At 44.9% G+C, this 144,179-nt stretch overlaps 2 protein-coding genes and 1 long non-coding RNA gene across 8 annotated transcripts; 1 reads left to right on the top strand and 2 right to left on the bottom strand.

Annotated features, from left to right (window-relative positions):
• Positions 1-36,719: 36,719 nt before the first annotated feature.
• Positions 36,720-73,072, bottom strand: LOC308480028 (tripartite motif-containing protein 54-like). Of its 2 annotated transcripts, none has more exons than XM_081011241.1 (11): positions 72,649-73,072; positions 63,341-63,501; positions 58,336-58,501; positions 55,897-55,992; positions 52,227-52,460; positions 46,789-46,811; positions 46,537-46,661; positions 44,598-44,854; positions 42,022-42,270; positions 38,523-38,644; positions 36,720-36,835 (listed from the first exon to the last, which is right to left on the bottom strand). In XM_081011241.1, exons 1-10 carry the CDS (start codon positions 72,814-72,816, stop codon positions 38,540-38,542), a joined length of 1,584 nt encoding a protein of 527 aa, XP_080867367.1. In that variant the 5' UTR covers positions 72,817-73,072; the 3' UTR covers positions 36,720-36,835; positions 38,523-38,539. The 2 variants fall into 2 exon arrangements, with proteins under 2 accessions (XP_080867367.1, XP_080867368.1); XM_081011242.1 differs by having other exon boundaries at positions 42,022-42,264.
• Positions 73,073-74,861: 1,789 nt separating this feature from the next.
• DNAJC5 (DnaJ heat shock protein family (Hsp40) member C5) lies at positions 74,862-128,351 on the bottom strand. 4 transcript variants are annotated; one of them, XM_081011644.1, is made up of 6 exons: positions 128,304-128,351; positions 107,782-107,872; positions 93,189-93,306; positions 89,059-89,272; positions 87,333-87,504; positions 74,862-82,116 (listed from the first exon to the last, which is right to left on the bottom strand). In XM_081011644.1, exons 3-6 carry the CDS (start codon positions 93,293-93,295, stop codon positions 82,019-82,021), a joined length of 591 nt encoding a protein of 196 aa, XP_080867770.1. In that variant the 5' UTR covers positions 93,296-93,306; positions 107,782-107,872; positions 128,304-128,351; the 3' UTR covers positions 74,862-82,018. The 4 variants fall into 4 exon arrangements, with proteins under 4 accessions (XP_080867770.1, XP_080867772.1, XP_080867771.1 ...); XM_081011646.1 differs by lacking the exons at positions 107,782-107,872; positions 128,304-128,351 and adding an exon at positions 102,762-102,799; XM_081011645.1 differs by lacking the exons at positions 107,782-107,872; positions 128,304-128,351 and adding an exon at positions 102,620-102,754.
• Positions 102,916-119,111, top strand: LOC308480264. 2 transcript variants are annotated; one of them, XR_013987969.1, is made up of 5 exons: positions 102,974-103,123; positions 107,692-107,889; positions 109,095-111,004; positions 113,146-113,609; positions 114,100-119,111. It is a non-coding gene; the product is annotated as an uncharacterized lncRNA (long non-coding RNA). The 2 variants fall into 2 exon arrangements; XR_013987970.1 differs by lacking the exons at positions 109,095-111,004; positions 114,100-119,111 and having other exon boundaries at positions 102,916-103,123; positions 113,146-114,016.
• Positions 128,352-144,179: the final 15,828 nt, after the last annotated feature.

Below are 144,179 nucleotides of genomic sequence, written 5' to 3'. Positions count from 1 at the left end.
TTCTTAATGTACCTGGCAGGTTCTATATCTGTTTATTACAATTCCTTTATTTTATTTGTGCATTTCTGCACTACCCAAGGATGTTCACGATAAGATAGATATTGGTTTATTGAGGAGCTACCGGCAATGGAATGCACCCGGTGAAGTAAATCTCATTCATATACAGTGTGTGTATATATATATATATATATATATATATATATATAGTTTTTTAACATATCATTTTCAACAGTAATTGAACATACTTTTACATCTTATTTAATTTTTTTGACTTCCATCAATCCTGTCTGAAAATTTTCCAATCTAATCTCTTAGTATGCATTTCTTATCTTCCCTATTACATTTCAAACTCATAACCACTATCTCTAGCTTTTTCTACTTTGTAACGCTTCGTATATTTCCCCTTACAAAACTTCTTGTAGTCCTACCAGCGTAATTTGTTGATTACAGTTGCTCTTCAGATAATTCATATACTTCTTCCAATCTTCTGTAAATCTCTGGTCCCGCAGGTTTCAAATCCTTCCTGTCATTTTGTCCAGTTCTGCATAGTCCATTAATTTCGTCTGCCATTCTTCTTTCATGGGAATTTCTTCTTGTTTCCATTTCATTGGGGTAAATCTCACTCCAGAGATAACTGAGCACCTTTTCAGGATCATAAACCTGGAGTAGCTCAGTTGGTAGAACACGAGACCCTTAATTTCAAGGTCACAGGTTTGAACCCCACGTCGGGTGAAAGATTCCTGCATTGCAAGGGGGTTGGACTAGATGACCACCGTGGGCCCTTCTAACTTTACAGTTCTATGAGTCTATGATAATCAGGCTGTCAGTGCAGCAAAGAGATCCTCAACTGTATATTTTGGGAGACACCCAGCGCTAGCGAAGTTTTCCCAGGTGGTTTGGATGCTGGTCATGCCTAACTAAGAGTGCGGATCTCTGAATGTGTCCGCCTGTAACCCTCTGGCTAAGCACTTTGAGGACAAAGTTTATCAGCTCCGCATTGATTCAGATGCCACCGTTGTGGAAGCACCAGGCAAGGTTTCCAAAAGCATGTTGAACTCAGTGCTGTGGGATCGGTTTCAGTGACTGCAGCCCGTATGTCCCAATCTTCTGTTCATTGTTGTTGTTGTTTAGTCGTTTAGTCGTGTCCGACTCTTTGTGACCCCCTGGACCAGAGCACGCCAGGCACTCCTGTCTTCCACTGCCTCCCGCAGTTTGGTCAAACTCATGCTGGTAGCTTCGAGAACACTGTCCAACCATCTCATCATCCGTCATCCCCTTCTCCTTGTGCCCTCCATCTTTCCCAACATCAGGGTCTTTTCCAGGGAGTCTTCTCTTCTCATGAGGTGGCCAAAGTATTGGAGCCTCAGCTTCACAATCTGTCCTTCCAGTGAGCACTCAGGGTTGATTTCCTTCAGAATGGATCGGTTTGATCTTCTTGCAGTCCATGGGACTCTCAAGAGTCTCCTCCAGCACCAGAATTCAAAAGCATCAATTCTTCAGCGATCAGCCTTCTTTATGGTCAAGCTCTCACTTCCATACATCACTACTGGGAAAACCATAGCTTGAACTATTTGGACCTTTGTTGGCAAGGTGATGTCTCTTCTTTTTAAGATTCTGTCTAGGTTTGTCATTGCTTTTCTCCCAAGAAGCAGGCGTCTTTTAATTTCGTGACTGCTGGCACCATCCTTGTTTATCCCACCTTGTTAAAGCTATCCAGACTGAATGGGTCAAGGGTAGACACACCTTTAAAGAGATGGTCCCGCTTCTTAGAAAGCCAATTCTGGACTCCAAACAGCTGTGCTGGCTGCCCGTCTGCTATCAAGCCAGGCTCACAGTTCTTGTATTAACTTACAAAGCCCTGGACGACTTAAACCAGGGACCGCCTGAACTCTTATTTCCCAGCTTGAACAGCGAGATCTGTAGAGGCGTCGGTCCTTGTCTCCTGCATTGGTGAGGCTCATTTGACATGGAGTCCTGAATGTCAATTGCCCAGCCCTCTGGAATAGAGATTCAGCACCTATGGGTGCCGGCACCTTGGGGCCCCAGTTAGCCATGCACCCACAAAATTCCCCACAAAGGGGCTGCACACCCACAAATTTTGACGCCAGGGCCATGCACATTGCCTGGCACCCACAGCCCAGGGCACCCAGACACTTTCTATTTTAACCTTTGAACATTTGTTGAAAGCCTTTCTCTTTTTTTCCAATTACATTTTGTTAAGTTCCAACATTCTTAACATGTACAGTGGTACCTCGGGTTAAGTACTTAATTCGTTCTGGAGGTCTGTTCTTAACCTGAAACTGTTCTTAACCTGAAGCACCACTTTAGCTAATGGGGGCCTCCTGCTACTGCTGCACCACCGCTGCACGATTTCTGTTCTCGTCCTGAAGCAAAGTTCTTAACCCGAGGTACTATTTCTGGGTTAGCAGAGTCTGTAACCTGAAGCGTATGTAACCCGAGGTACCACTGTACAATCAAAACACAACTTTGTCTTTAATTTCATTTTTATCTACTTCCCACCCCATTTTCCATGGACTTCTTGTTTCTCCCTTTCTGCTGCCCCCTGTCTTCTATCTATTAAACCATAACCACAGTATTATAATCTAATCACTTCTGTTCCTCCTAACTCAGACCCCGCTCACAAATTTGCTGAAAACCTTTCTATGCTTCCAGGTTCCTGCGGACAACGAAGAAAACATATTCTGTAATGGATGATCTATGATTTCAAATTTTTACGTGGGGTTTTTTTTTTTGTCCGTGTGCAAACCGCTTTGATATTTTTAAAGAAATTGCAGCACAGAAGTATTTTACAAATGAATCAATAAAATGGTTTGACAGTTAGTTGTTCTGAGAATTGTAAGCTACCAGCGAAGAGCAGTGGATCATTTTATTAATAAATAGAATGATAAAATTGTAGAGTTGAAAGGGACCACGTGGGTCATCTAGTCCACCCCTCTGCAATGTAGGAATATTTTGCCCAACATGGGGCTCAAACTCTCAGCCTTGAGTCTGAGAGTCTGACACTCTATAGACTGAGCTAAGAACTCAGGTTTGGTTGATTTCAAGTGTCCTGTCCAGGCTATTCCAAAGCTGAAGCCTAGCTGTGAATTGCTAGAGGTGACATTGGCCTTCTCTAGGGCTGTTTACCATTACTGGGATTTTAAAGGCAGACTTGATGTCCGGGGGAAATTTCAGAAAAGCAGTGCTTTGTCGTGGAACTTAGGTAAGCCAATTTTAAAATCGTGGTTCTTTTGGCATTTGGGGGGGTTTCTTAACAAAAGCTCAATGACTTTCGGGGCATCCTGGTTTTTACTTTTTGAAATATGGCAACCCCATCTTCTCCAAATTAGGATCTGTCAGTAATGCTTGCCTTTCAAATATGTCTTTGTTTTCCTGCAGTGACCACACCTGAAGGACAAAGGGAGCCCTTTCCCAGGTGAGGGACGTGTCAAGGACTGTCTAACCTGAGAATGGTGAAACGTGAAGGTCAATCTCAGGTCTGTCAGCCCATGAGACGCTTCCTCCAGAGCTCTGGAGGCAGCTGGGACCAGCAAGCATCAGTCAGGTGGCCAGTCTTGTCTTCTGACACCAGGTGAGATCCCTTAAGCAGGTGTGAGCGAGACAGAGGGAGAACTTTCCCCCTTGACTTCAGTGGTGGTAGGAGCTGCCATGTCCTCGTGGCCTAGGTAAAGGTACCCCTGCCCTACGGGCCAGTCTTGACAGACTCTAGGGTGGTGCGCTCATCTCACTCTAGAGGCCGGGAGCCAGCGCTGTCCGCAGACACTTCCGGGTCACGTGGCCAGCGTGACGAAGCTGCTCTGGCGAACCGGCACCAGAGCAGGACACGGAAACGCCGTTTACCTTCCCGCTATAAAGCGGTACCTATTTATCTACTTGCACTTAAGGGTGCTTTCGAACTGCTAGGTGGGCAGGAGCTGGGACCGAAAGATGGGAGCTCACCCCGCCGCAGGGATTCGAACCGCCAACCATGCAATCAGCAAGTCCTAGGCACTGAGGTTTTACCCACAGCGCCACCCGCGTCCCTCCTCATGGCCTAGTGGTGTCCAAACTTTTTTTCAAAGAGGGCCAGATTTGATGAAGTGAAGGGCCGTGAGGGCTGACCAAAGTTGTTTTTAGGATTTTACCCCAAAGTTGTTGAGCTTTTTTTAGGATTGAGTTGTTGTTTAGGTATTTTTAGGATTTTACCAAAGAAAATAAACCGACCAGACCGACAGGCCAAATTAAGCTCCCAAGACAGACTCTTAAGACTTGAATTCTTTTTTTAAAAAAAAAGCTGTTCTGGCTAAAGGGCAGAAAATCAACGCTGTTAATCAATCAATCAATCTTTATTGCGGTCCAGAGACCCAACAAATCATTACAAAGCAATACACAATTCATACAGCCTACCTCCAGGGGTTAAACAAGCATTTTGTTCAAAATATAGGGATCACTGGTTCTTGCAACCACCGATAAAAACTGCCACTGCTGATGTTCTAGTGTTTGTCCGGTCTTCCAACAGGAACCTGACATAGTGAGCCTCTGATTTTCCCAGAAAAGGTACCAGCAAGGGTAATATCAGTTCAGCCCTGGCTTGCTCGTGTTTTGCACAGTGCAACAAAATATGTTTTATGGAATCGATGTCTTGAGCACACGAGCAAAGTCTGTCCTGGTAGGGAACTCCTCTCAACCTGCCATCCAACACTGCAGAAGGAAAGATGTTTAGTCTGGCTTTGGTGAAAATGCTTTGATCATTTGGTACTGTCAGATTTTTAATGTAAGATGTTAACTTAAAGACATGCCCATATTGTACTCCTACTGCCAGCGGACTGCGTGTGATCGAGATCGCAAGTCACTGTGTGCATTATCCCATAATCTTTGCTTTAACGTCTTTAGGGTCAATAAATGTATAAATGATTTAAACATGGTTCCATTGTAGAGATATGAGCCCCTAGCACAAATTCCTTTTTAGTTTTCTTCCCTCCAACTTTCAGGGCCAAAGTATAAAGGGTGCTTATTGCACAGTGTTATGGGAAAGTGTTGGCTTTTACCTGTGAACACCATGGGCATAGCCAGGATTTTTTTTGAGGGGGGGGCAGCCAAAGTTGTTGATCCACATTGCGAGGAGCAAATTTACATAGCGGGGGGAGGGAGAGGCATCTGCTGGGTGGGGAAGAACCTCAATTAATTGAGTACTTTTAAAAAAAATTTATTTATGCTTTTCAGGTGTATACATTTCACTAATTTTACAATCATTTTAACATTGCAAAACTTGGACTTCCTTCTCCCTCTTTCTGTGCTTCCTTAAATTTATTTTTAATATCTTTTGCATATCCAAATTAACTTAATGTGCTCATTTATCCATCTACTTTAAATATATACTCTTATAAAACTGCAGGCTATTACAATAGTCCTGCCAATGTTTTTATCCGTTTTAAATTTATCTGTAAATATTCAATAAAACATTTCCCAATTAATTGAGTACTTTCTTTTTTTAATTTTATTTATGCTTTTCAGGTTTATACATTTCACTGATTATACAACCATTTTAACATTGCAAAACTTGGACTTCCTTCTCCCTCTTTCTGTGCTTCCTTAAATTTATTTTTAATATCCTTTGAATATCCAAATTAACTTAATTTGCTCATTTATTCATCTACTTTAAGTATATACTGGAGGCTATTGCAATAATCCTGCCAATGTTTTTATCCGTTTAAAATTTATCCGTAAATATTCAATAAACCATTTCCCAATTACCGTATTTTTCGCTCTATAAGACGCACCAGACCACAAGACGCACCTAGTTTTTGGAGGAGGAAAACAAGAAAAAGAATATTCTGAATCTCAGAAGCCAGAACAGCAAGAGGGATCGCTGCGCAGCGAAAGCAGCAATCCCACTTGCTGTTCTGGCTTCTGGAATAGCTGCGCAGCCTGCATTCGCTCCATAAGACGCACACACATTTCCCCTTACTTTTTAGGAGGGAAAAAGTGAGTCTTATAGAGCAAAAAATACGGTAACTGAGCGCTTTCAATGATTTTCAATCATTTTTGTGGATCGGGAGGGGGGCAGCTGCCCCACCTGAGCATCACCTGTGAGCATGGAGAGGTCCTATGCAGGTTGGGACCCCAAGATGCAAATTTCAGGCGTTCCGAACCGGATTGGAACCACAGTGGGATGTGAAGTGCTAAACCCCCTTGCTTCCCCCAACCTGGGGGCCGTTCTGAATCAGAGGCCCTGTGCTGCTAATTTATGTGATGGGGGGGTGTCAAGGGGGCTCCCCAACTGAAGGAATGCACAGGGAAGAAAGTTAACTCTTTATTGTCAAAGCGGGCAGTTGTTTCTACAGCTCCATGTACATCAGTCTAGCATCTAGGCAGCTATTCCCAGGTCCACGTTCATAATAATAATAATAATAATAATAATAAATTTTATTTATACCCCACCCTCCCCGGCCAGGGCGACTAACACCAATAAAATAAAATCACAGTAAAAACATAATAGGGGGAAAAGAGGGGGGGGGGGAGCCAATTTAAAATACAGGTTAAAATGCAATTTAAAATGCAGCCTCATTTTAAAATAACTGATAAATCAAGACCATAAGGGGAGGGAAACATAAGGGTCAGACTGAGTCCAAACCAAAGGCCAGGCGGAACAGCTCTGTCTTGCAGGCCCTGCGGAAAGATGTCAAGTCCCACAGGGCCCTAGTCTCTCATGACAGAGTGTCCACCAGGTCGGGGCCGGTGCTGAAAAGGCCCTGGCCCTAGTTGAAACCAATCTAACATCCTTGAGGTTTGGGGACCTCCAAGGTGTTGTTATTTGTGGACCTTAAGGTCCTCCGCGGGGCATACCAGGAGAGGCGGTCCCGTAGGTACGTGGGTCCTAGGCTGCTGTTCAATGGAGCAGTTGCAGCAGCAATAGGGACCGCCGCCTCCTCCATCAGTTTATGTACCTTCCCCTAAGGGGCTGCACACATGCAGCCAGAGACTATGCCCATGTGGAACTTCCTTTGCTCATCCCTCATCAATCCCTTCCTAGTTCTTGTGGGATGTAATCCACTGGGAGCAGTCAATTACAACACTCCTTGTTTTCCTAGAGCGGACATGCAAGGGGGATGTTTGGTCCAGCCAGCTGAAACTTCCTGTTCCTCCTGGGCTGGAGCATCCTTCCTTTTGCATGTGATAGAAGGTGGGCGTGACCTAACCTGCCCAGGTAACAAAAGGTAGAGTCACGCAGCGCCCTTCCCTCTTTTTCACTTCCTTCTTCGTTTGACCAGCTTTTAGCATAAGCACTATGATTATCCCCCAATATGGGGTAGATCCACATAATAATAATAATTTATAATAATAATTTATTATTTATACCCTGCCCATCTGGCTGGGTTTCCCCAGCCACTCTGGACAGCTTCCAACAGAATATTCCAACAGAATGTTAAAATACATGCACATATTTGTAACGGTCTGCCTTCATGGATCCAACCGTGAACTGATATAAGTAAACGTCTTTTATTGACTTATGAATAAGATTGTGGCGTGTTTATTCTTTTAAGAGGGCTTCAAGGGAGCTTACCAGGCATGTACAATTCAATCTGAGACAGACTGAATTGTATAACAGTGAGAGGCTCACACGAGCCTGCAACCAGCTGTCTGCTGTGCATGTAAAAGGGGAATGTAAACTCTGCTAAGCAAAGGCACTTGCAAGTGCAAGTCAGGAAGGATATTAATAAACAATATATCCTCTCCTGCCACCCTGAACATTCCCACAGTTCTGGGAGACAGTGGGGCAGAAGAGAGTGGGGAAACACCTGGCCCTTGGCTGACCTCAGCTGCCTCTTCCTCCAGCTCTGAAGCTTCCCCTGCCTATGATTCTTGCCTCCTGACTGGTATAGGTAAAGGTAAAGGGACCCCTGACCATTAGGTCTAGTCGTGGCCGACTCTGGGGTTGCGGCGCTCATCTCGCTTTAGTGGCCGAGGGAGCCGGCATACAGCTTCCAGGTCATGTGGCCAGCATGACTAAGCCGCTTCTGGCGAACCAGAGCAGTGCACGGAAATGCCTTTTACCTTCCCACCGGAGTGGTACCTATTTATCTACTTGCATTTTGATGTGCTTTTGAACTGCTAGGTTGGCAGGAGCAGGGGCCAAGCAACTGGAGCTCACCCTGTCGCGGGGGTTCATACTGCCGACCTTCTGATCGGCAAGTCCTAGGCTCCTGACTTGTATGGGTCCCCTCAAATCACTGGCCCCCCCTCCCGAGTCAGACTCCAAGCCATTTCCCCACCCCCACCCCTGTGCACCCTTGGGGCGGGGAGAGCTTGTGATATAAAAAAGCACTTGTGGGCAATATGCTAGCACGCATGTATGCCTTTAAGCATAGGGCATTTGGTGGGGCAGGGTGGGGTTACAAAAAAGTGGATGTGTTTCACGAGGTTGGAAGAGCACGTTAATGCAACTTCAGTAAATCCTGATTTTTCTGGTGTGCACTTGAACCCCTCTTGCAAAATACTGACAGTCTGGAGGCGACCAATCTTGAATACGATAATATACTTTAATAATATTTAATGCATCCTTTCATTACTTAAGTGGAGCAATTACACTTTCACATTCTCCTCTTCAGATAAGTCCATTAAGTTGGCAGTCTAATTCTGCCCCTGTCGGGGGGGGGGTTGCGGCATGGGTGAAGACCCCAGAAAACAACAGGCTAGGCGGCAAACTCATGTCTGGACTGTACCAATTTGGATTTCTGGCATGGAAACGTACAATTCCAAACATGTCAGGAAGAAAGGTGGCCGGGAAAAGGCCCTGTCACGCCAATTGGGCATGGATTTGAGAAATCTTTTTGCAAAAAGGGATGAGTAAATCAAATATAAATGCCTCCAAAAGAGACTGTGCCAGATACTCTATGGGTTTCATAGAATCATATGGGACCCCAAGGATCATCTAGTCTGACCCCCTGCAATGCAGAAATCCCAACTCAAGCATCCATGACAGATGGCCATCCAACCTCTGCTGAAAAACCTCCGAGGTAGGAGAGTCCACCACCTCCCGAGGGAGACTGTTCCACTGTCCAACAGCTCATCATCATCCTCATTATTATTATTATTATTAATTTGTACCCCGCCCATCTGGCTAGGTTTCCCCAGCCACTCTGGGCAGCTTCCAACAAAGATTAAAAATACACCAAAATGTCACACATTAAAAACTTCCCTGAATAGGGCTGCCTTCAGATGTCTTCTAAATGTCAGGTAGTTGTTTATCTCTTTGACATCTGGTGGGAGGGCATTCCACAGGGCGGGTGCCACCACCGAAAAGGCCCTCTGCCTGGTTCCCTGTAACTTCACTTCTCACAGTGAGGGAACCGCCAGAAGGCCCTCAGAAATGGACCTCAGTGTCCAGGCAGAACGATGGGGTGGAGACGCTCCTTCAGGTATACTGGGCCGAGGCCGTTTAGGGCTTTTAATGTCAGAAAGTTCTTCCTGGAGTTTAGTTGGAATCTCCTTTCTTATAACTTGAAGTTCTATCCTCTGGAGCAGGAGAAAACAAGCTTGATCCGTCTTCCATGAGGCAGCCCTTGAGATATTTGAAGATGGCTATCCTCTCAGTCTCCTTTTTTCCCAGGCTTTACATGTCCTAAGGGACGCGGGTGGCGCTGTGGGTTAAACCACAGAGCCTAGGACTTGCCGATCAGAAGGTCGGCGGTTCGAATCCCAGCAACGGAGTGAGCTCTCATTGCTCAGTCCCTGCTCCTGCCAACCTAGCAGTTTGAATGCACAAAGTGCAAGTAGATAAATAGGTGGGAAGGTAAACACCGTTTCCATGCGCTGCTCTGGTTCGCCAGAAGCAGCTTAGTCATGCTGGCCACATGACCCGGACGCTGTACGCCGGCTCCCTCGGCCAATAAAGCGAGATGAGTGCCGCAACCCCAGAATCGGCCACGACTGGACCTAATGGTCAGGGGTCCCTTTACCTTTAACATGCCCAGCTCCTTCAACCATTCATCATGTGTTGGTTTCCAGACCCTTCCTCTGCACACATTTCCCCTTGTACCTTGTGATACAGGGAAGAAGGCTGGCCCAGCCGCTCCCTCTTTGGGAAAATATAAAATCCAGCTGTTTCACAGGTCTGACCTGCTGCCACGTTGCAAGGGGTGAGAAAGAATGGAAGAGACGAAATCTTGTTTCCATTCCTCTCCCCCTACCTGGGGCCTCCCCAAGCATAAAACTCCAGCTGCCCAAAGTAAACAGACACACTTCTCTTTTAAGAGACGTGCTAGACAAGTATGATTCAGCTTCACGGTCCCCGGATCAGCGTAGATCAGGTGGGTCCAGGCAGGGTACCTTGCAGCGTGACAGCTTTAATTGCCAGTCTCTGTGACCTCTGGGAGACCCGCCTACCCCATGTGCTTGCAGCAAAAGCCTAGGTGAGTCAACAAGGGGAGGCAACGATTTCCTTGAGTGATTCTGGAGGTTCATTTCTCAGTTTGGTGCCGTTCGAAAAGCTTCCTAAACGCTCCGCAATGTCTCCTCCATTCATTAAAATGTGACAAGTGACATGCTTAAGTACACACAAGTCTATAATTAATCCCTGGGCGATCCTCCTCTTGTTGTGTCGGGAGCAACAAATGCATCATTCACAAAAGATGGAAGGGGGGCGGGGAGGCGGACCGGCAGTGAAAGTTCCCAAGTGGAAGTTTTCCATTATTATCACCGTCACAAGCCGGTGCATCTCGGTGCTTGCCAGAAGTTCTGAGATGACTGCCAGGAGCGATCCATCCGTCTTTAATGACCTTTCGTTGCTTCAAAACGACCCATCTTGTTTTGGCAGACATTGCTACATGCATCTGCATGGTGATGTGTTTTTATCTGTCTGTTCGGTTTTATTGTTTTATGCAGTAGTACCTTGGGTTACAGACGCCTCAGGTTACATACGCTTCAGGTTACAGACTCCACTAACCCAGAAATAGTACCTCGGTTTAAGAACTTTGCTTCAGCATGAGAACAGAAATCATGTAGTGGCAGCAGGAGGCCCTATTAGCTAAAGTGGTACCTCAGGTTAAGAACAGTTTCAGGTTAAGAACGGACCTCCGGAACGAATTAAGTTCTTAACCCAAGGTACTACTGTATTTATATTCCACACATCTTACTGGGTTGCTTCAGCCACTCTGGGCAGCTTCCAACATGTATAAAAACAAAACAGTAAACTTTTTTTTAAGTTTCAGGTTAAGAATGGACCTCCAGAACAAATTAAGTTCTTAGCCCGAGGTACCACTGTACTTTGCTTCCCACCCTCCACAAGTTTACTGGGTGCCCTTTTTAGAACTTATAGGAACACAAAGATCAGGTCAGCAGCCTATGCAGCCCAGGATCGGGGCTAGCTGCAACAGTGGGGGTCCCCACACATAAAGTGTGTTCACATTACTTCCTTGGAGCACAGTGGACGTGTGTGTGTGTGTGTGTGTGTGTGTGTGTGTGTGTGTGTGTCCCCTCCTAAGGACCATCTGCTTCCAGAATTCCCTGATAACATTGAGGAACACTGGAGCCTGGGAACAAACTATTGGATACCAAACCAAGAAACACCGGGACTGGTTTGATGAGAATGACAGTGAGATTGAACGCATGATTGACAAGAAAAGGAAGGCCTTTCAGATCTGGCAAATAATAATAATAAATAATAATAAATTTTATTTATACCCCGCCCCCCCCAGCCAAGACTGGGTGGCTTGTTACGATATAGAAGCAATGCGGCCGCGAGCTGGTAGCTTGAAAGCAAAACATAATGGGAATGTTGGGACTGTTCCGTGGGAAACAGAGGGACAGTCAATTCACAGTGCAGAGGGCACCGGAATTAACTCAAAGTGTAATATGAGCTGTACAGGAAGTACAGGAGGAGTTTGTCTCTCGACTGCTGGAGCTTGAAGAGAGCAGTCATGATTTTTGTAACGCTGCAAAGACAGAAATAAAGGAATGTAAATACGTTTCTGTCTATCTCTTTCCCCTGCCTGGGGGGGCAGGAAAGAGGGGGGGTGTTCTTCTCACTCTGAGAAGGATCGCCTATCGTGACCTCTGCCTGGATCCTGCTGGGGAATGCAGACAGGGAGGTCAACAGGAGATCAAGCCGGGTGCCTGGAGAGTGGCCAGTTTCTCCTGATAAAGGCTTGATTCCCAACATGGCTAACACCAGATATAAAACAATTGATTAAGATACAACTTAAAAACAAGATTAAAATACAATATTAAAATGCAGCCTCATTTCAATAGGAATTCAAATCAAAAACTTTTTGGGGGTGAAAACGGCAAAGAGATAGAAACTGTGCCACTAAGAAAAAAACCTATGCCAACTCTAAGGCTGAGGTTCAAAGAAGAACCAGAGAACTAAAAACACCTGGTGGATAAAAATAGCTCAAGAGATCCAGGTTAGCCGACACTCATGGTGCACAGAGTTTCTTTAAAGCCAAAAAGACCATCTATGGGCCAATAAATCATGGCATATGCCCCCTACGCTCAGCAGACGGTACCACACTTCTAAAAGATAAATAAGCTATTGCACTGCGCTGGAAAGAACATTACCAACATCTCCTTAACCGCAACTCCCCTGTAGCTGCTGAGGTCCCCTCACAAATTCCACAAAAACAAGTTAGAGATGAGCTTGCAGTATCTCCAAATCTGGGAGAGTTGTGTACAGCTATTAACCAACTGAAAAACAACAAAGCCAGTGGACCTGATGCGATACCTGCCAAAATCTTCAAAGTGGGCAGAATTGAACTTACACAACAACTTCACAAGCTCATCGAAAAAATCTGGGAAAGAGAAGAGATCCCAGCAAACTTTATCTGGGAAATCTGGGAAAGAGAAGAGATCCCAGCCAAAATTATCAATCTCTTTTAAAAAGGTGACAGAACTGATTGTGGAAACCATTGAGGCATCTCTCCATTAGCTGCAGCCAGCAAAATTCTGGCAAGGATCTTAGCAAACCGTCTCTTAACAATATCTGAGGTGACCCTTCCTGAATCCCAAAATGGTTTTTGGCCTTCCAGGGGGACAGTGGACATGATTTTCACTGCTCGACAGCTTCAGGAAAAATGCAGAGAGCAAAACCAACCCCTGTATATGGCGTTTATCGACCTGACTCAGGCTTTCAACACTGTAAATTGTAATGCCCTGTGGACTGTCCTTCTGAAAATTGGCTGCCCAGATGAATTTGTGAACATCATTTGGCTCCTCCATGATAATATGACAGCAACAATCGCAGATAACAAAGGCTCTCAAGTGAACCATTCACAGTGGAATCAGGTGTTAAACAGGGTTGTGTTATTGCTCCAACTATATTCATTATTTTCATTGCCATGATCCTACAATTTGTCAGAGGGAAACTCCCCACTGGAGTAGAAATCATATATCGAACAGTTGGAAAACTCTTCTATCTGAGCCGGCTGAAAGCAAAGAGTAAGGTTACTGTAACTTCCATCAGTAGATGACAACGTAGTGTGTGCACGCTCAGAGGATGACCTCCAAACCATCCTAAATATCTTTGCAGAAGCTTAGGAAAAGCTTGACCTATCACTCAACATCCAAAAAACCAAAGTGCTGCACCAACAAGTATAAAATAACCCCTCTGCAGCACCACAAACCGAACTCAATGGTGTAACGTTGGAAAATGTTGATCACTTCTACCTAGGCAGTTATCTTTCCACAAGGGCCAACATTGATGCCGAAATCCAGCATCGCCTGAGCTCTGCAAGTGCGGCTTTCTCCCGATTGAAGTGCAGAGTGTTTGAGGACCGGGACATTCTCAGGGAAACCAAAATGCTTGCTTATTGTACTACCAACCTTACTATATGCTTGTGAAACATGGACTACTTATAAATGCCATCTCCAACTCCTTGAAAGATTCCATCAACGGTGTCTCCGAAAAAAATTACACATCACTTGGGAAGACAGGTGAACTAATATCAGTGTACTGGAAGAAGCAAAGATCACCAGTGTTGAAACAATGATTCTTCAACACCAACTTCGTTGGACTGGTCATGTTGTGTGGATGCCTGATGATCGTCTTCCAAAGCAACTACTCTATTCCAAACTTAAAAATGGAAAGTGTAATGCTGGTGGTCAACAAAAGAGGTTCAAAGACTGTCTCAAGGCAAATCTTTAAAAATGTAGTATAAACACTGACAACTGGGAAACACTGGCCTGCGAGCGCTCCAGTTGGAGAACAGCCTTTACCAAAGGTGTCATGGGCTTTGAAGACACTTTAACTCAGGACGCAAGGGAGAAACGTGCTAAGAGGAAGGCATGCTTGGCAAATCCACACCGTGATCAACTCCCACCCGGAAACCAATGTCCCTACTGTGGAAGGACTTGTGGATCCAGAATTGGCCACACTTACAGACTCATTGTTGAAACCGTGTTTATGGAAAACAATCTTACTCGGCTACGAGTGATCGCCAAAGAAGAAGAATGCACTTCACAGCCCTTTGCCCTCCAGGCTGTTCACATCAGCACAGCTTCATTAGTGTCAGATTAGTTGCTCTTTCTGTACACACCAGGGAGCACTGATGGGGCCCCAATATCTTTACCCCCATGCAAGGTCTTCACACCTTGACTAGAGCTGAATTATAGTAATGGCTTAAGGACTCCAGTCAGTGTGGAGCTGGTTTGAGAAAAAGCACCACGCAGACGACAGTATTTTACAACAAAGTGTAGGATGCATAGGCCTTTCTGACAATAACGTGTGAATGTGGATTAAAAGCCCAGCACTGGGCGTGCACAGTATTTTTGACAGCAGCCAAAGACATACTCACTTGCAGCCATTGATGCCTCTCTGCTCTATGAATTTCTCCAATCCTCTTTTAAAGCTATCTAGTTTGGCGACCAGCACAGCCTCCTGTGGAAGAGAGTTCCATAGGTTAACTGTGTGAAGAAGCACTTTCTTTCGTCTGCCCTGAATTGTATTGTTAGTTGCCTTGGACATCCTTAAACGGGAAGGCAGGATATACATTTACTAAAATAAAAGTAAGTACGCAAACCCTGGCAGTTTCTAGCAATGGCCGTGCTGCTCTGAAAGTGGAGGGAGAACGTTGCCATTGTGGCTAGTAGCCACTGATAGCCCCCTCCTCCATGAATTCATCTTTCAAAGCCATCAAGGTTAGTCGTCCTCACAGCCTCCTGTGGAAGTGAGTTCCACAGGTTAACTACATGCAGCGTGGAGAAGTACTTTCTTTTTATCTTTGCGTGGCGAGTTCCTGCCCCCCTCCCAGTGGAAATAATGACACATGACACAATTATTAAGGTTAGTGGGCTAAATAAGGTCACAACTTTATTGGTTACAGGTGATGAGCGGTATTGGCTTAGGCATTGGTCCTAACTGACTATATCCGACTTCAGCCCGTCCGCTTGAAGTCCAGGAAGGGTTAACCACCAGTAGGGGGAGTCCTGCTGATGCACATCAACTAGGAACTCCCCCGGGGTCACCGCTCGGGGGTGTGCCTTAGGCCCTCACCTCCTTAGGCTTCAGACAGGGCCACGCCCCCCGGAATCCATTAATGGACTACCCTTCAATATGCGGGGGAGGTGATGGCGCTTCCTCCCCTCTTCCATCTACAGAACTATACCAATGCCTAACCGCCAATACCAAGAAAGTTGTGACGATGTAGGCAAAAACCAAGTGGCTGGTGCCAATTTGCCAATGGAAAAATTCCTACCAGGCCCCTCAACGGGGACCAACCGAGGTCCATAGCAAGGTCAAGGAACGAAAACCCTATAGGGCGGGAGGGTGGGAAAAGCAGGAACAGCTGGCAGGCGGCAAAGAGGGAGATCCCTGGCCGCATCCTGCTTTAAATAAGGCAGGCCACGCCCCCAGAGCCAGCCAATTGGCTGGCCAGGAGGTGACGCGGCCGGGAATCCCCCCAATCACGTGGGGGCTGGGTTCCAGCCACTGCGCGTGTGATGGGGCCGTGAAGCCTGCAATTCCACCTCCTCCAAAGGGCGGAAGTGGCTTTCCTGAATCTTCCAGCATTCAGGTTCATTGGGTGTCTGTGAGTTCTAGTGTTATGGAAAAACAACAACGTTAAATCATAAAGCCATAGAATCATAAAGTTGGAAGGGACCCTGAGGGTCATCTAGTCCAACCCCCTGCAACGCAGGAATCACAGCTAAAGAACCCATGCCAGGTGGCCACCCAACCTTTGCTTAAAAACCTCCAAGGAAGGAGAGCCCACCGCTTTCCGTTCCACCGTCAAACACCGTCAAACTCCAGAAAGTCCTTCTTAAAGTTTAGCTGGAATTCTCATTTCTAAATAAAGGGCAGCGAGTTGATGATGCAGAGCAGTGAATGGGGCTCAGGGTTGCTGCTTTTGCTGGCAGAGCCATGTTCTTTCAACATGTCACTGTGCCCTGCAAAAATGCATTGTCCTCTGCAAACGAACTGCATTCCCCACCTGGGTCCCTGGCTCTGCGATGCGCTATGCTACGCACTCGAAACCTGGTCTTCTTCGCACAGAGACACCAGCCGGCATTCAGACCTGTAATGGGGAAGAGGCTCAGGCGAGGGATGACTCGCTGCTCAAGTTCTTTGTGACTCAGACTCTGAAGAGATTGGAGAAGATTCTCTGCAGTTTTTTCGACCCAGAGTTTCTGAGAAGCCCCAAGAGAATGGAAATGCCGGAAGGGGGTTTCCTAAAATAGACTTGGTGCGTTGTAGCTGCGCAAATCAAATCAAAACACCCACCTCCAGGTTACAGCTGGTTCTATCGAAGACATTTCCCACATAAAAGGCTTCTGAAATTCTTTTGAGACAGGAAGCTGCACTATTATCCACAAACCCAGGCATCCCCAACCCGGTGCCCCCTTCAGATGTTTGGGACTAAACTCCCAGGAGCCAAGGCTGCAGCTGGTCCGAATTGTACCCCAAAACATCTGGAGAGTAGCAGGTTAGGGGGGGTGTTATGTACTGAGTTGAATAGGATCCAAAAGGCAGCAGTCTGATTGGCCCTAGAACAATAGGGTCCAGAATGCAGCAGTCTGATTGATCCACAGGAGCCACCCAATCCAGCTCCCAGTGGAAGTGAATCCGCAACCTGATTGGCCTACAGGAGAATCCTGGAATTAGCCAATCACAGGGGGCCCATTGTGTAAATAATGCATATAAAGCAGACATTCTGGGGGAACTTCCATTCCTCCTCACCACTATGAGCTGATTAAAAAGCATGAAATCCACTCTTGACTCCGAGTAGATTTCAGGGTGGCTGGTGTAGCCACCTTTTGAGGAAACAAAACATGTTTTTGGGCTGCTTCTAGGCTGTTGCTCTTTTCCAGGTGAGATTCAGCTTCCTAGTGGCCAATTCAGGCTGTGCAATTAAAGTGGATTTGGGAAAAACTTCCACAACTTTTTGTGGCATTGGAAGGGATGTAAAAACGCTCTGGAAAGCGCTGGACTTGATGTCATGTAACTTCCCACAAACAAATCGGAATAGGAGCTCAGTGAAAAGTCGACATCCTATAATGTCCCACTAAGTTTTTTGGGCAGAGCAAACTAAGCATTGGGGGGGGGGGGCGGATTCCGAAAGTGAAGTTGTTTGTTTGTCCCAGTGGGCGAGGGGGTGGTGATGACCAAGCAAGAGCTGATAGGTAATAATCCACTTGGAAAAGATTTGTTTTAAATGCACCAGCAGGAGACCAACAGATGCATTTCCGTTTATCAAAGATATAAGCTTAATAATAGTACCCAAGGGAAATCAACAGCAGATTACGCTGAGATAAATCTTGGGGAGCGAAAAGTCTAATAAACAATAAAATGCTTATTACATGAAAGGATTAAAATATGTCAGGTTAAAATTAATGATTTAACCACTGCTGAATCCTACCCTGACCCACGTAAACACCTCCAAGGCTACAAATCCGGAGTGGAATTCTAGGGAACAGGCTCCTGCGGTCTTAGATGCATGTTACTAGGGTGGGGCTGTGGGTTAAACCACAGAGCCTAGGACTTGCCGATCAGAAGGTCGGTGGTTCGAATCCCCGCGACAGGGTGAGCTCCTGTTGCTCAGTCCCTGCTCCTTCCAACCTAGCAGTTCGAAAGCACGAAATACAAGTAGATAAATAGGTACCACTCCTGCGGGAAGGTAAACTGCATTTCCATGCGCTGCTCCGGTTCGCCAGAAGCAGCTTAGTCATTCTGGCCACACGACCCGGAAGCTGTACACCGGCTCCCTCGGCCAATAAAGCGAGATGAGCGCCACAACCCCAGAGTCGGCCATGACTGGACCTAATGGTCAGGGGTCCCTTTACCTTTACTAGGGCAGCTGACCTTGGACAGCTGCTTCCCACACCGCTTCTGGTGGTACTGGTAGCTTCAAGAACACTGTCCAACCATCTCATCCTCTGTCGTCCCCTTCAGGGTCTTTTCCAGGGAGTCTTCTCTTCTCATGAGGTGGCCAAAGTATTGGAGCCTCAGCTTCAGGATCTGTCCTTCCAGTGAGCACTCAGGGCTGATTTCCTTCAGAATGGAGAGGTTTGATCTTCTTGCAGTCCATGGGACTCTCAAGAGTCTCCTCCAGCACCATAATTCAAAAGCATCAATTCTTTGGCGATCAGCCTTCTTTATGGTCCAGCTCTTGCTTCCATACATCACTACTGGGAAAACCATAGCTTTAACTACGGTATATAGACCTTTGTCAGCAAGGTGATGTCTCTGCTTTTTAAGATGCTGTCTAGGTTTGTCATCGCTTTTCTCCCAAGAAGCAGGCGTCTTTTAATTTTGTGGCTGCTGTCACCATCTGCAGTGATCATGGAGCCCAAGAAAGTAAAATCTCTCACTGCCTCCATTTCTTCCCCTTCTATTTGCCAGGAGGTGATGGGACCAGTGGCCATGATCTTCATTTTTTTGATGTTGAGCTTCAGACCATATTTTGCGCTCTCCTCTTTCACCCTCATTAAAAGGTTCTTTAATTCCTCCTCACTTTCTGCCATCAAGGTTGTGTCATCTGCGTATCTGAGGTTGTTGATATTTCTTCCAGCAATCTTAATTCCAGTTTGGGATTCATCCAGCTCAGCCTTTCACAGGTACCTCTGCAAATTGATCTTTTATTCCCTGTTATTCACAGTTTCCTGATACTGCTTGAATACAAAGCCATTCATATATCCAAGTGGAAAACTCATCTGTGCTGCAAGCATGTCTCAATTTTCCTACATCCTTGGCCTCTCTAGTGACAAAGGGACTTGGAGGGCCGAGACATGCCCCCTTCCAGACAGCTGCTGCCTGTCCAGTCACGGTTGGCCATAGTTGGCTAGAATCAGGGATAGCTGTGTCAGGAGTTCAGCCTACAGTCGAGTAGGACCCTGGCAGAGAAACATGCCTGACTGGCATGTTCTCTCCCTCCTGGTCTTTCGTTCAGGAGCTTCAAAAGCTTTCTTCAGCCCTAACATCACAGTGACCGATGCCAACCGACATTGGCACACTTAGGGATCCACAGAGTTTGCGCATTTCGCATGACAGACCTCAGCAACTCAGCATGTTGGCTAATCTACTTTATTTACACATAAACACACACGGAGCACTGCAACATGGCTCCCTCTCTCTCTAGCATCAGACAGCAAAGAGAAAAAGAACAAAGGACAATAGTCCCACTTCACGGAACACAGTAACACAAACATCCTGTTTCCATCACTTCCCACTCTGCGGAGTCAAAACATACACCATCATGGGATAGACAAAAATCCCATGACTGCAATCATGGAGCAGGAATTCTAACAAGCTGAACATGGTGCCCTCCAGATGTCAGTAGAGTCCAGCTCCCAACAGCCCCAGCCAGCAGATCCAATGGTCAGAAATGACAGCAGTGGTCATCCAACAGTATCTGCAGCTTTAGGTACCACTGGGGTAGATCACCCAAAGGGCAGACTCAGAACGAGGCAGCATTGCATGCCCACATCTCTATAGACTTCAGTTCTGGAGCCCCAAAGTCAGTTCCTCTCGGGGTAAAATGCCTTCAGCTGAAGCTGTATTTAGATTTGGGGCAGGGTGGGTTGAAAAATTCAAGCTGCCATTTTGCAAAGCCCACAGCTTTGCACACTTTTGTAATAGGTGGTCCATGGATCCGGAATGTTTAGGCACTTCTTTCGGCTCTCTGTTTCTGATGGTGCATCCTTAACCTAAGACAAGCACACTGCAACATGGAGAGGCCCAGTTAATGAAGACTCCAGGAGGCAGCATGGGTATCTCTGGGTACCAGTCGCTGGCAAACAATGGCAAGGAGTGGCATGATCCTCATGTGCTGCTTATGTGTCAGGTGTCAGAGGATCCAACCCCAACCCACCCACCCGAAGTTCTTACCAATGTTGTTTATTCAATATTCACAGAGAGAGGCTTAGAAATGCAGCCTCTTGGAGTAATGGTGTTGCTCTGAGTAGCTCTCCACCCACCTTCTCTCCCACTTCCTCATTCATCAACAGTACCACCCACCTTACAGTTGCTGTTTAGGGCCATCAGTCTCCAAGCCCTTTGCTCTCCTACTTTCAGCACTTGCCAGGTTCTACGAGAGGGGGGTCTGGAATGCTTTCTAGTGATAGCATGTTAGCCAGCTGCTCTGCCTCTTCCTCCTCTTCCTCCTCTTCCTCCTCTCCCCCTATTTCCCAGCCTCCACCCTCATCTGCCTCTGAGCTGTGACCTCTGGCAAGCCAATAGTAATAATAATAATAATAATAATAATAATAATAATAATAATAATCGTATTTTTCGCTCTATAAGACGCACTTTTCCCCCTCCAAAAATTAAGGGGAAATGTGTGTGCGTCCTATGGAGCGAATGCAGGCTCCATGGCTTCAGCGATAGCAACGCAAAGCCTCTGAAGCACAGTGGGAGCGCTCCCGCCATGCTCCGGAGGCTTTGCATTGCTTTCGCTGAAGCCTGGAGAGCGAGAGGGGTTGGTACGCACCAATCCCTCTCACTCTCCTGGCTTCACTTCGCTGGAGAGGTGTTGCGCAGCTTTCCCTCTCTGTGCAGTGCCCCTTCAGTGAAGCGGGAGGAGAAATGGAAGGGGCTCCATTTCTCCTGCCGCTTTGCTGAAGGGGTGCTGCGCAGAGAGGAAGAGAATTCCCCCCCCCCCCTTGTTCTCCCCCTCTAAAACAAGGTGTGTCCTATGGTCGGGTGCGTCCTATAGAGCAAAAAATTATATTTATTTATTTATTTATTTATTTATTTATTTATTTGTACCCCGCCCATCTGGCTGGGTTTCCCCAGCCACTCTGGGCGGCTTCCAACAAAGATTAAAAATACATCAAAATGTCACACATTAAAAACTTCCCTGAAAAGGGCTGCCTTCAGATGTCTTCTAAATGTCAGGTAGTTGTTTATCTCTTTGACATGTGCTGGGAGGGCGTTCCACAGGGCGGGCGCCACTACCGAGAAGGCCCTCTGCCTGTTTCCCTGTAGCTTCTTTCAGTGAGGGAACCACCAGAAGGCCCTCGGCGCTGGACCTCAGCGTCCAGGCAGAACAATGGGGGTGGAAATGCTCCTTCAGGTATATACATATTTATTTATTTATACCCCGCCCACCTGGCTGGGTTTCCCCAGCCACTCTAGGCGGCTCCCAACAGAATATTAAAAACACGATAAAACATCAAACAGAAAACTTCCTTAAACAGGGCTGCCTTCAGATGTAAATCTATAAATCTGTTGTAAATCTATACTGTCTTCCTCTTCTCTGGAAGGGCCAGGCTGGGGAAGCAGTCTCCCCCATTCCTCCTCTGTCCAGGCCCTGACATTATGTGTTTCCCATAGACCTTTGGCCGGCCACTGGGAGGCTGGCAGTGGTCTGATCTTGCAGAGTTTTTCTTATGTTCTCCATGTTATATAAACAACTCGTCTCCTAATTCATTAGACACTACTTGAGATATCACAAGTGTTTTATTAATGAAAAGAGGGTTGGATTGCATGAGTCAACGGAACTCCTTCAAAGTATGAATTTTTCTACCTCGCTCCCCCCACCTCACCCCCAGCTCCCAATCAATGAACAAATGAACATCCCAGTCCAGCAATCAAATTTCCTTTGGCTTCAGTGAGGCTCTGTGAAGGTGCCAAGATCTTTACCACTTGTAGTCTTTTGCAGGATCAAAGGCCTCCTAATATATCCCTTGGCAATATATGCTTTCAGATTTAATATAATACGTCTGCAATTGCTGAAATTTCTCCCACGCACAATAGGGAGGAAATGGACTGAGACTGCTGTGAAAGGAAGGGAAAGGAGAGCAACGGTGCAAAAATGCAGGATGAATGCCATTTCCTCCCACCCTCCTTGCACAGAATTCGGTGAGCCTTCTGGGTTCACCAGGAATGGAAGCTACTGGTCCCAAACTGACAGTTTGGTACAGGCATCCTCAAACTCGGCCCTCCAGATGTTTGGGACTACAATTCCTATCATCCCTGACCACTGGTCCTGTTAGCTAGGGATGATGGGAGTTGTAGTCCCAAAACATCTGGAGGGCCAAGTTTGGAGATGCCTGGTTTAGTCGATCTGGCTTCCCCAAAGAGGGTCTCCATAGACTGCCCCTTTGCCCTTCCATCTGTTGCTGAATCTCTGTTTGCCCACAGTCCGTAAGATCTTCTAGAGCAGGGTCTAGGTGTCAGTGACTGCCCAGATGTTGTGAACTACAACTCCTATCATCCTTGAGCACTGCCTAGTCCTGCTGGGATGGGTGGGTGTTGTGGTCCAAAATTCCTGAAGCTGCCCAGGTTGGCAGAAGCTGCTGCAAAGTGTCCCATACATAGATGGTTCCTGTGGCGATCACACAGGATCCCCGGACATTTAACAGTCTACTGATCCCTGTGCCACCACTGTGCTCGCTTCCCTGCTGCCGCCAACCAGTTACTCTCTGGTAAAACACTGAGTCCAGTCGTTTGTTAAAAGTGAACCCCAAAAAACAAGTTTATTTTACAAACATTAACAAGATTATGGTTTCTCAGATAATATTTCTGTCAGTATCTTAACTTTAGTTTCTTTACCGGCCTATACCTTCCTAATACCTTCTGACTGATTATCTCAACTGTTTGACTGACTCCTCTTAACAAATTCTCTCCCTCTCTCACACCAGACTAGCCCAACCCACAGACTTATCATCTCTGTCTCTCCTAACGCCAGACTGTCTTCTCAACAACTCTAACTAGCTAAAAAACCTCTGTGCTTAAACCTTATACACAGTTAACTCTCCTCCCTGGGTTCCCATGGGTTAGTCATTTTACAATTAGTTAACCCTTTCCTTATGAACCCAGTATGATGTCACACACATAGGAGGGCAAACGCCACAGTGCCATTTAAGGACATATGGATAGAAGAAGAGTCTTCTGGATCAGGCCCATCTGGTCCAGCATCCTGTTCTCACAGTGGCCAACCAGAAGCCCGTGGGAAAGCTACAAGCAGAATTGGGCACAAGAGCTGCCTCTTCCCACTGCAGTTTCCAGCAGCTTATATTCAGAAGAGTTGCTGCCCCTAATCATTGAAGCAAAGCATATTTATCTGTCTGTCTTTGTTGCCTGCAATGCAAACAAATATGAGCTTGGAAATGAGTTGTGTGAATTAGTGAAATGGGCTCAGGAACATTTCCACTTGTCCCGTGATTCTAGGCACAGGTCTGAGAGGTTTTTCTTTCGTCCCTCTGCTTTCCCCAGGAAAACCCGATGCTTACTGTTGAATCAGAACAAGCATCAGTTGGGGTTTCTGCAGATAGACGTCTGTTCCACTTCAGCAGTAAACAGCAGGTTTTCCTGGGGAATGCAGGAACAAAAAAAAAATCTCTCAGAGCTGGGCCTAGATATCACAGTACAAGCGGAAGTGTGGTTGAGCCCATAGATGATGTCACGCTCTGTTTGCATATCCTGATAAACTTCCCATTTCTCCGCTGCCATTTGCAACATCAAATGCCCCACAATCAGCGGCGGAGCAAGCCGATCGGCGCCTGGGGCAGCGCACGTGTCCTGCGCCCGGGGAGGGGCCAGTCCCCTGCGGGGGTGCGGCCACCCACCCATGGGGCAGGGCGAGCGAGGGCAGGATGCTCCATGGGGCCTCCGAGGAGTCTGCCTGCCTCCTCCCACTCAGTCACCCTGCAACTGAGGGGGAGGCAGCGGGCAGACCGTTTGGGGCAGTGTGGAGACTGCGGGGGCCCAAGCCACCACGTCACTCCCAGGAGAGACTCGTGGCTCGGACGTGCTGCAGGCCCCGTGGTGAGTGCCGCCCGCCATGTTGTCACCCACCTCAGTGGTGACACCCGGGGCATCCCGCCCCCACCACACACCCCTTCCTCTGCCCCTGGCCACAATGCCGTAAACTTATAATACAGTGGTGCCTCACAAGACGAAATTAATCCGTTCCGCGAGTCTCTTCGTCTTGCAGTTTTTTCGTCTTGCGAAGCACGGCTATTAGCGGCTTAGCGGCTATTAGCGGATATTAGCGGATATTAGCGGCTTAGCGGCTATTAACGGCTTAGCGGCTTTAAGAAAAAGGAAACAAACTCGCAAGAACTCGCAAGACGTTTCGTCTTGCGAAGCAAGCCCATAGGGAAATTCGTCTTGCGGAACGACTCAAAAAAAGGGAAAACTCTTTCGTCTAGAGAGTTTTTCGTCTTGCGAGGCATTCGTCTTGCGGGGCACCACTGTATAGACGCTGTATCCCATCATGTAATGCAGCCTCCCCGTTCCAAATCCACAAGAAAAGTAATCAAAGGGGAGGGAGCCACAAACCTACTGCTGGGTTGTGCTTTCCCACACAATGGCAAGAGTTATCATTGCACATCATTAGAAATGATGAAGTTCATGAGACTCCATCTTACAAAAAGATGAAGGCTTTGATTACTAGCAATTGGCAGCTTCTGCTCTTTGTCTCTGAATGAGATGCTTCAATCTCCTTTGTCCCAGTGTCTGATCACATCAGAGACCAGAAAGGTAAAAGTGGTCACTCATTCAGTGTTAAGGAGGGCTTCAAAAGAGACTCTGGTTTCAGAAGAAAGCCAAAAGGTGACATTTCTAAGGAATTATTGTTGTTGTTGTTGTTGTTGTTGTTGTTGTTGTTGTTGTTAGTGGAGGGGTAGAAGAGGGAAGTGAGGAGCAGATGGGACTCATCATCCTGGGAAAGTAATAATAATAATAAAAAATTTCATTTATACCCCGCCCTCCCCAGCCAAGACCGGGCTCAGGGCGGCTAACACCAGGTATAAAAACAATGGATTAAAATACAACTTAAAAACAAGATTAAGTACAACATTAAAATGCAGCTTCATTTCAGTAGAAACTTAAATCAAAAACTTTTTGGGGGTGAAAACGTCAAATCTTCACCAAGGCCACACTATCCAGACTGGTCCTACGTGGGCCAGAAAAAAGCCAGGGAAGTCCCCAAATAGGAGTTCCATCACAGGAGGAGAAAGGAAAAAGGAAAGAGGAGGAAGGGATCAAGTTGATTCCAAGCCAAAGGCCAGATGGAACAACTCTGTATTACAGGCCCTGCGGAAAGAAATCAGATCCCACAGGGCCCTGGTCTCATGAGGCAGAGCGTTCCACCAGGCCAGAGCCAGTGTTGAGAAGGCCCTGGCTCTGGTTGAGGCTAATCTAACTTCCTTAGGGCCCGGGACCTCTAGGGTGTTGCTATTTATGGACCTTAAGGTCCTCCGTGGGATATACTCCTGGTAGCCCATCCAGGAGAAGGAAAACACTGATCCTAAACTTCCGCTGCCTTGAGGGATAGCTTTGGGAGAAGAAAGGGCTAAGGAGCAAACATGACACAAATCTAGGATGGAGTCCCTAAGATGGTTAGATAGCATCTTCCAGCCTCCTTCCAGCAACTCCTGCAGCCAAGCTGGTGCCAAACGTCTTGCTCTGCTTTTCTTTGGACCCCATCAGCCAGGCTGAGAGAGGGGGTCTTGTTGTCTAGGCAGCCCAGGACCTCCATGAACACTGCCCAGTCTTGCACCCCAGGGAGGTCTCTTCAGCGCGCTGTAGACTTACAATGTCCACTCACTCATTGATGGGGAGGGGACTTAAAGGCAAAAAACCAACCAACCAACCAACCAACCAACCAACCAACCAACCAGGATACCATTGTGTCTCTCAGTGGCTCACCTTAAAGATCCAGCATGGAAAAGATGGGAGGAAGTAGTTTGCATGCAGGCAAAGTTCCACGAATTATCTGTTCTTTTGAGAAATTTACATGCCTTGTGAATGGAATGTTAAACTCTCAGCCTCACAATAGATAACTCATTCCCGTCCTAAATGCTGAATGATGCCATAAAAAAGAGAAGAAACCCCATAGATGAGTGTGTGAAGTAAACTACAGCTCCAATTTACGTTAATACTTGGGGGGTCCACTTATTTGTGATTAGACAAAGAAAAGCATGCTTCCTCCGTACTCAACTAAGGGAAGAAAATTGCTTTCAAGAGTACTATCTGGGCTTCTTAAGTGGTGTCTTAAACTGCATGAGATCACGAAATGAATCACGCACAAAGCACCTAGAGAAATATTCCTTATTTTTAATGCATGAAATGGTAGCCTGGAAAAATAATCTAGTTATGAGAGGAAGCTATCAAAGTCCAACCCTTCACACAAAGGTCCCTATAAATTGCCAATTAGAATATTTTTAAAATGACAGTAGAGACAGTCCCATTATCTGAATGCCAGTTATCTGAAACATCTAAATTACCCAGGTTTGCTCCCTCCAGCCTAAGTTAATGTAACCTTGGATAAATAGTGCACATGTTAGTTGAACAGTGAGTTGTCCAACTGTCTTGTCTTTTTGGCCCCCCACGCTCGCCAAAAAACCCTTGCCTTCTCTCTACATTTGGCTGGAATGGAGGAAGCACTGTGTTAAGTGCTATGCACAGTAAAGCAATAAAATCAACGGTGGTGGAAAAAGGTGATCATTTTGCCCCCAAGCTCTGGGCTTCTTGACATTTCCTTGAAACTAGAGTCCCCACTGCCTGATGGGGAAGTCCAGAGTCTGGGAGTGAATTTGTGATTCCCGTCAGGAACACATTCAGGGTTTTACCAGAAGCAGGTAAGTTTGAGGGGTTTAGTAAGCTTCACCCCATATGCACAGGTGCAAAGTGAGACTGACTGTTTCCCTGACTTCTTCAGAAGTTGGAACACGTTCCTAACTCTTTTAGCTGGCATGGGAATATCAAAGTTTGGGTTTTCCATTCATGAGATGGCTGTGGAGCCAAAGGAGGTCAACTCCGAAAGATCAGTTTTCATCCAAGCCAGTGGTTCTCAAACTTTTTTTCTCTGCGCCACACTTTCAGAATAAAAATTTGCTCACACCACACCAGATTTCTTGTTGGTAAGAAATACATTGGAAAATGAAAAAACAACAACTCCTAATGGTGCTTGATTTATAATGTAGAACACAACTGCTTTATAATATGGCCATGGTGCATACAGAAAGTATAAAACGATGCAGCTACATAAGAACATAAATTATTTCCAAAATTTAATTATAAACAGCACTCCGTTTGAATGGAGATTCTGGATCACAACTGGGATTGTCCTCACTCGATGCTCTTGCTCTCATTTTCAAAAGGTATTTATCCATATTCTGCAAATAAATAAATAAAAATTGATACTATATAATTCTATACAAATGTTTAAATGTTTCTCTGATTGTCCTGGAATTATCCTACCACACTTACCGACCTCTCCTGCCACACCAATGTGGGACGCTACACCCGATGAGAAGCGGTTATCTAAGCAAATGAAGAGAATTAAAAACAGAAACAAAAAAGCAGCACAGTAAACGAAGGGAGAAAGTGTCTAAAAAACCAATCCTACCTATAGAAAGCCGGTGTAACTTATTCCGGCCTAATTTACCCTAGCATAAGTTTCTCCTATTCCAAACACTGTTCAGGAGGAGTTTGATTTATACGACCTTTTTGTCAGTCCTTTCCTCCTGCATTACTGGGTCACGTGAATGAGCTGAAAGGGGTTCAGAATAGCTCACTTGGGGGACTTACCCCAGTGTAAATTCTGCCAGCTTAAATTCTGCCATAAAGAAAGCTGATCACCAAAGAATTGATGCTTTGAATTATGGTGCTGGAGGAGTGTCTTGAGAGTCCCATGGCCTGCAAGAAGGTCAAACCTCTCCATTTTGAAGGAAATCAGCCCTGAGTGCTCACTGGAAGGACAGATCCTGAAGCTGAAGCTCCAAGACTTTGGCCACCTCATGAGAAGAGAAGACTCCGTGGAAAAGACCCTGATGTTGGGAAAGATGGAGGGCACAAGGAGAAGGGGACGACAGAGGACGAGATGGTGGGACAGTGTTCTTGAAGCTACCAGCATGAGTTTGACTAAACTGCGGGAAGCAGTGGAAGACAGGAGTGGCTGGCGTGCTCTGGTCCATGGAGTCACGAAGAGGCGGACACGACTAAACAACAACAAAATTGAGCCCCAGCTGAGCCAAGGTAAGGAACTTAGACCAGTGTATCCCCTTCTAAGCTGCAGCTCAGCTTAGGAAAGGTCACACTCTACCAAACCCATATCTTGGGTTTGGGTTATGTTGCGAGTGCCTAATAAAAACAAAGTTAGGTGAATTTAACATCTGTGGATTTCAGTGGGGGAAAGTGAGTGCATGCTTAAATGTGCCCTATTCCAATCAGTGGTACCCAATTATTAGCTTTGGTTAGATCAGTGCTCATGTACTCTGGCTGGATCAAACCAACATTCTTAAGAAGTACAAAAGAGTCTACTTAAGGAAAGAAGGCCTTGCAGAAGTAATTGCACCTATGCAGAAAACATAGTGCTTTTTAAAACGAGGGGGGCAGAACTGAATTTATGAGTATTTTCAATGCAATGCAGGGATGAGGCATCCTTTATTTTTTACTGGAAGCAGCAGATAAATGGAAGGGTGGAGGGAACCTTCATAGCTACAAAGCAGATCTTAATAAAGGCTGCGCAAGTGTACTGGCTGCTCAAAACATCTAAATGGAGTTCCCCCATTATGCTGCAGCAAGATAAAATGGACAATTGGTTTGGAAGCACAAGAGAACCATAGACATACTGGATAGCTTCTACATCAGCCTCAATTCATCATTTGTAAAATAGGGGTAATGATCCCCTATGACTTACAAGGATGTTGTGAGAATAAACGAGATGAGGAAATATTGTCAAATTTACCTCTCAGGTCTGGAAGGAGCTGAGCTTTGAATATGTAAAAAAAAAAAAAAATCCATAAAATACTCACGCTTCATTCCCCACACTGCTCCCTCCTAAACAAGGAATAGGACTTTGTAAATCCAATAAACCCAAGCTTTAAGACTCTGCAGGAGAGGAAACTAAGGATGTGGAACAGTGGAACGAGTCCCACTACCCCTATCTATATTGACTTGTGGTGGTTGCTATTGTTACTAACCAAGCCCAAACTGCTACAGTACACCACCCCAATCTCTGAGCAGTGAGAATATCCAGCGGTTCCAGGTGTTTACCCAGGTTTGGCTTCCTTGGAAGGAAGGTCCGTGGCAACTGTGGTGTCTTTGGGATATATGGTTTTATTTGCACCTACATACAACCTGAGCATAAGATGCCTCACAGGATTAGCACCCCCATGGATTGTGCTTCTTCATTCATCACAAGTTTGGATCCGGCCCAGAGCAAACATGTCTCTGTGTCCAGCTCCCAGCCAGCTTCCAGCTTCCAACTCACTCGCACTACTCTCCTATTGCTCTTTCCCCTAATATTTAGGGGAGGAGGGAGGGCAAGACCCACCTGTTCATTCTGTGGCACAGAGCATCTTCTTTGGTTATGCTAATCATGGTGCATAATTAGCTGGCCACAACCCTTGCCTAGGCCAGGGGTTGTCAACCTGGTCCCTACCGCCCACTAGTGGGCGTTTCAGGATTCTAGGTGGGCGGGAGGGGGTTCTATGGCACAAGCTGAATCCTCCTTCCATCGATGGTAAGAAAATTTTACCATCAAGAAAGATGCATTAGTGGGTGGTAGGTATAAAAAGGTTGACTACCCCTGGCCTAGACAAAGGGACTAGTTTATCAAATTTCTTCTCATAGCTTCTACCCCCACAGATATAGGAACCCAAAAAGATTGGACAAATTCATGGAGGCTATTGAAAGCAGAGACATCACCTTGCCAACAAAGGTCCATATAGTTAAAGCTATGGTTTTCCCAGTAGTGATGCATGGAAGTGAGAGCTGGACCATAAAGAAGGCTGATCGCCAAAGAATTGATGCTTTTGAATTATGGTGCTGGAGGAGACTCTTGAGAATCCCATGGACTGCAAGAAGATCAAACTGCTCCATTCTTAAGGAAATCAGCTCTGAGTGCTCACTGGAAGGACAGATCGTGAAGCTGAGGCTCCAATACTTTGGCCACCTCATGAGAAGAGAAGACTCCCTGGAAAAGACCCCGATGTTGGGAAAGATTGAGGGCACAAAGAGAAGGGGACGACAGAGGACGAGGTGGTTGGACAGTGTTCTTGAAGCTACCAGCATGAGTCTGACCAAACTGACCAAACTGCGGGAGGCAGTGGAAGACAGGAGTGCCTGGCGTGCTCTGGTCCATGGGGTCACGAAGAATTGGACACGACTAAACGACTAAACAAGAACAACAAATTGAGGGCTACTAGCTACAATGACTGAGCTCTGCTTCCATAGTTAGAGGCAGCAATGTGTTGGAATACGAGTTGCTGGAAACCACAGGAGGTGAGAGGACTCTTATGCTCATTTTCTGCCCCCTGGTTTCTCCCCAGGCATCTGGTTGGCCAGTGTGAGAACAGGCTGCGGAACTATATGAGCCATTGGCCTGACCCAGCTATTCATTCTTACCTTCCTTTGTTATTTGAACTAGGAAGGACTGTGACATCGTGCAGACTGAACCCCCAAAGCTGCAGCAGGACTTTCATTCACCCAGCACCCTCCTTCTCCCCATCCCCACTTCTCCAGCCCGGGTAACTGGAAAGCATAGAAGAAGGAACTGAGACCCTTCGCATCCCGTTCATTCAACTCTATGTTTGATAAGGAACTCGAAATTAGGAACCAACTTCAGCCCCGTTGCGTCCAGGCAGCGCCGGCGATTTCAGCACCTCGAACAGCGCCCGTGCCTGCCTTGCCGTATTTGCGCTAATTGAACCCCAGCAATTTTATATGTGTACATGTCTAATGCAATCTCTTTAGAAAAGGACTCCGCTCTCTCGTTCCTCTTCCCTTCCCGGGGCTGGAGAAGACTACGTCACAGTTCCCGGTGCTAGGGAGCCCCCACCCCATCCCTCTCTCTCTCTCTCTCCCGCTCCTGCTGGGGAAGGAGGGGGTGGAAGGAGCCGGGAGGGGTGGAAGGAGTCTCCCCACTATAAATAGGTCTGCTGGCTTCTTGCAGACAGGAGTCTGATAAAGATTGGGGGTGTCAGCAGCGCCAGGCAAGAGTTGTAGGGCAAAAGACCGAAACCTCTTGAAGGCTGCGCAAGGTGAGTTGCAAGGACCAAGCCCTCCTCTCAGACAGACCCTGCTAGCGCACCTGGGACGTGGCATCTGGAGCGAGGAGTTGGGCGTGATTACATGCCAAGGGGGGGTCCTAAGGTGCGGGGTTATAATTCTGAAGCAAAGAGGCAGGTGAGCAGGTTTTCAGGTGAGGGATGGGACAGGGGGTGAAGGAAAGAAGCTTCTTTGTAATTAATCCAAGGTACCGGGAAGCTACAGGTGCAGAAAGATTGTAAGTGCAACCTCTTCACCAGGGGAGACGGAGGTGAAAGATCAGCTATGAAGTGGCGTTTCTGTGTTTACCTCCACAGAACAGGGACAGGAGCAAAGAGCTCCCAGGACAGCAAACATGTGCTTATTTGTTAAATATTTATTAATGAAATATTAAATGCTTGGATATCACTTTCTACGTCTTGAGGAAGGAAGAGTATGCCCTCACCAGCACTTGAAAGGCTGCTGCTATTCTTGTTATTCTTTCCAATCTAATATTATTAATTATCATCATCATCATTCCACCCTCCACTGTAAGGTCCCAGGGCAGGTTAAGGCAATATAAATGACAAGTTTAAAACCAATTAAGCCTATTTAACTCATTCATTCCTCTGATCCACAGCAAGACCTCCTAATTTTTATGTAGATGGGTTTGAAGAGGGATTACACCATTCATGGAAGAGGAAAATGTATTGGCAGATAGTAGTTTTTATAGCTAAATAGACTGGAGCCTCCATGGTCTGTAGCAGTATAACTCTGGAAGGCAGACTCAGGGCAGGCAAATGACAGGGACTTCCCCCGAGGAATTTGGTTCACACCATTGGAAATCAGGTGCTAAACCCATAATATGATTCAGCAGGGATCTCCTTACAAGCAGAGAATGTAAGACAGGTTTTTGGGTGTGGGTGATCATTTATAGAGGAGCCAATAATGTTTGGTTCCCAGTAAATCAGGGTGAATTAACATAAGCTTCATGGCCAAGGTACGAATACAGGGTGTTAGGAAAATGCTATTATTCCAAGTCACATTGGTTTTTCATCTATTTCCTTTAATCCCAGGGGGTTCCATGCTTTTCCTTTGTAGTGTGCAGTTTGGCTCATTTACTTAAGCCAGCTGCATTGTGTTGCTCAAATCTTTCTTGTACCTGACCATCTGCAGCGCAGGGATGGCTCTTGGGCTGCGGGTAATAAAGCTTTGATGACCCCCCTTCATTCTTCCTTTTTTTAAAAAAAGTGTTCTGGTGCTTTTCCGGGCACAGTACAACTCTCTCAACATCAGTAGTGCTTTTAGATCCATTTAATGCCAGTATTACCTTTAAATCTGCTGTGGCACAGAATAAATGCAGCAATGGTTCTTTGTCCTGTGCAGACACACATTAACCAAATTCAACAGCGTGGCTTAGCCCAGCATAGGTACACAGGGTAGCATGATAAAAATGACACTTGTTGAATGTTTGCTATGCAGCTGTCCTAGGCATAGATTCTATATCCAGGGAAATAAGAGAAAGCAGCTAATTTGATGGTTTCCGTGAGGCAGCGGGTTGTAGTGCAATGCCTTGCCATTCCAGGTGTGTTCTGAGAGATGTTATGATAGCCATCTTCAGGTATCTGAAGGGCTGTCACCTGGAAGATGGAGCAAGCTTGTTCTCTCCTGCTCTGGAGGCAGGAGAATGGAATCAAACCAATGGATTCAAGTTAGGAGATTCCCACTAAACATCAGGAAGAACTTTCTGGTGGTAAGAGCTGTTCGACAGCCTTTGGAAGGTGATGAACTCTCCTTCCTGGGAGGTTTTTAAGCAGAGGTTGGGTGGCCATCTGCCAGAGAATTTTTAGCTGAGATTCCTTCACTGCAGCGGGTTGGACTAGATGACCCTTGGGTCCCTTCCAACTCAAAGTTTCTGTGAACACACAAAACGATTTACCCTTTAGGAAATGCATTAGTGCTAGGGATTTAAGACAGGACTCTGCACATGGAAAGTATGTTCTGTTATCAACAAGACGCACCACCTCCTCCGCCTCAGACAAATAGCAACAGGAAGATGCCTTCTACTGAATCAGATCTTTGGTTCTATCTAGCTCAGTATGCCAGCACTGACTGGCAGTGGCTCTCCAAGCTTTCAGAATGGAGACATTTCTAACTGCACCTGGGTAAGCTGAAATTTAGCCCCTGGCACCTGAAGTTAGAAGAATCAGATATAACAGGTGACAGGAGCGACCTGTTGCTAACCTGACACCCTGGAGAGCTTCTGCCAATCAGAGTCGGCAGGCTGAGTTTAGACTGGCCGGTTTTAAGGCTGCTTCCTGAGGCGTTCCTGAAACATTATCAGGTGGCAGAAATGAATTGAGTTGAATGAAAAGTGCCCTGAGCTAGTTGCAGGAGTCTTTAAACTGTGTTCGGGTGAAGGCTGGGCTTCCTTCCTGTGGAAATTCCTGCACAGCAGGGGGTTAGACCAGATGATTCTTTGATTCCCTCCCAACTCTGTAATTCTGTGATACTATGGTTCTCTGCAACATGGAGAAGCATCTCTGAAAGACAGCCTGTCCTCTGTTACCAAACCACCCTTGCAATTAATCAACTATTCACTTGATTTAAAAGACAGACGGCCCCTTCACTAGTGTGTGTGTGTGTGTGTGTGTGTGTGTGATGATGCTTTAAAGCACGTCCACCTAGCTCAATATTGCTTACTCAGGCTGGCAGCAACCCTCAAAGTTCTCAGACAGATCTGCTATCTTATTAATTGATTTCAATTTATGTACTGCTTGATTGTGCTGCTCTATAACGAAGCTACGGCCACTCACCCCCAGACCCCAAAAAAAGACCTAGGGAGGAAATAATTGTAGCACTATGACCCTCATTCCACCAGTGCAAGATTTTCAGCTGGCTGGGTGGAATGATTCTCCCCCTCTCCTCTCCTTACATGATGTTTTGGAGATTTCCCCCAACCTCCTGAACCAATTGTGGGGGGGGGGGGGCACGGATGAAGAGAGAGGGAGAAAAGTCTCATTATGCTAGTGGAAACCCTTGCATGTTCACAGTTCTCCAGTGTTTAAGCAGCTAGCTTGTTTTTCATTCTTGTTTTGATGCTGTTTACATTCTTAGCCCCTTTGAGACTCTTTGGAGTGTGGGGGAAGGAGGTGCTTTGAAGTAAATCCATTCCTGCCAAGCCCAGAGTTAACTCGGATCCTGCATTCTCTCCTAGATCACCGATCTTTCAGACAAGTCTAAACTGAATTCTCTCCTCTTAGGCAAAGATCATAAGACGACCTGGCTGGTAGCCAGATTCTGCACCCAGATTTGTAGGCACAGATCATCCTCTAGAATAAAATAGCTTACTAGGGAAATGCTGAAGTTGCCCTTTGGGGCGCCTCAGGGTCAATTTTTTATGGTAGCCTAAATCTCAGTTGTATGGGTGCATGTATATATCTTAATTTTAACTCATGAGCTATTGCTGCAATCTGCTCCAATTGTATATTTTATCTTTATGAACGCTGTTTTTGTTGTGTTATGTGAGCTGGTCTTTGACCGTAATAAATTATCTATCTATCTCTCCTAGACAAAGGACGTTTGATGATGGCACAGATGGTCTCGGCTGCCTTTTGCCTCCTCCTTCTGTTTCTCCCCCTGAAATCCTGCCTCCCTTCAGAGTGGCCCAGGCCAGCCATGTCCCATCTGCTCCCCGTAAGCAGCCTGAGCTGGGAGCAGTGGCTTAGCCGCTCAGAGTGGGAGGACAACCCCCCAAGACCCCCGGCTGGTTCAGAAGAGGGACTCTTCCAAGACCAAAGATCTCCCGGGTCCTGCAAACCACCAGAGGCCAGATCGGGGTCCCGGCATCAGCAGCAGAGAGCTGAGCGGTCTGCCGGCTCCAGCAAAAGACGCGATGGCCGCCCAAACTCCCTAGACTTGACCTTTCACCTCCTCCGGGAGTTTCTGGAGATGTCCCGCGAAGAGAGACTGGCTCAGAAAGCTCGGAGTAACAAAATATTGCTGCATAATATTGGCAAGTGAACAGGGATTGAATGGAGGGACTGGGCATAACTGCAAAGCTTAACATTTATTCTTTCAATTGTGCAGTTTGGTGTTCTTTTGGGGGGGGGGAATGATGTGATATCCCTTAATCTTGGGTCTGCTCTGTCAATTTCTCCTACACTTGTATGTGTTTGTGTGTGTTTTATTGGATCCTTCTGCCCAGCAACAAAAGAGGACAATGTGTTTTGCTACAACTCCCAGAAAGTTTCTAATTCACATTGTTAATATACTTTCTATAGTGCTGTCAATACACGCCAGCCCTCTTTGACAGAGGGGCATAAGTGAGGAAAGGGCAGTTTCCGGGCAAAAGGTGTTCCAAATTTGAGATGGCAGAAGGAGTGGGGGGTATGAGTTGAGCAAGGCTAACAGGCTTCAAACATGAGTGAAAATGCTCTCCTAGAACGTCGTGCAGAGTTTTCTAGCGTTGCATTCGCAGGTACAACACAAAATTTGAAGTGCTTGTTCCAGGAAACCTGCAGAGGCTCATACAGAATTTTTTAAGAACTGAAAAGCCACAGCGGTTCTGCAAGCAGATTTTGGGCAAGAGTCAGGGGGAAACTAGTCTCCTGCTCTTTCCTGATAAGGAAGGAGGTCATTTTTTAATTTCAGATACAGTGGGGGTGGGGTGGGGAAAATCTTTCCTGTGCTAGAACTCAGCTAGAAGCAGAGGTCCTTAAACTGTCCATCGTCAAGCCTGTAATTAAATCCTGCCAAAAATGTACAGCTTATTGAGTGTTCTTGGGGGTGGGGTGCTATAAGCATATCTTGTATCTTTTCTACAGCTTTGGGATCATGAGGATGTGATCACGGCAAAACGTGTGTGTGTGCGTGTGTCTGTTCAGAGTGCCGAACACACTGCGGTCTTCTCTAGCCGATACCCAGCAGTTCACACCTCCTGATCCAAATGTGCCCTGCCTGATTTAGTCATGTACAGATGTTGTTATCTCTCAGTCTCCTAAAGCAACCACCCAACCGGAGGGTGTACACTGAAGTGTCCGGAATAAACTTTATTTTTTAATAAGGCTGCTTCCTTCTAGGGGTGGGGTCAAAAACAGGCGGGGCCTTCGACCTCTGCAAATCACAGGTTCTAAACAAATTCAACCGGTGGGGACGCACTTTGCACCATCCTGAATTTAATACTCCTGTTTAGAAAGCACCAAAGTGGAAGAGAATTGGGAGAATGTGGTGGGGGGGGTGACAGTCAAAGGAGAGGAAATGGGAAAGCTGGGGACTGCCAAGGGGGTGCTCTCCTTTTGAGTACGTGGTCTGGCTCACTTGCTTGAGCTCTGCACTGGCGCGTCTCCCTCCTTGCTGATCATGGAGTGGGTTAGGCCAACCGGTGTGCTGAGCGACAGATTCTCTTGAAGAGTGCAGTTGGACCTGATGGTTAAGAAAACACCAGGAGAACATGATTCAGGATGCAAGGGAGCATCTTGTGATGATATATGGAAAACTTCAAGGTGGAGAGAGGGTCAGGCAGTGGGTTTTAAGCATCTGTGCTCTGGCTCAGACCCTAGTCTGGATTCTGGCCAGTCCAAAATGGATCCATCTGCAATAGCTTCATTCACTATCCAGAGCAGGGGTGGGGAACATTTTTCGAGGGCCACATTCCCTTATGGAGAACCTTCCAGGGGCTGCATGCGAGTGCAGGGAAGGGCCAGAGGTGAAAACAGGCATAGCAAGAGATATGCCTCTTACCTCATGCAGGAAGCTACATTCCGGCCATGCAAAAGCCAGATGTTTCTACATTCCCCTGCATCTCTCCACCTTCCACCCCAACAAACAAATGTCATTATCATAGGCAAAATCTCTCAAGGAGAAGCCAGAGTAATGGGATGAAGCATGGCCCAGGAAGAGCCTCAGGGGCCAAAGAAGCTCTGGAGGGCCACATTTGGTCCCCAAAGCTGAGGCTTCCAAAACCCTGCTCCAGATTCCTTCACTCCTTCCATTGACACAACCATCAATTCACAATCCTCCAGATATTACACACATTGGGCAGAGATGGCAGCATGGAGGTCTCAGAATGCCAGGCAGAAAGAGACCCCCTGATACTGCCCTGCATTCTCACTGCAACATTCAGAGACACTGAATCATGGACGTTGTGATCTTACGGTGGGAAGACTTCAAGCTTTGGGCACTGACGTTGCTTTCACTCAAACCCAGAGATGCACCAATCAAAACCAAGTTTTGATGGCAGAAACTGAAGGAGAATTTTGAACCCAAGAACGGTGTAGCAGTCAGGGTGCTGGACTAGGACCTGGGAAACCAGGGTTCAAATCCCCTCTCAGCCATGAGCCTTGCTGAGTGACCTTGGCCAGTCAGTGCCTCTCAGCCTAACCTACCTCACAGGGCTGTTGTTGGGATTGGAGGGGGGGGGGGAGAAACATGCACGCCACCTAGAGCTCATTGGAGGAAAAGGTGGAATATAAATGATGCAATAAATAATTTGTTCTTAGGGCCAGAAATGAACTGCTCTCAAAGTCCTTTTCCCCCACCACTGACTTAATCATTTCAGCAGGATTTGGGGGGGGGGGGAGAGAGGCATTTTATTGTTGCCACTGTTAAACAATTGGACACCAGAAACCCTTGTGGATCGAGTTCAAATCACTCAGACGTTCAGCCAGCAGATCCCAGTTGACCTTCCACCCACCCCTGACTTAAGGCCTCAGAAACAGCCATTCTTGTTCAGGTATGTCTCCCTTTCTCTGTTGCTCTAGTTACAGGTAGGTAGCCAGGTTGGTCTGCCATAGTCAAAACAAAATAAAAAAATTCCTTCCAGTAGCACCTTAGAGACCAACTAAGTTTGTTATTGGTATGAGCGTTCATGTGCATGCACATTTCTTCAGATACATGCACACGAAAGCTCATACCAATAACAAACTTAGTTGGTCTCTAAGGTGCTACTGGAAGGAATTTTTTTATTTTCTCTGTTGCGTTTGTGTTGCTGGAGGAGAGTCCAATCTGATGACCTCCCTTCCAAGCTCCCTTCCTGTATTTTAGCGACTGCATGGCAGAAAGCATGGAAACTGCCAGCGTGGAGTGAGATGTCCTCCGGTTCCGTCCTCACCTCTGCACGAACTCTCCTTAATCATGTAGCCAAAGGGTAGTGGGGTTGAAGAAGCTGCTGAGGAGAGGTTCAGTAATCTCCTCGCTTCTCCATCTCTCAGCGGTGGGACTGGATTCAGGAGCCTGGGAAAAAGAGGGGTATTCAGGGAGTTAAAAGCAGCTTCAAAGGACAAGGATGGAGGAAGAGAGTTTTGGAGTGTGCACTTCTAGGAACATAGAGGCAATCAATGCATGCAGAGTACATAGAAACCAAGAAGAAATTGTTATTATATATATATATATATATATATATATATATATATATATATACCCCACCCATCTGGCTGGGTTCCCCAAGCCACTCTGGGAGGCTCCCATCAGAATATTAAAAAGGCAATAAAACATCAGTCATTAAAAACTTCCCTAAACAGGGCTGCCTTCAGATGTCTTCTAAGAGTCAGATACAGTGGTGCCTCGCAAGACGAATGCCTCGCAAGACGAAAAACGCGCAAGACGAAAGAGTTTTCCGTTTTTTGAGTCGTTCCGCAAGACGAATTTCCCTATGGGCTTGCTTCGCAAGACGAAACGTCTTGCGAGTTCTTGCGAGTTTGTTTCCTTTTTCTTAAAGCCGCTAAGCCGTTAATAGCTGCTAAGCCGCTAAGCCGTTAATAGCCGCTAAGCCGCTAAGCCGCTAATAGCTGCTAAGCCGCTAATAGCCATGCTTCGCAAGACGAAAAAACCGCAAGACGAAGAGACTCGCGGAACGGATTAATTTCGTCTTGCGAGGCACCACTGTAGTTGCTTATTTCCTTGACATCTGATGGGAGGGCGTTCCACAGGGCGGGTGCCACTACTGAGAAGGCCCTCTGCCTGGTTCCTGTAACCTCACTTCTCACAGTGAGGAAACTGCCAGAAGGCCCTTGGCACTGGATCTCAGTGTCTGGGCTGAACGATGGGGGTGGAGACGCTCCTTCAGATATTCTGGGCCGAGGCAGTTTAGGGCTTTAAGGTCAGCACCAACACTTTGAATTGCACTTGGAAAGAAGAGCCTGGCTGCTGGATCAGGCCAAAAGCCCAATCTAGTCCAGCATCCATTTCACACAGCAGCCAACCAGATGCCTGTGGGAACCCACAAACAGGAGCTGAAGGCAACAGTATTCTTTCCACTCTTGGAATACATGTCATGCAGGTAACATGTTTCAAACAACACCCAGCACCATCCTCTGGGCCCATCAACCCAGGTGAAAACACTTCCAGAAACTGAGCTTCCCTCTTAGCCCCAGCTCCTACCTCAGTAAAAGCTCTCACAGATGAAACGTGTGGCTCATACTTGAGGTATTGTTAAGCGAGGAAGGACAGAACAAGAGAAGCTAAGAATAGACTCGCCAAGAGTCCGTTGCAAGGCCAGGCGGCCCAGGCAGCTCTTTGAAGCAAGCGAAGGGAGGGAAGAGTTTAATCATCGCTGTGAGAGGCATCTCAGTGGGGTCTGGAGGAGCAGAAGGGCCCCCGCCCCGCATGCAATTATGGGCACCGTTCTAGGACACCTGCTCCCTATTGCTAAAATAAAACAGCCAAATAAATGCCCCACTTCAACAATGCCTGCTGGAGGAAGAGAGAAGAGTTATTCTCAGAAGCGAGGCCACTTTGCACTCGCTTTGCAGCAGCCAAGCCGTGGCTTGATCATTTAACCCAGTGGTTTTCAAACAGTGTACTGTGGCACCTTGGGGTGCCTTGAATGGTGGTCAGGGGTGCTGCGGGCAACACTGGCCCCTGACTCTCTTTCCTTCCCTTCCCTCCCTCTTGTGTCTCTGACTCCCAAAGGCTTGTACAGCTGTTTGTTGCAGCAGCCCTGGCTACAAGCTCCCCAGGTGAATAGTGCATCTGGGGCTGGCCAGGGGGTGCTTCCCAGGTCCCTGTGGGGCAGTGTGAGGAGGCACCTCTCTGTGGGGCAGTGGGGGCAGCTCAGAGGCCAGGGGCAGCAGCTGCAGCTGTTCAGGGGACTCCCAAGGAAAGGGGGGAGGACAGGAGGCTGAGGGAAAACTCCACAAGGGAGGGTGTTTGAAAAAGGGTGAGGGGCTGCCAGCTCTGCAGGCAAGGGGTGACATAACTGGGTTCCTGAGCCCCATAGGGGCCACAGAAAGAATGCAGTTGGTCAAGGGAGCCATGGACTCAAAAAGGCTGATTTAACCCTTCCCACTGCCACAGCTTGGGGACACAGGTGGCGCTGTGGGTTAAACCACAGAGCCTAGGACTTGCAGATCAGACGGTCAGCAGTTTGAATCCCCACAATGGGGTGAGCTCCCATTGCTCTGTCCCTGCTCCTGCCAACCTAGCAGTTCGAAAGCACGTCAAAAGTGCAAGTAGATAAATAGGTACCTCTCTTGTGGGAAGGTAAATGGCATTTCCGTGCGCTGCTATGGTTCGCCAGAAGTGGCTTAGTCATGCTGGCCACATGACCCGGAAGCTGTACGCCGGCTCCCTCGGCCAATAAAGCGAGATGAGCGCCACAACCCCAGAGTCGGCCACTACTGGACCTAATGGTCAGGGGCCCCTTTACCTTTACTGCCACAGCTGCGCCTGCACTGTGCTTAACTATCTTGCAATGGAATGGAGCCTAAAGGTGGCACAAAATTTAGAAGGGGTGAGGTCAAAATCCACAGCGAGATTTTCCAAAGGCCTGATCATGGGATAGGCTGAAGATTAAACTCAGGAAACAGTTACTGTATGCATCTTTGTTTATTTCTTTTTTATACTCTGTAATGCAACAGCTGCCATGTTCCTAATAACTTTGTATTCCCATCGGAGAAAAGACTGAAGCATCTTGGTGCTTAAAGGTAAAGGGGACCCCTGACCATTAGGTCCAGTCGTGGCCGACTCTGGGGTTGTGGCGCTCATCTCACTTTATTGGCCGAGGGAGCCGGTGTACAGCTTCCGGGTCATGTGGCCAGCATGATTAAGCCGCTTCTGGTGAACCAGAGCAGAGCACAGAAACGCCGTTTACCTTCCCGCTGGAGCGGTACCTATTTATCTACTTGCACTTTGACGTGCTTTCAAACTGCTAGGTTGGCAGGAGCAGGGACTGAGCAATGGGAGCTCACCCCATCACAAGGATTCGAACCACCAACCTTCTGATCAGCAAGTCCTAGGCTCTGTGGTTTAACCCACAGAGCCACCCACGTCCCTTTTATCTTGGTGCTTATTTTACTTTAAAAGAAAGACAAAGGGTGGGGGAGATGAGGAGAGGCAGGTGGAAGAGACTTAGGACTGGTGCATATATAGAAAGAGGAAAGCTTCTCTCTCTCATTCTCGTATATCTGGGGACATCCAATGAGGATGAATGGTGGAAGGTCCACAGCTGAACAGGAACCAACAGTTCTAAGCCTGGCTACATATTAGACTCCTCCCACCAAAGCAGAGCCTTGCCAGTTGAGAATGCTTACGGCTTCCCCACAAAATGAGCAGAGAAAGTTGGGTAACATGACAACCAACACAAAGAAGTCTAGCTTTGTGTTGCCACTGACCTGGCTGGTGGCAGGTGCCATGCCGTTCAGAAGATGGGCATGACCAGCTTCGCATTCCCTACCATTGCCCAGGCCTCTGCTCTCCTCGGTCTCTGCTGAGCTGTCCGTGGCGCTGAAGGCTTCGCCAGAGGCTACCTCCACTTTGGGCTGCCCCATGTCTTGGCTGAGAACATTACCCTGTAAATCGCATTCTGGCAAGGTTGCTGGGGGACTGGAGCCGGTCACATGGAGCTCCGCATCCAGCTGACTCTGAAAGAAAGAAAAAATCAGGAGAAGATGAAAGGCTACAATGAAACCTAAGCTTCTGCCCAACTCTTGACTTCAAAAACTCTGCAACACCTTTAAAAACAATTACACAGCTCATTAAACTGGTTCGATTTTTACTCATTAGCCATCTTATTTTAAAAACTCAAAGGGAAGCAAAATGAATTATTGTGATAATTGCCTGTATATGCCATTATTTGCCTCTTTTATTTGGTCATGCTGTTCTGTTTCCTTTCAAATGAGTAAGACGGGCATGGGGAACCATTTTTGGCTTGAGGGTCACGTTGCTTTTTGGTCAATCTTCTAAGGGCAGCATGGCAGTGGTGGAAGGGGCCGGAGGCAAAGTGGGTGGAGCAAAAAAGTTTATTTTTGTTTATCTAGTTTCTATGTACACTCACACATCCATGTACCCCCATCTGGGCAAAAATACTCAGGATGTGAAGCAGAGTCCTTGAGGGGTGAGGCCTGGGAAGAGTCCTGAGGGCCAAACAGAGAGGACTATAGGGCCACATTGGACCCCCAGGCCTGAAATTTCCCACACCTGTCCTAAGGGACAGTACTGCAAAGACATAGAATGCAATAGATTGACACCATGGGAAGATGAGGGAAGGGTGGAGGGCAACTTAACTCAAGCTCCTTCTGTGTAAGGAGGTCTCCGGCATTTTCTCCAGATAGGAACAGAGGCCGTTTGCTGCAGGGCCACCACCTCAAAATGGAAATTGGACTTTGCTTTGGTTCGGAAGGTGGAGCACAGCTGAAGGTAACAGCCTGCCTTCCTATCCTCCTTAGCTCTTATGAACCCTGGTCCATCTAGTTTTGTCTAGTCCACAAAGAGTGGTCCTCCAGGATTGCAGAGAGGGTCTTTCTCGGTCCTACCTGGCGATGCCAGGAATTGAACCTGGACCTTCTACGTGCAAAGTAGATGCTCTGCCACTGAACGATGGTCTTTCCCTGTAAGGAAAGGACTCAGAAGCTTTTTGAAGCTTCTGAAAGACACAGTGTGCTCATTCGGTAAAAGAGCAGTCCTTGCTTCACTTTAGGGGCATAGGGAATTAGAGGAGGGTCTAGTGACATGAGCCTCTGCATGACTTAAGAACAGGGAAGGGGGACATATGTCCTTCCAAATGTTTGGTGGACCCCCATCAGTGCCAGTCAACATGGTCAGAGGTTGTGGGACCTATAACTTGACCACACCTGGGGTGCACTGGTTCATTATCCCTGCCTTGAGATATCAGAACAAAATGCCATGGAAAACTTGTGGGCTGTAATCCATTGGTAGAGTCAAATGCAACATTCCTTATTTCCTTAGAGTGGGCACAGGCAGAGGGACATCCAGTCAGGGTAACTTCCTGTTCCACTGGTCTGGTGCATCCTCCCCCTGCATGTGACCTGGGAGATGGATGTGGCTCTGGCTGACTCCAGAAAAGATCCGAGTCCTGCAGCCATTTTCTCAGTCTTGAAGTTGTCTTGTTCCAGTGTTGTCTTAATGTAAATTCTGCTGTCTGCTGGATCTCAGCCAGCAGCACACGAGTTCAGGTTCCATATGAGATGAACTCACACTTTGTTGTGCAGCCACTAAGTAAAGCCTGCCTTTCAGGGATCAAACTGTGAACTGAAATGTGAGTAAACTTTCTGTTACTTTGCTCAGAAAGACTCTTGTGTCTTTATTCTTTTAAGAGGGATCAAAATGGAAATGGACTGCAAGAAGATCCAACCTATCCATTCTGAAGGAAATCAGCCCTGAGTGCTCACTGGAAGGACAGACCACCTCATGAGAAGAGAAGACTCCCTGGAAAAGACCCTGATGTTGGGAAAGATGGAGGGCACAAGGAGAAGGGGTCGACAGAGGACGAGATGGTTGGACAGTGTTCTTGAAACTACCAACATGAGTTTGACCAAACTGCGGGAGGCAGTGGAAGACAGGAGTGCCTGGCGTGCTCTGGTCCATGGGGTCACGAAGAGTCGGACATGACTAAACAACTAAACAACAACAACAACAACAAGAGAGACAAACGAACCTGCAAACTAGCTTCCAGATATAGTGAGGGGAATTTGCTCTGTTACATCACTTCACTAGTGTGAGTGAAGGACGGATAATACTTATTCAATATATCCTTTCCTACTATCTTTAACATTCCCACAAAACTAGCTAGCCTTTCTATCAATCCTAACCTTTTATGAAAAAAGCAAAAATGCTGCAGGTCAAGCACACAGCCCAAGGAGACAGAGGAGTCTGAACCTCCCAAGTCCCCTTTCTTGCCTCCCGAGAGCAGCCCCACTTTGCACTTAAGGAACCTAGACCTGGCTCTCACCTGCTGGCCACCCCATAAATTGTCCTCTTTGCCAGCCAGGCCTTCTGTCCCAGCCTGCGGCGTAGCTTTCACCCCACTGCTCAGCGTCTCATTTGTCGTTGGGGCTCTTCCTTGAGCCTGCTCTTCCTTTCCAGGAGCAAAGAAGTCCTCAGGATCCTCTCGCCCCTCGCCAGCTGCTGCCCCGTACTCTGCCAAAGCATCTTCAGCCTCGGCAGAGGCGCCATCTTCTTCCGCCGTTGGCTCAGACTCTTCTTCAACTAGAAAGGGGATTTTTTAAAAAGGCAGCATGAAGGTTAAGGCACTGATGGCACAAGTGGTTGCAAAGAAGTACTCCTGTTGGGATTTTTACCTATCCGAGCTGCTCCAGCGAGTGGTACTATGATTTGTATACATCATGTGAGTGTCTGAGAGAGCGTGAGAAAGGAAGTCTGTATTATCTCTTCCTTCTGAGTACTATTGGAAGTTGATTTCACTTCTGTGTGTGTTGCAGTTCTGTACTGGTGTTCAGAGAGCACAGATGTACTGATGGAGTCTCTGTATACAGTCATACCTCGGGTTAGACGTGCTTCAGGTTGAGCGTTTTCAAGTTACGCTCCGCGGCAACCCAGAAGTAACGGAGCACGTTACTTCTGGGTTTCGCTACTCGCACATGCGCACTCAAAATGACATCACGCGCATGCGCGGAAGTGGCAAAATGCGGCCCGCGCATGCGCAGACGCGCTGTCGCATCTTATGTTTTACTCAGGATGCGAACGGGGCTCCAGAATGGATCCCGTTCGCATCCAGAGGTACCACTGTATAAGACTGTAAATAAAGTAGTTTTAGAACTACAATTGAGTTTTTCGTCTGCTATGATATACCAGAAGACTGGCGTGCTCTTTTCAGGAGAGAAGGGTTGCTTATTACCGGCCGCTCTGGACTGAAGAAGATTTGCAGCCAGAGGGAGCCACCGGGGAATGCTCTGGAGACTTGGGAAGTTTGCAGCCTTCCCAGGGCGTTTTTCCAACAGTCCCAATGCTCTACACCTCAAACACTCTTGGACTGCAACTGCCATCGTCACTGACTATTGGCCATGGTGGCAGGAGCTGTTGTTCAACATCCTCTGGAGGGCACGAAATTAGCCACTGCAATCTGAAGACTGCTTTTGACTTGCTGTGCAGACTTAGATATCTGGATCCACAGGCTCCATCAAAATCCCAGAGTGGACTTTGGACTCCAGAAGAGGAACTCTTGATCCATCCCTACTTCTGCTTTCATGCACTTGGGTTTTATTGCATATTGAGTATTCATATTCACTTTGGAACTTCCTGCCTATTGACATGGGGCTTCACTGTACAGTCAAACCTTGGTTCCCGAACGGCTTAATTGCCGAACAAATCAGCTCCTGAATGCCGCAAACCCGGAAGTAAGTGTTCCGGTTTGTCAACATTTTTCAGAAGCCGAACCTCCGACATGGCTTCTGCTTGAGTTCCTGCAGCCAATCGGAAGCCACGCCTTGGTTGTTGAATAGTTTCGGGAGTCAAACCAACTCCTGGAATGGATTAAGTTCAAGAACCAAGGTACCACTGTACTCTTTTCTGCACCTGCTAAAAACACTTTTGTTTACCCAGATATGTAGAATGTTTACGTGTGTTTTAATCTGTTTTTAGCTTATCAGTCTTAATTATTTTGGAATGTTTTAAACAGCTTTTTTAAAACCATGTTTACTGATAAGTTTATTGTTTTATTCTTTTTTTGTAAGCCTCTTTTATTATTATTATTTTGTTATAATGAAGTGGTGTGTAAATTTTATGAACTAGCTAAGTAAGAATAAATGCACGGGGTTGTTCTTAATGAAGAGTGAGCTAATAATAAAAAAATTGTGAAATCAATCATCAAATCCTGGTTCGAATCCTTCAATAACTTGAATGGGGGCACCTGGGGCTGCTTCCCTCCCCACCTTTGATAAAATCCAGCTGGTAGAGAAGTCTTTCTTCTGCATTGAAGTCGACTGTGTAGTGATCCATGTTGTCATAGCCTGACTCCAGCTTCTCAGGTTTGCAGCTCTGGGACATCTCAGAAATCCTGCAGGAGGGAAAGCAATCACAGGTCGCAGGTGGAGAGCTTCCATCTTTTCAAACCCGAAAACTCGAGAGGGGAGGAAGTAAGAAGGTAGATATGCAGAGGCAATAAGGCAAGGAAGGATACTTACTTCTGGATGAGAACTTTGGCGTTCTGATGTGGGAGGAGAAAGGACACAAGTGGAAAGAATCGGGATTTGTTAAGAGCAGATGACAAAGTAAGAGGAGAGCCATCCCTCATTTCTACGTCCGTGAGCCAACTCTGTGTGAGAAAACACTTGACTGCAATAGCTAACAAAGGTAAAGGTAAAGGGACCCCTGACCATTAGGTCCAGTCATGGCTGACTCTGGGGTTGCGGTGCTCATCTCGCTTTATTGGCCGAGGGAACCGGTGTACAGCTTCCGGGTCATGTGGCCAGCATGACTAAGCCACTTCTGGCGAACCAGAGCAGCGCACAGAAACGCCGTTTACCTTCCCACCGCAGTGGTACCTATTTATCTACTTACACTTTGACATGCTTTCGAACTGCTAGGTCAGCAGGAGCTGGGACCAAGCAACGGGAGCTCACCCTGTCACAGGGATTCAAACCGCCAACCTTTTAATCGGCAAGTCCTAGGCTCTGTGGTTTAACCCACAGCGCCACCCACGTCCCTCAATAGCTAATAATACATGGCAAAATCTCAGAAGGTGGCCAGTGAGGACATGAATGTATAGAGGTGCCTGGCTTGCTGAAGCAGACCTCTGGGTTCATCAAGAGCAGCACATCAGTGGTTCTCAGAATTTTCCCCCAGGGCCACACTTTCAGTATTTTGCTATTGCCGCACCGAAATTCTTATTGATAAGAAATACATGGGAAAACAAAAGGAAACAACTCCTTGGTTTATATAACACAGAACACAACTACTTTATAAAATGATCATAGGACCACATTATAAAGGTGAAAAGGATGCAACTGCATATGAACGCTCATCCTTCCCAAAATATAATTATAAACGAGCCTCCTACATATGTAACTTAAGTACGTGTACACACTCAATGAGGGGCGTGTGCTTGCTTTTGCCACATAATCTAGTTTATATTAGGCCTAATTTGAGACAAACAAACTTTCATCTCCTCATCAATACAAAGAAGCCTTTCTCTTTTCCGATCTTTCATATTTGAGAGAGTTAAAAATCCCCATTGACAGCAATATGTCGTGGACAACTGCAAGAGAATGCTCTTGAAAAGAGAGGCACGGATACTGTTTCTGGCTGTATATCCAAACAAAATTGTTTTGATACTATACTACACTACAAGCAATCGTCTTTTCGTGAGGGGATTACGTTCTGGACCCCACATACATTCTGGGGCCCACATAAAGCGTTCCGTTCTGTTCTGCCCTTTCCATTTGGGTGTCACTTCTGGGTTCAGTGTGCGTGCATGATTGCGCATTAATCAGCCGCGTCTTAATTGGCCGTTGCCTGTATACACCACACTGAAATGTTTCAATGTTTATTTCATTGTCCTTGAATCTCCCTGTTACACTCGTCATCCTCGCCTGTACCCCACCCTTTGAGAACCCCTGGTCTGCACTGACCACCACCAGCAATCTGGATTTTCAGCCACAGAACTTTTCCCAGAGACTCCAGGGACTGGACCAGGGCCAGATTTAGGTTTGATGAGGCCCTAAGATACTGAAGGGAATGGGGCCCTTTATATGTCCAGCTGTACATTGTCAACAACAAATTGTTGCTGTTGTCTGTGTTGAATATATGCTATATGGTAATTTATGGACCTGATAGGGCATCTATAGCCATTTGCACATGTTGCCGTGCAACCAGTCCATGCAGAATGTAGGCACCCTATATATAGAAATGAGCAAACCAGGGATATTATAGGGAGCAGGCTAGCAGGCAGGGCCCATTAATTATATCATAGGAGCCTACGCAACACACAAACACTGTCGCTGTATGTAGGTGTTATTTTATTTGTTTTTTATCTTATACAGTGCTACCTTGGTTTAAGAACAGCTTGGTATATGAACAACTTGGATTAAGAACGCTGCAAACCCGGAAGTAGGTGTTTTGGTTTGTGAACTTTGCCTTGGAAGCAGAACATGTTGAGTGTGTTCCATTTGTAAATTGAGTCCCCCACTGCTATGGGCAAGCATGCCTTGGTTTAAGAATGCTTTGGTTTAAGAACGGACTTCTGGAACGGATTGAGTTCGTAAACCAAGGTACCACTGTATTTTGGAAATGTACATCCAGGGTTTTTTTCCCTTTAATTTTTTGGTGGGCCCTAAAAACGCATCATTTTACTTCAACTCGCTTGTGGAAACAACTCAGAGGCCGTGAAAGAAGGAAGGTTAACAACAGGAAGATTTAAAGGAACTATTAGAAATGACTATCAAAAGCAGTAGAGATGTGAGATGATCAGAGCCCCCCCGAACTTGAAGCGTGGGAAGTCCCAACAAAAAAAATATAATTTGGCAGAATATTTGGATTATTTGATATGTATATGTATAATTTGGAATATTTAATGTGACTTGATTGGATTGTTAAAATGGAAAACTTAATAAAAATGATTTTTAAAAATATAAATAAAAATTGGGGCCCCCAAGAGAGTGGGGCCCTAAGCTATAGCTTGTTTAGTAAAGGTAAAGGTACCCCTGCCCGTACGGGCCAGTCTTGACAGACTCTAGGGTTGTGCGCTCATCTCACTCTAGAGGCCGGGAGCCAGCGCTGTCCGCAGACACTTCCGGGTCACGTGGCCAGTGTGACGAAGCTGCTCCGGCGAACCGGCACCAGAGCAGCACACGGAAACGCCATTTATCTTCCCGCTAGAAAGTGGTACCTATTTATCTACTTGCACTTAATTGTGCTTTCGAACTGCTAGGTGGGCAGGAGCTGGGACCGAACGACGGGAGCTCACCCCGCCGCGGGGATTCGAACCGCCGACCATGCGATCGGCAAGTCCTAGGCGCTGAGGTTTTACCCACAGCGCCACCCGCGTCCCTTGTTTAGCTTATATATAAATCTAATCTAATTGTTTAGCTTATATATACCGTATTTTTTGCTCTATAAGACTCACTTTTTCCCTCCTAAAAAGTAAGGGGAAATGTGTTTGCGTCTTATGGAGCGAATGCAGGCTGCACAGCTATCCCAGAAGCCAGAACAGCAAGAGGGATTGCTGCTTTCACTGCGCAGCGATCCGTCTTGCTGTTCTGGCTTCTGAGATTCAGAGGTTTTTTTTTCTTGTTTTCATTCTCCAAAAACTAGGCGCGTCTTATGGTCAGGTGCATCTTATAGAACGAAAAATACGGTAAATCTGGCGCTGGACTGGACTCCTGTAACTACCTGCAGAAAAGCTCAGTTACAGAGCCAGGGTCCCATCCTTACCTTTGTAGCTATAGGCTCATACTGTTGCCTCACCCCCAAGTCATACCATTGCTCCATGTAGCTCTGTATTGTCTACATCAGGCAGAGGGGAGACCTGTGAGGCTCTCCCCCCCGCCCTCACAACAAACCCTCTCCAGCCTAGGGAGACTTGCTTTTCCCTTTGCAAAGGAAAACTAGGCTATCTATATTAATTGCTGCTGCTTTAGAAGCTGGTTGTGATTCCAGATCTAAGAAATGTTCTCAGATTCTTCCCCACACCCACACGCAACATCTTGTGAGTCACCCTGAGCTCCCTTCGGGAGGAAGGAGGGCAGGCTATGAAATCGGTGAAAGAAATCAATCCAGTGAAATAGGTAATCTCTGAGCCATTGGCTGTGCTGGCTGGCGTTGAAAGGAGTTGGGAATTGAAGAGCATTTGGACAAAGGGTGTGTTCTACCACTGCTCTATGGCTTTTCCCCAAGGTCTGAGCAAGATTTTAACTCGTCACCTAGGAACGGCTTCATTCCCCTCCATAGCTGTTTGCGCCTTGCTGCAAGGAGGGAACCCCAACAAATCATGCAAAACTTGCAAATATGGGCTTAGTTTGTGTAATGTGTACAGGTCCCCCAATTCAGCTTCCTTGGGCTACTTAAATACAATGTTAGGTAAAGGTAAAGGGACCCCTGACCATTAGGTCCAGTCGTGGCCGACTCTGGGGTTGCGGCGCTCATCTCGCTTTATTGGCCGAGGGAGCCGGCGTACAGCTTCCAGGTCATGTGGCCAGCATGACTAAGCCGCTTCTGGCGAAGCAGAGCAGCGCACAGAAACGCCGTTTACCTTCCCACAGGAGTGGTACCTATTTATCTACTTGCACTTTGACGTGCTTTCGAACTGCTAGGTTGGCAGGAGCAGGGACCGAGCAACGGGAGCTCACCCTGTCGCGAGGATTCGAACTGCCGACCTTCTGATCGGCAAGTCCTAGGCTCTGTGGTTTAACCCACAGCACCACCCGCGTCCCAAATACAATGTCAGGGTTTCTTTAAATCAGGTTCATTGCACTTGCAGAAGGAAAACTGCTCCAGCAGCCAAATCTGGGGCAATACTGATGAGCTGTTCCCATTGCCTTGGGTTTCACAGGTCCATCTCAGAACTTATTAGAATCTTAATACTGGAATGGATCCAAAAGTCCAGATACACCCGGCAACATGGAAATGCCATCCACATTAACAAAACGTCTCCTAAATTTCCCCTGTCTCAGACACTGGAGAGATGCTGCCAAGGAGTGTAGACAATACTGAACTGAATGGACCAATGTTCTGGCTCAATATAAGGCAGTTTCCTATGTTGCTAGGACATGTTTGAAGGCTTGCCTACCAAAAGGGAGACTCTTCCTGCACAGAGAAAACCAGTTTTTCAGGGAGATGGTTGCCTTACATCATGGCAAACTAAGGCCCGGGGGCCGGATCCGGACCAATCACCTTCTAAATCCAGCCTGCGGACAGTCTGGGAATCAGCATGTTTTTACATGAGTAGAATGTGTCCTTTGGTTAAAAATGCATCTCTGGGTTATTTGTGGGGTCTGCCTGGTGTTTTTACACAAGTAGAATGTGTGCTATTATTTAAAATGCATTTCTGGGTTTTTTGTGGGGCATAGGAATTCGTTCATTTTTTTTTCTCCAAAATATAGTCCGGCCCCCCACAAGGTCTGAGGGACAGTGGACCGGCCCCCTGCTGAAAAAGTTTGCTGACCCTTGTCCTAGGACCTGTTTGATTGCTTGCCTACAGAGAGAGAGAGAGAGAGAGAGAGAGAGAGAGAGAGAGAAGGAGGGAGGGAGGGAGGGAGGGAGGGAGGGACTCTTCCTGCACATAGAAACCCAGTTTTTCAGGGAAATCGTTACCTCCTTACATGCTACATTTCTTTCAACAGGGAGCTGTTTTTGTGGGAGAGCATTCAAACACTTGTAGTCAGAAGTGAAACATCCCAGGAAGACCTGACCCACTCCAAGGACTCAGCTGTACAGCTGTAAATGAAACGTTTCAAGTGTTTTTTAAGTGCAATATACAATGTGACACTAGATGGCGACGGTGAGCCTTATGGAAAATTTAAGAACATTTTCAGAACATTTTTTATATGTGTGTCGATTGCACCCGAGTCTACTGCCTTGTTTGTTGGATGGAGTGTGGAAGCAGAGTGGTTTTCGGTTACTTAACCTGCACAAATACAGCCATCTGCGGCTCCTCCATGGACTGCAAGGCTGTGTCCACCAGTTTGGAAGAAGAGTCAATATGGTCGCCACATGTTTTGCAGATGGATTTCAGGTGCTGGATCTTTTCCTCCTGCTCGTAGGTGATCCTCTGCAACATGATCTTCCGCCTCTCTTCCAAAATGGCGCACATGCGGTCAAACTTCTCGCACAGGGCCTGCTTCTGGGCTTTGCAGTTGTGCTGCTCAAAAAGGGGGGGGGTAGAAAGCTTAAACTGAAATTGGTCGCTTGGTACTAAAACGGTCCGTGTCAGACTTAACAAAAGGTGGTTTGTCGTTCTGAGAACAAGTTCACGTCTTCTGCACTCCCTCCCACCTCTTCCTATGGGCTTGAGATCCAAACCTCCCGCTCTCAGTTTTGAACTAACCACAGTTTCTGAGGATGTTATGGAAACTCTAGAGCAAGTATGTTCAAAGTTTGGACACCCCTGCTCCAGAGGATGTCCAGACTCAAGGAATGTTAATTTGTTCTAACGCCAGTTTGTTGGAACATAAAGGTAAAGGGTAAAGGGACCCCTGACCATTAGGTCCAGTCATGGCCGACTCTGGGGTTGCGGCGCTCATCTCGCTTTATTGGCTGAGGGAGCCGGCGTACAGCTTCCGGGTCATGTGGCCAGCATGACTAAGCCGCTTCTGGCGAACCAGAGCAGCGCACGGAAACACCGTTTACCTTCCTGCCGGAGCGGTACCTATTTATCTACTTGCACTTTGACGTGCTTTCGAACTGCTAGGTTGGCAGGAGCTGGGACCGAGCAACGGGAGCTCACCCCGTCGCGGGGATTTGAACCACCGACCTTCTGATCAGCAAGTCCTAGGCTCTGTGGTTTAACCCACAGCGCCACCTACGTCCCTTTGTTGGAACATACGTATAGGGAAAACATGGCTAGTTCAAAACTGAAACTTGTTTAGTTTATGCCCCTCGAGGAGGAGGAGGAGGAGCAGGAAGAGAAGCCTCATTCTCCTAACTGCAAGCCACGGTCTGTTGTTATGTTTGAACCTGAGGGCACAAAAAGGAATATCGATCAAAATTATCTGCCTCACTCAGGAACCACTGGAAACCTTGACAGTACAAACAGAAGGGAACTGACTGTTTTACCTCTGATGACTAAAAACTGGGCTATATATATTCGTATCCAACTCATTCAATCCATATGCAATGGAACTTCACCCCTTTCTCCTCTCCCTATGCACACCCCATTCCCTCACCAAGTCTACTCCAATATATAGATATATAAAAACATAAAGGTAAAGGACAGTTAAGTCCATTCAAAGGTGACTTTGGGGTGCAGCGCTCATCTCGCTTTCAGGCCAAGGGAGCTAGCGTTTGTCCATAGACAGCTTTCCAGGTCGTGTGGCCAGCAGGACTAAACCGCTGCTGGTGCGTGCAGAGTCTGGAGAAAATGAAAGACAAAGTGCGAGATTGGTTACATTACGCTCAGATTAAAGAAGTTTTTAAAAATGATAAGAAACTAGGGTTCCAGGTGGAGAAATCGAAATTAGAAACAGAATTGTTAGAACCAAAGATTAAGGTACTTTCAAGGATGTATAACTTGCTGTTGAAATGGAATACACAAGACGAAACGGTTAAATCGGCTATGATAAGGTGGGCACAGGACATTGGGCATAATATCATGTTTGAGGACTGGGAGAGGTTGTGGAGTAATGGATTGAAATTTACTGCATGTAACGCCCTGAAAGAAAATGTAATGAAAATGATTTATAGATGGTATATGACCCCAGTCAAACTTGCTAAAATTTACCACCTGTCTGATAATAAGTGTTGGAAATGCAAAGAGTGTGAGGGAACGTTCTTCCACCTCTGGTGGACTTGCCCTAAAGTGAAGGCGTTCTGGGAAATGATTTATAATGAACTGAAAAAGGTATTTAAATATACCTTCACTAAGAAACCAGAGGCTTTCCTTTTGGGTATTGTCGGCCAAGGGGTGGCAAAGAAGGACCAGACATTTTTTATGTATGCAACAACAGCAGCAAGGATACTTCTCGCAAAACATTGGAAAACTCAAGATCTACCCACACTGGAAGAATGGCAGATACAACTGATAGACTACATGGAACTGGCTGAAATGACCGGCAGAATCCGTGACCTGGGAGAAGAGAGGATTGAGGAGGACTGGAAGAAATTTAAGAACTATTTACAAAAGTATTGCAATTTGAGTGAATGTTAAATAAGATGCTAGATCAAAATAACTGAGCACCACTAAATTTAGAAGTTTTTAAGAAAATAAGTAAGACTGTGAAATTTAGCTTCTTTTGAGAATTATAAGATTAGGAAATATAGAAGGGATATAAGAATTTAAATAAGATGATAAATTGCTGACAAAATGTTTTAACGATGAAAATGGGAGCGGGAGATGTGAGGAAGTCCAAAGAAAATGTGAAAATATGTTAAGATCAATGTTACATTGTTTATCATGTTTATTTTTATTGTAAAATTTAATAAATTGCTTTAAAAAAAAAAAAATAAATAAACCGCTGCTGGTGCGACAAGACACCGTGACGGAAATCAGAGCGCATGGAAACGCCGTTTACCTTCCCGCTGCAGCGGCACCTACTGGCGTGCTTTCAAACTGCCAGGTTGGCAGGACCTGGGACAGAGCAATGGGAGCTCACCCCATTGCGGGGATTCGAACCGCCGATCTTCTGATCAGCAAGCCCAAGAGGCTCAGTGGTTTAGAGCACAGCGCCACCCGTGTCCCACCTAGAGATATATACACGTGTATACAGTCATACACATACACAGGGGAAAAATCAAAATTGCTTATGAATTGGGTAAAGGCTGAGGTCAACCTATCTAATAAATGTTTATACTGTTAATTTGGCTCCACAGCTTCTCTAAGGCAAAAAAAAAACCTATAATGAGGGCAATATTTTTTACCTTTATCACATTTTAGCAAATTAACAATATTTATTCATCTCCTCTCCAAAACTGACTTTAAAAAAAAACCAAACTCCCTGCAGAAATAGGTGAGATACTTTTAAAACGATGACAGATTTCCTCCAGGAAAAAAGCTTGTTGTTCTTTGCTTTTTTTCATACATAAAAAATCCATTAGCACCAGCAATTGTTTTTGTTTTTTTTTAAAGTATATGAATCTCACCCACCTTCTCCCCCGAATCTATTCTGCTTAATTTCCCTGGTTTTTGACAGAAAGGCATTTACCTACAGTCAGTTGAGAAGGTGATATGAGGGAGGGGAAATTGCAAAGCTAACTCCCCCTCCCCACAGTATTTAATGACATAGATCTTAACGCAATGCAACCATCTCAGCAAAAGTTCTTAAATGGTGAGTCCTTATCTGAACACCCAGTTTGTGCACTTCCATCAGACAAATCCTCTGGCTTAGTTGTCAGGGAAACTTTTTACCAAAGTCTTAGAGCAAATTAACAAAACAAAACAAAATCGTTCATCTCCACTGAAATTGACTTTTTAAAAAATACCATACCACCCCTGATCTCAACAATCATTCTGATGTGGTGAGCACTGTGACATAGACACCAAAGGAAATGTCACTGGTCCTTTGAACACTGTGACCTGACACAGATAAGTGGAGAGATTGCGAAAATAAAAAAGAACGAAATGTTGAGGAGTCACGTCCTACCTCGACGTTCCTGCAGGAGCCTTGCAAATCCCCAACGTAGGCTTGGATCCTGTCGTTCGCAGCCACAAGGGCACCAATCCCACCAGTCAGCTCTGCCTGGAAGGGAGAGGACCGAAATTAGACTGATTTGCCAATGACACTGCTCAGCAGGGCCGTCTTGCCCATAGGCACTAGGGGTGCGGGGCACCCGGGCGCCGGGCTCTCAGGGCACCAGGGCGAGAGTCCGGGGCCTGAGAGTTGAGTCCGGGGAAGAGCACACCCATCAGTCGAAGCGCCATGGCAGGCTCTTCTGCTGCGGGCGGCTCTGCACCGTGAGTTCGGGGGCAACCGAGCCAGCAAGACACTGAGGTGGCCAGCCGGTTCTGCCCTCCTGCGTGCTTGGGACTGGGCAACCAGGGGGAGCACACCAGGCAGATCTTTGCACCCCAGCGCCGCATATGCTTAAGACAGCCCTGCTGCTCAGTCTGCTCCCCTAATGCTCCCGGAAGCAGGCAGTGTTTCAGACGGCCACATCCAACCCAAACGAGTCCATTTCAAAGTGAGATACAGAAGGGATCCTCCTTATGAGCACAGGATCACTCTCCATGCCTTGCACTTCAGGCCACCCAAAACACAAAATGCTGCAGAGCCAGCAACACGCAAAGGAGAAGGAAATGGCTTCAAGGAGACACTCTTCGTTCATGCAGACCCCAAAGGCATTTGGTTGTTGATTGGCCGCACCATCCAATAACCAAATTTCTCAGGGCGGTTTGCGATGTCACCTGTGCTGTAAGATCCAGCAGGTCCCACTTGGTGGGAGGTCTTTGTGCATCACAAGAGCCCTGCGCCTGGATCAGACCAATGGTCCACCCTGTCCAACATCCTGTTCTCAACTTGCCCAGCCAGATGCCGCATAGGCAAGCCCACAAGCAGGAACCAAGTGTAGCATCCCTCTCCCCACCTCCAATTCCAGAGAGTGGGTGTGATGGCCTGGGGCTTGGACTCGGAGTCAGAACCAGAGGAGACTCTGGAGTTGCGGCGCTCATCTTGCTTTACAGCCTGAGGGAGCAGGCGTTTGTCTGCAGACAGTTTTTCCGGGTCATGTGCCAGCATGACTAAGCCGCTTCTGGCACAACGGAGCACCGAAACCAGAGCAGCACATGGAAACGCCGTTTACCTTCCCGCCGGAGCGGTACCTATTTATCTACTTGCACTTTGACGTGCTTCTGAACTGCTAGGTTAGCAGGAGCAGGGACCGAGCAACAGGAGCTCACCCTGTCGTGGGGATTTGAACCACCGACCTTCTGATCAGCAAGCCCAAGAGGCTCACTGGTTTAGACCACAGCGCCACCCGCATCCCATACATACATACATACATACATACATACATAATCCATCAATTTGTTTTTCTCAAATAAAACATTGCTCCTTCTTAGTGTTCTGAAACTACGTAGGAAGAAGGGAAAGCACTTTACAATAGCCCTCTCCTCCTGAACGGAGGAGGAAATGGAGAGGAAGGAAGGAGCTCTGATGAGCTGGAAGAATGGGACAGTTTGGGGAGGTGTTGGGGGTCTGATAAAATGAGGCATGTGTGCCCCCCTCCCCAGGGTACAGGATGCCACACCTGTGCCCTAGTAGCAGGGCTGGATTTAGGTTTGATGAGGCTCTAAGCTACTGAAGGTAATGGGGCCCTTTATATGTCCAGCTGCCCTTCGTCAACAACAAATGGTCGCTGTTTTTGTGTGTTGAATATATGCTATATGGTAATTTACGAACCTAATAGGTATCTCACGCCATTTGCACATAACAAAATACGTATTCTATCAAAGTAATTGTTGAACTGAAATACAATTAAGAAGTATATTAATAGTGAAATGCAGTAAAGAAGAAGTACATTAATAGTGAAATAATTATTAAGCTCTAACTTAAAATGATTTTTATGCATAACAAACTATGGTAAATAATGCAAACAGGCTGGCATTTGTCAATAACAAAAGTTCCTTCGGAAACACAATTTACAAAGACTCGTAATCTAGTCTCTAGAAACTTGCTATAACATGAAATATGATGCAAACCACTAATAATGATAAATAGCAGAATGTAGGCACCCTATATATAGAAATGAGCAAACCAGTGATCTTTTAGGGAGCAGGCTAGCAGGCGGGGCCCATCACTTACACCATAGGAGCCTACGCAACACAAAACACTGTTGCTGTATGTAGGTTTTATTTTATTTGTTTTTTTATCTTATATTTTGGAAATGTACATCCAGCTTTTTTCCTTTTAATTGTTTTTGGGGCCCCCAAAAAAGTGGAGCCCTAAGCTATAGTTTGTTCAGCTTATACGTAAATCCAGCACTGCCTAGTGGTGTCTCCAGCTAAAGGACAGGTCCTTCTGCCAACGTCACGGAACAGAAATGGAAACAGTGGAGGCACCCTGGGAAATCTGAGAGAAGCCAACCTTTTGTTGCATGTAGATGTCAGAGAGAGGCGCCACTTCGCAATCCTTGTGCTCCCCGAAGACCTTGCAGAGGGAGCAGGTGGGGACCCCGCAGGTCACGCAATAGATGTTGATCCTTTCTTCTTCATGCTCTTCGCAAATCGGGTGCTCGGTTTTTAAAGGGGGTCTTGGGGGGAAACAAGAGAGGGAAATGAGCTTATAAGGTAAGGAGAGACAGAGACAAGAAACATAAGCCAAGGAAAATAGCCACCAGTCAGGAGAGACGATACAGAGTTGCACGCTAAACATTTAAAGTACACTCCCCAGCAAGGAATCCCAGGAACTGCAGTTTGCTAAGGGCGCTGGGATTTGTAGCTTTGTGAGGAGGAAACCACAGTTCTCGTGATTCTTTTTTTTGGGGGGGGGGGTGCTTTCAATTGAGGTTGAATCCTGACAAGACAGAAGTGCTGTTCTTGGGGGATGGGGGCAGGCGGGGGTGGAGGACTCCCTGGTCCTGAATGGGGTAACTGTGCCCCTGAAGGACCAGGTGCGCAGCCTGGGAGTCATTTTGGACTCACAGATGTCCATGGAGGTGCAGGTTAATTCTGTATCCAGGGCAGCTGTCTACCAGCTCCATCTGGTCCGCAGGGTGAGACCCTACCTGCCTGCGGACTGTCTCACCAGAGTCGTGCATGCTCTAGTTACCGGTATCTCCCACTTGGACTACTGCAATGCGCTCTACGTGGGGCTACCTTTGAAGGTGACCCGGAAACTGCAATTAATCCAGAATGCAGCAGCTAGACTGGTGACTGGGAGCGGCCGCCAAGACCATATAACACCGGTCTTGAAAGACCTACACTGGCTCCCAGTACGTTTCTGAGCACAATTCAAAGTGTTGGTGCTGACCTTTAAAGCCCTAAACAGCCTCGGTCCAGTATACCTGAAGAAGCGTCTCCACCCCCATCGTTCTGCCCAGACACTGAGGTCCAGCACCAAGGGCCTTCTGGTGGTTCCCTCGCTGCGAAAAGTGAGGTTACAGTGAACCAGGAAGAGGGCCTTCTTGGTGGTGGCGCCTGCCCTGTGGAACGCCCTCCCAGCAGATGTCCCTGTTTAGGGAAGTTTTTAATGTCTGATGCTGTATTGTTTTTAATATTCAGTTGGAAGTAGCCCAAAGTGGCTGGGGAAACCCAGCCAGATGGGCGGGGTATAATTTATTATTATTATTATTAATAATAATAATAATAATAATAATAATAATAATACAATTGTGGCTACAGTGGAAAACAGACCTGGACGCTTCGGCTAGTTAGCATTTATAAAGGCGAACCGTTTTTAGAGTCTCGGGAGCTCTAGTTATAATGGGGAAAGGGCTTAAGCCAAGGTAGTCAACACGGTGCCCACCTGATATTGGACTCCAACACCCATCCTCCTGGGCAAGACACCTGGGGATGATGGGAGCTGGAGTTCAAACTCACCTGGAAGTCACCCCACTGGCTATTCCTGGCTATCACCATTTTGCTTCCATCACAACCTGTTCTTTCCATTTCAGTTTGGGTGGGGCTCAATTTATGCCCCCTGTTAGAATTCCTGCTCCATGATTGGAGTCATGGGATTGTTGTCTATCTCATGACGGTGTATGTTTTGACTCCACAGAGTGGGAAGTGACGGAGACAGGATGTTTGTGTTACCGTATTCCGTGAAGTGGGACTATTGTCCTTTGTTCTTTTTCTCTTTGCTGCCTGATGCTAGAGAGAGAGGGAGCCATGTTGCAGTGCTCTGTGTGTGTTTATATGTAAATAAAGCAAGGCAAAGGGACTCCTGACCATTAGGTCCAGTCGCGGACGACTCTGGGGTTGCGGCGCTCATCTCACTTTACTGGCCGAGGGAGCCGGCGTACAGCTTCCGGGTCATGTGGCCAGCATGACTAAGCCGCTTCTGGTGAACCAGAGCAGCGCACGGAAACACCGTTCACCTTCCCGCCAGAGCGGTACCTATTTATCTACTTGCACTTTGATGTGCTAGGTTGGCAGGAGCAGGGACTGAGCAACGGGAGCTCACCCCGTTGCGGGGATTCGAACCGCCGACCTTCTGATCGGCAAGCCCTAGGCTCTGTGGTTTAACCCACAGCACCACCCACGTCCCAGTAAATAAAGTAGATTAGCCAAAATGCTGAGTTGCTGAGGTCTGTCATGCAAGTTGTACAAACTCTGTGGATCCCTAAGTGTGCCGGTGTCAGTTGGCATCAGTCGCTGTGATGTTCGGGCTGAAGAAAGCTTATGAAGTTCCCGAACGATCGACCAGGAGCGAGAGAACATGCCAGTCGGGCATGTGTCTCTGCCAGGGTCCTACTCGAGTGTAAATTGAACTCTTTCCATTTCAGTTTGGGTGGGGGGTGGGGCTCAATTTCTGCCCCCTTCAACACCCTCAGTCTCCTTTCTGGGTGGCTGGAGATTCGGAACCAGCAAAAATGAAAGGATCTCTTATTCAAATGGCAGGAAACTGACTGCTCTCAACTGCGGTGGCTTTAAAGGGGATTTAAAAGCCCTCTTTGTGGCTACTAGTCTCACCACAGCTATATGCTCTCTGTCCATGGTCAGAGGCAGCATGCCTCTGAATTACCAGTTGCTGGGCCAGCAGCAAAAGTGGCCCATTGCCCTCCTATCTTGCTTGTGGATTTCCCATTGGGCTGTCTGGTTGTCCACTGTGAGCAACAAACGATGCTCCATCTGATAGGCCTTTGGTCTCATCCTGCTACAAGGCTGCCCTTGGTCACCTGGGCATCCTTTTACTTCCCTCCTATAGCAAAATTCACCAGCTACGTGAAGGGAGGGGGAGAGGGGTCTGAAATGTTGATTAAAATCTCTTTTTCTGTGGCATACAGAGACCTCTAGTGGCCAGCTGAAACATTTCACGACCCTGATCTTTTTTTAAAAAAAACATTATGCAGGAGTTTAAAATGTATGCAGGATTTGAAGAATAGCAGCAAATGAGAATCATTTATAATTAACGTATATAATGGGTAAAATTTAAGTAATATAGCAGCTTTATAAGGAAATAACAGCATGGGAAGGTGGATGGGAAGTCAACGGATAATAAGTGCCGGGTGGTTGAAAGAGCTGGATGTGTTTAGTTTGGGTAAGAGAAGACTGAGGGGTGATATGAGAACCATCTTCAAATATCTCTTTTTTATTTTTTTATTTTCCCCATTTATGTATGTATTTATTTATTTATTTATTTATTTATTTATTTATTTATTTTTAATGTTGCAATACATATATGAAATCTTTAAATAATGATACATATATACATTATATTCGTAAATTCACATTTTCACATTTCATTATGTACCAACATTTATCCATTTCTTATTTCTTGCCCTGTGTCTTCCTTCTTATTATTTTGCAACTTTATTATTGAGATTGTAATTTTGTACCTTAATAATTAGACATTCAGTCTTATATATCTGCTTAGCTTAACTTTGTGAAATCAGTCTATTACATATCAATAAATTCTTGCTGGAGCATCTTTTGGTCATGTATTCCTCTACACTTTTCCATTCCTGTTTGAGATTTTGATTAGATTGCATTCTAACTGTTGCCGTCATTTTTGCCAATTCAATCATTTCAAAAAAATTATGTTGCCGCCTTCAAATATCTCAAAGGCTGTCTCTGCTGCTCAAACTGATGGGTTCTGTCAGGGAACTGCCATCGGAAGGAAGGGAGGTGGAAGGGCTCACACAGGTTGGGAGAGACTCAGCAGCTGAAGAGGGAACCAGTAGGGGGAGAAGAGCTGAGCTGAGGGAAAGTGAGCAGGAGGGATGGCTCCGAGACACTTCCAGCGAAAACAGTGGGGAGGTTTCAGGACCTCCTGTAGGGACACCCACTCCTCGCCGGAAACTGTCACGCAGAGAGTCCAGAAGACGTGTTTCCGTTAAGGAGCTTTTATGTTGGAAGCGATTCCGAAAGCAACCACTGTCGGAATCTGCAAGCGACTGACAGAGCCATGTTTAAGGGGCTCCGTTACAGACAGAGGTTTGCAAACTTGACCAAACTCTGAGGGACTTGGATTTTACGCACAAGCAGCTCTTCGTCCCATCACAGGTTCAAATTACAAAATAGGCGACTCCGATGAAACATTAGCAAGAACTTTCCAATGGTAAGAGGTGTTCGACAGTGGAACAAACTGACTCGGAAGGTTGTGAACTGTCCTTCCTTGGGGGGTTTTAAACAGAGGATGGATAGCCATCCATCATGAATGCTTTAGTTGAGATTCCTGCGTTGCAGGGGGTAGGACTAAAAGATCCTTTCCAAACCTTACAATTATATGAATCTATGAAATATCGGGGGGGGGGGGGAATGAAACATTTGCCCACTATATATAGTTAAATTTTCTGTTTTACAATTTAAAACACTCATTTTAAATCCTTAACATATCAATGATTTCCCTTCTTCTCTTTCCATGGTTCATTTTACATACCCTAAATTCCTGCATATTTTATAAAACCCATACCAATCAGCATCCCATTGTTACATCCATCAAAACTTGTTTATACTTGTTTAATTTATCTTCATTCTGCCAACGTTTTCAGCAGTACACAATTATTTCCCATACATTCAATAAACCTTTTCCAATCTTCTCTAAACGTATGTTCTTCTTGTTCTCTTATTCTATATGTTAAGTCTGCGAGTTGTGCATATTTTGTCAACTTAAGTTGCTATTCTTCTTTTGTTGGGACTTCACTCTTTTTCCATTTTTGGGCTAATGAAACATGGACCGCAGTTGCAGCATACATAAATAATCGTTTTTGACACCTGGGAATTTCAGTTTAAATTATCCCCAACAGAAAAGACTCTTGGTTTTTTTTGGTAAAGTACTTTTAAACACTTTTTTCAATTCATTATAGATCATTTCCCAATACTCTTTTATCCTTTTACAAGTCCACATTTGCCCACATTTTGGGGTATGCAAGACGCACCCACCCACACGCACCCACAAACATACACAATGACTGTTGGGTCTCACATACCTCTCTGGTCCCCGGGCTGATGCTTGCTTATAAATATCAATGATGTTTTCAACCAGAAGGTTCCTTTGCAGTCCGTAGATGCCATGTCTGTCGAGGACCACTTCATGGCGGCAAGACGGGCAGCGAAACCTCCCCGCAGAGCCCAAAGTCGTTCCTCGAGACTGAAACACACAGAAGAGATGTTTTGGAGGCAGGGACACCTCCCAAACCAGTGTGTGTGTGTGTGTGTGTGTGTGTGTGTGTGTGTGTGTGTGTATTATTGCAGGATGATGGGCGCTTACCTAGCGCACATCAGAGAATGTGGTGTCTTTATGATATTTGGTTTAAGGTAAAGAGACCCCTGACCATTAGGTCCAGTTGTGAATGACTCTGGGGTTGCGGCGCTCATCTCGCTTTATTGGCCGAGGGAGCCGGCATACAGCTTCCGGGTCATGTGGCCAGCATGACTAAGCCGCTTCTGGTGAACCAGAGCAGCGCACGGAAACGCTGTTTCCCTTCCCGCCGGAGCGGTACCTATTTATCTACTTGCACTTTGACGTGCTTTCGAACTGCTAGGTTGGCAGGAGCAGGGACCGAGCAACGGGAGCTCACCCCGTCGCGGAGATTCGAACCTCTGTTGTTTAACCCACAGCGCCACCCACGTCCCTCTTGCACAGGATATTATGCCCTAAATGGGGAGGTGCCTCCAAACCCTCTGCAATGGACAGTAGTGTTCTCGTACTGAGATGCCAGCGCCCCAGCCCTGCTGATACACAATGGAGAGATGGACCAGGAACCCAATGCACCACCTCTCTGTTCTACACAGGGATTGCCAGCTCAGAAGTGGCCCTTATCCTCCTTCTGACCCTGCAGCTGTTGTGGGACTGGGTGCAAACATAGCGGGGTACTAATCCAAACTGTGCACGTGCAAATTCATCATCATTATCATTATTCCATTAAGAGGAAAGCATGAGGAAAAACCCAGTGGGGAAGTGCTTAGAGGTAATGATATTGAAAAGAATGATTGCTGACCTATGGTTATCACATTGCCTGGAATCAATCCAGGGAACTTGGAAAGCAGCCGAGTTTAAACAATTCTGCTGTCAGCATAAAAAATGCTTTGCCTTTAAGGCTTCAACTAAATGGCTTGCTTATGAAGCACAGAATTGTAGGGTTGGAAAGGGATCGTAAGAATGATCTAGTCCAACCCTTACAACATGCTGCGCTGAGGGTACATTTCAGGGGGAGATGATGATGATGATGATTATTATTATTATACCCCGCCCATCTGGCTGGGTTTCCCCAGCCACTCTGGGCGGCTTCCAACACAATATTAAAATACAGTAATGCATCAAACATTAAAAGCTTCCCTAAACAGGCTGGCTTCAGATGTCTTCTAAAAGTCAGATAGTTGTTTATTTCCTTGACATCTGATGGGAGGGCATTCCACAGGGCGGGTGCCGCTACCAAGTGCCTGGTTCCCTGTAACTTGGCTTCTCGCAGGGAGGAAACCGCCAGAAGGCCCTCAGCACTGGACCTCAGTGTCCGGGCAGAACGATGGAGGTGGAGACGCTCCTTCAGGTATATTAGACCGAGGCCATTTAGGGCTTTAAAGGTCAGCACCAACACTATGAATTGTGCTCGGAAACGTACTGGGAGCCAATGTAGGTCTTGTAAGATCGGTGTTATGTGGTCTCAACGGCCGCTCCCAGTCACCAGTCTGGCTGCCGCATTCTGGATTAGTTGTTACCTTCAAAGGTAGCCCCACGTAGAGCGCATTGCAGTAATCCAAGCGGGAGATAACCAGAGCATGCACCACTCTGGTGAGACAGTCTGCTGGCAGATAGGGTCTCATCCTGCGTACCAGATGGAGCTGATAAACAGCTGCCCTGGACACAGAATTAACCTGCACCTCCATGGACAGCTGTGAGTCCAAAATGACTCCCAGGCTGCGCACCTGGTCCTTCAGGGGCACAGTTACACCATTCAGGACCAGATCAGGCTTTTCCAACACTTCAGAAAGCCCAAGAGGCTTGGTGGTTTAGACCACAGCACTACCCATGTTCCTGACAATGGAGCCTTTGGATCCATTGGGTGGAGAACAGAAAGTGTCTCTCTGTGTAGAAACTAGCCTACTGTACAAGGTAAAATGTATCTTGCTCTGCTCACTTTGGCTTTGACCCCGCTCAAAGCATCTGGCATGTGCCCACCCCCAAAAAACTTGCCTAAAAGGGAATGCAACCCCCAGGCTGAAGAAGGTCCCCCACCCCTGATCTAGGCCAGTGTTCTCTACTCTGGCTCGCAGTAACTATTTGGGGTATCCATTCGGTTCCTAAGGTGGGTGGTGGGCTTACAGGGGGCTGCCTCTAGAGGTATAAATGACCATCAGTCTTTGAAAATCTGGTATCGAGTCCATCCACTTTGTTGTATTAATTTGGCCAAATAGCTATAACGGGATTTTGAACGAATGTGCAATTCATCATTATTGCTTTTGAATGTTATTGTGCTGTTACCTCCCTTAGTTGGTTGTGCGAACCGCTATTCTGAATAACGCTTTTTATAGGGTAGGGCCACCGGCGCTGGGGACGAGTTTGTGGAAATAAGGGGGCAGTGGGTCTCCAAAATTTGGGAACCCACTGGGCTAGGGTCTCGGGCATCTTTTCCTCGCCATCTGATCCTTTTAACAAGAGATGTCCTAAGTTGGACCTGGGATGGTCCGCTTGCAAAGTGCCTACTCTGCAGAACTGAGCTGCGATCCCTCCCCAGAGAGCAATTAGCTATTAGCCGAAGCAATTAGCATTTCTCCTCTGCCTGCAGGTGTTTAACACTGTTGCTGTGTGCATTGTTGTTATTTGTTAGCTGGCTCCTTGAGTTCTTCTTACACTGCTTTAGGTGTGTGTCATGCTATTTGCTCTGTGATTTCTGTGGCACTGGTATGATTATAATAATTAATCATTTTAGGTGAGGTTTTCGTTGGCCTCCGCTGGAGGGGGAAAGCAGGTTAGAAATCTTAGCATCGGTCAACGAAAACAAACTCTTGAGCTTGAAGGCGTGGCTCTATCTACTGCGGCTTTCTCCAAGCCAGAAGCATCCTGATATCTTGGACTACAACTCCCATCAGCCCATGCTGGCTGGGGCAGATGGGAGATGTAGTCCTGCACATCTAGATGGCCCCAGGTTGGCAAAGACTAGTTTTTGTTGTTGTTGTTTAGTCATTTAGTTGTATCCAACTCTTTGTGACCCCATGGACCAGAGCACGCCAGGCACTCCTGTCTTCTACTGCCTCCCACAGTTTGGTCAAACTCATGCTGGTAGCTTCGAGAATCCCACCATCTCGTCCTCTGTCGCCCCCTTCTCCTTGTGCCCTCCATCTTTCCCCACATCAGGGTCTTTTCCAGGGAGTCTTCTCTTCTCATGAGGTGGCCAAAGTATTGGAGCCTCAGCTTCAGGATCTGTCCTTCCAATGAGCACTCAGGGCTGATTTCCTCTAGAATGGATAGGTTTGATCTTCTTGCAGTCCATGGGACTCTCAAGACTAGTTTACTGTGAAGCATTTGGGTGAGAAGATGCCAAATCCTGACATTTCCCCCAAGACATTTGTTTGCTTTGCAGTGCTTAGATTCCTTCCTCAGGCTACGTCCAGACAGATTTGGATAACTAGGGGATTGCGACTGTTCTAATTTCCAGCTCCTTCCGTTCTCCTGAGAGATGCCCGACACCTGCCTTCACACGATTAAATGTCTTGCGTTTTGCTCTTGGCTTCTGGCCTTTGGTTTCTTGTAAAAATATCACCAGTCCTTCTTGAGCAGCCCACGTAACTTGCCTGCTTCCTGGCAGCCTCTCTGGAGGTTTCTGCGATGACTTTCATTCTGAGCCGAAGTTGTGATGTATTTCAATAGCTGTGTTTTTGAAGACTCACTGGGACAATTTAGTCACCTTTTATGAAGCTCAACATGGCCTCAGTCAGAATAAAGGCAACGCTGAATAACATAATAATAATAATAATAATAATAATAATAATAATAATAATATAATAATAATAATAATAATAATAATAATAATAATAATAATAATAGTACCCCACCCATCTGGTTGGGTTTCCCCAGCCACTCTGGGGAGCTTCTAACAAAGATAAAAAAAATATTAAAATGTCACACATTAATAAGGGAGGCTTATAATTTAGATAAAAAGATTGGTTTCCAGGAGGAAAAATCAAAATTGGAAACAGAATTGTTAGACCCTAAAACCAAGAATTTATCAAGAATGTATAACTTGCTGTTGAAATGGAATACACAGGATGAAACGGTTAAGTCTGTTATGATTAAATGGGCACAAGATTTTGGACATAAAAATATATTATATTTTTTCACCTTTGGTGGACATGCCCAAGGATTAAGGCTTTCTGGGAAATGATATATAATGAACTGAAAAAGGTATTTAAGTATACCTTTCTGAAGAAACCAGAGGCCTTTCTTCTGGGCATGGTCGGCCAATTGGTGCGAAGGGAGGATAGAACTTTCTTTATGTATGCTACAACAGCAGCAAGAATACTCATCGGGAAGTACTGGAAGACACAAGAACTGCCCACCCGAGAAGAATGGCAGATGAAAGTGATGGACTATATGGAAGTGGCTGAGATGACTGGCAGAATTCGAGACCAGGGAGAAGGGTCGATGGAAGAAGACTGGAAAAAATTCAGAATATATCTTCAAAAGTATTCCAATATAAAAGAATGTTAGAAGGAGGTTGGAAAAAGAAATATTAGGGCGTTTTGGTAGATATGATATAATGGTCTAAGCAAAAATGAGTTGATGAATTGGATGAAATAGAGGAGGTTTAATTATAGCATTTCAATTTTAAAATACGTAAATGAAAATAAGATTAGAGGGATTTGCTGGAAATACGATCTGAACAAGAATACAAAATTGGGAGGTGTGAGGAGGTCACTGGAAATAAGTAAAGGGAAAAGGATATGTAAAGGTTTAATCTGTTTTTGTTCTATTATTAACTTAATACATTTTTATATTTTTTGTTAAGTTTTCTTTTTTATTCTATCTCATTGTTCTTTTTACTTGTTTATTTTTTGCGCTGTTACTCTGTATGGTTTTTCTTTGTTTCTGTGATTCTAAATTTGGAATAAATATTATTTTTTAAAAAAAATAAAATGTCACACATTAAAAATTTCCCTGAACAGGGCTGCCTTCAGATGTCTTCTAAATGTCAGGTAGTTGTTTATCTCTTTGACATCTGGTGGGAGGGCGTTCCACAGGGCGGGTGCCACCACCAAGAAGGCCCTCTGCCTGGTTCCCTGTAACTCGGCTTCTTGCAGCGAGGGAACCGCCAGAAGGCCCTCAGCACTGGACCTCAGTGTCGGATGGAGGTGGAGATGCTTCTTCAGGTATACTGGGCCGAGGCCGTTTAGGGCTTTAAAGGTCAACACCAACACTTTGAATTGTGCTCAGAAACATACTGGGAGCCAATGTAGTGGCTTATTATTGTTCCAGAATGATTAGAGATGAATTTAAGGATCGGTCCAAATACAAAAATGTAAATTTGGTCCCTTGTAAACTCCAGCTCATTTATCTTTCACTTTCTCAACCCTCCCCATTGCCTGAGAGGGACATCATGCCTGAATTACCTGAAAATTTTAAAACTGCAATTGACAACATATATATAGTTATGAGTTTTTTTGTGGGGGAAGTGGGCTGTATGCTGGGACCCTTCTAACCCCTGGATCCAGCAAGTGTTAAAATAGAAGCAAGGATTCAAATTCCTGGTGAGGTGATACTTAGTGAATGGGCCATTAAGGAAACAAAGGTAGTGGATCTGTGCCAGATGGGAAATGGGTAGGCACCCCTCCCTCAAATGGCTGGTAGTTAGACAGACACAGGCCAGAGTGGAGTGATGCCAGCTAGATGCTAGGAGTGGAAAACCAGCAGGCTGAGAAGCTAGAGAGATATCTCTGCCTGATTTCTGTTTGAAGAAGAAGAGTAGAAGAAGAGTTTGGATTTGATATGCCGCTTTATTATTACCCGAAGGAGTCTCAAAGCGGCTAACATTCTCCTTTCCCTTCCTCCCCCACAACAAACACTCTGTGAGGTGAGTGGGGCTGAGAGACTTCAGAAAAGTGTGATTTGCCCAAGGTCACCCAGCAGCTGCATGTGGAGGAGCAAGGAAGTGAACCCAGTTCCCCAGATTACAAGTCTACTGCTCTTAACCACTACACCACACTGGCTCTCTTGAATATAGTCGTACCTTGGTTCTCGAACGAAATCCGTTCCGGAAGTCCGTTCGACTTCCAAAAACGTTTGGAAACCAAGGCGCGGCTTCCGATTGGCTGCAGGAGCTTCCTGCACTCAATCGGAAGCCGCATCAGCCGCGTCGGGCATTTGGCTTCCAAAAAATGTTTGCAAACCGGAACACTCACTGCCGGGTTTGCAGCGTTCAGGAGCCAAAACATTCAAGTCACAAGGCGTTTGAGAACCAAGGTACGACTGCACAAGGCTGCATCTATGGGGGAAAGCAACACCCTTTTTGGGGTGTTAATGCTGTGAACCCCTCCATCACAGGCTCAGGCTGTATATAGGTGGAAATAAACCAAATAATAATAATAATAAACCTTTTGTTAAAGGGCAGTATATGAATAGAATAAATAAACAAATGTTTCGTGGGGCGAGGGGTTGGCACATGTTCATTGTGCCCTTCCAGATGGCAATAATGCAATAACTTTGGGGCAAGCATCACAGAACAAGTAGCAAAGCGGAATGATTTGTGGACAGTCCATTATAAGCGACATGTTGCCGAATGCACTCACAACCCTCCCATGCACTACACAAAAAATCCCCATCAGTAGGGAGGGGCCCACAGTGGAAGGCATAGGGTGGTAATCAATGCTAAGCACTCTCAGACCAACTGGAATGAATGAAGTACCGTATTTTTCTCTCTATAAGACGCACTTTTTCCCCTCCAAAAATTAAGGGGAAATGTGTGTGCGTCTTATGGGGCGAATGCAGGCTCCATGACTTCAGCGATAGCAACGCAAAGCCTCCGAAGCGCAGAGGGAGCGCTCCCGCCGCGCTCTGGAGGATTCGCGTTGCTTTCGCTGAAGCCTGGCGAGCGAGAGGGGTCGGTGCGCACCAACCCCTCTTGCTCTCCTGGCTTCGCTTCGCTGCAGAGGCGCTGTGCAGCTTTCCCTCTCTGCGCAGCGCCCCTTCAGTGAAGCGGGAGGAGAAATGGAAGGGGCTCCGTTTCTCCTGCCGCTTCGCTGAAGGGGCGCTGCACAGAGGGAGAGAATTTTTTTTTCTTGTTCTCTCCCTCTAAAACAAGGTGCGTCCTAGGGTCAGGTGCGTCCTATAGAGCGAAAAATACGGTAACTTAAATACACTCATTTCAGTGGCTCAGCTCTTGAGTACAATTTAGTTGGATGCAAGCCGCAGGTCCTTACACTTTGCAGCACTCTATAAAGTTCCAAGGGGGAAAGATTCCTTGGGAAATCCCCTTCTGATAAAAGAGCGGTTCTTATTTTTGATTTTGGGCCAGTTCAAACAATCAACGCGCTCTTTGCGACTACAGGGCCTGCGGCACTTGCACAGTGCTAGCACTGCATTACACCAGGGTGAAAACACACCTTAAGCAAATGTTTCTCGATTGGTCCCATGTGGTACGTATTTTATATCGGCAACTGAATTTTCTAGTGTTTTGCGCTGACATTTGGTTTTAAACAAATGACTGGATTCCAACAAGGAAATCACACACACTGGGTGGAGAATGGCAGCTGAAGTCGTCGTCATTTGTCTATCTCGAGAGACAATGGAGTGCACCTCTGGGGGTGAAGTCAAACTGCTGGAGAATCACAGCGCCTGCTGTGGCTGAATAGATTGGGAACTCGGTACCTGCTGCCTCCAGCATTGTTTTTGGGCCATTAGAAGCACCAAGGATACGTCGGGGGGGGCAAGCCTGGGCAGTGTGGCTGGAGGTCTTGCGTTGCCCAGATGACAAGACCACCCTCTCGGCCTCACTGATGGGGTCCAAAGGAAAGCAGAGCAAGACGTTTGGCACCAGCTTGGCTGAAGGAGGTGTACAAGGCGCCACCCAACAGTCTTAGGGACTCCACACCAAATTTGTGCAGGGTTTACTCTTTAGCCTTTTCTTCTCCCGAATATGTCCCACGAGGCAGCGGATACTGTGCTGAAGTACATTCAGTTTCATCAGCTGACCACCCGGTTCTAGAGCTATGGATAAGTATTTCTCCCTCTCTGCTTTTTGCAAGTTATTCCAGTCTATAAATAGCCATCCTTAGCCATCTTATAGCACAGGGGTGGGGAACCTCAGGGGTGGGGGCCAAATGCAGCCCTCCACGCCTCACTACCGTCTCCACCCCCATCGTTCTGCCCGGACACTGAGGTCCAGCTCCGAGGGCCTTCTGGCGGTTCCCTCATTGCGAGAAGCAAAGCTACAGGGAACCAGGCAGAGGGCCTTCTCGGTAGTGGCACCCGCCCTGTGGAACACCCTCCCACCAGATGTCAAGGCAATAAACAACTACCTAACAATTTAGAAGACACCTGGAGGCAGCCCTGTTCAGGGAAGTTTTTAATGTGTGACATTTTAATGTTTTTTAATCTTTGTTGGAAGCCACCCAGAGTAGCTGGGGAAACCCAGCCAGATGGGTGGGGTACAAATAAATTATTATTATTATTATTATTATTATTATTATTATTATTATTATTATTCCTGGGCCCCTGAGCTCTCCCTAGGCCACACCCCTTCTTCCACAGGCCACGCCCATTACTCCCAGGCCACACCCCTCAACCCTTTCACACCCTCGAGTGTTTTTGCCTGCTCTCAATGTGTCCTTGTCCTCCGATGTTACCTGTTACTTGTCTTGCTGTAGGATACAGAGGGATGTGCAGGTAAAAGTAACTAACAAAGGTAAAATTGGCATTATTTGTTCTGCCCACCTTTGCCCTCTGTGTCTGGCCTGTGCCCCCCCCCCCCGAGAAGGAAAAACAACCCTCAGTCTGCAAAAGCTTCCCCAGCCCTCTTGTAACCCCATAATTATTTTTTTAAAATCCAAACAGGGAGCCAGGAGTGCCCCCTCGCCACCATACAGGGGTCGCTTATAGCATGTGTCCGTCAGTCCACGCAGATTCACCAAGTGATCTTGCAAGACACAGGCCCTTCCCCAAAGCTCACGCCACCTGCAATGACGACGGGCATTTTGCTAGTGATTCCGTATCCCTGGTGCCACCTTCTCTCTTTGAACACTTATGCGCTTAGCCCTAAAATGAAAACCAAGCCAAGCTGCAAACCCAGGCATGTTCACGGCTCACCTGAAAGATGTCGTTGGCACATTTCCTGCACAGGTTGTGCTGGCAGGGCAGGATGACAACCGGCTTGGTAAACATCTCCAAACAGATGGGGCAAATCAGCTGCCTTTCCAGGCTATCCATGGTGGGGCAATCTCTAGGGCAGGAGTTGTAGTCCATGTGGGTCGACATGACAAGGGAAGAGGCAAGTGCCGATCTGGACGGGGCTCCCTGTGTGCCCTCGTGCCAGTCCTGGAGTGCGGCGGTGAGAAAGGGCAAGGGGAATAGCTCATGACTGCCAACGCCTCCATGTGGGAGGCAGCTGTTTGCTCTGATTTCCCCAAGGTCCGCAAAAGCTCAGCTCGAATGCTCCAGGAATGTGATGGTGGAGACTCTCATGCTCCTGCCGTCAGGGAACAGTTTGCCTTTTTATTCTGCCTCAGCATCCCTGCTCAGACACAGGCGTCGTGCATCGAAGATACTGTTACGTGCCACCCCAGTCTCCAAGCAGCGAGAGATTCCAGGGGTTTCAGCACTTGGTTTCCTTAGGAATGAAGGCCAGCAGAGACGGTGGCGTCTTTAGGATATGGAAAGCGTAATGCCGGTGGTCAACAAAAGAGGTTTAAAGTCTGTCTCAAGGCAAATCTTAAAAAATGTAGTATAAACACTGACAACTGGGAAACACTGGCCTGCGAGCGCTTCAGTTGGAGAACAGCCTTTACCAAAGGTGTCATGGGCTTTGGAGACACTCGAACTCAGGACGCAAGGGAGAAACGTGCTAAGAGGAAGGCACGCTTGGCAAATCCACAGCGTGATCAACTCCCGCCCGGAAACAAAAGTCCCCACTGTGGAAGGACGTGTGGATCCAGTATTGGCCTCCACAGTCACTTACGGACTCATTGTTAAAATCATGTTTATGGAAAACAATCTTACTCGGCTACGAGTGATCGCCAAAGAAGAAGAAGGATATATGGTTTCATTTAAACTTTTAATTGTAATCTGCTTGGGGGCAGGAACCTGCCTTGTGAGCATTTTCCTGTGTAAAGCACCATCTTCACAACACTATAAAGAACCAGAAATGAGAACATAGTGCTAAAACCTCCACCCCTTCCTTTGAAAATAGATAAGGAAGAACCTTATGGAGCAACTTTTGGTTGGGATGGGGGCAATACATGAGGCTCCCTTTGAAGACTGCATGGAAACAGCAGCGAGTGCGGAATGCAGCCAGTGGCTATTATCTCTGGTGGGATAGTGTCTAGCTAGTATTCTGCTCTGGTCAGACCTCACCTGGAGTACTGTATCCAGTTCTGGGCACCACAGTTCAAGAAGGACACTGACAAACTGGAACGTGTCCAGAGGAGGGCAACCAAAATGGTCAAAGGCCTGGAAACGATGCCTTATGAGGAACGGCTAAGGGAGCTGGGCATGTTTAGCCTGGAGAAGAGGAGGTTAAGGGGTGATATGATAGCCATGTTCAAATATAGAAAAGGATGTCACATAGAGGAGGGAGAAAGGTTGTTTTCTGCTGCTCCAGAGAAGCGGACACGGAGCAATGGATCCAAACTACAAGAAAGAAGATTCCACCTAAACATTAGGAAGAACTTCCTGACAGTAAGAGCTGTTCGACAGTGGAATTTGCTGCCAAGGAGTGTGGTGGAGTCTCCTTCTTTGGAGGTCTTTAAGCAGAGGCTTGACAACCATATGTCAGGAGTGTTCTGATGGTGTTTCCTGCTTGGCAGGGGGTTGGACTCGATGGCCCTTGTGGTCTCTTCCAACTCTATGATTCTATGATTCTAGTGTGTCAGACTAGGATCTGGGAGACGACCAGGGTTCGAAGCCCCACTCAGTCATGAAACTCACTGGGCGATCTTGGGCCAGTCTCTGCCTCTTGGCCTAACCTACCTCACAAGATTGTTGTAACCATATGAGCCCCTTAGAGGAAAAGGAAATGGGCTGGTCTTTTTGAAAACATCCACTTCTCCTCAGAATCCCTCAGAAATTTCTGTGTCCACTCTACACAAGATAGCTTTGCGTCCTAAGGCTGCCACAGGTGGGCGGGGTATAAATAATAAATTATGATTATCATCACAGTTGCTCAGGACAAGAACCCAAGCTACACAAGGAAGGTGGCTTCCATGCTTGATTTCTTCCTCCTTTAAGTCACAACATTTTGGTTAATGGCAGAAAAGGCCTTAAAATAAACATTAAAAAAAAACAGATCAAGAGAACACTTTGGGTGGTTTTTTTTGCCTTGAAAACATTTATTTTACAACCTTGGTTTCTGATAATTTAGCAGTCTTTATTTTTTCAATTTTATGTTCCTATTCAGACATACAATACATAAATTACATGCTAAAACATAAAATAAATTCCTTCTGCTTGAACTGTAGGTATGTACAGGAGCTCAGTATTTGCGAGTGTTAACAATCCACAAAGTTCGGACAGCCACAGCTACTTACATACAATTTAAAGGATGACCCTTTAAGTAACATAACAAAATATATATATATATTTTCTATGTATATGTATATATATATAATTGCTTTTCAAATGCATTTATACTTTTTGATTGTTCTTTACAACTAACATTTTTCTTAATTTAAAAAAAAAAATCTGGATTTCCCCTTTTCTCCAGCAAGTACAAGTGCAATATGAGACTCTTTTGATACATCTTCATCAGGTCACACAGACTTCAGGAGAGGCCACAACAAATCTTACTAAAAATCAACAGTTAAGTGAATGATGGAATCTACCAAACTTTGCTTTCTGGAGCCATGGTTCATTTCAATGGGGCTTGCAAACCTTCACTGAAAGGAACGGCATGAAAGGAGCAATGGCTGACTGGGCCACAGTTCATCCTAACTTTTTTTACTCATATGCAAGAAGAGGCTGCCTTGAATAGAGCGATAGCTACACAAAACAAAAAACACATACCATGTTCCCCAATAGAGGAGAAGGGGCAGCAGCAGGAGGAGATGATGATACAAAAATTAATAGAACACCAGCAGTAGCTGAACGACGCAACACACACGCACGCACACACACACACACAGGACTAACGTGGAAAACACAATTTCTACAGCTTTTGCAGCTTGGCAAATCTCCAGGTTCATTACATACACACACAGCCCACCCATCGACACACAACACACAGGCGTACCAAAAAGTAAAATAAGATCGCTGAGTCAAAACATTGAAACGGAAATAAGCTGCAGGTCTTGCGCTGTGCAATTAAACAATTTGGGTTGGCTTGCTCCAGCAAAATACCAAAAATCAAATGTCAAGTGTTATTGTTGGCCTACAGATTAGAGTCTAAGAATTAGGCAACGGGACTGCGGGGAGAGGTAAAGAAACAATGGAAAGGCAGGAAGGGTCCCTGTCTTCTTCCTCCAACAGGGAAGGGGGGAGGCTGTCTCTGTCATGCCTAGTTTTGGGATCTTTAGATCAGGGGTCAGCAAGGTTTACCTCGCCTGGGCCGGTTCACTCCCATGGAGATCGCTCTGTGAGCCAGATCGCATCTGTGCAGATGTGATTTGCAGCATCTGCGCATGCGCAGATGCGATTTCCAGCATTTGTGTCTGCGCAGATCCAATTTCCGGCACCGCGGAAGTGAGTCCCCGCTCCGCCAGTTTAGTGCAGCACGCAGGGACTCGCCAAGTGGGTGGCTCAGTTCAGGGGCGGCTCGTGGGCCATTTAAACAACTCCGTAGGCCGCTTGTGGCCCATGGGCTGCAGGTTGCCAACCCTTGCTTTAGACAATCACATCGACTCATCTCCTTAACAGTCAAAGCTGAATTACCAACAGAAAAGAACCACAGCAATGCAAGCACTCATCCTACGATTTCCCATGCTATGCCCCACTTTGTTAAATACGCTGCCGCTAGAAAGAGCTTAGAGCCACGCCCTGCAACTATTTCAGAAGCCACCTTTCCCCCACTTCAACCCATGACAACCATCCCAGAAAGAACTCTGCCTCTCAGGATATTGCTGCCTTCTCTTTGAATCAAGCAGAGATGTTCAGGGTTTTGGTTTTTTTAAGGACATGCATTTGCTGTCCATTCTTGATGTGTTTGTTTGCAGGAGCCCCAACTGCTGCAGGAGGCTCCTAGAATCAGGGCACAGTTCCCACCTCCACCTGTAATGTAGGTAAAAACTGTCGCAAGGGTTGCTGATCGAACAGCAGACCCCCCCAGTAACACCACCACATCACTGAGAACATAATGTGAAACTCCGCCATTGAATAAGCTTGGGCGGGGTGCTCTCATGATAAGTTACTATGCAATGAAATGTTATGGAGCATCACATTGACTACTGTGAGGGCTAAAAGAAAAGGGGGGTGGAGAGAAGCAATGTTTGGAAGTTACTAAGCTGAAAGAAAAAGCTCTTGGTAACATCAGAAATGGCAGAAATCTACCCACAAGTGCTACAAGGATGTTTACGTAAGTGTTTTATATATACATGTATATACAGATAAAAACAAGAGATTCATACATACACAGCCTGTGAAATTTATTTAGCATTCGTAGGTACAATGCCCCTTGGCTCTCCAAACAAAGGATGACTGCATTGCTCATTGCACCTATTTTTTTTTATCACTTCAACAGCAGCTGCTGCAGAGGGGATTTGGAGCTCATCTGGAATGTAGAATAAATTAAGACCAGTTTCCCAAGCGACAGTTTTCCTGAACACATCAGGACTTGGCACTTTGGTGTCTGAAAACGTAACATCTGGTTCTTAGTAGCTCTGAGAGCAGTGTGCCTTTTCCACAGCAGTTATATCTAATCAGTGCATCCGTGATACATTTTCAGACACGGGAAAGCCTCCCAGGGTCACTCCTGTGTTGGGAAAGGGATGGAGAATCAGCGCTCAAAGCAAGTTTCCGGGTGCAAGCCTGTGGCTTGGCATAATTTAGTAAGAAGCTTGGAAGTCCAACCAGCAAACTACCAACCTTCCTCAGGTCACATTAGTCCCAAATTGCATCTCCCAGGTAATCAAAAACGGCAGCCCGCAAAGCTCTCCGTACCACGGAAAGCTGTACAGATCCTCCCTGACTCTGCACAAGTGGTCTGATGATTGGGCAATAATGAGCAGGTTAACGACAGGAGTTCCTAACACAGCCAGCTCCCTGAATGCAATCTGAGAGCAAAATGGGCAGGTTCATGAAGATGCTTGTGAATGCTAGCATCACTTAAAGTAAAAATGAAAACACTAATTTAATTGGCTGGCAACACATTTAAGCATAGAAAAATGGTGCAAAAGTTTCATATGCATTGGCAGTGAACGTTCTTCGTGTAAGCCAGTGCCAATGAACTTTTAAAAAGTTCATTGCCCATTCTTCATCTCTCGCTTCATTCTCACTAGCTCCAAATGGAAAAAAAGCTGTGTTGATTTTAGTGAGGGGGCGGGGAAAGATGCTCTGCGACTCACATATTCAAGTCCCTGGGAGCTGAATTGAGCCAAAGAGCCAGAGCTAGGATGTGGTTTGGCCACCATGCAAAGCGAAGCAGTTACTTCTGGGCTTGTGGCGGCTTGGTGCATTATATATGCCTATCACAAAGCCACGTGGAACTCACTTTAATTGGCCGGATCCACTGGTTTTGACACAGTTAAACAGGACTGAAGGACAACCTTCTGCAAGTCTTCTAACAACATAATATGAGTTTGAAAAAATGAGAAAGGTGAGTCATGGCAGTCTAAAGGAAAACTGCTGTACGGGGATGAGGTAGTGGACTTGATAAATAAGACTGAAGACAGATGGATATGGGTTTTGTTCCAGAAATTTTAAAGGTAGCTTGAAAGAAGGCTCACACTCAGAATCACGTATGCTCACCCCCACTCTCACCTTCTATTAAATGACTTTGGTATGGTCTCAAAAACCCTTAAGTCCTGTTTGTCCAGAGGCAGCAACAAGACGACTTACAGCAAGTACACAAATGCAATGGAAAGTGAAACTCCTCTCAAATCATTTTCAGCTTTGTTTGCCTCCAGTTGAAGATAGAGCTATTAGAAATTAGGATTAGAAACTTTCCTTTATATCAAACAGCAAGCAGACTTTGAAAGAGCCCCCGTTGCTCCCCGTGTCCAGAAGCACAAGGTTAGGAGCAGAGAGCAGAGACTGTGTTTAAGACTATGTGAAGCACCTTCATCCTGGCATTTTAGCTTAGCAATTAATGGATATTTAAAACAAGCTTCAGTGGGATGCAAATCTAAAGGACACAATGGCGTAAGAAAACACAGGAAGTACTACAGCTTTACCCCCAAATCACTACTGGAATGATTATGAAATCATTGCCCAACAGCGAAATGATTAATAAATTGATCTACTTTAAGTGAACACAAATAGCGATACAGTATTCTGAACTCCAGGACTGAGAAGGAGAAGGGAGGGGGAAAAGTGCTTTGAAACTGTATTGAAACAATTAACTATGCTAGAGATTGAAGCAGCTTGTTTCCAGTGGCAGCAAACTGTTTAGGGGTTATTACATGTTTGTAAAATCCAGCCTGATCATGGCCCAAGTTCTTCACTAGATGTTTTGCTCTGGAGCGCCAATGTTGTTAGGTCATGAAATCAGTCCAAGATGGTCAATTTTAGTTATGTTAAAATCAAGACTGAATCCGGGCAGCAGGAGCACAGCTGAGATCATACTTTTACTTTTAGGCAAAGAATTCTGTCACCTTTTATAAATTCTCCATATTATACCCTCCATGTAACCCTCAACAAGATGGATGAGGCTTTCAAGTCTAGATATGTAAGTCTGTGTGTGTGTGCCCCCTAACCCCTGGGTGGGGGACGTTGAATAAAACCCAGTGACAGGCATTAGGAATGCATGATAAGCCTGTTTTCGCCTAGAGAAAGATACAAGTCTGAAATATATTAACTTTGAATCATGCAGGTGGATTCAAGGAATATTAAAGTACTGAGCTGTCCAGGGTATTTAGCCGAAAACTAAGGGTGCAATATCAAAACGAGTGTTAACAATGTGTTAGCTCACCCAAATGTTAAGAACTGCCCTTCTGCCTAGCCTAAGTAAAGTGAACATGCCATATTGGGCACCTTTGGAGAAGACTGGAGAGGGCAGGAGAGGAAAGAAAAGAGCTGGCTCGGCTTTCAAAAGACAGTTTTGGTCCATATGGTTAAGAAGCTTTCAAAGATCTTTCCTTTAGTACAGATTTCAGGTCAGGTGTAGGGAAGATGAAGTCCTGCAAAGAAAGCAAACCCTGCTTGTGGGGAAGCAGAACGCATGTAGAACAAAGTCAGGCCTCATCCCACACGATCTGCATTACGAGACTGTGGGATGCTCAGGAGGTGGTGGCAGAGCCCAACTGCACTATTTCAGACTGCAGACAAGAGAAGACATTTCTACAATGCTCCCCAATAAACTTGTGAAACAGGCAAAGGGCTCAATCAGACTCGCTTTTCCTTATGTGTTAATTTTTCTATTTGCATTGACTTTGCTTTTCTCCACACGCCCTGGGGAATATTCATATTGGCATCTCCCACTTGCAGTCTGAAATGGTACCACCTCAGAATGGTGCGTAAGAAGAGACAGCCACAGTTAATTCCAAAGAGAGAAAATGGGGGGGGGGGGGCAGAGAAAAAGGGAACAGAAGGAAGACTGATCTGAGCTCTGAAACTCAAAAGCAGCAGCAGCCCTGAAGCTGGGTGATGCATTTTTAAGTGGATTGAACATTTTCTAAAATGAGACTAAACAAACAATAGCAGAGAAGTAGAGAATATAAGTTGCTGAGATACCTAAGGGAGCCTCATGATGCCCACCACATTCACACTCACACACACACACACACACACACACACACAATTTCCATTCATAATTTTTTTTCTACCGCAGAGAGGGAAACCGTTCCAGAATATCCATCACAAACTTATCAATGAAGGGATGTAAGGGAAACCCCAAACAAAATAAACATTATCTTTAAAAAGAACACGTGCAAATTATTTCATGGGCTAACATACAAGGAAGCAGATGTGATTAGTTATTTGACATCCATTCAGCAATACTAATTAATCAACCACGCAGTGCTCCAATTTTGTAAAGCACTGCACACTGGTTAGAGCAGATCAGACTTATTGATCCCATTTTAGCAGGGTAGAACAGAGGCAATCAAATTTGTGCTAGGAAGCCACATGGCTGTAGCTACAGATAGAAGACTTGGTGTCTCAGCTCCAAAACGCTGTGTTTTGTCTGCTGAGCCAGTCAGCGTAGATCTGTTTCCAACATCACATAGCAGCAAACTGAAGCTTGCCGCCCAGCAAACACTCAAAAGGGAGCCACAGCCAATCTCAGTCCCCTGATAAGTATGCCTGTACCTGCAGCATTTATTCTAGAAATGTTTTTTTAAGTACTCTTAGATGCATACCTAGAATGCATGTGTAAAGTGGCCTTAGTTTTCTTTTTTAAGAGGTGCTTGTAAAAATGTAAAAAGCAATGCATATTCAAACAACAGAAATCTAAACTTTACTCGACTATTTATTTGCTTAGACTTCATTCAAACGCGACAGTGAGAGCATACATAAGCTTCTGTTTTCCATGTTCATGCACAAGTAAAAAAAAATGGCAGTAACTGATCATAAATAGTGCAGGGGAATGATTAAATTCAAACAAAACTAGTGTGCACTTTAATTTGAGATAATTCAAGTAACGTCTGGTTTTATAACAAAACCAACATTTTGGCCCTCTCCTATACAAGAACATCTTAACTATAAAGCCACTGACACTCAGAAGATGAAACAGATGTGCAGGGAACATTTTTTTCCCTTTTAAAAAAAATCCCTTCCATGCAACATCAGCCATTTTCAAGGTTAGCTCTTGAGACAGGGGTGTTAGGAGCAAAGGGGCAGTTGGGATATACTGGAAATCTTAGTTGCTATCAAGTGGTTGATCAACAGCCGCCTTCAAGTGATGTTTGTAGCTCAACTGTATGGAAGTTTGGTGGCTTCTGTGGCAAATTTAAATTCTCTTTGAAAAATGCTCATTGTTTTTTTGGCTGGTATCGCTGCTTAAAATGCAGAATGTATCCATCGCACTCGTTGTGATAACTCCTCAATACATTACAACACAAAGACATTTATAACATAAAACTCCACACATGCTAATTTTTTTTCTTTTTTAAAAAAGGAAACGAAATAAGACCAAAAGCTAAACTGCTTTAAATACTGCATGCTACAGTATCATCCATGTATCATCAAGATACGACACTGAAGGTGACAAAAGGCGAAGGGATTACAAAATATTCTCAGCAGGTTGGAGGCTGCCCTCTAATTGCAGCAGGACGTCTCCCTTCCCCGTACTCTATTATCTAATGTCCATGATTCTAGTGCTGGATTGGCCATATTATTTATTCTTATCCATTCTAGTTAACAGTGCTTCCTTAACTTAGTTAAATCCATCGGTATGGTAGCTGGGGTGGGAGTCCGCTGTGAGCTGGGTCGTCTCTGAGACTGGCTGTATCACAATAGGTGTATCTGAGGTGTCTGAAAATAAAAGGAAATCGTGGTTAGAGAGAGCTCACTCCTAGAATTGCTGAAAGGAAGTGACGCAATGAAGACCTGGCTTGTCAAAAGCAATTTGCCAGCCCTAAGTGCTTCTAGGCAACCAGGTAAAGGTAAAGGGACCCCTGACCATTAGGTCCAGTCGGGACCGACTCTGGGGTTGCGCGCTCATCTCGCTCTATAGGCCAAGGGAGCCGGCGTTTGTCCACAGACAGCTTCCAGGTCATGTGGCCAGCATGACTAAGCCGCTTCTGGCGAACCAGAGCAGCGCACGGAAACGCCGTTCACCTTCCCACTGGAGTGGTACCTATTTATCTACTTGCACTTTGACGTGCTTTCGAACTGCTAGGTTGGCAGGAGCAGGGACTGAACAAAGAGAGCTCACCCCATCGCGGGGATTCGAACCGCCAACCTTCTGATCAGCAAGTCCTAGGCTCTGTGGTTTAACCCACAGCGCCACCCACGTCCCTAGGCAACCAGGTAAGGGCATCCAAAAATTTTTTCCTTCATTGCAGCTACAAATGACCAGCGTAGGATTGTGGGGGAAACAGGGAAGTTTGCAAGGCCGACTTAAGATTTCTGTGCAGCCGTTAATTTTAAAAAATGTTCCTCCTTCTTAGGATGCTGGTTTGCTTCATTATTTTTCCATCAGTTTCAGTTAAACAGACAGAAGGGTTGTATTTAATTAATTATTTCAACACCATATTCTTAGTTAATGGTGTCCCTACAGTGAGCAATATGCAAGGTAGGGGAAATTCCTCCATAAACTGCTAACCGTGTCAATAAATGTTATCTTCGCCTTTCCTCTTAAGGCTACACCAACTAGCTTCGAAAGAAGCATACCCACTGGGTGCCTTTAGACCATCGTTCCATGAATGGGACTGCAAAGATGAAGAGAAGCACTCTCCAGCTTCTGCCATCAAGCCAGGAATCAAGAGCTACTGGACGTTTGTGTTACCATAAAGCACCAATGCTGCAGCAAGCAAAGGCTCTAGCAGCTCAGCCAGCTGCTTGTGGCTGGAAAGCCAGACAGGATGTTTGTGACTGTTGCCATGGGAACAAAGGGGCAGTCCATTCTGTACTGAGCACCGGATGTTAGCTCAGTGTGTGTGTGTCATATGACCCGTACTGGATGTACTTGGGAGGAGTTTCTTCTTGCTGTTGTTGAGTGCAGACATGATTCTCTGTACTGATGTAAGAGGCAGAAATAAATGATGTAAATAGTTTTCTGTCTGCTTCTTTCCCCTCCCTGGGGACACCAAAGGGGAGAGAGGAAGAACGGTGTGTTCCTCTCATACATCTGAGAAGAATCGCCGGACCTCGCCTGCTTATCAGCAGAGTGGAGACGCGGGGAGGTCGACAGGAATATCTGCCGGTGCCTACGCTGTGGCACATTCCTCTGACCCAGGCAGAATTCCAACAGTGGCAGCCTTCGGATGGTTGCGATTCATCGGACATCTGCATGAGAGGCTGGTGGATTGTCCTCCTCTGCTCCAAGGAGGAAGAGAAAAGCGTCTGAGAAATGCCAGAGGCTCAACAGACAGCTGGTGGAAAGAAGAGGTGTTTTCCAGAGCAACAAAGTTCAAGGTATGCTGCATTTCGGGCTAAAAGTGTGAACGCAGGAAGATTAATTCCCTGGTTCACGGAGCTGCGTTTCAAAGAAAACAAGAGCTCCGGGAGAAGAGGCCTGCAGCTTGAAGGCTGAAGCCTGCATTCCACAAATTTTTGTGGTAGATAAGATGTCTTATTGAAATGCATTGTTGCTAGGTAACGGTCCTGGAAAGTTACTGGCAAAGGGGCTGGACTCTGCGTGTAAGCCTGGGAAAGCGAAACAAAACCAGAGAATGTTTTGGCTACAAGTTTACGAGCTCTTGGAAGGGACTTTTCAATAGCAGCCTGAGTTTAGCTGCCAGGTGCAAAGAGCGTAAACAATTTGCAGTTTTGCTGCGTGAGAAAGGAAAAAACAACTGTTGGATTTTACAGTTTGTTTGACAGTGTGAGAGAGGCTTGGCTTCAAGATGGATGCCAAGAAAGGGGGAGGTTTGCCTTGCCCACCTCCCTTAACCAATGACAATTATTCATCTTGGTCTGTAAAGATGAAGGCCCTGCTGCAGAATCAGAGGCTTTTTGATGTAATTGAAAACCCCATCCCTGCAGCACCAACCAGAGGTTGGGAGTCACAGAATGTAAGGGCCAGGACTGCTATAATTCTGTGTGTCTCAGATGATCAGTTGGTGCATGTTCAGCATTTAGAAAATGCGAAAGAGGTATGGGACACGCTGCGTACAACGCATCAGAGAGATGCTGGTTCTTCAGCGTTGCTGTATTTTGAGAAATTGACCAATCTGAGACTTGCGCCTGATGGAGATGTTCAAGCGCACCTGACAGAAATGAAGTTTCTGCGTCAACAGATGGTGGAACGCAATTTCCGTCTTCAGGAGGAAGTGTTTTGCTTCATGATGATAAACAGCCTTAGCCGCACCTACAAGGTTGTTGCCAGTCAGCTTGGTTCCCTACCGGCCGCGCAGCTGACCGCGGAGAGAGTTTGTGCTGTGGTCCTGAATGAACACGACAGACTTGCCGCACTGGAAGAAAAAGACAGGGGGAGGGAAGAACAGAGTTCTAATTCCCCCACTGCTGATGCTACTGGAGAGCATGGTGTAGCATTGAGTGCTGTCCGATGCTACAATTGTGGACAGACTGGGCATCTACAGCGAAACTGTAAGAAGCTGCGCCAGTCAAGAGGAGCAAAGAGCAGCTCTACGAAGCCTCAGGCGTCAGGCAAAAGCCGTACCAAGTGCCAGGTGAAACCTGCAAAGGCTATGATGGCGAAAGGAACCACGCCAGATGTTGGGAACTCGTTCATAATCGACACGGGCTGTACAAAACATTTGTGCCCGCACAGAGGACTATTTTCGACGTTGAAGAAGCAAAGCTTCACTGTGAAACAGGCCAACGGTCAAGAGTTGGAAGCGACTGGAATTGGGACTGTGTATCTTGAGAGTCTGAACTTGACTATAAATGATGTTTACCTGGTTCCAGAACTGAGATTTAATCTGCTGAGCGTGTCGCAGATTGCAAAGAAAGGACTGAAACTGTCCTATGATGCTAAAAGCTGCAAGATCTACAAAGATGGAGAACTGTTTCTTACTGCCAAAGAGAAAGATGGACTGTATTTGTTGACTTTTGATCAAAGTGATTACATGAAATGTAATTCTTCTGTTTCTAACGAAATCTCTCTTGCAGGAGTGACCAGTGTGAGCACCAAGACCAAGAAGGTCGACAGAGCATTTCAGCGGGTGTATGCTGATGTGATTGGTCCTCTAGAACCATCTAGAGGCAGTGCAAAGTATTACCTTTTGTGTGTGGATTGTTTCACTAATTATTCTTGGGTTTATATGATGGAGAAACCACAAGAAACTTTAGAAAAGTTTCAGGAGTTTTGTGACAAGGTTAAAAGTATGCATGATGCTAACATTGATTGTCTTTTCACAGATGACAAGCAAGTTTTTCTGTTACAGAAGTTTCAGAAGTTCCTGGATGGAAAAGGGATAGACCACAAAGTGGCAGTTTCGCAAGAAGCGTGGAACAGGGGGGTCTGTGTGAGGGTGAACAAAGAATTGCAAAAGGGGATGAATGCGCAATTGCTGAGTTCACATTTGCCACATGAATATTGGGCCGAATCGCTAGCGTCCTATCTTCATGTGTGGTTGAGAAAAGTCTCAACAGAGTTGGGATGTTCTCCTTTTGAGAAGCTGTTCAATAGAAAACCTTCTGTTGCCTATTTTAAGGTTTTCGGGTCTCATGTGAGAACAGAAGCTCCAGGTGGAGTAAAGAATGCCAGAGGCATTTTTGTGGGTTATGAAAAAGGTCTCTACAGAGTAATTTTATCTGAATCTGGTCAGGTGATTCTCACAAGGTTTCTAGAGAGTGCTCCTGAACAGGAGAGGTTGATTGTTCACGCATTTCCCACAGAGGATTCTGATGATGATGAGTTTGATCTTATTGAGTTCAGTAGTACTGATGATGACAGCGATAGCTCAGACAGCTCAGTTGTCACAGTCATTGAGAGGAAATCTCACATAATGACTAGACCCTCAGAAGAGGAGGATGAACCATTGATTAAGCTTAGTACTGGTTCTCCAGAGAGTCCAAAGGTTAAACCAGTGGCGGGTAGTTCCAAGGGTGGAACTGAAACAACAGGGGAATGTTATAAATATAACAACTGTTTGTTTTCTTCTCTGGATGACGCTTTGCTCGCAGCACACATTGATACTTTAGGGGGAGTATGTTACCATAAAGCACCAATGCTGCAGCAAGCAAAGGCTCTAGCAGCTCAGCCAGCTGCTTGTGGCTGGAAAGCCAGACAGGATGTTTGTGACTGTTGCCATGGGAACAAAGGGGCAGTCCATTCTGTACTGAGCACCGGATGTTAGCTCAGTGTGTGTGTGTCATATGACCCGTACTGGATGTACTTGGGAGGAGTTTCTTCTTGCTGTTGTTGAGTGCAGACATGATTCTCTGTACTGATGTAAGAGGCAGAAATAAATGATGTAAATAGTTTTCTGTCTGCTTCTTTCCCCTCCCTGGGGACACCAAAGGGGAGAGAGGAAGAACGGTGTGTTCCTCTCATACATCTGAGAAGAATCGCCGGACCTCGCCTGCTTATCAGCAGAGTGGAGACGCGGGGAGGTCGACAGGAATATCTGCCGGTGCCTACGCTGTGGCACATTCCTCTGACCCAGGCAGAATTCCAACAGTTTGCACTCTCTGCCTCCTATAGCAAGGAGACCCACCAGCCTGGCCAAACCCATGGATCAGAGAAGGATGCATGGCTGTATGTATGTTTGCAATTCGTGTACAGGTATTGTGAGCTGGCTCAAGGGCCATTCCATTGACAGGCAAGTTATAAAATCTTCTAAATGATATGATCAACGAATGATATGATCACAGAACACCTCTTCACCATTTTGTACATGAGCAAACCTTGGTTTCATTCAGGGAGATATTTAGGAATCTCCATGAAGCCAGGTCTTCAGAAAAAAACACACATTTGCAGCACAGATATGCTTTTTAGGCACCCCCTGATAAGCTTAAGTTGAAACTACACAAAGCTTCTCCCCCTCTTCCTCTCTCTACTCAGCCCTGTGATTTTGAGACATTCCATGTGTGGCTGACCTGGAGAGCAGAAGACTTACCCCTCTCATCTGACTGTAGCTGTGCCTCCAAGTCTTCAGGGGAGACATAGTATTCCTGCTCTTCACCTTCAGGGGGTTTCGGTTTACACTTTCCACAGCAACAGTTACAGCAACAGCAGAGACAGCAACAGCAGTAGCAGCCCGTGATGAGTCCACAGAACACAAACAGCGCCTGCACAGAGGAAAAGGGAAAGTGTCTCCAACCAACGAATGCCAACTTAACTTAGAGCTCATGCTTGGGATATCAGCAGCAGAAAAACAGCCTCTTGAACTTAAGAAGCTCGCACCCTCCTGACACGTAGCATAAAATCTAAAATGGAAAGGGAACCTCTCAGGCAAAGGTTTGCCTCTTCACAATCGCATTATGATGGTCTCATGAAAAACTGCCCATGTGTTGTACAATTGCAAGTTACTATGTCTTGAGGTGAAGCAAAGGCCAACCCCTCTGCCAGGTGGAACGACCACATGTTGTGTTCTGGAGCTTCTCCCAGCTCCCCAGAGCCAACTCTAGGAGCATAGGGCATGTAGAAGGAAGAGAGGCAAGGAAGCCCATTGCAGAATTCCTTCCACAGACCTTTGGCTGTCAGGGCTGATTAGTTGAATCCCACCCTGTATTCCCCCAAAATGCAAGCCAACAAAATTACAATAAAGCTAATCATTTCAAAACTCCTAGATTAGGGAGCTGTTTCAGTTTGCCACTCAGTTATCTGCTCCATGACGCTCAAAAGCTTCTCTCTCACGACAAAGTAGTCAGGAGAAAGCAGGAAAAGAAAGTATCCCAATGGGTGATTCATCAAAACAGGAAACCAACACATTCAGAAAGCAAGTTAAGTGACTTCAACAACTGACACCACATGACACACTGAGCTTTTGATAAAAGACCACACAACCCTTTTTGTACTGTAAACTTGAGTCAAAACAATCTTCTTTCAAACCACAAGGAACCTACAAAAGCATTCCAGGAATTTTAAGAGATAATGCTTTGGAGACTGCTGCTTGTGGAATATTTCTAAATCAGTTGCCATTTTAAGCCAGAATCCATATTTTTTAATGGCTGCACTTAAAACTTTTAAACGTGAATGGACACCACAGGCCAAAATTTACGACAGTACTATCATTAGAAAGGAGCATTCTGCTTTTTTTCTCATATAGGAGGCAATGTCTTCCATATAGAATCATAGAATTCTAAACTAATTGTAAACTAAACAGAAATATGTCTCTTACGACAGCACGTGCACATCATCTAAAAACAAGAGCAGCAACATCTCTTGCTTCTGAAACATTTTTACCCATACACAAATCTGAACAATAGATTATATGAGTTTTGTTCAATTAATGAATGGAGTTCTATAATAGGCTGCACCCCGAGGGCATCAGGAAGAACTTTCTGCCAGTAAGAGCTGTTTGACAGTGGAACGAATTCCTTGGGAAACTGGTACTGTATAGACTCTCCTTCATTGGATGTTTTTAAGCAGAGGGTGGATGGTCAAACTGCCAAGGTTTCTTTGGTTGTGGTACCTACACTGCAGGGGGTTGGACAAGATGGCCCTCAAGGTCCCCTCCACAATTTGGTGATTCAATGGTTCTCTTGAAAAACTAACATACCTGCTGGGGAGGCAGCAGAATCTCTCAAGGTTCCTAGAAACTGTTGAAACAGCATGCTGTATGAGATTATTATCATGCTACACAAAGAACATGTTCAGAGGAGAATCTCTCTGTTGCTTACCTTTGCCCACCAGCTGGATAGCACAAAGTACGTGTTCACATTCTCCTCTCCAAACTGCTCTGCTACATACAGACCCAAGGAGCCATACTTATCATAAATATTTCGTTTTGTAGCATCAGTTAATATCGCGTGTGCATTGTTGATTTCTTTAAATTTCTCGGCAGCTTCCGGATTATCTGGGTTCTTATCGGGGTGATATTTTAATGCAAGTTTCCTGTGGAAAGAAGAAACCACAGAAGAACATGACAAGCCTTCTGGATCAGGGCAAAGGTCCGTCTAGTCCAGGGGTCAGCAACCCGCGGCTCCGGAGCCGCATGTGGCTCTTTTACACCTTTGCCGTGGCTCCGGGGCGGATACTAGCGAGGGGAGGAGGCGCATTGTGCGCCCTGACACTCCCCACTGTGGCGGGCGCTGTACTGGCTGTGACGTCGCATGGGGGCGGTGCGTGCGTTAGTCATGCACCGTCCCGATGTCACCTTCCTGCCCGCCCGCTACATTGTAAGGGGCATGTACGCTGGTCACTGCATTGAAAGGGGGCATGTACGCTGGTCGCTGTTTTGAAGGGGAGTGAAGAACACACACACACACACAAAAGGTAACTTGTTAATTTAACGTTTATTTCAATGAGGAGGAGTAATTCTGAGGGGTCAAACAAAGAAATAATAAAAAAGTGACAAAAAAGTTATTTTTATAATGACGAGTTTTGCGGCTCCCAGGTTTTTTTTCTTTGGAAACGGGTCCAAGTGGCTCTTTTAGTCTTAAAGGTTGCAGACCCCTGGTCTAGTCTAGCATCCTGTTCTCACAGTGGTTAACCAAATGCCTATAGGAAACACATAAGCAGTATCTGGGTACAGCAAAACTCTATACCCCTCCTGTGGTTTTCAGCAATTGGCATTCAGAAACATACTGCTTCAGACAGTGGAGGCAGAGCAGAGACATCCTGGTTAGCAGCTATTAATAGCCTGATTAATAGCCTCCTTGAATTTGTCTAATCCTCTTTTAAAGCCATCCAAGTTGGTGGCCATCACTGTCCCTTGTGGGAGCAAGTTCCATAGATTAACTATGTGCTGTGCGAAGAAGTACTTTGTTTTGTATGTCCTGAATCTTCCAAAATCCCGTTTCACTGGGTATCAATAAATTCTAATGTTATGAGGCAGGAAGGGGGGGCGACCTCTATCCACTTTCTCCATGCCATGCGTAATTTTATAAACTTCTAACATGTTGTCCCTTACTCACTGTTTCTCTAAACTGAAAAGATCTCACAGGGGTGGAGGAGGACTGAAATAAGTTGCATGCTCTGCGTCCATCAAGGCATCTCAGAGTTGAGATACTGAGGTTCAGCAAACCTTCACTTGTCATGGTATAGAGATAGCTGACCTGGAAGCCCGATTTGTATGAGAAGTGGGAGAAGACGGTGCTGTTGGCTCCCTGCCTTTATTCCTTGAAGCCCCACCTCCTTTGGGGGCCTCTTCACGCTTCTCGGTGTACCTTGTTTTCCTTTTTTTAAAAAGTAAGGTATGAACGTGTCTGACGCGAGTCACAAGTGGGTGCTCTTGCTGGGGGCAGAATCTGAGAACTGAGTGCAGCAACTCCCAGGCTGCACTTGGTGGAACCTGGGTCTACTTTGTGCCACTTACAAAGCCTGGCTCTGGGTTTGGGAGGGAACTTATGGTGTTTTTACCAGGTATCCCACAGCCATGAACTCAAAAAGGTTGAAAACCTCTGCCCTTGGCCATTTTGGTTGCCTTTCTCTGAACCTTTTCCAATGCTACAAAATTCTTTTTGAGGTGAGGCAACCACAGTATCCCAAGCGTGGTCGCACCATAGATGTGTATGATGGCATCAGTTTTATTTTCAATTCCTTTCCTAATGTTCCCTAGAATGGAATTTACCTTTTTCTTAGCTGCCGCACAATATGAAATGCAAGCTTGTTTCTGTTTGGGAAAGCTGTGATATGCAAGGTAAAGAGCACATGCGCACGCACGCACACACAAGTACAATTCTATACATGTTTACCCAAGTCCTACTGAATTCAATGGGACTTACTCCCAAACATGTATAGGTCTACAACCCAAATCTACCCTACCCCTCCTAATATTTTCTGCAGCAGTTTCCGACACTCCCAAATTTTTACAGCGTACAGCTGCTCGAGTTAAAAAGAGTAAAATTGTTTGTGCCCAGATTTAGTCCGTAATGGCAGAAAGCATCCAACATAGTCAATGTAGGGCTGGTTTATATGAAGAGCAAAAGCCCATTAGAAAATGTCAAGTAGCTGCTACTCTGGAAAGACTGTCAATTTCTGCACATAAATATCCTGCAAAGAGCGCCTTGTCTCTAAAGTCACATGAGAGAGATACAACTTCAAGCAGATATTTGCCCAAAGCAGAGAACTGCAGTTGCCGGTTGACTCTTCCACATCAAGAGGAACAAAAGACTAATATTTCCAGACAGATGCACAGCTACCCATTTACGGTGAGGAATAATATATTTTTTTTCAAAAAAAGGGGAAGATTCACTGTGATACAGAACATAGGAAGCTGCATTATATTGATGGTACAACAAAAGCTAACATACATTTCCACCAATTTCTGTTCACAAAAGAATACCTGCAGCCAGAATCTCCACAAATCTCCTATTGTTTGCTTCTGTTCTGAGAAATAGTGGGAATGCAATTAAAGTTTATTTTTTAGAACCCAGAGTTTCCACCCTGAGTTAGTGCAAACTCAGGAAAAGTATCGTAGCTTGCTCACTAAATCACTTACCATTGTGAAAACGTTTACTGCTGACCCCTAGTGTAAAATTCAGTTCATTGCAGTTTATCACTAGTATGCCCCCTGAACGCACCTCTGTGCTCATCCTCGCTTCCCTTTCTTTCTTGAGATTTCTTGTTCTTCTCATGATTTCTAGACACGGGTCCGAGAGATTTTCCTTTTGGCCTGCTGTTTTCCCCAGAAAAAGCCACTGTTTACTGCTGAATTGAAACATATGTCAATCTGCAGAAAACTCAATTGACGTTTGTTCCAATTCAGCAGTAAACTGTGGCTTTCCCTGGGAAAAGCGGAGTAAAGAAGAAAAAAACCTCTCAGACTCATGCCTAGAAGACTACTGCTGGTTCACCAGCACATCTATTTAGCCTGTGGACTTTTATCTTCCACTGTTTCCAAAAATTTTGAAGCAAGAGCATCAAAAGTTTTGGTTTTCTAATTTAAAAAATGTGATTATAAGTTTGGTGCGAAAAGCAGACTGATCTCTACAGCTAAGATTTATTCCCAAGACAAGACTCATCACTGAGTCACTGGACCTTCTTTTTCCATTGCTGCTGAGTAAAATAGCTGTGATGAAGACACAACTTTATAAAAGCAACATTATATGGACTGACAAGAAAACTATAGTCGAAGTAAAAAAATTCCTTCCTGTAGCACCTTAAAGACCAACTAAGTTAGTTCTTGGTATAAGCTTTCGTGTGCATGCACACTTCTTCAGATATACAGACCCATCTGTAACTGGAACCATGGAAGGCACCACATTGAGCCGCATGAAATGGAATATCTGAAGAAGTGTGCATGCACACGAAAGCTTATACCAAGAACTAACTTAGTTGGTCTTTAAGGTGCTACAGGAAGGAATTTTTTTACTTCGACTATGGCAGACCAACACGGCTACCCATCTGTAAAGAAAACTATAGATCATGATTCAAGCTTTATTATATTCCAAACTTTAGGAGAGATTTTATTACTCAGTGGTATGACCTATTACTGAAAGAGCTGAAGTTCTGAAAATATAACTGAACCAATCTCTGGTTCTACTTATCTCAAAATCATCACAAGATACAGCTAGAGCAAATAGTGTACTGTGTAAAAGGAGTATATAAATTTGTCTGCTTTCTTCTACTCAACTACTTTAAACAAGGAAGCTGAGTTAGATTCCTATTATCATGTTTTGTGGGGTTTTTCCAGATAGAAACCATAGTTATCTATGTTTCAGAGAACCCAAATGGAGTATGAGTAATCACCTCACTTGCAGTGTTTAGCATCTCAGAGATAGCAGAAACTTATGGAACGATAATCATGAGGCAAGCTGGCTGTATTAGAATGTATGCTATGTTCAGAGCGAGTTCTTGGCCTCCTTACCTGTATGACTTTTTAATATCATCTGAGGTGGCGTTCTTGTCCAGTCCTAGAACATGGTACAATGATTCCCCAGACGTAGACAATGAGCGTTGCCTCTGGTCTCCCATCTTGAGCTAACCTGGGGAGAAAAGAGTTTAGGACAAAAATCATAATTGGGCCGAGTACTGGATTTCACACTAGGTGGTGTACTAGGGTTCATAGCCCTGCTCAGCCATGAAACTCACTTGGTGCCCTTGGGAATATCACCATCTCCCAGCCTGACCAAACTCACAAGAGTGTTGAGAGTAACAGTCAGGAAAACCCATATATGCCACTCTAAGCTTCCAGAAGGAACGGCGTGATACAAAGAAGATAAAATTGGTTTATAATCTCAAGCTTCTTCCAACCCGCTTTTGTAGAGGGTAACTTTAGAAAAACACCTAACATCTCTGAAGATATGACTATGCCCAGTTCGCACGTAACACTACGCCAAACTGTGGCTAAGCACTGACAAGCAAACATGCCGGAACTTAAGAACTACCCACGGTTTTGCTGCTGTTGCTCTACACAGAGCTAAGTGATGGTTTGGTTAAGCATTTTGTTTGAACCTGACTTGTGGTTTTTCTCCCCCAAACAAACCATGAGTGGCAAGCCAGAATTTTAGAAGACATCTGAAGGCAGCCCTGTTTAGGGAAGCTTTTAATGTTTAATAGACTATTGTATTTAAATATTCTGCTGAAAGCCGCCCAGAGTGGCTGGGGAAACCCAGCCAGATGGGTGGGGTATAAATAATAAATTATTATTATTATTAGCCAAGAGCAAACTTTACTTTCACCTCATGGCTTGTCTGAAGTGAGGCAACCCACGAAACCAGGTTAGGATGCAGCACTAAGCCAAACCATGACTTAATTCCTAGTTGCACAGCAGCAGCAGAAATGGGGGAGCAGCAAAGTTGCACCAATTTTTGCTCCGAGTACTGAACAGACTTGCTTTTTCACGCTTAGCCACAGTGTGTGAACCAGTCTACTATTTCTTTGACCCCTGTACTACTTGAGGAGCAAAAAATCCCGTATCACATTTCGTAATTGCTGTTTATGTATAGCTATTAACCTCCCATCAAAACTGTACACAACAAAGGGGTCAGAAAACTCTCGCAGAACATAAGCAATATGTTTTTGGTAACCTTAAAAATGCCCGTTAGAATCCAAGCAACACTTCGTAGTCTAGCTTTAGATGCAAATTAATGCTAAATGGGGTCTGGGGAGCTAATCAGGACCCAGTTACCATAATGGGTCCATCTAGTACAGTATGCTGCCCAGAAAAGCTCACAAAAATCTTATGATGACTATATCTAACCATTACTGATATTTCCCTGTAAAGGGTAATCAAGAGATGTTATTCCTGAACATGAAGGGTAGGACCATCATGCTCAATAATCAAAGCATGTTTTTCCCCCTCCTTTTTACGGTAATGATCACAATATCATCCTATGGTAGTGAATTCCTTTAGTTAAGTTACATGTTCCATGAAGTATTTGCTTCAATGTCTTAGAGCTGCTGCTTCTCCATTCCAGTCGATGCACTCCAGGCATTTGCATTTTGAGAATCCATTTCTGTCCATACTTCTCATGGTCTCAAACATTTCTCTTCTCTCAAAGGCCCAGAGCCATAGTGTCTCAACCAACCTATATTCATGGAACAAACCCGCCTCCCCCCATCACTTAAATTGCTCCTTTCAGCACCTTCTTCCTCTCAGCCATGATCAGTGACAAAGAATGGGGTAAAAAATCAGTCCTTTATTTTCCCAGGGGAAACTTTCCATTTTGTAAGTTCATCAGTAACTATGGATGGCGTTGAACCACAAATAGATTATAGGCAAGCTTGGCAGTTTTACTAAAAACAAGTAAATAGGGCATCAGAAATTGTTCCAATGCAAATTACACCTCGTTGTGCAGAGGAATATTTTCCAGAAAATCCATGTCACTGGCTATATAATAATGATTAATTATTTCAGTGTGGGATAGCCAGTATTATGTACAATGTTCTAAAGATGGACATAATTATAATTGTATATAATGGCAAAGAGCAATTAAGAAAAGGAAATGCTCAATGCTTTTGAAAGGTACTTTTTCTTTCAAAACAGCACTGAGGGCCTGACTTAAGTTTGCCAGACTATAGCACCGGTCACCTGGCACCCAGATAAAGAATTCCAGTTCACAGAATATGTTGGAGCCAGATGGCAAATCGGAAACCAGGTAGAAGCTGCTACATGGGCAATTACTTTAAAACCTAGAATAAAAATCTTTACTTTAGAGTGAGGCAAGTAAGTCTCTGTTGAGACACAGTGAAAAACACGTGAAGCCTTGCTGCCATCTGGTAAGGCAATAATTAGAATATATTTTAAGCCCCACTTTCAGAAGCCTGTATTAAATGACAGCCAAAAGAGATGTCAAAATTTTAAGCACACAGGGTCCAAATGGTTAAGGGGCAACAAAACCCTCAAACATTGTTCATGCTGTCAGGTAAGAGCAGAAGCGTCAGACGGCTCAAGGCTCCAAAACTCACAGCAGACCAAGTCTGTCATGCATGTTCATAGAGTCTGAAAAGCAAACTCAAATTCTGCAGAACCCATCTGACATTTCGAGCTGTCCCATTTGGCTGGGACGCATTCCACGGGTTTAGAAGTGTAATACGGGATTGTCACCTGACTCTGCACAACAGAGATAATTCTTCTTACAACCTCAAGGTAATAATTGACAACGTCCTCCTGCCATCCACAACGCAACACCCATACGTTCTTACACCTTCCATGACAATAAACCTGAGGACAGAAGCCAGATATAACAATTTCTACAGATTCTATCGTAGACTCCTTTAGCACTTCACAGATAAATTAACCTCCTTCCTGACCTCTTTGCTATCCAGTTACAAACCTAACTCTTGATACTGAGCTGGATCTTCATGCTGCAGTGCCAGCTACACTTAGACACAATGCTTGCCAAAGGTTGGCATTGTCTTTCTCAACCTGATGCTCTCCAGATGTTTTAGACTACAGCTCTCAAAAGGCCCCGCCAGCGTGACTGTGTGCTAGCTGTGCTTGATGATGATGGTGATGATTTTATTTGTAACCCGCCCATCTCACTGGGCTGCCTTTGTCTGAACTTCAGGTAAGTTCATTTTAATTTTGTCTGCCCTTTTGGTGTAGATTCTTTCTCCCCACCCCATATTTAATTTTATTATATTACTGTTTCTGGTATTTTATTGTTGATCATGGGAGGGGGCTTTTTAGGGCCCAGAAGTGAAGAATAAACAAACACAAACACACACACACACACATATGTAGTGTGTGTGTGTGTGTGTGTGTGTGTGTGTATAATGTATATCGGGGTTGGCAAGGTTTACCTCGCCTGGGCTGGTTCACTCCAGTGGAGATCCCTCCATGGGCCAGATTTCCGGCATCTGCGCCTGCAATTTCTGACGTCTGCACAGATGCGATTTTCGCTGTCTGCTCATGCACAGATACGATTTTTGGCGCTGCGGAAGTGAGTCCCTGCATCGGTTTAGCGCAGGGCACAGGGACTCGCCGAGTAGGCGGCTTGGTTCGGGGGCGTCTGATGGTCCGGTCAAACGACCCCCGCTTGTGGCCCACAGGCCTTAGGTTGCTGACCTGGTGTATATCATATATATCATGTATGTATGTGTATACACACATGCACATGCACGCACACAGATCCCCCCCCCCCCATATGCCTCCTAAAGTGGAAATAAGACTAACAATTGTACTTCTGCAATGGGTATTTCTTACAGGCCCCAAATTCTTGGAAACAGTCTAGCATATATAATAACTTTCTTTCATTGTTCTTTTTGGCTGCTGAAATGCTGCAAGGTTCCACTTATTATTTCTATACCACCCTTCATTCATAGATCTCAGGGTGGTTTGCAGCATAAAAATACAAGATAAAAACACAAAACTCAGAATAAAAACAAGAACAATATAATAACCCCCACCCCCTCTGATGCTTTTACCTTCTGAGTATGAGCTTTTAAATCATTTATGATCAGGAATCTTTGCAGATTTGGGAAACGCCATGTTAAAACATTCCAATGCATGATCAAAATGCAAAATGATTCTCAGCTACCTTTTTTACTACCCACATAACTGGCAGTACATAAAAGAAAGCACTTCTTTATGCAGCACAGTTAAACTCTGGAACTTGCTCCCACGGGAGGCACCAACTTCATGGAGGAGATGGCTATCAAAAGCTACTAGCATGTCCTTGGGGATCCTGCCCTCTTCCATTCTGCGGACATGACCAAGCGAGCGTAGACATCACTGAGACAGAATATGCTGGGAGAGCACATCTTTGTTTGAAACTCTGTCATGCCATGTGATGCCCCAAACCTCCCTGACGCAGTGCATGTGGAAGGCGTTGCTCCTGGCAGGTGCAAGCTGCCTACATCTCACTACCATAAAATAGCATGCTCAACATGCAAGCCTGGTAGACGTTCATCTTGGTATTGGTCATTAGCATCACATACTCCCATACCCTTCTGGAGGGGCGAGCCACTGCCATAGCTGACTTGCCAATACGCTTGCCTAGCTCAGCGTTGATGAGACAGGTTGCTTGTTATGGTGGCGCCCAGGTGGAAAAAATCATTTACCGGCTCCCAGTGGAGTGTGGAAGCCTGCAAAAGACCATGGCCTGCATCTCAAACACTGGACAGCAGGGAGACCATCCACAAAGAATCACTTGAAAATGGAGCATCTGGACAGGTTCATATAAAAGAAGGCAGTCTTTAAAGTATCATGGACTCAGACTGCTTAGGGCCTTAAAGGTTAAAGTAAGAGCTTCAGAGTGAGCCCAGAAGTAAATTGGTAGCCAGCACAGCTGAAAGAGCACCAAAGTGATGTGATCACTATGAATGTTGTCCTCTTATGATTCCATGAACGTTAATGCTTAAAACCAAGCAAAGAATCCAGTTAATACCTTGATGACAAGCACAATGTTATCAACGTTCACCGGATGTAATTCAGCCTTTGGGGGCATTATAGTAAAAAAGGCAAATTGATTTACACAGGCATTTAAAAAAAACCCTATGCTTGGGTTTTCTCCTCGGTTCACATTTTCACGTCCAAACCCCCTCAAAATCAAGCCCAAGTCCAACACAACAATGCCGTTAACAAAACGAAGAGCTGCCATTCTTCAGCAGCAGACACGTTGGGAAAAGACAGGCTGCTGGCTATTTTTGGATTAGGTCATTTCAGCTAGCCCACACTAGATTAAATAGGCCTTTGGAGGAGGTATTTTTAAAGCATGTGGCTCTCAGCCAGCTTAACTCTCTTTCTCTCTCTCTCTCTCTCTCTCTCTCTCTCTCTCTCTTTGGTGGCACGGGCCTATCTATTCTGAACAAAAGATGCTTATAAAAACAAAGCAAAACTGAGCATTATTTGGTTCTCAAGTCTGCCTCTTCCAAAGAACTAGATGCATTGCATACCAGAGGCAAATCATGCTCCCATCCTGGTGGTGGGTAAAGAAATTTAGTGGGGTGTGTGAGTGTGTAAAGGAAATAAGACTTGCAACAGCTAGAATAAAAAAGCAGGCATTTTACAAATCCTTCCCCTCCCCCAGCCATGTTAAGATGGGGGAAAGCTATGTGACTCAGTGGGCATAATGATCCCAGCTGTAAGGATGGTTTGCATATATGCCTGAAATCCACTTCTGCACTTTCTACAGCAACACAACTGTTCAAATGCAACAGACCCACTGAAACAGGGGCATCTGGGTTTAATATATGAGCTCTGAGTGCACCCACTAAAATCAATGGACATGACCATCTTAAGTTCATTGATTTCAAGTACTCTATGACTTTCTTAGATACAAACCAGAATATCCAATACATTCACATTTAATGCTAAATTTCATTTGCACTGCAACAACATTGTGCTCTGAGAGTTCTGACTGAGGTGCCTTATATTATTTAAATTAAGCAGTTATGCCTTGAGCTCCAAGGCCCAAATGCAGTGCAGGATGAAACCACAGAGCTGCATCAGCATGAAATTCCCTGCATGTTCATCTGAGATTAACCGGAATTCAGAAACCAAATTCTTTCCCTTGCGGGATGGCACTGACAGTCCTCTTTAAACTTTTACACTTTCACTGTTGTGTAAGATGGACGAAGTATTTTGCTGGGTGCTTGCAAAAGTACAGTAGCTGGGACTGAATTTGGCATCTTAAGGATATCAATATTAAGATTTTTAAAATGAAGTTTCTGGCTCTTATGCCAGTAAAGAGAACATGAGAATATGTGGGCAATACCTGAGAACATTTTACTACTAAACAATTAATTAGCACTAAGAATTTCCTTTGTATTGAACAGAACATGGCACAATGGGTCAATACATCTGGCTGTTAACTAGAAGGTTGGTGGTCTGAACCCACCACAGGGACTGCTGTGGACAAGATCCTGCATTCCAACTCTGCAATTCTATGATTCTAAGCACTGAGCACCCACAAGGATTTTTGAGAGTTATAGAAGAGTCCTGTCCCTTCCTTGTTTCTCAACTGGTAGACTTTGTTTCCATTAACAAACAGTCCTAGTTTCTGGATAAAATCTTTGCCCTTGCAGTTGTTTTCTATAGGACAGTGGTGGCCAAACTTGGCCCTCCAGCTGTTTTGGGACTACAATTCCCATCATCCCTGGCCAGTGGTCCTGTTAGCTAGGGATGATGGGAGTTGTAGTCCAAAAACAGCTGGAGGGCCAAGTTTGGCCACCACCACTACGGGATATTAATATCAGCAGTCATACCGCAATATATTTTCAACTTGTCACAACATGATGCTAATCTGACAAAACCTAACTATCTACTTTAGTCAAGCTGACAGGGATACTTTAGAATCTAGACTCCTTCAGTTTGGGACAGCGGTTAAATAGGAAGGTCCAACAACATGGGCTTACACCAGCATTGCTCAGAGGATTTCTCAATGCATGAAAGCTATCTTATCCCATTAGCAAATGTAACCTAGAGAAACAACACGTATCTCAACACAGCAGCTCTCATGATTCTGCAGATAGTGGACGGATTCGCATATAACACCATGGCCTGTTTGATTATCTAAACCCAGCCTCACCAGTTTTCTTCTGCAAATCTCTGCCTTGCTACAAACAATAAACTTCCAGAACCCCAAATCCACAAACATGTAGTTTTAGCCTCATTCTGCTTTGAACGTTCTTGCATTCAAAAAAAAAGTTAGGTGCAAGAATGGAAGCAAAGTAATTTAAATGTGAGATGACAAAAGATTTTCCATATACAGTGGTACCTCTGGTTGCGAACGGGATCTGTTCCGTTGCAACATGAGCAGAACGCAACCCGCCTCTGCGCATGTGCGGGTTGCAATTTGCCGCTTCTGGGCATGTGTGTGACGCCATTTTGAACGTCTACGCATGCGGCGAAACCCGGAAGTAACCCTTTCCAGTACTTCTGGGTCGCCGCAGGACGCAACCTGAAAAGATTTAACCTGAAGCAAACGTAACAAGAGATATGACTGTAATGGAAAACTTAGAAGTTTGCTTTTCACAGGTAATGGATTATCTAATGTGTACACATTTTATATTCTGCAGAACAACCATATCACTATCTTTTCCACAGATTCAGCTCTTCCGGGGAGCCCTATTTCATGGGTCCCACTTATGTTCTGTACCTTTAAAGAGCATGCCTTGCTACACACTCACCAGCCATCTGTTATGCATTCGAGACAAGGAGGGTTCCCTTGAAGTGGTTTCTCTCCAAAGGCTATGAAGAAAGGTAATCTCCTGGATTAAAACAGCATCACTCTTAACTGTCTACATACCAAGCACTAAGGGTTTATAGTTAGTACTATTGCAGTGGGGTGAGGGGAACAGACATGCACATATGCTAAACCCCACCATGCTCCACATTTCTTCATTACTTTCATTGTTTTCATGTATCTTAACCAATGTTTAAGTGTATCATGTCAGACTTAATTTAGATTAACAAACGTCTCTGCTCATTGAGTCACTACAGTGACTCAGAGTCCCTCCTTTATCAGTGAACATCTGTGCCTTCATTTTAATACCCAGCCTCATGGTGGAATCACACTGCACAATGCTAGCTAATTTGGTCGCTGGGGGAGGAAAGAAAAAAAAGTACAAAGCTGTCAGTCTTGTTTTCATGCGCCCCCCTCAAGAAAATAAGAAGGAGGGCTATTCAAAGTAACACCTTCAAAATCTCTGATATATATTAGTATCTGCGAGATAGAACATCAGCACCAACATAGAACTCTGTAAGGAAACTGCAAGGTACATATGCTTTGTCATTTACAATAGCCCTCCTTTTACAGCTGATTTTAAGAGTATTTCCTATGTCTAACTAAACAAATTGAAGCGGCTTAACAAGAGTGACTGATCCCAAGTTGCTTACTCTGCCTTGGCAATGAAAACACATCTCTGAAGCCAGCAAGCTGACATACTTCATTAGTCTTCTAAAGTGCTAAGGCAAAAGAACGCCAACTATGCCCAGATTGTGAACATTCTAATGATCAGGCCTCTATGTGCAGCTTGTACAGCACATGAGGAGGTTTTCAAAGAGCCTGATAAATTTATTCCTCTGAATTCACAAAGCCAATTGACCAGGCCCACCTCTATAACACCTACATGCTGGCATGAAATTAAGCAATGCATTGAAATCTTCAGCCACTTGGGTCTTCAATATAGAGCCAATGTAGTATGGTGTTAGAATGTTGGGCTAGGACCTGGGAGACGAGGGTTTCAAATCCCCGCTCAGCCACAGTGCTCACTGGGTGACTCTGGGTCAGTAACTGGCGAGGGGGACAGCCATGTACACCCCCCTGAGCTCCTTAGAGAAAAATGTGGGCTATAAATGCAGTAAATAATCATTATTTAATATCGCTTTATGTCAAATGCATCAATTCTTGGGCTATGGTCCAATTTCAAAGCTGTCCAGTAACGTCTCCCTACCCTTTTGCACAAACATGTGGCCTGAGACTAGCGACCTCCTTAGCTTTATGGACAGGTGCATATGTGGCACAAAGCTCCCCAAGCTGATGTTATTTCAGTGCATCGTGTACCAGGCTTGCCCACGTAGTATGACCAAATCCTACAAAACTGATAGTGTGGTGCATCAGCTGAATTCCATCTAGGAACATCAGTCTGCAAATCAGTTCCAATTATTTATTTATTTGGTCCACTGGCAGCAGTTTTATCGCCTGTATGTTGCTTTTATATTGCTTTTATGCTATGCACTTTCTCTTTTCTGTACACCACTTTGGTATTTTCTAGTAGCACATGGCTTCAAAATCTTGCAAATACAATAAATCTATTGAGACTTTCTTTTCAACATGGCCTTATAGGACTTGGCATTTTGCATGTTGCCAACTCTCACCCTCCTGCAACATCAAAATATCTACCACCCACCTGCCCGAGTCCCTTGTCTTCCAACAGTAGCCAGCACTAGATCTGCAGAGACACACAAGCCCATTCCACAATGCATTTTCGGTTCCTGCATGAGGCTTTGTTCACAAGAGATGCACACTCATTTGATGATAATAATACAAACCTACGTGAAATCAATGAACTTCAATTCAATGACCATCCTCAACATTGCCAACTGCTAAGAAGCCTGTTGGGTGAAACACTTCCTTTCTTATGAAGCTGAAAGACCTGTCAACTACTTAATGGGAGCTCTGATATCACAATGAATTGGTTGACATCACAAAATGGAACAAGCAACAGAAGAGCCAAAGAAATTTTGAAGGAGCAATGAACATCGGTGGCTGCAAAGGAGAGGCAGCACAACTGAAGCTCAGAAGTGATGAAGCCCCAGCAAGATTATAGGGCTGAAGGCTATGACACGGACCATGTGGAAAGGAACCACAGAAACAAAAGGCAAAGATTGGCTGGAGATGACAGTGCCAAAAGGTTAGTACCCCAAGCCCAGAATGAGTGTGTGACAACTAAAATGGAGAAGTACCCACAACTGACATCGGTTTGTCAATGATGGGGGAGAGAGAGAAAAGGGCAGGTGTAGAGTGAGAAGGATAGCTAGCAATGGAAGGGGACGTAGCTAAAGACCAAAGATATGGGAACTGGCCAGGGAAGAGTAGTTGACTAATGATAGGGGTGGGAAGAGAGAAAAGAAGCAAGAAGGAAGATAGTAAATCAACTGTGGGGCTCATATGGCATAGGGAGAAGGTCAGATACAAGGAGGACCAGTGCTTTTTTCCTGGGGGGACACAGGGGAAGCATATCCCTAAACCTTTTGTGAATCTAAGTTTGGCCTCTTTGAGGGGCAGCATTTCAATATGAGTAGGAAAATGAGAGTACCCCTAAACATTTTATTTAGAAAAAAAAGCACTGGGAAAGACTATTATGAAGAGAATGAAATGGGTAGTTGGGAAAGGGCTACCTTGGGTGGAAGCCATGGCTCAGTGGCCCAGCACATGACTGGCATGCATAAAAGACGTAGGCTGAGTCCCCAGCATTTTCAACTAAGCAACAAAACAGATCTCTCTACCTAAGACCTTGAGAGCTTGCTATCAGTAATTTATTTGTTTTATTTGATGTATTAAATTTCTATACCACCCTTCATCCGAGGATTACAGGGTGGTTTACAATATGGAAGCACAAAAAATACATAAAATAGTAGCGAATAAAAACAACAGCCCACCCCCAAAGCAGATTGTACTGGATTAGATCAATTGGGAGAAATGAATCGGAGTAAGGCAGAATCATGTGTTCCTACAAAAAGAGGAGCGACCAAAATGCAATAGATGGAAACAAGCAATGGGAACAGGTGGTTGGCAGATGGAGATTAATAATGATGGGAAGATGGCCTGCATGAGAGCTGTGGGCATGGCAAGCTCTGTCATATGTCCCTGAGGTGCCTTGACAGCTCAGCAGTAGCCTCAGAATTCCCTTGTACCATTCTGCTCCCGACCACCAAAGCTGAAGAAGAGGATAATCCTCACCCTCCATCTCCAAGGTTGGAAGGAAGGCTGGCGTTCATTACACTCATCTGAGTATGATGGAACATTTGCCACAGCAAGCAGAACCACTGGCCTATACATGCAGGAAAGGTTGTGAGACTGAAGGGGATTCCGTTCTCGCCTCTCAAAGTAATAGCTTTGTTAATTTCTGCTGGTATAGCATATTCTTATAAAATGCCAACGCCTTTTAAAATGCTAGCATCCCTTGTGGCTCGTTTTGTAGCTACACACATAAATAGCAGCACACTAATCTCTGGTATACAGAATTATGCTGCACAAAGTGCTCCCTGTAAATGCACAGGTGGCTATGAATAAGAAGCCAGCAAAGAAAAGTACATGGCTCAAACCATCCAGGAATTATTCCGAGGGGGAAACGGCTCCCAGCCCCAAATTAACCATGTCAGAAAGTATGCCTGATTCTTTAAAGAAGCATTACAGAGGGATCACCTAGGGCACACTGGTATGGCACACTTCCCAGTTCAGCACAACAGTGCTGCATCAATTCCTTTAAAAAAGAGCGCAGGAAAAACCCATGCCAACTTTGTTCATTGAGCTGTACAGGCTGAAATAGTCTACAGAGATCCCAGATGCGCTCATTCGAGATAACAGGTAAAAGACAGGTAGTTTCGAAGTCAATCATGTGTGGATTGCATGGGACAGATGTGCATTAGACCTCCCTGAAATCATTTCTGCAGACATAGCTATAAGATAGCTAATAAACAAAGCTAATAGATACATTAGCTAAAAGATAGCTAATAGACATAGTTAAAAGCATATACTGATCCACGGCTGGTGGGGGCTTGAGTTAAGAGAGAAAAAGAGCCCACAGTTCAAGCAATGAGGAAACCCAAGCATCTAAAGGACTATGTTAATCAATGGTAAACTAGGAGGGACCCTGACTTTATTAGACTGTTATTTCAATGTCTATTAGTTAGTTGTGTATGTCACTCTGTATTGCTCTTTCACTCTTGAGAACTTGGATGCCAAAGCAGCATACCACCTTCTACCCTTCAAAACTAGCTTTGCACTCCATTACAGATTTCTCAAACTGCATGCATGACAACTACTGTATTTTTCGCTCCATAAGACACTTTTTTCCTCCTAAAAAGTAAGGAGAAATGTCTGTGTGTCTTATGAAGTGAACGCTGCACAGAGGAGGGACGGACGGGAGCTATGGCTCCCGTCCATCCCTCCTTCGCAGCTCGCTTTAAAGCAGCAAAGCGGGACAGGAGCCGCTTACACGGGTGTAAAGCAAGCACAGTGGTACCTGTGTAATCCCTCTGCCCCTGCACTCGGCCACCCCCTTGGGATGTCACTCATGTGGGCAACGTACCACGTCCCCACAGGCGACGTGCCACCACGCAAGACCCTCCCTCCGCCACTCGTCTTGCCGGGACAGTAGTGCCTTCCTTTTGCAGAAGTGTGAAATTTGAAGGGCGGCTGTGGTTTGGTCCTTGTGTTGTGTACAAAGGTGTGAATTAGGTACGTTTAACTTTAAATGGAAATTGAATCAGATTTCTCCCTCATTCCTCCCTCATATGAAAGCCCCCAGAGCTCTCTGCAATGAACAAAAAGGAAGAAAGTCCCACTTCTTTTGGCTTTATTAAAATAATTGTGTGGGGCCATACCATACAGTCCTTAGATCTAAGGGACTCAATGTGGGAAGCTCATATATTTCCACTGCCTACCCCCCTTACTAGGGGATAAAGTCTCTCTTCATTTGTTAATGACAGTTATGATGGTTCTTAATGCCACTGTTGACTGCTGTTCATTTTACATGGTTGAAATATTATTCTGATATACTGGTAGTTTATTAAATAGTTTAGTACAACATTTGATTCAGAATACCGTATATTTTTTTCTTGTTTTCCTCCTCTTAAAATTAGGTGTGTCATATGGTCAGGTGCGTCTTATGGAGCAAAAAATATGGTAGTTGTGAAAACAAGGGATGACTCTTGCACACCAGCACCTGTTAAATCCTGTGCATTCAAACGTTATTGTTCCAAAACTCAGGTCACATTAGATGTCAGAACTCCTTAGTCTTATTTAGTTACGGAAGTTTTTAATGACTGGTGTTTATAATGTATTTTTAACCTTTTGTTGGAAGCTGCCCAGAGTGGCTGGGGAAACCCAGCCAGACAAGCGGGGTATAAATAATAAATCATCAGCATCATTCAATTTAAAACCTAGTGATCTTAAATTCTTGAGAATAATCTTTTGTAGAATATTCTCAAGAATATTCTCGATTAATGAGAATATTGTACCACTGAATGGCACTGCAAAAACCAGTTACTGGCACTAAATAAAAATATAGAAACATCAACTGTTTAAATCAAGGCCACCTTACATGCTGCTACACATAATTGTATAGGCCTAGGTACTTTAAATATACAAAGCATTAAAGGTACTTTCTGTAAAAAAAATCATACTGTATGGCCAAGGGTACAGAATTGCTAAGAATAAGGTCACACCAAAATGTGGGGGAGAGGCTATTACATATACAGTGGTACCTCGGGTTAAGTACTTAATTCGTTCCGGAGGTCCGTATTTAACCTGAAAATGTTCTTCTTAACCTGAAGCACCACTTTAGCTAATGGGGCCTCCTGCTGCTGCCACGCCACCGGAGCACGATTTCTGTTCTCATCCTGAAGCAAAGTTCTTAACCTGAAGCACTATTTCTGGGTTAGCGGAGTCTGTAACCTGAAACGTATGTAACCTGAAGCGTATGTAACCCGAGGTACCACTGTAGTTGAAATACATATGAATTCAAATGTTCATCAAATTATGTAGTTCACATTTCAGAACTACCAATGGTGAATGACACAATGGCCAGTAATATTACTGGATAAAAACAATCATTATTCATTACTTACACTGGCAATATCACAGTTTGACTTATTATTTACTAGATTTTTTTAAATGTGGGTTGTAAAACTGGTTCTTACATTAGAATTTACAGTTTGTGGAGAATATTGTCTGGAGAATTTTCTAGCAAAGAATATTCTCACCTCACATCACTATTAAAACCTAACTTTGCAATGCACATTTTGTTATTGTAATATACTCTTTTACTGCACCTTTGAGGAATAAGAGTTCTCTGGCAATGCAACTCAATCTCTTATGTAAAACTGCAGTTGCCCACCCTGAACTTTTGAAACAGGGATGGCTACAGGAATGAAATTAAAAGGGTTGTTTCTCTTTCAGTCAACTATTTAATCAATAAAATGACTCAATAATATGACAGATTACTAGCTATTGCTTTTTCCCAACCTGTAGTGCCAGTGCAGGATCAAACATACAGCAAACCAGCTTAATGTTAATTAAGAATAAAAGTTAAAATCTGGCAATTTTCAAGCGTAGTTCAACTCGTGTACAATAGCTTTATAAGGCTAATCCAAAATGCAGTCTTTGCAACTAGTGCTAACTAGAAAAATTATCTTCTCCACTTCTACTAACTCCCACAAAGCAATGATGGAATCTCTCTACCTGTTGCATTTGAAGGGAACCAAACTGCTTTCTGCTCCTGCCACATCATCTGCCAGAGAGCTGAGATTTTCAAACTCTTAACAGAGGTTAAGAGGCTTCACTTGCCTTAACAAATCCGTCCTTATGAAACAGCAGAGCTAGATCCTAGATGTGGGATCCTAAAAATTCAGCCTTCAGGTTCCAGAACAGGATTCTCCTAAGGACAAAGCACAGGTAAACAACAATATATCAGATTGCTAATAATACACTGTGTGCTGGGAGAACAGAGATGGGGCAGAGAATATTTAACAATGTCAAATGTTTATAATCACACTAATCTAATTCTTTCTTGCTTAATAACAACTGATTTAAATGATCCAGAAGACAGTTTTATGACTTTACTCATTGACAGAAAAATATAATCTCCAACAACTGCAGTTTGCATAGCTAATGCATGCAAATTTCTACAAGCAAGTAAGAATGATGGGTGACTTGGACTTCCCATTGATGTGAAGCCTCTTACAGCACTAGAATTCAATATGGTCAGTGATAATATTTGGCAGCTGCTAATTTGTGCAACTGATTAGAACAAGCAGAATCAGAGGAGCGAAATGACTGCAACCTTTCAGCAAAATCCCACATGAAAGATTTTAAAGCATGAACTAAAAGGGTTTGGCAAGAACCTTTGGCCTTTGCCACATGAGATACTCTTACAAGTAACCCTAAAGAAAAAGGCATTTCAAGTGATACAAACAAGTATACCCCATTGTTCTGGTGGTTGGCATCTGTCTGTCTCGGTAGACAACAGAGGGGTGCACCTTTGGGGGTGAAGTCAAACTGCTGAAAAGGTCGCAGCGCCTGCTGTGGCTGTAGAGACCAATATGGGAGAGACATGTTTTGTTGCAGCTGGGACAGTTGAAGGTGCCCGGTTGTGCTGCTGCAGATCCACCAGGGTGCTTCATTGTTCTGGTTACACTTAGATTAAATGGCTGGTTAACAAATTACATCAAAAGGTAATACACCATGAGGTTTTGTGGTGAAATCTGTAATGTGCAATAAGGTTCCATGCATTAGTTTCAATGTAGAAAACAATGCTGTGGTTTGTCAGAGCCACAGACAGCTCTCTCTCTGTTTTCATGGTTGAGAAAGCATGATGATGTAATTAATTAGCCATCCAGCTAAAATTAAAAAGGAATAAAACTAGATTATTTTTTTTAATGGCAGCAAATGGGTGTAAAGGACAATAAATGTTAGTAGCGAGATAAGAAGGAAACTCAAGACTGTCTGTCATTTAGGTTACAGCTTACATGTATTTATGTAAAATCATGACTGTGCCCATTGACATCTTGAAATTGGTAAGCTAATGAACACCTTAGTGAGATAAAAGGCTATTTATTCCTATTCAGATCACAGGTGATTAAACTGAAATTCATTATCAGTTGTATTTCAGGAGTTTCACACTGGAGTCTCCCTTTGAAGTATCTGTGCTCAAGAATAGCCACCTTAAAGTCGGTAACAGTGTTCCTGGGAGGTTGTAATGGTCTCCTACTGGTTTCTATTGCCCTTTTTTATGTCAGTTTTTTGTCTATTTACCATCAATGATGCTTACTGCACATGTCAGCAAGGAAGGAGCACATAGCCTCCCTGCTAGGATGGAACGGTCTCAGATCCCAGCCTACTGACAGAGGTTTGGATTAAAATAAAGCTCTGTGTTTACTGAATAATCTTTTTGTTGTTTCAAATACTCTGACTACATTTTCATAAACTGCATTTTATACAGTGAAGAGATTGGTCCCTCCCCTCCACAAACATCCAAATGAGAGGAGAAAAATCACAATTCAGCGTTAAGGCTTTGAAATCTACTTTTCTTCAGTTCCTCCATTTGCACAGAATTTCTAACTGCACTAAAACTGCAGGTTCTACAATCACCTTTTTCCCCTTAAACCCATATTACTTGCCTTGAAATTAATAAAGTATCTTCATATGCTAGAGGGGCAGTAGGTATACAGAAAAAATTATTGTCATCTTAGGTTGCTAACAGCAACACTTGGCCTTTAAAAAACTGATTGATTTGTTGTCAGCTATGCCTGATGCTATTAACAGATGGAGGGGAAACTAAATTCTACTCACAAGTAGACACACTAAAGTTAGTGGTTCCAAGTTATCCACTTATTTCAATAGATCTACTCAAAGTATGACTAACAATGGATACAACACAATGACAATATTAAATATTGTTGCTATAATAAATTTTTAAACAGGAAAGTATTTTATTATATTTTTTTACCCAGCATCTCCTCCCATAGGAGCCCAGAGTGGTACAAAATTAGATAAAAACAATCTGATTAAAATACTGTTAAGAAGCATTTTTATGTGGGTATCAGTAAGAGAGTTTATATATGCAGTACAAAAAGCAATGAATAATAGGTCATCAGCCCCAATCATCCTTGCCAAAGGTCCAGGCAAACAGGTACATTTTAAACTGTCAATGAAATTACATCACCATAGGAGACAAACACAATTCTACAGGGGGAGAGGTCCAATGTTCCCTGTGGCAGTGACTTAATTGGCCATGCCCAATGGTGGAGCTATGAATAAGGCCTCCATCACAGATCTTAAGGCACAAGTCAACAAGTATTGGAAAAGATGCTTCTGTAAGTACTAAGGCCCTAAGTTGTCCAGGGCTTTTAATACTAAGGCTAACACCTTGAACAGGAACCAATAGCTCAGAGGCAACCAGTACCATGCTTTCAGGATTGGCATTATGTGATCCTACTTTGTTGTCCCGTTTATTGGCCCTAATGAAGCCCGTCACTGCCCCCAGACACCAGCTTAGGACCTAAATAGTCTCTCCTGATTCAGATGAAATTCAGAGATGTAACTTGGTATCAGCAGCATACCAGTATTCCAGTTAGTAATGCAGTCCTTCCTGTTTCAAGGACCCAAACTTGTTGTATGGCGGAAATATTGGACATTTCTACAGCCAAGTTCAGCATGCCAGGTTTTAAATTATGGACATGTTCATCAGCATCAGAAGCAAACTGCTAGCATCATCAGGCTGGCCGACCTCTTTCAGAATAGATCCCAAGTGAGCAATGTTTGCCTCAAAACTATTTTTCAGCAGACCTTGGAGCTTTGTATCAAGCCTAAACCACCCTGCCTTCACCCAGAGGAAATACACTGTTGAATCATATCAAGTACTGTCGAATCATAACTTGGAGAGAGACAAAACACAAAAAGATTTGTTTGGTTGATTCAAATCATCCTTACTGCTTTCTGGGTGCTCTGTTGCTGAGCTCTTTTGAGAAATCCACATGGGAAGAGGCAATGGCCAGGTCTTCACATCATAGTAAGTGTGAGAGTGTGTCTTATCATGACCATATAAACACGCTGGCTCCCCACAAAGAGCCTGCAGTCGCTTTGCTCCCCCCATAATTTTTAGTTCAGCACAGGATGGTAACTCAACCAAGACTTAGCTTACAGTGTTATGCAAAGCCAGGATTGCAGTTAAAGTCTCTCCTCCTCAACCTTGGCTACAAATCATGGTTTAGGAGGAAATACTTTAACGGCAATCCTGGGTTCAGATGACACAGTATGCCTACCCTTGGATTATTTGCCAGTCCAATCTATAAAGTCCAGAGATGAGCAAAATGGCTGTTGCCTTCTTCACAGAAAACAGTGTATATATACACTAAGCCATAGTACAGCTTAGCGTGATATATGAACACGACCAATCTGTGTGTTTAGTGGGTCTCTTGGCCTAGAAACACACTATGAGAAGCTGAGGATCCAGAGTTGTTTAAACTCATTTTTCCTAGGTAAAAGGTTATGTTTCCATCACCTAATTGGAGCAATCTAGTACATACACATGCACACAATTTTTCAGCTTAATTATGGCCCCCAACTAGCTCACACTAAGACATTTTTAACCATCATCATTAACCTTGTTTCACAGGTTACACAGACTCTTGTGACAAGTTTAACTACCGCTGCCCAAATGTTGTTGCTCTAATAAGCTTAGTGGATTAAAATTTAGCCATTTAAGTCTAATTGACCAACTTCTTATAAAGGCCTGTGACCTTGTACTCCATGTACATATGACACACTGATATTGAGTACAAGTAGACATAAGAGGGACATCACACCGTCATGCTTTGGGGGCAGAATGATTTAAACCACACCACGGGGTGGTTTGGGACTCCTCCAAGTGCACTTTGTCCCTGAAACAGCTTTTGCCTCTCCTGTCAGAAGTGAACTCACCCCCACCCTGAAAACACTGGTAAAAAGCATTGAGGGAGCGAACAATGCAGGGTGGAGAGTTTAGTTACCTCTCATGCTGTGCATGAAATGCTCCCTCCTTATGCACACTCTGAAGGGATTCAGTAGTAACCCAAGCATCCTTCACACCCCCACCCCCACTGGGAGGGGCTTTCACCAAAGATAGAATAGCAGTTACCATACCAAGTAGCATTCAAACTCTTATATGACATTACAAAAATTAAGATGTTAAAGAAATTAAAGATTCAGGTAGGTAGCCGTGTTGGTCTGATGCAATAGAAATATATATAAAAAATAAATAAATTGTCCAGTAGCACCTTAGAGACCAACTAAGTTTGTTCTTGGTATGAGCTTTCGTGTGCATGCACACTTCTTCAGCTTATTTAAAGAAATTAAATTCTTTAGAAAGTCCCAAAGCCTTCCATTTCACAGACTAAATTACTGAATTGGTTAAATGAAAGAACCAATGAAGTCTTTCTTTTGGGGAAAGTTATTAAAAGAAAAACACAAGTCATCTAGAAGAGAGCGCTTTAAGCTGGGCTGCCTATTGACTTATTTCTAAAATAAGTTTTTTTAAAAACTACATTAGGATTCTAATATAAAAAGCAAGCAGAAACGGAACTAAAGAAAACAAACATCAGTTGCCTCCCAGCAATGACAGGCATTAATATCATGCAGGTGGCTTTGAGTGGATGCTCGCTAGTTTTTAATATATCAAAACCGTGCAAGAGTTAACGCAGCATATTATCACCTCAAACAGTGTAGCTAAATATCCCAAAAAAGCTGGGACCTAATTAAATATGTAACCAGCCCAGGTTATGAAAAAACAGTGCCAAGGTAATATAGATGGTTCATATCCTTCCGAAGGAAAGTATCCTGTCAGGAGAAAAAGAAATAAAGTACTTCTATATACTGAGAAATAAAGAGTCAGCAGAAACCCACTTGGAATAGCCTAAAGATGGAAGGTAAGAAACAACTATAGCTACAAAGACATGAAGAACTGTTGTTATTTGACCTAAATATGAATTATATATAAAATCTAAAGCTGAAACCTCCACTACAATGTGAACATGTCAAAATACATTAGCAATATACTGTTTATTCTATCAGCTAAACAGCAGATATGCGCCTGCTGCTCAAGAGCCATTTGACTGACGTGATCCTGAAACCCGCCTGCTCGCATAAAAAGCCTAATGCTTTATTCTGCCCTAGAATCACCAGATTATGAATGTGAAACGAGAGCGCTAAGAGCAGAGCTCAGAAACTGTGACATCAGCAGCACCAGCAGAGTCAGAGTGACTTCATGAGACTGCGCACCACGGGCAGCAGCGAGAGGCCTGGCAGGGTGTCAAGTGCGCAAGAGGATGCGCCTCCAGTGTGGGTAAGCTACACTAATACCGGAGCAGTCTTTCCAAATGTAGTAGCAAAGGAAACATCCAGCCAGGACCTATGCAAAGCAATTTATACTGTAGTTGATGGTTTTTCCTTTTCAAAGGTGTGATTAATAGGAGAACTGGCTGTGTACAGTGTCTTGAAGCAAAATCTCCTGACAATGAGCTGCAAACAAGGAAGCAGATTTCTGCTTCTACGATGGAAAGTCACCCTCCTCTGTGCTCCCCGTTCCCATGCACCCTCGAAAATCTGTTCCAATGGGTTTTGGGACCCTTCCGGTGAAGGTAGGAATAAGCTCCAGCAACTAAAATGGCAGTCAACTTTTTCATTTTTGGAAAACTTAGAAGTTTCCCCACCCCCCTTTTTCTTAGAGGAACCCACTAGGACACCTTCAAAATCCTGAATCTCAGGCACACATAAGGCCAATGATTTATATGCATACATTATAGATGCATCAGACAAGAGTGAAAGAAAAACACACTCCTTAAGTTTGGTTTGCTGGTTTTTTTGAGAAAGGAGGCTGTTTACAAAGGGCAAGGATGCTAGGTGGAAGTGTGAATCATACTATTTAATGTGCAATGTTTCCTTATAGCCACCTGCAAAAGACCAAGGGAGAGATTTCAGAACAGCAACCATGTTAGCACATGTTGCTAACAAGTGATTCCGGCATGCATTTTAATATGCAACTTTATTATATATTTTTAATTTAACTTGCTTTTAGCTTCTGACTTTTATAAGTAACTTTAACATACATTTTATATTTTATGTACCAAGCTCCCATGGATGTAACTCAGGATTCTAGTAAAAAAGAGCAGAGTAGCCTGTCTGCCTCTGTTCTCCAACCAGGAACTTCTCTATTCCACCATAAGGGGATGACTACTTTAAACAGATAAAACCACTAAACAAGATCTGCAAGAACAAAAATATGACGTGACTGATCCCTTGATGGTCCAGCTCTAGGCAAAGGACAGATAAGGACACAGAAGTTCCTGTGGGAGGTTCAAGACAGAAAACAACACATGCTTAATTCACTGAATTCTTCATCACAGGATGTTGGAAAGACCATCAGCATATCCTAACTTTTAAAAAGGATGACACATAAGTATGGAGCTGTATCAAATACTACTGGTCACGTAACCTATAAAAAGGACCCCATGTTTCTAAGAGGGTCAGTCCCAAAATACTCTGGGGTAGATGAAAGTGTTGCTGCTCAAAGGTGAATCTCAACCAGCCAACTTTATTTGGAATGGTGGGAGATCAGTTGCTTAGTGAATAGAGTGCAGGCCTGCAAGGAAGAATGGGTATTCCTATAAGACTATGAATGAGTTTAGGCTGTCAAACTTGATGGCAGCTCCAGAAATAAAGATTGAGGAGTCACTTAATGCTAAATGGGGACTGAAGGCGGTTGAGAGTAAAGGATTCAAAGACTATGTTTAGAAGACTTCAAACTCTTCGCAGAGTGCAAGAGGGTTTTTTCCTTCTGGTTCCTGGTATTGCCTATGAGAACAATACAATTGAGAATTTCTGACATGTCACTGAGAAGAACAAGACCACTGAGTTGAAGGTTTACCCCAGTGCTTATCTCATGGGAGGGTAAGCGTTGGACACCATCTATTTTAGATATTATATTGCTATCAGTTTGTGTGCTAAATAGCTTTCTCCTCAATCAATGGGGCACACGGTCCGTACCAAGTGACCTGCCATGGGGCAAACAGCAGCTTGGGGAGGATATATTTTAATTGGTAAAATGACTGCAAGGGGAGGGTTAAACTCACACTCCTCCTGAATCTCCACTGTTTCAATCCGATTTGGAACTTCCCAAAGTGCTATTAACTTTTTTAAAAAACCCAAACAAACAAACAAACAGCGAGAGATCCAGTTCATGAATCTCTAGTCCTGCCATAAGTCAGAAGGTACCGGTATATTTTGACATGTAAGACAGGATACAAGGAGGTAAAGCTTGGATCATCATTCCAACTGCAAAACAAAGGAAGGTGAACTGAAGTGGCACTGGGTAGAAGGGAAGAAGGGTGTTTAGGCAGGAATGTGTCTAGGCAAAGTACACACAGAGAAAGAGGAGCTCAGTTCCCATCCTGCCAGCTGTTTTAGTTTCTTCTGCACAAGGGAAACCGAATCACACACTACAGTGCAACAGACATGCATTTTTGTAAGGGTGTGGCATTCAAAAGATTCTAACCTTAGCTGTCCTTTTTTGCCACTTCAAGTTTCTTCAAGTTTTACAATGCCAGTAAGAAAAGTGTACATTGTGGTCAAATACTACCAGGCAATGCAAGCTCATAAATGAGATAAAGTGTCCTGCACTGCATGTACTGCCAACTGATATATTCTTTCCTTTCGTTTTCTCCCATTCCTTTGGCTTAGAAACAGAGTACAGTGGAACCTCTCCTTACGGACGTAATCAGTTCCGGAGGTCCATCCATAAGTCGATCCGGCAATTGCTTCTGCGCATGCGCAAATGGCAGAAGCCGTTTCTGCGCGTGCGTGAATCACGGCAAACCCGGTATTTACTTCTGGGTTTGCCGTGGTCACAACTTGGATTGGGCCCAAGTAGAGGCGGTTGTAAGTAGAGGTTCTACTGTATTCAGGTTTAGAGCGCTCCACCCAGGCTTAACAAAAAAACAAGGGCTGCAGGGCTGAGGAAATATTTCAAGTTTCTGGACAACCTGGAAATGATTCCAGCCTGACCCCACACAAACACAAACACAATTAAATACTTGGCTGTACTCACAAAAAGCTAGCAGAGAATTCAGAAATGCCCATGTTAGGGATCAAATATCTTTCAAATTTCTGTCAGGTAAGATTAACAGTAATAGCCAACTAAGTCTTATTTTTAGTTTCTTTCTCTCTATATGTAAAATAAATAAATATCACCTTAGGAATTTTGAAAGAGGTAGCAACAATATTCCCTTTGGTACTTAACATAATATATTGCTGATTTATGAGCACGCTGGGAACAGCATTTTCTAGGGAACACTGAATCTCAGTACAAATGTTACACTTAACCATGGTACCAATACCCTGGATGTTGCCTTAACCCTGGATGACTCCAAACTTACAATGTATTTTGGAGAGGACCTATAGGGACTCCTATCACACCTAACCAGTATCCATGCTGGAAGGACCTGACGGAAGCTGAGCATTCAAGAACCTATGGAGCGCCACAAGTTCCTGTTAGTTTGCATTTCTTAGTACAGGAGGTATTGATCTGATGTGTAGAAATCTCTCCTAATTAATTCAAGAAGGTTCTGGAAGCTTTGTGTGTGAAAGAAACAAGCAGAAAGTTCATGATGTTTGGGTTACTCCTTTGGAGAAACTGAGTACAGCTGGCTTAAGCTGGTTCTGTTATCTCTTTCCGGCAAGGTCATGCTGACTATGATAATAAGGCCAGAAGGAGCCCGGGTTTCACTTTCCCTTTCTATCTCTTTTCCTTCTGATGTGGTGTTCTGTAGACATAATAAGTTATTGTAAGTTTAAGATAAGTCTGCTGCAGCTGGATTTCTTAAGGACAGTGCCAATCCTGAATGTATTGGATTTGTGACCATTATGCTCATTTGCCTTCAATAGCAGTAAAGCTCTGCTGGATGAAATTAATTGCCTCTGGTCTATTTTTCTGGGAATCCTGCAACATGTTTAAGTTTTTACTCTGCTAACTATACATCAGAGTTCTGCTCTGAATCAATAATGAGTAGAATTCCTTGACAGTTCCTACCCCTTCATTAAGCAATAGTTTATTACAAGCCAAGACCATAAATCAGTTTCAATCCTTCCTTCTTTTAATAAACCACCATTAAAGCTGACCATAGTTTGTCCTTTCCAGCTATAACAATAAACAGAGGTTAGAGGAAAAACAGGAAGCAGGTGCTTCCAGTCCCCAAAGACAGGAGCAAGCCCAAGGCTCCCTCACATAGCACGAAACCGCAGTTTATCATTATATCCAAGTTGGGTCATGGAAGCCATTGGTTAGGTTACTGAGCTAAGTCTTGCCCTTGAGAGCATACAAAAGTCAACCATGAAACTTGTCACCTGCAAGCATAGAGGCTGGGTAAGTGGGGCAACAGTTTTTCATACGTCCCTCAATGAAGCAGATGCTTAACTACTTCATGAAGATTCACTTCAAAGGAGGTACTTGGAAGCAGTCCTTAACCTAGGTTTTATATTGAGGTATAATAAACATCTAATCTGGCCTTGATACCTGAAATATAGATTTTTAGGGCCTACCCTATTCTTGTGGCTATAATTCATTTTAGAGTTTTAGATATTGAATTTTAAATTGCTGTACCCTGCTCCGAGGCCTGATGTGGTAAGTAAGAAATTGAATAAACAGCAGTCAAGGAAAATAAACCACAGTTCAGCATTATGCCTGCAAGAGTAACTGCTGCCAGGCTTTTAATAAACACAAACTACCAGGTTTCAGAGAAGCATCAATTACCTGAGTGACAGGAGTACTGCAACTCTAAAACAGATTATTTTGTTTATTTTTCCAGTTACTCTATAGTTAATGCAAGGTATCAAAGTGTGAAGTAACTGTGCCTATAGTGAACTTTCATGTCTGACCAGTTACAAGTACCTAGCAAGAAATCTCATAGTGCTTTGGACAAGGGGTTGATGCAACACCACCAAAATAAGATTAAAATGTGAATTAAGAAAAAGGAGTGGTGTCTATGAAAGAAAGCTAAAATGAAAGCTTCCAATTCAAAATTTGATGGGATTCAGAATACAAAAGCTGTCTAGTCCAAAATTTAAAAGCTTGAAGATAAATTGAGGTCTCAAAATCTTAATTAAATTATGAAATATCACTTTTATTTCAGCTGGCTGTCTATAAAGCTTTGAGACTGGCAGTTTTTAAATTCTTCAGTGCTAGGATGCCTTAAGCACCTACTATACTATTAGGCACAATCTTATCGGCATCCTTGCAAGTGCTATTACAGTACTGCCTGTGAACTCAATTCCACCGATATTCTACGGCAGCAGTTCTATACCCATGCTAGGACATCTCCCTCCTTGGTGCTCATTTCCCCAAAAGTGCTTCATTCAGCAGGTTGTCAGGTCTACGGACAGCTGGTGATTCATGGACCATTTTTAGCATACTTGCTTTTTAGCAGCCCCTGTTAGTAACCAGACTGGCAACTATGCAAGATATTTTATCTGGGAAAGTTTTGGAATTAAAGACTATGTTACATAAGCGAGACAGTGTTAGTCCTACATTTGGCATCCTTAAAACATGTTACTACCCCCCCCCCACACACACTAAAACAGCATGTACAACAGGAAACAGGAAGGCAACATTTCACCAACAGGATTTTAGTTTGTAAATTAACCGTAACACCACATGGGAGAGACAGGACCTTCTTTCATATTTGAAAAAAATAAAGGCTAGTCTCAGTTCTCCACACTTGACAGTGTCCAGTTCTGGGCACCACAATTTAAGGAGGATACTGATAAGCTGGAACGTGTATAGAGGAGGGTGACTAAGATAATAGATCTAAAGCGCTGTCACAAGGAAGATGGAACAAGCTTTGTTTTCTTCTGCTCCAGAAGGTAGGACCCAAATCAATGGCTTCAAGTTAAAAGAAAGGAGATTCCAACTAAACATGAGGAAGAACTTTATGATGGCTAAGAGCTGTTTGAAAATGGAATGGACTCCCTCAGAAAGTGACAGACTCTGCTTCCTGGGAGGTTTTTAAGCAGAGGTTGGATGGCTATTTGTCATGGATGAGATTCCTGCACTGCAGGGTGCTGGATTTTATTTATTTATTTAATTTTTAATTCATTTTTCTTTTTCATTCATTATAGACATCTCAAATTCTTAACATTTACTATATATTCCTCCCTCCCTCCTCTCCAAGACTTCCCCCAACTTGCGCTTCTGGTTTGTTTCTATTCTCACCCACTTTGCTATCTCTCAACAGAAAAAGTTATTAATAACATAACATCAAACATAAAAACATAAAAGTAAATACACCATCCTATTTCACTATCTTCTAAACATTTTCTGATGCTGATAATGCGGATGTTTATTTAAATCCTGCCATCAAGTCTATTGACTTTCTTTGTTTCTGCAAATATAATATGAATGGTTCCCAATCTTTTTCAAAGTCTCTGTTGTCTTTTTTTCTTAGTCTGTCATTTTTGCCAGTTCTGCAGGGTGCTGGACTTAATGATCCTTGGGGTCCCTTCCAACTAACTCTACAATTCTGTGAAGTACACAAAACAAGCAGATTTCTTGTTGCTTTCATTCAATTGGCAGATGGCGAAGAAAACTGGGACATGTCTCATTTCTACAAGATCTTTAAATCTGATATAGTTATGCACAACTGTCGGAAATCATAAATGAGCCGTTTGGGGGGCGGGGAAAGATGAAAAGACAAATAATGAGAATCTTCAAAGATGGACTACATACTTCTTTTTGTTACTCAATTCCTTGCTTTCGGTGTTTTATTTATTTATTAAACTGATATCCCACCTTTCCTCCAAAAGGAGCCCAGAGCAGCAAACAAGTGCTTTTAAAAAATCTTAAAAGCAAATCCAATACAGATGTAGACTAACATATCAGCAAGTTTGCCACCACATTTTCAAATTTATCTCTACAACTATGGCTTGTTCCTGCCCTGCTTCCTAACACATTGTATTCAAGCTAGCATCCTCAACACTGTACTGAGAGCATTTGGCAAACAAGGAAAAACACCAACCTCCCTTAATAACCTGTTTCCCCAAGGCTAACAAATCTGGAGTAACACACTGATAAGCAAGAGAGAAGAGCAAGAATTGACACTAACTCTGAACCTGCTCTGTGAATTTTTTTACTTCAATGTAATACGGTCTTATGCACACCTCTCTATGGAAATCTTTTCAAAAGGCTGTCTATGTCTGGAAAAGGACAGAGATACATATTACAAATGTTTGCTTGTAACTCATTATAATGGCTGTTTCCTACCACCAACACCCAAAAAAGGATCTCCATGGGGAAGTCATGCCTAGCAGAGAAATAGCAAGGGGGGGGGAAGAGAGAGATACTAATCTTTTCTCCACCCACTTTTCTGCTCTGAATCACCCACCAATCTGGCCACCCTTCAAGCTAGGCTTCAAACATCTGCTTACTGCCCCCAAAACACATTTGATATCCTGCAAGGGAAATGTGACTGGGAGCGGGTGACCTGGAGAAGAAAAACAGCAGGTAGGGAATGGGTTATACACCTCCTCTCTGCCCTCCTATTTCATCACACACACCCAAAGCTGATTTTTCAAAGATAAAGGGGGCATCAGGAGTAGAATCCAGTAACTCTTGAGTCTGGGTACCCTGAAACTCCACTTCAGAGAGGAGGAGGAGGAGGAGTTTGGATTTGATATCCCGCTTTATCACTACCCAAAGGAGTCTCAAAGCGGCTAACATTCTCCTTTCCCTTCCTCCCCCGCGACAAACACTCTGTGAGGTGAGTGGGGCTGAGAGACTTCAAAGAAGTGCGACTAGTCCAAGGTCACCCAGCAGCTGCATGTGGAGGAGCGGGGAAGCGAACCCGGTTCCCCAGATTACGAGTCTATCGCTTGTAAGGAAACCAAGCTCAAGATTTCATTATCCCATGCTGGACAGCTCCAAGAGGAGTATACCTACCATGCACTGAGAATTCCCTACATTTTCTGGACACAGGATTCCGCAGGCTTAGCTGAAACAGTCTTTCTACATTAAGTACTGGTGAAACCCGTAAGGTATGAAAAAGAAAACAATGTTGGAGATTGCTGGTGGGTCAAGTTTCACAGTTTAAGCAAATTAATGTATTACATAGTTGAGAAACAAAAAAATTCCTTCCAGTAGCACCTTAGAGGCCAACTAAGTTTGTTATTGGTATGAGTTTTGAAGAAGTATGCATGCACATGAAAGTTCATACCAATAACAAACTTAGTTGGCCTCTAAGGTGCTACTGGAAGGAATTTTTTCATTTTGTTTCGACTACAGCAGAACAACACGGCTACCTACCTATGGTTGAGAAACGTAATTCTCATCCTAATTACTAAACGTGTAAAACTGACATTCCATGCACCACCACTGCAAAGAGAACATATTGCCAAGCAGTTATATGTCTCCTACATCACCTTCTCCTTCAAAAGATTCCCCAGCAGGTCAACAAACTGCTTGCAAATTCTACATTTTGTAAGAAATTTCATAGCTTGGTCCTAATGCACTAGTGGATCACAAGCCCAAGGTCAGAAGCCATTATGTGAGCATGGCAGAGACAGTAAATGGAGCTCCAGAGGCACAAATGCTTAGAATCTGAATGCAACAGTAAATGCCACCATGATTCAATTAAACATACCAAGAATGTGTTTGTGCTTTCCAACTCCTGGACTTCTTTACGGACTACTCAAAATTGAAAGTGAGCAAAAATAATGAGCATAAAATGGATTAACTGGCATACATAATTTAAAAAGAACTGCTGGTTTGACAGTTTAAGTAACAAAAACTTAAAACTCTGATTCTTTACTTCATCTTTTTGTCATTAGCTAAAAGCAACCAACAACCAACCATTTCCATGGATACATTTGCAGATGCCTCAAGACATGACTTAGAAAATTACTTTATTCTGCAAGTCAGCATTTCACGATCAGCTATGTCAGAGGTAAATGTGTTAATAGCTATTTGCATTTTTTTGGAGTAAATAATCTTATAAGACTGCAGTCAGAGATTTGATGTCACCAGCTTACCATCCTCAATTTCAAGAAGCTGCTCCAAACACCAAAACAAAAATATCCAGATGTAATTTTTAAAAACAATAATAATAAATGTTCTGATGTACTCAACAGTCTGTTCAGACTGGAAGTAGTTGCAACAACACACACAGGAAACACACAGAACAGAAGGGTAAGTGCTGCATGTGACACCTTTTCCATAACACGTAGGTATGGCAACACATAACAGGTGGTGGGAGAAACTCAACATGGGGTTGTCATTTTCAGCAGCACACCAGTGAACAATGTCATATTTAGTCCCACCCCAATTTATGACTATTATACAGCAAGTCTTTGCATAAGACACAACCAGCATCTGTTCCTGAATGGCCTTGGCATGCATTTTGTTTCTGGAGCATACTAGGAAGTTTTTTGGGGTGTTTTTGCTCTTATGAGTTATCTAAGAGATAAGAGAAGGCAATTAACCCACCGAAGCACAATTAAATGCTGCTGTAAACTAATGAATCAAATCTCTTAAGGCAGTTTGCAAAGATATTGCACTGATAAGAATGGAAATATTCTCAGGTACCATTTAATAAAATCAAAATTAGTCAAAAATGGGATGCTATGGCACAAACGTTAACGGCCACTATAACTCCTGATAATTGAAGTGTCATCACATGTGTTCAAGCCAGGAAGCAACAGACCTACTTTTTACTCAATTTGACTACTGTTTTGGATGGATTTTTTGCACGGACAGTGATCATCCGAAAATAACTTTGAGAAAACATGTATTATAAAAGCATTTGCATAGTTTAATTTGAATACGTATGCAGAGTTTGTGTTGTTGTATCTTTAACTTTGATTTAAATACATGTTGATATAAATAAATATAAAGTCAGAAATGCTTGTTAACTATTTTTCTGCTTTGCAGTTTCTTTAGCTTGCATAGTGTGATCTGCCAGGAACACAATTTCCTTCTGGAAAGGCGACATATAAACTGAAGCCTAATCTAACCTGTAAATTAGAAGACAAATAGCAGGGGATTTTTAAGCCTAGAGAAAAGGTATAGGGTGCATATTGCCAATTAAAAAAAAAAGTTAAAACAATGTTAAAAAGAAAGACAGCACAAGCAGCTTAAATCAGAGGAAGTTGAGTTTAGCTGAACTTTTGTAACAAACTTCTGAACCATATGAACAAGTGAACAAACTGCGTAAAATCAGAACTGGGCAAACACCCGTTGCCCAACCCACATTTGTTAAAATAATGGGGATACCGGGAACAGAAGGGGGGATCAGTGGGTGAAATGTGCCTTTTCCCCCCCAGCCACTAGTTCTCACCTGCAAATGTTCCCCAAACTGTCCCCCACACACTCAGTTTGGCTTAGTTCCTGTACGAGTTTAGCTGGGCAAATCACTCATTCTCATCCTAGGGAGGGTATACCACGGACCAGAAGGATAAGAACTGGCAGATACTCCCCCTGCAAATCCCCCCACATCATCATCACTGAGGATGGTAATCCTCATGTTTCCCATATAACATTCACCTCCACACTAAGCTGGGAAATGGTGACCATGTTCAACCTTGACTGTCGCAGTATGCCTCTGAATACCAGTTTGGGGAACCCCAAGTGGGTAGAATACTCAAGTCATGCTTTTGTGCTATCCATAGGCATCTGGTTGAGCCACTTTGAGTACAGGATGCAGGATGAGATGGGTCACCGGGCTGATCCAACAGGGCTCTGATTACAGTGGTACCTCGGGTTACATATGCTTCAGGTTACATATGCTTCAAGTTACAGACTCCGCTAACCCAGAAATAGTACCTCAGGTTAAGAACTTTGCTTCAGGCTGAGAACAGAAATCATGCTCTGGTGGTGGGGCGGCAGCGAGAGGCCCCATTAGCTAAAGTGGTGCCTCAGGTTAAGAACAGTTTCAAGTTAAGAACAGACCTCCGGAACGAATTAAGTACCGTAACCAGAGGTACCACTGTATATCCTTATGGTGGGATTTCCTCCCTTTCAGCTTTTCAGAAAGGGGAACAGAAGATGCCAGTCATCTAAAGTTTCTTAAGGCCAAGTCACACAGTTATGGCTAGCAATCCGGTATGTGTGCTGGAGTAGCAGATGCATGCAGTCCTCACTGTATATATATGATGGGTGTCATGCACATATATGTCTTTACATACATTGACCTGAACGTTAATTTCAAGTTGGTAAGAGCAACATTCTGAAGACATCTGAAGACAGATGCTTAGTTACTCTAAACATAAGGGGGTGGATTCACCAGCTACAACATTTCCCCAATAGGTCTGCTGCTTCCTGTCAAGTCTCATGCTTAGCTATGTCCCAACCAGGAGATCAAACTGGAAGAAAGAAGAGAATGCACATGCGTATTCCCAGACGCCCCCAACCCTGGATGGAAGGGCAGGATAAAAACCTAACAAGTAATAATATTAACTCTCACAGACAAAGCAGTCCCCTAAACCCACACTCCATCGGGGGGCCTGCTACACAGTTTAAGGATCTGTGATTTTATGATTGGCTGCCAACATCTGAATAATATAGAGTACGTACTGTCACATGCATAGACAGACGTCCCTGAGGTATACAGACTGATGAGAAAGCCAAAAATGGTACCCTGGTTACTCGACCCAATCTGCGTTTTTATTGGAAGACCCTTCCATGCTTCCATCTCTAACTCTCTAGTTCTGGCAGTGACTTCTGTTTTGCATCAGCTTCTTTTCTTGCTCAGTAACTATGCTCTTCCCTACCCTCAAAGACATGGAACTGAAAGCCTGTAACATCTCAGTGTTAGAAAGGCTTACCCTTCTCTTTCAGGCACCAGTTATCAGTCTTCTGTTCAGTATTGACAAAGGCATGTGTGAGCCATCAGCTTCCATTAACCATGGCATATATAACTGAAGACAGGAAACTAGAAATAATTTCTGCGGCCACGGCAGCAGGAAATTGACACGTTATATTTCCTGGATTCTTATTTACCCACAGATTACATTTCTATAGCACAGGGAAAGATGTCATACGTATGCATGAGAGCTCTCTCTATTTCCAAAATACAATAGAATAGTCTCAGTTTGCCAGACAACACATGGTTAGATAAGAGAGGCTGGTGATAAAGCAGCCAGATGACTGGGAACCAGCAGCTGTGCAGCTGAGAAGCTTCCGCTCACAAGAATAGCATGACTTAATGCACAAATGGTCACCACTCCATCCACAATCCAACATTTCATTGGAGAAACAGAGAACCAATTAAAGTTGAGAAGCTGCCTACAATAGTTTTGTACATATTTTCTTGCCCAACTGATTTCCAAACTGGCCCAGTTTTGAAAGGATGGGAAGTTACAGAGCTTAATGTGGTAATGCAATTTAGTTGCAAATGAAAATGCCACACTATAGAGAAGTGCAGAATAAGTCCCCCACCGCCTCCCAGAAGCCCACAAAGGTTTTCCCATTAAGGGCAAATTAATTTAGCTATGGCTTCAGTTTACTGAATTAAAGCATATCCTGTTGATGCAAATTTAAGAGCAACACCTTCACTTCCCACCCTGCTTCTTCCTCAATTTTATTCTCCCTTTTCAGTAGGCACAGAATAAATTAAAATGTGCTATAACCATTTGTTAATTGAATTGGCTTTATGAGAGTCTGTAAAAGAAATGAATCATGCATCACTAGCAATATTCAGTTGCACTCAAATATTCTGCTTGTCAGCACTGGCCTCCAATTGGAGGCCTGTGACCCACAAATGAGCACAGTCTAACCCAGGGGTAGCTGATATGGTGCCTTTGAGAGACTACAACTCTCATCATCCTGAACTACTGGCCAAACTGGTTTGGGCTGATGAGATATATAGCCCAACACTTTCTGGAGGGCTCCACATTGGCTACTTCCCTAACCTTTACATTTGTGAGGTTTTCTGTTTTGTTTCTCTTTTAAAGAAAAGGGAACAGAAAAAGACATGTATTCAGAAATCATTTAAAAGTAGCTCCTAGGTCCAACATTGGGCTTAAAGGCGGATGCCAAGTTTTACATGATTGAAAATGCATAAATACAACCATTAGCTCCTTTCTGATTCTCATCCCAAACCAGAGCTTAATTTCTTTAATGCTATATATTTGCCAAGCTCATCAGTAGATGACCAATCTAGTTCTATCTTACATTGCTTTGCTTCAGTGACCAACTGCTGTGTCATAAATGAAAGGCAACCTCACCTTTTCAGAGTCCAAGGAGAAAATTAAAGCAATAAAACAGCTTGAACAGATAAGGCAGATTTCATCTCACACTAGTTCAAAATGATGTACTGACTTTGTCTTTTACCCTTGAATACACATTATACTACAGAGCTCGCAGCCTGAGACACAGCACAAAATGCAGAGACCTACAGCAAAAGCTAGCAGTACACATTAACTGCAAACTGATACTTTGGTGGATAAAATGCAAGCAAGATGTGAAAGCTTCTAAAGTCCCTTCTGTGTCACAGCGCCAGCAACTGGCATGGATGGCTTTCACCTCTTCCTCAGGGGGAAAACTGGCTCCAGCAACATAACATGCTCCAGTAATATGTCAAATGAATTGTTCCACCATGTCTACGACTGCAAGGTATTGATAAAGCACAGAAGAGACAACTAAGTGTTGCTCTGACTCACGGCCCTTGCTCATTTCATCCAGCAACATTTAAAGGCACTATCTGGGGGGGTAGGCTAAAATATTTGGTGGCCACCAGTCAAAACCAGACAAGGGAGAACGCAAATTCAACTCTCAAACTCATTTCATGGATGCAGTTAATGCATCACGTCATAAAAACTCCAATGTGCAATGATTCTGTGGAATCATTAGGGAGACAGGACCTCTTGATTCTCTCCCACCCATGTCACTTGCCATTATCAATCACAGTGAATACACAGCAATCCTAAATATAAGACCATTATTTATATAATCTGTGATCTTTTTAATCTTTAATTATCTTGGAACTGCATGAGAAGGGAGCTTGAGCACGTACCTATGATAATAGCTTTCCCTTGGCACAGAGTATATGTACGTCAGTGAAAGGATGAGGAGTTCCCCCAGCCTACCTTGGATGAAAGAGGTTCCCAAGAATAAACCACCAGCTCTCCCCTGCAGGAACTACCGCTTTTTCAACCCCATTCTCCACATTATGTCGAAGAGCACATGCACACAGAGACACACATCTGCAATAGAGCCCAGGAGGAGACCTGCCTCACTTTCTTTTGCCCCCCTCGTAGTTTCTTCCCAATGACTTGAGGCCTTTTTCTTGGCAATCTGTCTATCAGCATTAACAGGGCTGTCCTCATCACCAGGCAGACTCTGGCGGGTGGGGGGGGCCGCGTAGAGAGGATGTTATGTCATGCAGGAAGAAACAGAAGCTTCCGACCCCAACACTTTCTCTTTCACACACACCCAACAGCCCTATGCATGATCTCCCCACAGCCACCTAATTCCAGTCTCGCTTTCCTCTGTCATCCCCACCCCGACCAGCAGCCCTCTCTCTGCCCTTCAACTGCACCGGCCTCCTCAGCGCAAAAGCGACCCCCCAATTCCCCTCCCCATCTCCCCTTCCTCCTCTTTGGCCAGCCCTTCCCAAACCCACCTCATCCCTTCTTTCCTCCCCAGTCCCTGGTTGAACGACCCCCATTCCCCACCCCACCTCCTTGCACTCCTTTTTCCCTACCCACCACAATCTGACTACATCCCACCCCCCAAAAAACACACACCCATCTTCTTCTCCCTCTTCCCCCCCCCACCTCTGGGGTGGGCCTCAATTCCCCCCCTCTTTCACTCACTCCCCTCCCCATTTCACCCCCTCCTCATCCCCCCACCCTCCATGATTCCCCTCAATTCCTCCTCACCCTCAATTCCTCCTCGCCCCCCCCACCCTCAACGACCCCTCCCAATTCCTCCTCATTGCCCCCCACCCTCAAACACAACCCTCCATGACTCCTCACCTTCCATTCCTCCTTACCCCACCCACCCTCAGCCACCCCTTGCCCCCCACCCTCAACGACCCCTCCCAATTCCTCCTCCTCCCCCCGCCCTCCATTTCCCCACACGCCCCCCTCCCCACAGCTCCCCCCCCCATGCGCCACAGAGAGAGACCCCGAGCCCCCCCCCCCCCGCAATGGCTTCTCCCTCCTCCCTCGCGCCTCCCGGCCTCCCTCCTCCTTCTCCGACCGTGAGGCGCTGACAGAAAATCCGCCGCTTCCCTCCTCCTCCTCCTCCTCCCCCGCCTGGGCCGCCGCCGCCGCCGCTGCGCCCTCCTCACCTGCCGGATCCTCCGCCTCCTCCGTCGGCGTCTCCCGGCCGGCTGGGCTCGGGGGGGGGGGGTCGGATCCTGCGCAGCTTCCTTCCTCGGGGGGAGACGGGGGCCGGCGGCGGCGGCAGCAGCACCGAGCAGAGAGAGAGAGCGAGGCGGCCGGCGAGAGGGAGCAGAACGACGACGACGCCGACCCGAGCCAGCAGCGTGCGCGCTCGCGGAGGAAGAGGAGGAGGAGGCTCGGGCACGCGCCGGGCTGCTCCGGAGGCTCCGCGCGCGGGGCTCGCTCCCGTACGCCTGGCTCCGTGCGTGCGTGCGTGCGCGCTCCCCTCCCTCGCGCAGGAGAAGACAGCCCTGGCGCAGGCGAGGCTCGGGGAAAGGGAGCGCGCGGGGGCGCGCCTGCCTGTCAATCCGTCCGCGTCCCTTTCTCCGGCAGCAGGGGCCTGTCTGGTTCTCCGGGAGAGAAAAAAGAGGAGGGGAAGGGAGGGCATGCAGCAAAAATTGGAAAGAGGAAGGATTTGGGAATCGTAAAACTTGTGGAGCTAGGAAAGGGGGCTGGATGATCCCCACCCCGAGGGTCGTCTGGTCTAACCCTCCCTGCAATGCAGGAATCTCCAGGAGGAGGAGGAGGGGTCGTGCGCTTTGCAAATAAATCAGTGAAGGGGGGACGCCGTGCATGATGATGATGATGATGATAATAATAATAATAATAATAATAATAATACAACCGTCGGTTTTAATTTTCTTGCAAATCCTAAACCACCCGCAATCCCAAGGAAAGGTGAGGCGTCAGTCCCGGAGACCCTCTGACTTGGGTGTCATATTGCACACATACTCAATGGGATGGTTTTTGTTTTTTACTTCTGAGTAGACGTCAGGTGTAAGCTTAGGGAAAGTTGCAGGCACAAATCAGAGGGGTGGGCGTGTTCGCGTTCAGGTGCGGGATGCGATGCGGGGTACCCGAGCGCGCGCAAATTGCAATAATAATTTAATAATTGCAATAATAATAATCTAATTCTTGCAAGGAGGCGCTTTTCTGGAGGAAGCCGGTGGAGGCAACGTCTCGGCGCGCCCCGTGCAATGTGCGGGGTGCGTAGTAGCCCCACTTCTCCCTGCAAATCTTTGCCCCGAAGTATCTCCTTGCAGCGCGCATCCTCGATCGGGGTACACCCCCGTGCACCCCGCTTCTGCTGAGCCTTGCTAGGCGTGTTTACTCGGGAGCAAGGTCCACCGAGTCCGGCGGGGCTTGCTCGGGAGCAACGAGGCGCAGGATCGCAGCCTGGCGCTGCAGAGGCGCGCGGGGCGGGCTTCCCCTTTGCAAAGCGCGCTCGCCGGCCTCGTTCATGGCGGCGGCGGCGGCAATCCTCTTAAGCGTGCGCGCGGCCGCGGAGCGAGCTTGAAGGGTGCAGCCGGCGGCATCGGCGGCCTCCCTTGGAAAGAGCAGGGCGCGTGCATCGAGCGGATGGTGCACGCTTCCAAATGCAAAAAAAGAAGAAGCAAAAGCGTGCAAAGTATTGCATTCAGGGAATGAAAAGCAGCCAGGGCAGAAGCAAATGCTAAAATCAAAGCGAGCTCCCCGCCCTTTGTAAAGGTACCTGGATTTAAGAATTATTTTTTTTATTTAAAAAACGTCATTCCCTGACCGGGAATCGAACCCGGGCCGCGGCGGTGAGAGCGCCGAATCCTAACCACTAGACCACCAGGGAAGGCTGGAAGAGAGGTTGGCTGACATGCTTATGTTCGTGAAATGACGTCAGTTTCCCCCCCCCTTCCTCCAGTTGAGTGCATTAAGTCTTAATTGCAGTTAGAATGAGGTCTTATCTCTACACCAACTTCCAGACAAAGCAACTGCAAGAAATGGCACAGAGATGGGGAGTGGAGAGAGAGAGAGAGGTATTTAGCTACATAATAATAAATTATTAAATTAAAATTTGGAATAACGAGATGTGATGGTTCAACACTGCCTGGAAATGAAAAGTAAATATGGACTGTGCACTCTGCTTCAAGTAAAAATATTGCAACTGCATGACCTCTGGAATGCGTGGATTCATCTGCCGTGGCCCCAAGAACCTCGTGGCCACTGGGACGCACTCAGTGAGCACCACCAAATAATTAAACAGATACATTATTGTCAAAAGCAGTAAAGGGACAAACCTGCTGCAATAAAGAAGAACAGCTAGCACATTTGTCAAAGCTAAGCAGGGTCCAATGTGGTTTCAAATTGGATGGGAGACCACTGTTAAGATTGTTGCTTTGCAGGGGGGGGGCGTTGTTGATTAAATGACTCCCTTCCATATCAACAATTCTATGATTCTAGTCAATTGCCCTTCCAGCATGGATCCGGAGAGGTGCCATTGTTAGACTAGGCTAATCAAAATCGTAGCAGTGTTTAGCATTTGCCTTTCTCATTCTTTTTTATTAGGATTAGTGGTCCAACCATTACAAATATATTTGTAATCTTGACAACAGCCTTGTAAGGTAGGCTGCATGGTGCACTGTACAACACAATGCCACTGAGAAAACAATGCTGTCGAGGGTTGTAAAGACTGCAGAGGGGATAATTGGGTGCACTCTTCTCACCTTGGATCAAATCTATGCTTCCAGGTGCCATAAAAAAGCTGCAGAGATAGCGCAGGATAGTGCACACCTCAGAAATGCTCTCTTTCAGCTTCTGCCTTCTGGAAGAAGGTACAGGGTTATAAAGACTAGGACTAGCCGCCTGAGAAACAGTTTCTATCCAAATGCGATTTTAGTTTTAAACGCAGTGTAAGGTAGTCTCTATGGGGGTATACTGTATTTAATTATGGGGCATCAGAGTTTTTAGGGGCCTAACCAGGCAAGGATGGCTGGGATAGCAGGCTTGTTGGTTTTTGAATGTCTGGTGTATATTTTTTTTTCAATTTCGTTGTTCTGTATGGGACAATGACAATAAAGATTATCATATCTGAAATATACTCGGAGTCAAGAGTGGATTTCATGCTCTTTATGCAGCTCATAGTGGTGAGGAGGAATGAAAATTCCCCCAAAGTATCTGCTTTATATACATTATATACTTTATATGCATGTGATTGGCTAATTCCGGGATTCTCCTGTAGGCCAATCAGGTTGTGGATTCACTTCCATCTGGAGCTGGATTGGGTGGCCCTGTGGACCAATCATACTGCTGCATTGTTCTAGGACCAATCAGACTGCTGCATTTTGGATCCTATTGTTCAGTACATAACAGTATCATATCATATCATATCGTCATTGCATGAAAATCAGTGGCACTTCTAAGCATACTTAGAAATCCCCTTTTGAGCTCAATAGGACTTCTGAGTGCTTACGATTGTGCTGTGAGTTTCCTGTTCTCACAGTGGCCAACCGGGTGCCTGTGGAAAACCCACAAGGAAGACCCAAGCGCAAGAGGCCTATTTCCTCCTGTGGCTGCCACAACTGGTATTCAGAAGCATTGCCTCTCCTCTACGAATTTATCTACCATATTTTCCAGCGTATAAGATGACTCCCCCAGCTTTTCCAGTTAAAATATAGAGTTTGGGATATATAAGCCGTATAAGACTGGGTTTGTTCTTTCTGGAATAGCTACCTGTCTGGTACTCAGGTATCAGGATGCCAGGGATTATCACTCAGGCCATATAACGCACACCAAATAAATTTTTTAAAAAACTAGTCTCCAGTCCGGCTCGGAAATCTGCTCCACTTCCCAGTGGCCAGGGGCTTCTGGGGCCAATTTTCAAGCATATTTCTGCTTCATCTAGAGAGCTTGGTGTCCTCTGATTTAATTTGCTGTCGTTTTATCCTTTGGTGGGGAGTTGCTGCAGGAGCTGCTGCTGTAGCCAGCATATAAGACAACCCCCGACTTTTGAGAAGATTTTCTTGGGTTAAAAAATAGTCTTATATGCCAGAAAATACAGTAATTCTCTTTTAAAGCAATCCAAGCTGGTGGCTACACTGCCTCTGGTGGGAGTGACTTCCATAGCGTTGCAGGAATTTATGTATAGGTTGGGGGGGTTGCCCCTCCAGCAGATATCATGCACATGTAGCCCACTACCAAAATCAGCACAATCACTTTTGTGACTTTTGTGGTTTGTCCCCACAAAACACTTCATCACAGTTTCTTCCTATCTATTCAAAGGGCCTTTGCTGCACGATACCAAATGTAAGAATTCACTGATAAATGTATCTACGTACTGGCTCACTGGAAAACTTAAGAACTTCATATAGACATGTGAGCTCAGCTACTCAGCAGCCCCTCTGCCTGAGTGATAATCCCTGGCATCCTGATACCTGAGTGCCAGACAGGTAGCTATTCCAGAAGGAACAAGGAAACAGGGAAATGTAAATATCTTTTTTTGTTACGCTTGATGGGTGTTTGGTGGAGGGCAAGGAGAACCATGGGGCAGGGTTCAGGATGCTCAGATTACTGCCACCAGACCTCCCCTTTCATGATGTAACCATGATGTATTAGAGATGTAGTTTGGGGGTGTAACATGGGGATTAGCAGCTAATAAAGGTTTGGGTTCTCTTTTGTTCGGGGCTTCCATCTTATTCCACCTTGTGGCAGGTGGGAGTCCTGTCGCAACAGACTTCAATAAAGACCAAGCCTACTGGCTGCTGTTTTGCTCTGGTATTCCTGGCTGGTGTCCTTGTTTTTTGTCCAAGGGAGTCCTCAGATTTCTCCGTTAACAATAGTTTACCTTTGCACTATGCAAATAAGTATTTTTGTTTATTTGTTCTGAATCTTCCAGCACCCAGCTTCAATGGATGTCCCCAGTGCCAGATTTATGTATAGGCTAAGTAGGCTGAGGCTCCAATACTTTGAAGCTGAGGCTCCAACACTTTTGCCACCTCATGAGAAGAGAAGACTCCCTGGAAAAGACCCTGATGTTGGGAAAGATGGAGCGCGCAAGGAGAAGGGGACAACAGAGGACGAGATGGTTGGACAGTGTTCTCGAAGCTACTAACATGAGTCTGACTAAACTGCGGGAGGCAGTGGAAGACAGGAGTGCCTGGCGTGCTCTGGTCCAGGGGGTCACGAAGAGTCGGACACGACTAAACAACAACAACAAGTAGGCTGAAGCCTAGGGCCTTAGATGCACTTTCTTTAAAAGATAAATTTAGGATAAAATCCTTTATTCCTATATTTCTATATTAGATGCACTTGAAGCCAATTTAAAAAGAAGTATCGTGTACAGTGATGCTGCACAATTGCTTTCCAGTCTTGCTATTCTTAAAGCATCTAAACAAGAAATTCAGCAAGGTGTTGAACTGTTGATGGAAGCATTGTTAGTATCTTCGGCTCACAGTCAGAGGTACCTGGCCTCCCCCGAGGCAATTGAGCGAGATACTGTGTTTACCGTCCGTCTGCGACCTCCGGCAGGCTAGGTAAACAAACCCGGCGATTCTTCTCATTAGTCGTGAGATAGAACACACCCTCTGCTTCTCTGCTTCTCTCTCCCTCCCTGCATTCTCCCAGGGAGGAGAAATGAGACAGACAGGAGTCCTTTCTACATGTTTTTTTCCTGTCACTCAACAGTACATAGAAATGTGACTGCACCCTTCAGTCTCCATTAGAAGAGTCTCAACTCCTCCCCTGTACTTCCAGTACAGGTCAGATGACACACTGAGCTAACATCCGGTGCTCAGTACAGAGAATAGGCTCCACCTTTTCTCCAACAGTACATCTGCAAAACATAACATCCTGTTTTGCATTCCAGCCATCTGGAGCTGGCTTTTGCCTTGGTGCTTTTTCCCAACATCCTCCCCCAAAAGCATCAATTGGCAAAACATGATCCAGAGAAGAGAACAAACAGTTGTTATACATATAACAGTCCCCTGTTGTTTCAGTTCCACCCTTGGAACTCCCCACCACTGGTTTCACCAGTGTACCTCTCTGGTTGTCTGGCTTCCAAGGAATGAGTGCTTCTGCATTACCTTGGCTAGCTACTCTCTGTTGTGTCTTTGTCTCTGACTTAGACACTGCTTTAACCTGCTTTGAGTTGTTAACAATAGCAACACATGCAACAGCTAAGTTAGCAAACTCTTTTGAGTACCTCTTTGGTGGTACACCCTTTGTGACTCTCTCAGACCTGCGTATGAGGTTCTGATTCTCTGTGCTCACTGGTTCAACCTTTGGACTCTGTTGAGAACCAGTAGCAATCAGTGGTTCTTCCTTCACCTGTGAAGGTCTATCCATTGTGTGAGATTTCCTCTCAATGACTGTTACAACTGAACTCTCTGAGCTATCACTGTCATCATCATCAGTACCACTGTAATCTGTGACATCAGAAAAATCATCATCATCATCTGAATCGTTTCCTGTGGGAAATGTGTGTTCTACAACCCGCTCTTGCTCTGGAGCACTCTCTAGAAACTTTGTGAGAATCACCTGACCAGATTCAGACAAAATTACTCTGTAGAGACCCTTTTCATATCCCACAAAAATGCCTCTGGCATTCTTTACTCCACCTGGAGCTTCTGTTCTCACATGAGACCCGAAAACCTTAAAATAGGCAATAGAAGGTTTTCTATTGAACAGCTTCTCAAAAGGAGAACATCCCAACTCTGTTGAGACCTTTCTCAACCACACATGAAGATAGGACGCTAGCGATTCGGCCCAATATTCATGTGGCAAATGTGAACTCAGCAATTGCGCGTTCATCCCCTTTTGCAATTCTTTGTTCACCCTTACACAGACCCCCCTGTTCCACGCTTCTGGCGAAACAGCAACTTTGTGGTCTATCCCTTTTCCATCCAGGAACTTCTGAAACTTCTGTAACAGAAAAACTTGTTTGTCATCTGTGAAAAGACAATCAATGTTAGCATCATGCATACTTTTAACCTTGTCACAAAACTCCTGAAACTTTTCTAAAGTTTCTTGCGGTTTCTCCATCATATAAACCCAAGAATAATTAGTGAAACAATCCACACACAAAAGGTAATACTTTGCACTGCCTCTAGATGGTTCTAGAGGACCAATCACATCAGCATACACCCGCTGAAATGCTCTGTCGACCTTCTTGGTCACCTTCCTGGTGCTCACACTGGTCACACCTGCAAGAGAGATTTCGTTAGAATCAGAAGAATTACATTTCATGTAATCACTTTGATCAAAAGTCAACAAATACAGTCCATCTTTCTCTTTGGCAGTAAGAAACAGTTCTCCATCTTTGTAGATCTTGCAGCTTTTAGCATCATAGGTCAGTTTCAGTCCTTTCTTTGCAATCTGCAACACACTCAGCAGATTAAATCTCAGTTCTGGAACCAGGTAAACATCACTTATAGTCAAGTTCAGACTCTCAAGATACACAGTCCCAATTCCAGTCGCTTCCAACTCTTGACCGTTGGCCTGTTTCACAGCGAAGCTTTGCTTCTTCAACGTCGTAAACAGTTGTCTGTGCGGGCACATATGAACCGTTGCGCCCGTGTCAATTATGAACGAGTTCCCAACATCTGGCGTGGTTCCTTTCGCCATCATAGCCTTTGCAGGTTTCACCTGGCACTTGGTACGGCTTTTGCCTGACACCTCAGGCTTCGTAGAGCTGCTCTTTGCTCCTCTTGACTGTCGCGGCTTCTTACAGTTTCACTGTAGATGCCCAGTCTGTCCACAATTGTAGCATCGGACAGCACTCAATGCTACTCCATGCTTCCCAGTAGCATCATCAGTGGGGAGATTTGAACTCTGTTCTTCCCTCCCCCTGTCAGCAACACCCATTGCACCTTGTTCAGGAACACCAACAGTTCCAACAGCCACAGTTCCTGCACTCTCCCCTCTGGGGTCAAAGCTCTCCTCAGCTTTCGTTGAGCTCTTAGGAACTTGGCCAGCATCATCTTGGCTCACCCCTTCTGGGGTAGTTATCCATCCAGACCCTGATGAATAACTGTCTCTGGTCAGGGGAGATGAGTTAGGCAAGTCTCCCCCCTTCTTGGCATCCATTTTGAATCCAAGCCTCTCTCACTTTCAAACAAGCTGTAAAATCCAACAGTTGTTTTTTTCCTTTCTCACTCAGGCAGGCAAACTGCAAGTTGTTTACGCTCTTTTGCACCTGGCAGCTAAACTCTGGCTGCTATGGAAAGTCCCTTCCAAGGGCACGTAAACTTGTAGCCAAAACATTCCCTGGTTTTGTTTCGCTTTCCCAGGCTCACACTCACAGTCCAGCCCCTTTGCCAGTAACTTTCCAACTTTCCGTTACTTAGCAACAATGCATTCCAATAGGACAGTTTATCAACCACAAGAATTTGTGGAATGCAGGCTTCAGCCTTCAAGCTGCAGGCCTCTTCCTCCCGGAGCTTTTGTTTTTCCAAAACGCAGCTCCGTGAACCAGTGAATTAATCAAACTGCGTTCACACTTTTAGCCCGAAATGCAGCATACCTTGAGCTCCGTTGCTTGGAAAACACCTTCCTCTGGGCCCCTCCATCTGTTCAGCCTCTGGCTGCTCTCAGACGCTTGCCTTCTCCCTTGGAGCAGAGGAGGACAATCCACCAGCCTCTCATGCAGATGTCCGATGAATCGCAACCATCCTCTGCCAGCATATGTTAGTATCTTCGGCTCACAGTCAGAGGTACCTGGCCTCCCCCGAGGCAATTGAGCGAGATACTGTGTTTACCGTCCGTCTGCGACCTCCGGCAGGCTAGGTAAACAAACCCGGCGATTCTTCTCATTAGTCGTGAGATAGAACACACCCTCTGCTTCTCTGCTTCTCTCTCCCTCCCTGCATTCTCCCAGGGAGGAGAAATGAGACAGACAGGAGTCCTTTCTACATGTTTTTTTCCTGTCACTCAACAGTACATAGAAATGTGACTGCACCCTTCAGTCTCCATTAGAAGAGTCTCAACTCCTCCCCTGTACTTCCAGTACAGGTCAGATGACACACTGAGCTAACATCCGGTGCTCAGTACAGAGAATAGGCTCCACCTTTTCTCCAACAGTACATCTGCAAAACATAACATCCTGTTTTGCATTCCAGCCATCTGGAGCTGGCTTTTGCCTTGGTGCTTTTTCCCAACAAGCATACCCAGAAGATATGGACCTGAAACTTATTTAACTTTGCACTTTCACCTGTATGTGAGACAAAGCCATAGGCTTACAGCAGAGCACTCTCTGTCTCATACAGACCTTGATCAAATTATATACAAGGAAAAATATCAGGTGGCCTTTCCTAATGTGGAAGCAATCTTGCGGCTATTTCTTAGCTTTATGGTCACTAACTGCTCGGGAGAGAGGAGTTTTTCAAGACTCAAAAGAATTAAAAATGAATTACGGGCCACGATGTCTCAAGAGAGGTTGTACACACTGAGCATTCTGCACATTGAAAATGACAAACTTAGACAAACCAATTTTTATGAAGTTTTCTGATGTCCTTTAAAGGAGAAATTGTGAATTGCAGAATTTTAAATACCCATCATCATCCTTGGCTTCACTAAATTTTGTTTATAACATTTCCATTTTCTTCTAGTCGTGAGGGTGGGGGATGGGGGGGCCTCACAGGTGGAGTAGCCTAGGGTCTCTCTTCATCTAAATTATAGTGTTATGGGGGCTGGGAGCTTTTCTCTTTCTGATCTCTCCTGCCCACTTTTTTCGAAAAGTACTGCTTTCTCTTATGAACATAAGGCCAACCAATTTTGTTATGACAGCAAATTAGTTTGGCCTCTTTTTGGAAGCTCCCAATTTTCTTTCAATTAGCAGTTCAGGTTCTGATGTCATTAGCCTTCAAAAAATATCGTAAGAGCATTGCAAGAAGAACTCGAGATTTAAGGGGCACTATTTACATTCCTTCGCCCTAGGGCCAACTTTTCATGCAGGCAGCTGCAGTCATGCGCTGCAGCTGTCGGAGGCAGCTTTCAAACTCTAAATTCTAATTCTCTAAATTCAGAATTAGTTGCAGATTTCTTTTGAGCTAATTATGCTCCTCCCAAGATGTCCAGGAATTGGGATCTTATCTAGTAAAGAGGCGGCGACAGGATGTTATGGAATGCAAAATCTCCGCCGCACAAAAAGCCATAAGGATGACACCTCTCCGGGCTGCGTGTCTCCTTCCCTCCCACCCATTGCTTAATGAGAGCATCTCTTGCTGAGCTACTTTATCATATGAAACAGTCCTGCTGGAAGAGATCAAAGCCTTGTCTCGTCTGGCACGCCATCTCCAAATGCAGTCGTGCAGAGGGACCCAGGCAATTACAAACAGGGCATGAGGAGGCTGGCTGCCTTTTATGTGTCCACAGATCTATGCTGTCTCTGCACATCGGATGTAGTCAGCATGGCAGCCTCGAGATGCTCTTGAGTGACAGCTGTGAGCATCCTTGAGCCATTGGCTATGCCGGCTGAGGCCCGACGCAATCAGAGTCCAGCAACATCTGAAGGGCACCACATTATTTATTATTTTATGTATTAAAATTATATCTCACCCTTTCTCCCAATGGAGCCCAAGGCATCAACTCCAAATAAGCCACAAGGTAGAACATCTGTAAGAAATATTTGTGGCTGTATACTTTCCTTGTCTAAAACAACCAGACTTTTAGAACCAGACTTAAACCAGACTTTTAGAAGACATCTGAAGGCAGCCCTCTTTAGGGAAGCTTTTAATGCTTAACAGATCACTGTATTTTAATACTCTGTTGGAAGCCGCCCAGAGTGGCTGGGGAAACCCAGCCAGATGGGCGGGGTATAAATAATAAATTCTATTCTATTCTAAAACATACTTGAGACAGATACCTTAACCAATCAAACTGCTTTCATTACCCTCGGCCCTTAAGACAATTATGCCTCAGATTTGTTCTCATTTGTAAAAATGAGTTTTGAATGGAAGGAAGTCAGATTAGCCTCAACCAAAGCCAGGGCCTTTTCAACACTGGCCCCGACCTGGTGGAAGAGAAGAAGAAGAGGAGTTTGGATTTGATATCCCGCTCTATCACTACCCGAAGGAGTCTCAAAGCAGCTAACATTCTCCTTTCCCTTCCTCCCCCACAACAAACACTCTGTGAGGTGAGTGGGGCTGAGAGACTTCAAAGAAGTGTGACTGGCCCAAGGTCACCCAGCAGCTGCAGGTGGAGGAGCAGGGAATTGAACCCGGTTCACCAGATTACAAGTCCACCACTCTTAACCACTACACCACGCTGGAACGCTCTGTCTCATGAGACCAGGGCGCTGCAGGGTCTGATTTCTTTCCACAGGGCCTGTAAGACAGAGTTGTTCCGCCTGGCCTTTGGCTTGGAATTAACTTGATCCCCTCCCCCTCTTTCTTTTTCCTTCTGTGATGGAACTCCTATTTGAGGACTTCCCTGGCTTTTTTCTGACCCACATAGGACCAGTCTGGATAGCTAGCCTTGGTGAAGACTTGATGTTTTCATCCCCAAAAAAGTTTTTGAGTTTCTGCTGTATTTCAATCAATTGTTTTATATCTGGTATTTGCCACCCTGAGCCCGGTCTTGGCTGGGGAGGGCAGGGTATAAATAATAATAATAATAATAATAATTATTATTACTGTGGCTTGCCATTGTTTTATTGATTATAGTTTAGAAATTATTTATTGTAACTGCTGAGTGGATTTCTGTTTAACTTTTTAATGTTGATATTATTATTATTTTATACTATCCTAATGATTGTTGAATGTTACTTTTTTGATGTAGGTTGCTTATTTTAAAGTTTTGTTTTATTATCACATTTTTGTATTGCATTAGATTGTTATAAGATGTGCATTTTTTGTTTCTTCAGCTTGTAAACTGCCTTGAGTATTGTAAGATAGAAAGATGATATACAAATTAAAAATGATGGTGATGACACAACTAGACCAATTCTCCATCAGTATGTCCAACCACGTTTAAAGTCATCTAACAGTGCAGTCCCAACCATGTGAGTCCTTTTTTTTTTTTAATAATATTTATTCCAAATTTAAAATCACAAAAAAAAAAGAAAAACCATACAGAGTACAAAGAAAATTTTGACCATAACAGAGCAAAAAATAAACAAGTAAAAAGAACAATAAGATAGAATAAAAAAGAAAACTTAATAAAAAATATAAAAATGTATTAAGTTAAAAATAAAACAAAAGCAGATTAAACCTTTACATATCCTTTTCCCTTTACTTATTTCCATTGACCTCCTCTCACCTCCCAATTTTGTATTCTAGTTCAAATCGTATTTCCAGCAAATCCCTCTAATCTTATTTTCATTTACATATTTTAAAATTGAAGTAATATAATTAAACCTCCTCTATTTCATCAAATTCATCAACTCATCTTTGCTTATTCCATTATATCGTATCTACCGAAACGACCTAATATTCTTTTTCCAACCTCCTTCTAACATTCTTTTATATTACAATACTTTTGAAGATATATTTTGAATTTTTTCCAATCTTCTTCCATCGACCCTTCTCCCTGGTCTCGAATTCTGCCGGTCATCTCAGCCAGGTCCATATAGTCCATCACTTTCATCTGCCATTCTTCTCGGGTGGGCAATTCTTGTGTCTTCCAGTACTTCCCGATGAGTATTCTTGCTGCTGTTGTAGCATACATAAAGAAAGTTCTATCCTCCCTTCGCACCACTTGGCCGGCCATGCCCAGAAGAAAGGCCTCTGGTTTCTTCCGAAAGGTATATTTAAATACCTTTTTCAGTTCATTATATATCATTTCCCAGAAAGCCTTAATCCTTGGGCATGTCCACCAAAGGTGAAAAAAAGTACCCTCTGTCTCTTTACATTTCCAACATTTACTGTCTGGCAAATGATAGATTTTTGCTAGCTTGACTGGGGTTAAGTACCACCTGTAAATCATTTTCATTATATTCTCTCTTAAGGCATTACATGCCGTAAATTTCATACCTGTGGTCCATAACTGTTCCCAGTCAGCAAACATAATATTATGTCCAAAATCTTGTGCCCATTTAATCATAACAGATTTAACCGTTTCATCCTGTGTGTTCCATTTCAACAGCAAGTTATACATTCTTGATAAATTCTTAGTTTTAGGATCTAACAGTTCTGTTTCCAATTTTGATTTTTCCTCCTGGAAACCAATCTTTTTATCTAGATTATAAGCCTCCCTTATTTGATAGTAGTGAAGCCAGTCTCGAACTTTAGTTTTTAATTTGTCAAAACTCTGCAGCTTTAGTTTGTCACCATCTTGTTCTAAAATTTCACAATATTTTGGCCAATTTGTCTCCATGTTAGTTTTTTTCAGAGCCTTAGCCTCCATTGGTGACAGCCACCTTGGTGTTTTACTTTCCAACAAATCCTTATATCTCACCCAGACATTAAACAATGCTCTCCTGACAATATGGTTCTTAAAGGCCTTATGTGCTTTAACCTTGTCATACCATAAATATGCATGCCATCCAAAGACATTGTCAAAACCTTCTAAGTCCAAAATGTCCGTGTTTTCAAGAAGCAGCCAATCTTTCAGCCAGCAAAATGCGGCTGATTCATAATAAAGTTTAAGGTCTGGCAGGGCAAATCCACCTCTTTCTTTAGCATCAATTAAAATCTTAAATTTTATTCTTGGCTTCTTGCCCTGCCAGACAAATCTCGAGATATCTCTCTGCCATTTCTTGAAACAGTCCATCTTGTCCAAAATCTGCAATGTTTGAAACAAAAACAACATCCTAGGCAATACATTCATCTTTATCGCAGCAATTCGGCCCAACAGTGATAACTTCAATTTTGACCATATTTCCAAATCCTTCTTCACTTCTGTCCAACATTTTTCATAATTATCTTTAAATAAATTCACATTTTTAGCAGTCATGTGAACCCCTAGATATTTCACTTTCTTGACCAATGTTAATCCTGTCTCCTTCTGAAACCTCTCTTTCTCAATATCTGTAAGATTTTTCTCTAACACCTTAGTTTTCACCTTATTCAATTTAAAACCTGCTACTTGACCAAATTCTTGGATTAATTGCAATACTCTTTTTGCCAACCATGTGAGTCCTGTTTAATTCAGTAAACCTTGCATGTTTTCTTTTATGCACCCTGGATCAGTGTGGCAAGTTAGCTTTGCTGTGCGACCCAGAATTCTAATATACGGAGTGAACTCAAGGTCAGTGCCTAAATTTACAGGCAAAATCCTTCCCAAGCTTAAGACAGCAGCTACTTCAAGTGTCTGCTTGTGACAGTATCTCAGGAGCCAAGGAAGCCAGTCAGACTGCTTTCCACGTTTCATGATGTTTTTAAATTGTCTTGCATTCTGCATTGCATTGTCCCTTGAGCACCAGAGAGAGGAGGCAGAGGACGCAAACCTTTTTGCTGTTTTCTCTTTGTTGTCCAGGTGACTCATCTCAGCAAGTCCTGGTTCACTGTGCAGAAAGAGAATTCCAAACTGATCTCTTGTCTGTATAATAAGGCTGGTACACATTTCCAAAGGAAATTTTCTCATCTGAGGGAAATCCACACTGCAGTATCAACAAGGCACTTAACCATTCTCCAGCTGCTGTGAACAGGTGCTTTTACTGGACAAGTTCTAACAATCTGTACCCAACATGCCAGGGATTAAACCTCAAAAGCCTCTGCTGTTAAAAAGGCTAATTGCAAAATTAGCTTTCGCTGTCTGCTTGCCTTTCTGCAAATGCAAATGTTTCGAAACAGTTAAGAATGTAAAAGCCCTGGTGGATCAGGCTCAAGGACCGCCTCGTGTACCATCCTATTCTCACAGTGGCCAGCAAGATACCCGTGAGAAACCCCTCAAGTAGAACCCAAGCGCAACAGTGATTCTTGTGCCCTTTAAATACTCTGGCATCCAATTCATTGTTTTTGTAGCAGACTGGTTTCATGCCAAGTAGGCAGTCCATAGTTTTAGCACTTCAGGAGAGATCGTGGGTTAACATCCCCTCCTCCTTGAACCTCACTTCAATATACGTTGGATCTGCTTCTCATATTTTCAACTAACCACAGAATGTTATAGTATGGGAGAAAAGTTGCTAGTTTTAGCTATGGTTTTCCTGAGCAAACTTCAAACTGTTGTTTATTATGCTTGTTTGTTAAAACTAACCAGAGTTTGTCTATGTTCTGCTAACCACTAGGACGGATTACAGCAACAAGTTAAATTTAAAGCTGCCTCTGAAGATGGTTCAGAAGCTTCAGCCAGTGCAGAATTCAGCAGCAGCCAGGTTGCTCACCGGGGCAAGATGATTTGAGCATATTTCTTCTTCTTCTTTTGAGCATATTACACCTATGCTGGCCCAACTGCACTGGCTAGCAATTAAGTTTCAGGGCCCAATTCAAAGTGTTGGCATTGACCTAAAGGGTAAAGGGACCCCTGACCATTAGGTCCAGTTGTGGCCGACTCTGGGGTTGCAGCACTCATCTCGCCTTACTGGCCGAGGGAGCCGGTGTACAGCTTCCGGGTCATGTGGCCAGCATGACTAAGCCGCTTCTGGCGAACCAGATCAGCGCACGGAAACGCCGTATACCTTCCCGCTGGAGCGGTACCTATTTATCTACTTGCACTTTTGTGCTTTCGAACTGCTAGGTTGGCAGGAGCAGGGACCGAGCACCGGGAGCTCACCCTGTCACGGGGATTAGAACCACCAACCTTCTGATCGGCAAGTCCTGGGCTCTGTGGTTTAACCCACAGGGTCACCAGCCTTAAACAGCTCAGGACAATACCTCAAGGACCGCCTCTCCCCATATGAACCGACCCAGACCCTGTGTTCATCATCCGAGGCCCTTCTTCATGTGCCGCCTCCACGAGAGGTCCAGTGGATGACGGACTCAAGGGCATCCTGATCAAATTTGCAGATGACACCAAACTGGGAGGGGTGGCTAACACTCCAGAGGACAGGATCACACTTCAAAACGACCTTGACAGATTAGAGAACTGGGCAAAAACAAACAAGATGAATTTTAACAGGGAGAAATGTAAAGTATTGCAATTGGGGAAAAAAAATGAGA

This window comes from Podarcis pityusensis (assembly GCF_964106645.2).
Source record: "Podarcis pityusensis genome assembly, chromosome: 6".
Taxonomy (NCBI): Eukaryota; Metazoa; Chordata; class Lepidosauria; order Squamata; family Lacertidae; genus Podarcis; species Podarcis pityusensis.
Note: the sequence above shows the minus strand (reverse complement) of the source record. Positions and strands in the feature narration are given on the sequence as shown.

Excerpts from the sequence above, each read along its gene's own strand:
- LOC308480028 (XM_081011241.1), bottom strand. The coding sequence starts at position 72,816 with ATGTCGACCCACATGGACTACAACTCCTGCCCTAGAGATTGCCCCACC. Across the intron at positions 52,461-55,896 it reads GCTCCTGCAGGAACGTCGAG|CACAACTGCAAAGCCCAGAA; the intron begins GTAGGACGTGAC and ends CTTTTTGAGCAG. Across the intron at positions 42,271-44,597 it reads ATTTATGGGGTGGCCAGCAG|AGTCAGCTGGATGCGGAGCT; the intron begins GTGAGAGCCAGG and ends TCTTTCTTTCAG.
- DNAJC5 (XM_081011644.1), bottom strand. The coding sequence starts at position 93,295 with ATGGGAGACCAGAGGCAACGCTCATTGTCTACGTCTGGGGAATCATTG. Across the intron at positions 89,273-93,188 it reads GATATTAAAAAGTCATACAG|GAAACTTGCATTAAAATATC; the intron begins GTAAGGAGGCCA and ends TTCTTTCCACAG. Across the intron at positions 87,505-89,058 it reads TATCCAGCTGGTGGGCAAAG|GCGCTGTTTGTGTTCTGTGG; the intron begins GTAAGCAACAGA and ends TCCTCTGTGCAG.